This window comes from Dicentrarchus labrax, unplaced genomic scaffold (assembly GCF_905237075.1).
Source record: "Dicentrarchus labrax unplaced genomic scaffold, dlabrax2021, whole genome shotgun sequence".
NCBI lineage: Eukaryota > Metazoa > Chordata > Actinopteri > Moronidae > Dicentrarchus > Dicentrarchus labrax.
The window spans coordinates 28,040,343-28,155,342 of record NW_026136702.1 but is presented as its reverse complement, the minus strand read 5'-3'; the positions used below and the strand labels follow the sequence as shown (position 1 = coordinate 28,155,342).

The 115,000-nt window shown below is 41.9% G+C and overlaps 8 protein-coding genes and 6 long non-coding RNA genes across 18 annotated transcripts in view; 7 read left to right on the top strand and 7 right to left on the bottom strand.

Annotated features, from left to right (window-relative positions):
* The window catches only part of arhgef2 (rho/rac guanine nucleotide exchange factor (GEF) 2), a 31,791-nt gene extending 13,277 nt beyond the window's left edge, over nt 1-18,514 (top strand). Inside the window, exons 8-22 of one of the 2 annotated variants that reach the window (XM_051415837.1) lie at nt 455-705; nt 3,114-3,239; nt 3,398-3,515; nt 3,788-4,036; nt 4,385-4,461; nt 4,964-5,136; nt 8,099-8,166; nt 8,375-8,602; nt 8,668-8,745; nt 9,555-9,610; nt 9,860-9,901; nt 14,309-14,359; nt 14,436-14,738; nt 14,838-14,994; nt 15,109-18,514. In XM_051415837.1, coding sequence (XP_051271797.1) covers nt 455-705; nt 3,114-3,239; nt 3,398-3,515; nt 3,788-4,036; nt 4,385-4,461; nt 4,964-5,136; nt 8,099-8,166; nt 8,375-8,602; nt 8,668-8,745; nt 9,555-9,610; nt 9,860-9,901; nt 14,309-14,359; nt 14,436-14,738; nt 14,838-14,994; nt 15,109-15,158 — 2,027 coding nt within the window. In that variant the 3' untranslated portion in view covers nt 15,159-18,514. Of the gene's footprint in view, nt 1-454; nt 706-3,113; nt 3,240-3,397; nt 3,516-3,787; nt 4,037-4,384; nt 4,462-4,963; nt 5,137-8,098; nt 8,167-8,374; nt 8,603-8,667; nt 8,746-9,554; nt 9,611-9,859; nt 9,902-14,308; nt 14,360-14,435; nt 14,739-14,834; nt 14,995-15,108 lie in introns of both variants that reach the window. The other variant, XM_051415830.1, reaches the window with a different exon arrangement.
* LOC127372544 (uncharacterized) lies at nt 829-11,339 on the bottom strand. Its single transcript, XR_007886705.1, has 2 exons — nt 10,555-11,339; nt 829-1,207 (listed from the first exon to the last, which is right to left on the bottom strand). It is a non-coding gene; the product is annotated as an uncharacterized LOC127372544 (long non-coding RNA).
* Nucleotides 18,515-20,997: 2,483 nt separating the features above from the next.
* LOC127372550 (uncharacterized) lies at nt 20,998-23,860 on the bottom strand. Its single transcript, XR_007886708.1, has 2 exons — nt 23,795-23,860; nt 20,998-21,112 (listed from the first exon to the last, which is right to left on the bottom strand). It is a non-coding gene; the product is annotated as an uncharacterized LOC127372550 (long non-coding RNA).
* A 3,971-nt stretch (nt 23,861-27,831) lies between these two features.
* Nucleotides 27,832-43,903, top strand: LOC127372349 (tropomyosin alpha-4 chain-like). 2 transcript variants are annotated; one of them, XM_051415986.1, is made up of 9 exons: nt 27,832-28,129; nt 29,528-29,671; nt 32,844-32,977; nt 35,665-35,782; nt 39,630-39,700; nt 41,042-41,117; nt 41,983-42,045; nt 42,440-42,509; nt 43,052-43,903. In XM_051415986.1, exons 2-9 carry the CDS (start codon nt 29,537-29,539, stop codon nt 43,132-43,134), a joined length of 750 nt encoding a protein of 249 aa, XP_051271946.1. In that variant the 5' UTR covers nt 27,832-28,129; nt 29,528-29,536; the 3' UTR covers nt 43,135-43,903. The 2 variants fall into 2 exon arrangements, with proteins under 2 accessions (XP_051271946.1, XP_051271937.1); XM_051415977.1 differs by lacking the exon at nt 41,042-41,117 and adding an exon at nt 41,530-41,605 and having other exon boundaries at nt 27,834-28,129.
* LOC127372511 (uncharacterized) lies at nt 42,045-42,500 on the bottom strand. 2 transcript variants are annotated; one of them, XR_007886687.1, is made up of 3 exons: nt 42,419-42,500; nt 42,301-42,359; nt 42,045-42,260 (listed from the first exon to the last, which is right to left on the bottom strand). It is a non-coding gene; the product is annotated as an uncharacterized LOC127372511 (long non-coding RNA). The 2 variants fall into 2 exon arrangements; XR_007886686.1 differs by having other exon boundaries at nt 42,400-42,486.
* Nucleotides 43,904-44,334: 431 nt separating the features above from the next.
* Nucleotides 44,335-48,726, bottom strand: pmvk (phosphomevalonate kinase). The gene is made up of 5 exons (XM_051416006.1): nt 48,558-48,726; nt 48,066-48,129; nt 45,597-45,749; nt 45,080-45,209; nt 44,335-45,009 (listed from the first exon to the last, which is right to left on the bottom strand). The coding sequence occupies exons 1-5, from the start codon at nt 48,650-48,652 to the stop codon at nt 44,864-44,866; spliced, it is 588 nt and encodes a 195-aa protein (XP_051271966.1). The 5' UTR covers nt 48,653-48,726; the 3' UTR covers nt 44,335-44,863.
* A 690-nt stretch (nt 48,727-49,416) lies between these two features.
* decr1 (2,4-dienoyl CoA reductase 1, mitochondrial) lies at nt 49,417-59,695 on the top strand. The gene is made up of 10 exons (XM_051415946.1): nt 49,417-49,515; nt 51,457-51,665; nt 51,971-52,028; nt 52,779-52,865; nt 53,006-53,153; nt 58,607-58,706; nt 58,806-58,878; nt 58,985-59,131; nt 59,203-59,265; nt 59,364-59,695. Exons 1-10 carry the CDS (start codon nt 49,450-49,452, stop codon nt 59,421-59,423), a joined length of 1,011 nt encoding a protein of 336 aa, XP_051271906.1. The 5' UTR covers nt 49,417-49,449; the 3' UTR covers nt 59,424-59,695.
* On the top strand, nt 53,160-58,600 carry LOC127372500 (uncharacterized). 2 transcript variants are annotated; one of them, XR_007886681.1, is made up of 3 exons: nt 53,160-54,106; nt 54,237-54,325; nt 54,377-58,600. It is a non-coding gene; the product is annotated as an uncharacterized LOC127372500 (long non-coding RNA). The 2 variants fall into 2 exon arrangements; XR_007886680.1 differs by having other exon boundaries at nt 53,160-54,133.
* Nucleotides 59,696-61,019: 1,324 nt separating the features above from the next.
* pnp4b (purine nucleoside phosphorylase 4b) lies at nt 61,020-68,594 on the bottom strand. Its single transcript, XM_051415961.1, has 7 exons — nt 68,446-68,594; nt 65,409-65,581; nt 65,222-65,325; nt 64,019-64,194; nt 62,530-62,720; nt 61,423-61,502; nt 61,020-61,320 (listed from the first exon to the last, which is right to left on the bottom strand). The coding sequence occupies exons 1-7, from the start codon at nt 68,466-68,468 to the stop codon at nt 61,180-61,182; spliced, it is 888 nt and encodes a 295-aa protein (XP_051271921.1). The 5' UTR covers nt 68,469-68,594; the 3' UTR covers nt 61,020-61,179.
* Nucleotides 68,595-70,610: 2,016 nt separating this feature from the next.
* On the top strand, nt 70,611-75,161 carry LOC127372316 (thioredoxin-interacting protein-like). The gene is made up of 7 exons (XM_051415884.1): nt 70,611-71,306; nt 71,652-71,727; nt 71,812-71,959; nt 72,901-73,113; nt 73,196-73,342; nt 73,948-74,259; nt 74,889-75,161. Exons 1-7 carry the CDS (start codon nt 71,036-71,038, stop codon nt 74,934-74,936), a joined length of 1,215 nt encoding a protein of 404 aa, XP_051271844.1. The 5' UTR covers nt 70,611-71,035; the 3' UTR covers nt 74,937-75,161.
* A 7,115-nt stretch (nt 75,162-82,276) lies between these two features.
* On the top strand, nt 82,277-86,917 carry LOC127349536 (class I histocompatibility antigen, F10 alpha chain). Its single transcript, XM_051375381.1, has 2 exons — nt 82,277-82,281; nt 86,254-86,917. The coding sequence occupies exons 1-2, from the start codon at nt 82,277-82,279 to the stop codon at nt 86,915-86,917; spliced, it is 669 nt and encodes a 222-aa protein (XP_051231341.1).
* A 1,282-nt stretch (nt 86,918-88,199) lies between these two features.
* polr3glb (RNA polymerase III subunit GL b) lies at nt 88,200-98,005 on the bottom strand. The gene is made up of 7 exons (XM_051415996.1): nt 97,772-98,005; nt 94,991-95,120; nt 94,658-94,726; nt 90,289-90,345; nt 89,425-89,519; nt 88,959-89,087; nt 88,200-88,578 (listed from the first exon to the last, which is right to left on the bottom strand). The coding sequence occupies exons 1-7, from the start codon at nt 97,889-97,891 to the stop codon at nt 88,492-88,494; spliced, it is 687 nt and encodes a 228-aa protein (XP_051271956.1). The 5' UTR covers nt 97,892-98,005; the 3' UTR covers nt 88,200-88,491.
* A 4,127-nt stretch (nt 98,006-102,132) lies between these two features.
* On the bottom strand, nt 102,133-103,378 carry LOC127372505 (uncharacterized). The gene is made up of 3 exons (XR_007886683.1): nt 103,226-103,378; nt 102,460-102,615; nt 102,133-102,153 (listed from the first exon to the last, which is right to left on the bottom strand). It is a non-coding gene; the product is annotated as an uncharacterized LOC127372505 (long non-coding RNA).
* A 7,791-nt stretch (nt 103,379-111,169) lies between these two features.
* LOC127372545 (uncharacterized) overlaps nt 111,170-115,000 on the top strand; it is a 26,077-nt gene continuing 22,246 nt past the window's right edge. The window contains exon 1 of the long non-coding RNA XR_007886707.1: nt 111,170-111,660. This is a non-coding gene — a long non-coding RNA (uncharacterized LOC127372545). The remainder of the gene's footprint in view (nt 111,661-115,000) is intronic.

The following is a 115,000-nucleotide window of genomic DNA, read 5'->3' as shown; positions in this document are numbered from 1 at the left end:
ACAATTAAAACTTCATAAACAGTAAGTCCTTATAATCCTTATAAAAAGGAGTTTAGTGTAGAGTTAGCATTGTACTTTACATATATTGTGTTTACATATATATGAATTCTGTATACACACATATAAATACACATTACCACCTCAGACAGTACCAGTCTCCCCCAGTAGCACCATTATAACATTATTAAAATCCAACAGTGTAGCTCGACTCTGTTCAAGTAGACAGTTCACACAGGAGGCAGGTATATTATTGATTATTGATTATTGAATGCTGACCTGAACCAGTTCAAGAACCAGAGCTAATCTGGTGAAAAGGGGGTCCTCCAGGTCCACTCTGCTCTTCCAAACGGTTCCTCTTTTTAACATTCATTTTACCACTGCTAACTATCTCACCATCACATTCTAGCTCTGTACTAAACCTGTCTGTCTCTCTCTCTCCCTGTCTGTCTCTCAGAGTTGATCCAGACTGAGTTTCACCACGTGCGGACGTTGCGCATCATGGAGGGGGTATACCGGAGGGGGATGCTGGAGGAGGTGATGCTAGAGGCGGGTGTGGTTCACACCATCTTCCCTTGTCTGGACCAGCTGCTGGAGTGGCACTCTGGCTTCCTGTCAGAGCTGCTGAACAGAAGGAAGGAGGGTCTGATGGAAGGCAGCTCCACCAACTTCACCGTCCGCAGGATCGGAGACCTGCTGCTCAGACAGGTACAGGTGGACCCTGTGTGTGGACTCACTATGGTTGATTAGGGTCCCACAGGATCAGGGTTTTGAGGTTTACAGAGCAGCTTCTGTACCGAATTCAATTCAATTCAATTCAATTCAATTCAATTCAATTCAATTCAATTTTATTTGTATAGCGCCAATTCATAACAGAAGTTATCTCAGGACACTTTTCAAATAGAGCAGGTCTAGACCGAACTCTTTAACATTAATTACAGAGACCCAACAGTACCACCATGAGCAAGCACTTGGCGACAAGGGCAAGGAAAAACTGCCTGTTAAAAGGCAGAAACCTAGGACAGATCCTCCGGCTCTAGGTGGGTGGTCGTCTGTCTCGACCAGTTGGGGTGAGAGAGAGAGAGAGAGAGAGAGAGAGAGAGAGACAGACAGACAGACAGACAGACAGACAGGTGCACAGCAACAACAGTATTGGCAATGGCAGTCAAGCAGGACCATGGCAGGAGGCTCCACCAGGATCCATGAGAACCTGCGAGACGAGAAAGCACAAGAACTCCGGGGAAGAAGTGAAGTTAGTAACATGCATTAAAGGGACATGAATGAGTGCAGAAAGAGAGAGGAAGAGAGTAGCTCAGTGCACCATGGGAAATCCCCCGATAGTCTAGGCCTATAGCAGCATAACTAAGGGATGGTTCAGGACTCACCTGATCCAGCCCTAACTATAAGCTTTATCAAAGAGGAATGTCTTAAGCCTACTCTTGAATGTGGTGAGGGTGTCTGCCTCCCGAACCACAACTGGAAGCTGGTTCCACAGGAGAGGAGCTTGGTAACTGAAGGCTCTGGCTCCTGTTCTACTTTTAGAGACTATAGGAACCACAAGTAGCCCAGCATTCAGAGAACGTAGTGTTCTAGTGGGGTAATAGGGTACTATGAGCTCTTTAAGATATGAAGGGGCCTGACCATGAAGAGCTTTATAGGTGAGGAGGAGGATTTTAAATTCAATTCTACATTTTATAGGGAGCCAATGCAGAGTAGCTAGTACAGGAGAGATGTGATCTCTTTTTCTAGTTCCTGTCAGTACTCGTGCTGCAGCGTTCTGAGTTAATTGGAGCGTTTTAATGGACTTATTGGGGCAACCTGATAATAAAGAGTTGCAGTAATCCAGCCTTGAAGTAACAAATGCATGGATTAGTTTTTCTGCATCTGTCTGTGATAGTATGTGTCTAATTTTTGTAATATTACGTAAATGAAAGAAGGCAGTCCTAGAGGTCTGCTTTATGTGGGAGTTAAATGACAAATCCTGATCAAAGATAACTCCAAGATTCCTGACAGTGGTGCTAGAGGCCAAGTTAGGGAAATAAAACATTTTTTTTCTCCAGCTGTTTGAAGTTCCGATTTCAGATCTACTGAAATCAACTGAGGAGTCTCCACCTGCTGGACATTTTAAATCATTACACTCACTGGATGTTTCTGTCAGTTAAACATAGCTAAAATATACCTACAAAAAAGAGAGCGATAATAAACCAGAGTGTCACTGCCATTACTTAAAGTAGTAACATTATAGAAATACTCACCTGGTAGTTAAGTCTTGCGTTTAAAGTGTAACTTAAGTAAAAGTGCAGAAGAAACAGGAACTACATGTGCTTCTATATGAAAATGGAACATACTCATACTGTTCAAAGGCCACTTCATCAGAAGCAGATTTATTGCCAAGTAGTTTTTCACATACAATAGGTGTGCCTTAGTAAGTTGGTGCATAACAATAAACATAGAGAAAATATAAATAAAGATAAAAATGGAAACGAGGAATCTGCAAGTTAGCAGTGTGAAGTATAATAATGTCTGTAATGTGCAAAGATAAAATCCAATGGAAGAGCATTAATGTAATGAATATATACAGGGTGGGTTTAAGAGTCAGTGTCAGTGGTGGTCCCGGGTCTTGTTGATGAGTTCAGCTGCAAACGGGAAAAAACTGTTCTTGTGGCGTGAGGTTTTGGTCCTGATGGACCGCAGCCTCCTGCCAGAGGGAGGTGACTGAAAGAGTTTGTGTCGGGATGGGAGGAGTATAGGTCCTGGAGTTCAGTCATTGAATTATCCGAGGACCCCAGATCGAAAACAACACAAATACCAACAAAAACAAAAGTACTTAAGTGTCTCCTGTACAAATAAAACATACAGAACACAGTAATACAACAACAACAGCGTCTATGAGGCTGAATTACAGATCGAAACACCAAATACCGAAATCAATGTTGTGTGTATTATGTTTATTATTGTATATTACTGTGTATTATCGTTTATTACTGTTTATTACTGTGTATTATTGTTTATTGTTGTTTATTACTGTGTATTATTGTTTATTAATGTGCGTTATTGTTTCATATTGTTTATTACTGTGTGTTATTGTGTATTATACTGTATGATTGTGTGTGTAGTTTTCAGGTCAGCCTGCAGATGAAATGAAGAAACTTTATTCTGAGTTCTGCAGTCGACACCCGAAAGCTGTGAAACTCTACAAAGAGGTGTTAACTCGAGACCGAAGACTGCAGCAGTTCGTCAGGGTGAGGACCAGAACCTCAGACCTGGTTTTAGACCTTCAGTCAGATCTAATCTGTTTTAAACTGACTTAAACTCGTATAAATTGACATTAATTGGTTTAGACTGGTGTACGTTTTTCTGTGTTGATGTTGACTGTCTTTCTCTATCCCATAATGCTCAGCGTGCATGTCGGGGTCCTCTGCTGCGTCGTCACGGCGTCCAGGAGTGCATCCTGCTGGTGACACAGCGAATCACAAAGTACCCCGTCCTCATCCAACGTATCCTCGACAACACCAAAGGTAACCAAGACCTCTGACCTCCAGTAACCTCTGACCCCTCACAGATGAGAGCTGTCCATCCTGGTACTTTGACCTTATGTCAAGCCCCGCCGCCTTTTTGGTGAAAGCAGTTGCTCTAATTTGACTGGCAGTAAATGTAAATTCTGATTTGATCAGTTTATAGCATAAAATAAGAATACTGTATTGATTGTATCTGTTATATCATAAATCCTCTGTGCAGTCACAATGAACTCTGACCTCTGATGTCACCCTGTCCATGTGACCTCATGCAGGCAACGAGGAGGAGGCCCAGGCGTTGAGTCAGGCTCTGGTCCTCCTGAAGAAGCTGATTAGCTCGGTGGACCAGGAAGTGCTGGAGCTGGACCGGACCAGGAGGCTGCAGGAGATCCAGGCCCGTCTGGACCCCCGGGCCCAGGCGGAGGTCCGTGGAGGAGGAGTGTTCAGGGGAGGAGAACTGCTGAGGAGGAGGCTCCTCCACGAGGGGACGCTCCTCTGGAAAGTCCAAGGCTCCAGGATGAAAGGTAAAGGATTCTGTATTCTGTTGGAGAAAAGGAAGAGAGGAAGTTAGGAAATATATGTCAGTTTTAATTTACTATGAACTAAGTTAGCATCAACCAAACTCCATTCAAAAAACAAGCATTTTAAAAGACAAAATCTGAGTTCAGACTTTTTACAAATCGCCATCATGATGTAGTTATTATAGTTATAGTTATTATTATCTGTTTGTTGACATGAAATGAGGGGGGCTCATATGGCCGCAGTGAGACAGATTAGAGGCAGGATACATGATTTAAAGATCACTCGAGTAAACTAGCCAAGTTTGATGCAATGTTACTCCTGCTGACCAGCTGCTGAATGTTTGTCTCCAGATGTTCAGGTCCTGCTGATGTCAGACATCTTGGTTTTCCTTCAGGAGAAAGATCAGAAGTTCACCTTTGCATCACTGGTGAGTCTCACATGGGCTGCGTTTCATTAGTCGTTCAACATGCCCTCGTTCACTTGCCCTCGGGGGAATCCCCGCCGCCATCATAAGTGTCGTTCCAATTGTCTGGAAAACTGAAGTGAACTTGGTGAGATGGACCCTCGGAGGGCTGAGGGAGCGACTGAACAACGATGGTCACTCCGAGGTGGATATCACCCACAATGCATTGCAGTTTATGTCATTGCCGCTATAACGCCGAGTAAGGGCAAGTGCGTTTCATTTAAATCCCCCGCTCCTCCCCCGCCCACTTTCCCTCCGCGCTCCAAGTGGCCTCCGTGCGACGTATGCTGTTAGGTCATACCAAGGGCTGAGGGTAAGTGAACGAGGGGAAGTGGAACTACTAATGAAACGCAGCCCTGGTCTCACCTGCACCTCCTCATGTTCCTTCTCCTGTGACTCCTTTCAACATAAAGGAGCAGTAGTTCTCCTCTGTCTGTCTGTTTACCTGTCTGTGTCTGTGTGTCAGGACAAGTCTCCGGTGGTGTCTCTGAACAACCTGATCGTCAGAGATATAGCCAATCAGGAGCGAGGGATGTACCTGATCAGCGCCTCCACCCCTCCAGAGATGTACGAGCTGTACGCTTCATCCAAAGACGACCGCAGGACCTGGATGAGCCGCATCCAGCAGACCGCCCTCAGGTCGCTACTGCAGTACAGTACCACACTGTACCACACTGTACTACACAGTACTACACAGTACCACACAGTACCACACTGTACTACACACTGTACTACACAGTACTACACAGTACCACACTGTACCACACTGTACCACACTGTACTACACACTGTACCACACTGTACTACACAGTACTACACAGTACCACACAGTACCACACTGTACTACACACTGTACTACACAGTACTACACAGTACCACACTGTACCACACTGTACCACACTGTACTACACACTGTACCACACTGTACTACACAGTACCACACTGTACTACACAGTACCACACAGTACTACACACTGTACTACACAGTACTACACAGTACTACACAGTACCACACTGTACTACACACTGTACCACACTGTACTACACTGTACTACACAGTACTACACAGTACTACACAGTACCACACTGTACCACACTGTACTACACACTGTACCACACTGTACTACACAGTACTACACAGTACTACACAGTACTACACAGTACTACACAGTACTACACAGTACCACACTGTACTACACACTGTACTACACAGTACTACACAGTACCACACAGTACCACACTGTACCACACTGTACTACACTGTACTACACAGTACTACACAGTACCACACTGTACTACACTGTACTACACACTGTACTACACAGTACTACACAGTACTACACAGTACCACACAGTGCTACACTGTACTACACAGTACCACACTGTACTACACACTGTACTACACAGTACTACACAGTACTACACAGTGCTACACTGTACTACACAGTACCACACAGTACCACACTGTACTACACACTGTACTACACAGTACCACACAGTGCTACACTGTACTACACACTGTACTACACAGTACTACACAGTACCACACAGTACCACACTGTACTACACACTGTACTACACAGTACTACACAGTACCACACTGTACCACACTGTACCACACTGTACCACACTGTACTACACACTGTACCACACTGTACTACACACAGTACTACACAGTACTACACAGTACCACACAGTACCACACTGTACCACACTGTACTACACAGTACTACACTGTACCACACTGTACTACACAGTACTACACAGTACCACACTGTACTACACACTGTACTACACTGTACTACACAGTACTACACAGTACCACACTGTACCACACTGTACTACACAGTACTACACAGTACCACACTGTACTACACACTGTACTACACTGTACCACACTGTACCACACTGTACTACACACAGTACTACACAGTACTACACAGTACCACACAGTACCACACTGTACCACACAGTACTACACAGTACTACACAGTACCACACAGTACTACACTGTACTACACACTGTACTACACAGTACTACACAGTACTACACAGTACCACACTGTACTACACTGTACTACACACTGTACTACACAGTACTACACAGTACTACACAGTACTACACAGTACCACACTGTACTACACACTGTACTACACAGTACTACACAGTACTACACAGTGCTACACTGTACTACACAGTACCACACAGTACCACACTGTACTACACACTGTACTACACAGTACTACACAGTACCACACAGTACCACACTGTACTACACACTGTACTACACTGTACCACACTGTACAACACAGTACCACACTGTACCACACTGTACTACACACTGTACTACACAGTACTACACAGTACTACACAGTACCACACAGTACCACACTGTACCACACAGTACCACACAGTACCACACTGTACTACACTGTACTACACACTGTACTACACAGTACTACACTGTACCACACAGTACCACACAGTACCACACAGTACCACACTGTACTACACTGTACTACACACTGTACCACACTGTACTACACTGTACTACACACTGTACTACACTGTACCACACAGTACCACACTGTACTACACACTGTACTACACACTGTACTACACAGTACTACACTGTACCACACTGTACCACACAGTACTACACAGTACCACACAGTACCACACAGTACTACACACTGTACTACACTGTACCACACAGTACCACACTGTACTACACACTGTACTACACACTGTACTACACAGTACTACACTGTACCACACTGTACCACACTGTACTACACACTGTACTACACAGTACTACACAGTACCACACAGTACCACACAGTACTACACACTGTACTACACTGTACTACACACTGTACTACACAGTACCACACTGTACCACACTGTACTACACAGTACTACACAGTACTACACTGTACCACACTGTACCACACTGTACTACACACTGTACTACACAGTACTACACAGTACCACACTGTACCACACTGTACCACACTGTACTACACACTGTACTACACAGTACTACACAGTACCACACAGTACTACACACTGTACTACACTGTACTACACACTGTACTACACAGTACCACACTGTACCACACTGTACTACACACTGTACTACACTGTACTACACACTGTACTACACAGTACTACACTGTACTACACACTGTACTACACTGTACTACACAGTACCACACTGTACCACACACAGTACTACACAGTACTACACAGTACTACACTGTACCACACTGTACCACACTGTACTACACACTGTACTACACAGTACTACACAGTACCACACAGTACCACACAGTACTACACACTGTACTACACTGTACTACACACTGTACTACACAGTACTACACACTGTACTACACACTGTACTACACACTGTACTACACAGTACTACACTGTACCACACTGTACCACACAGTACTACACTGTACTACACACTGTACTACACTGTACTACACAGTACCACACTGTACCACACACAGTACTACACAGTACTACACACTGTACTACACTGTACCACACAGTACTACACTGTACTCACAGTAGTTTGTGTTTTGTCTGCAGTTGTCCATCCAGAGACGAGTTTCCTCTCATTGAGACCGAAGACAAAGCTTTACTGCGCAGACTGAGAGGTACAGCACCTCCTCCTCCTCCTCCTCCTCCTCCTCCTCCTCCTCTTTCTACACCTTCAACTAGATCTCCTCTCTCTTTGTTTCCTTTCTCTTCTTTCATCTCCTGTTAAAAAATAAAATAATAAAATCCATCTAATTCAACATTATTTTTCTCCTCCTCTCCTCCTCTCGTCCTCTCCTCCTCTCCTCCTCCCCCTCACCTCCCCAGCTGACATCCAGCAGAAGGACAGGGAGGTGCTGGAGCTCCTGCAGGAGCGAGTCACTCTGTTTTCTGACCTGGTGGAGGCGACAGGAAGAGGAGGAGGAGAAGAAGAGGGAGGCGTGGAGCTAAGCAGATCCTCCTCCAGGACCTCCTCCTCCTGCAGGAACCTGTTCAGAGCCGACACTCCTCACACTCCTCAGGGGGAGCCGCTCCTCAGCGCCTCCATCACTGAAGGTGAGTTTCACTCTTAGGTTGGACGTGAAGAGAAAGATTCAGACTGACTGTTTGTTTGTTCTCAGTGGACCGACTGACCCAACTGCTGCTGGACTCCAACATCCACAAGTCCTCCGTAACCAACGGCAACCAGGAGCTCAGCGGTGAGTCACCTGGAACCTGATCAATCTCTCATCAATCTCTGATCAATCTCTCTGATCAATCTCTGATCAATCTCTGATCAATCTGATCAATCTCTCTGATCAATCCAATCAATTTCTGATCAATCTATGATCAATCTCTGATCAATCTCTCTGATCACATTGTCAGTGGATGGAAACGTCTGACCAATTTCAATTTATTGTGAAACAAATATTTTAATTAAATTAATTATTAAAATAGTTCATAAATTGATTAATCAGACATTAGCTGATTACCCTGTCTGTCTCTCTGTCTGTCTCTCTGTGTTTGTCTCTCTGTGTCTGTCTCTCTGTGTCTGTCTCACTGTTTGTCTCACTGTGTCTCTCTCTGTGTTTGTCTCTCTGTGTCTGTCTCTCTGTGTTTGTCTCTCTGTGTCTGTCTCTCTGTGTCCGTCTCTCTGTGTCTGTCTCTCTGTGTTTGTCTCTCTGTGTCTGTCTCACTGTCTGTCTCTCTGCATCTGTCTCTCTGTGTCTGTCTCTCTCTGTTTGTCTCTCTCTGTTTGTCTCTCTGTGTCTGTCTCACTGTTTGTCTCTGTGTCTGTCTCTCTGTGTTTGTCTCTCTGTGTCTGTCTCTCTGTGTCTGTCTCACTGTTTGTCTCACTGTGTCTGTCTCTCTGTGCCTGTCTCTTTGTGTTTGTCTCTCTGTGTCTGTCTCTCTGTGTTTGGTTCTCTGTGTCTGTCTCTCTGTGTCTGTCTCACTGTTTGTCTCTCTGTGTCTGTCTCTCTGTGTTTGTCTCACTGTGTCTGTCTCTCTCTGTCTGTCTCACTCTCAGATGGTGACTCTGGTTCTCTGAATGGTTCTTTTGAGTTGAACAGCAGCTCCTCAAAGGTAAATCTCACCTTTAACCTTTGACCTCTGATTAAAGGCTTGTTTGTGTCCTTGTATGATAACGTTGTGTATTGTGGCTGTGTTGTTTCCATGGCAACAGAGCAGAAGATCTGATTGAATTAAGTTTAATGTTGTTGTATATATGTTACACAAACAGACATTATTGTATATTTTCATCCTGATTGGAGATGCAGAGAGTAAACTATCAAAATAAAAGCCCGACTGGATGAACACTGTTTTCTCTCTCAGGACAGAAACGGGAACCAGTTGCAGGAACGAAGTCTTAACGAGGTAACAAACACTTCCTGTTTTCATTTATCTGATCATTCATTTGAGGTTATATGTAAGATTATATTACATTTATTAATAATAATCTATAATCTAACGTATATAATATAATCTATTAATATTATTATATTATAACAAAACAACAGAACTACTACTGACTCACGTTTATACTTTGAGCATCAAAAATAAACTCAGATAACTGACAGCTGTGATTCAGCTGTGGAGGAGTATGATGAGTATGATGATGATGATGTGTATGATGATGTGTATGATTCAATTCAATTTCAATTCAATTCAATTTTATTTGTATGGCGCCAATTCATAACAGAAGTTATCTCAGGACACTTTTCAAATAGAGCCGGTCTAGACCGAACTCTTTAACATTAATTACAGAGACCCAACAGTACCACCATGAGCAAGACCTTGGAGACAAGGGCAAGGAAAAACTGCCTGTTAAAAGGCAGAAACCTAGGACAGATCCTCCGGCTCTAGGTGGGTGGTCGTCTGTCTCGACCAGTTGGGGTGAGAGAGAGAGAGAGAGGCAGAGAGAGAGAGAGAGAGAGACAGACAGACAGACAGGTGCACAGCAACAACAGTATTGGCAATGGCAATCTAGCAGGACCATGGCAGGAGGCTCCACCAGGATCGACAAGAACCTGCGAGACGAGAAAGCACAAGAACTCCGGGGAAGAAGTGAAGTTAGTAACATGCATTAATGGGACATGAATGAGTGCAGAAAGAGAGAGAGGAAGAGAGGAGCTCAGTGCACCATGGGAAATCCCCCCGATAGTCTAGGCCTATAGCAGCATAACTAAGGGATGGTTCAGGACTCACCTGATCCAGCCCTAACTATAAGCTTTATCAAAGAGGAATGTCTTAAGCCTACTCTTGAATGTGGTGAGGGTGTCTGCCTCCCGAACCACAACTGGAAGCTGGTTCCACAGGAGAGGAGCTTGGTAACTGAAGGCTCTGGCTCCTGTTCTACTTTTAGAGACTATAGGAACCACAAGTAGCCCAGCATTCAGAGAACGTAGTGTTCTAGAGGGGTAATAGGGTACTATGAGCTCTTTAAGATATGAAGGGGCCTGACCATGAAGAGCTTTATAGGTGAGGAGGAGGATTTTAAGTTCTATTCTACATTTTACAGGGAGCCAATGCAGAGGAGCTAGTACAGGAGAGATGTGATCTCTTTTTCTAGTTCCTGTCAGCGTTCTGGATTAATTGGAGCGTTTTAATGGACTTATTGGGGCAACCTGATAATAAAGAGTTGCAGTAATCCAGCCTTGAAGTAACAAATGCATGGATTAGTTTTTCTGCATCTGTCTGTGATAGGATGTGTCTAATTTTTCTAATATTACGTAAATGAAAGAAGGCGGTCCTAGAGGTCTGCTTTATGTGGGAGTTAAATGACAAATCCTGATCAAAGATAACTCCAAGATTCCTGACAGTAGTGCTAGAGGCCAAGTTAATGCCATCTAGAGTAACTATATCTTTAGACAGTCTCTAAGGTTTTTGGGGCCAAGAACAAGAATTTCGTTTTTTTCTGAGTTTAACATCAGAGGATTTTATGTCCTTAAGACATGTTTGTAATTTAGATAATTGATTAATTTCATTGGGCTTGATTGATAGATATAACTGCGTATCATCTGCATAACAGTGAAAGTTAATGGAGTGATTCCTAATAATGTTGCCTAAAGGGAGCATATATAAAGTAAATAGTGTTGGTCCAAGTACAGAACCTTGTGGAACTCCATGACTAACTGTAGTATTTATTGAAGATTCATCGTTAACATGTACAAACTGCGAGCGATCTGATAAATATGACTTAAACCAGCTTAGTGCAGTTCCTTTAATGCCAATTTGATGCTCAAGTCTCTCTAAAAGAATATCATGGTCAATGGTGTCAAATGCAGCACTAAGATCTAATAATACAAGTAGAGAGACAAGTCCATTGTCAGAAGCAGTCAGAAGGTCATTATTAACTTTAACCAGAGCTGTCTCTGTGCTATGATGAACTCTAAATCCTGACTGAAAATCCTCAAATAAACTATTGTTATGTAGAAAGTCACACAACTCTTTGGCGACTACTTTCTCCAGAATCTTAGAGAGGAAGGGGAGGTTAGAAATCGGTCTATAGTTGTCTAAAACCCCTGGGTCAAGAGTGGGCTTTTTAAGAAGGGGTTTAATTACAGCTACTTTAAAGGACTGTGGTACATAACCTGATAATAAAGAAAGATTAATCATATCCAGTAAAGAAGTGCCAATAAAGGGAACAACTTCTTTAAGCAGCCTAGTTGGGATCGGGTCTAATAGACAGGTTGATGGCTTTGATGAAGAAATTCAATTCAATTCAATTCAATTCAATTTTATTTGTATAGCGCCAATTCATAACAGAAGTTATCTCAGGACACTTTTCAAATAGAGCAGGTCTAGACCGAACTCTTTAACATTAATTACAGAGACCCAACAGTACCACCATGAGCAAGCACTTGGCGACAAGGGCAAGGAAAACTGCCTGTTAAAAGGCAGAAACCTAGGACAGATCCTCCGGCTCTAGGTGGGTGGTCGTCTGTCTCGACCAGTTGGGGTGAGAGAGAGAGAGAGAGAGAGAGAGAGAGACGACAGACAGACAGACAGGTGCACAGCAACAACAGTATTGGCAATGGCAGTCAAGCAGGACCATGGCAGGAGGCTCCACCAGGATCCATGAGAACCTGCGAGACGAAAAGCACAAGAACTCCGGGGAAGAAGTGGAGTTAGTAACATGCATTAAAGGGACATGAATGAGTGCAGAAAGAGAGAGGAAGAGAGTAGCTCAGTGCACCATGGGAAATCCCCCGATAGTCTAGGCCTATAGCAGCATAACTAAGGGATGGTTCAGGACTCACCTGATCCAGCCCTAACTATAAGCTTTATCAAAGAGGAATGTCTTAAGCCTACTCTTGAAAGTGGTGAGGGTGTCTGCCTCCCGAACCACAACTGGAAGCCGGTTCCACAGGAGAGGAGCTTGGTAACTGAAGGCTCTGGCTCCTGTTCTACTTTTAGAGACTATAGGAACCACAAGTAGCCCAGCATTCAGAGAACGTAGTGTTCTAGTGGGGTAATAGGGTACTATGAGCTCTTTAAGATATGAAGGGGCCTGACCATGAAGAGCTTTATAGGTGAGGAGGAGTATTTTAAATTCAATTCTACATTTTATAGGGAGCCAATGCAGAGTAGCTAGTACAGGAGAGATGTGATCTCTTTTTCTAGTTCCTGTCAGTACTCGTGCTGCAGCGTTCTGAATTAATTGGAGCGTTTTAATGGACTTATTGGGGCAACCTGATAATAAAGAGTTGCAGTAATCCAGCCTTGAAGTAACAAATGCATGGATTAGTTTTTCTGCATCTGTCTGTGATAGTATGTGTCTAATTTTTCTAATATTACGTAAATGAAAGAAGGCAGTCCTAGAGGTCTGCTTTATGTGGGAGTTAAATGACAAATCCTGATCAAAGAGAACTCCAAGATTCCTGACAGTGGTGCTAGAGGCCAAATTAATGCCATCTAGAGTGACTATATCTTTAGACAATGAGTCTCTAAGGTTTTTGGGGCCAAGAACAAGAATTTCGTTTTTTCTGAGTTTAACATCAGAAAATTGCAGGTCATCCAGGATTTTATGTCCTTAAGACATGTTTGTAATTTAGATAATTGATTAATTTCATTGGGTTTGATTGATAGATATAACTGCGTATCATCTGCATAACAGTGAAAGTTAATGGAGTGATTCCTAATAATGTTGCCTAAAGGGAGCATATATAAAGTAAATAGTATTGGTCCAAGTACAGAACCTTGTGGAACTCCATGACTAACTTTAGTATTTATGGAGGATTCATCGTTAACATGTACAAACTGAGTACGGTCTGATAAGTATGACTTAAACCAGGTTAGGGCAGTTCCTTTAATGCCAATTTGATGCTCAAGTCTCTGTAAAAGAATATCATGGTCAATGGTGTCAAATGCAGCACTAAGATCTAATAATACAAGTACAGAGACAAGTCCATTGTCAGAAGCAGTCAGAAGGTCATTATTAACTTTAACCAGAGCTGTCTCTGTGCTATGATGAACTCTAAATCCTGACTGAAAATCCTCAAATAAACTATTGTTATGTATGTAAAATGATTGAAGTTAACTGATGAAGATCGATAGCAGAAGTTTACATTGACAGAAGTCCCTGAACTTGGAGAGCCACTGATAACTGTTGATGATGAGTATGATGAGTATGATGATGAGGATGAGTATGATGATGTGTATGATGATGAGTATGATGAGTATGATGATGAGGATGAGTATGATGTTTTTTAAAGAGAAATGTGTTTGCTCAACATAAAATTCTATAAAATGTTTAATAATATACGCGGTTCCTGTCCACAGGAAGTCCGTCACCGATTGGTCAGTCTGAGCACGCGGCTTCACGCCCTGCAGGTACGACAACAGGAAGTAACTGACTGAAATGATTGATAATGTTACCTGCCGTCTAACTCGCTGACTCCGCTCCCAGGCTGTTGTGATTCGTCAAGACTCGATTCTGGAGCTGTCAGTCAGGACAGGCCTCGCCCCCTCCTCTACTGCAGGCCCCGCCCCTGTCCCCCCCGCTGGGCCCCGCCTCAGTCGGTCGATGTCGCGGGACACAGGACTGGACGCTGGCGGGGAGACGGTGCTGCTGCAGCGACAGGTGGAGCTCCTGCAGGAGGAAGTGACACGACTGCGTCTGAGGGGGGAGGAGCCAGCCAGAGAGGGGGTAGAGCCAGGCAGCAGGAAGAGGAGTAAGGGAGAGACCAGTGATGTCATCAAGGGAGAGCAGGTGGGTCAGGTGGTCGATTAACAGAAGGAAGGTAATCCAAGGTAAATTTAGCCAAAAGCTAAGCTAACAGGAGCTAAGCTAAGGTTTCTGTGTCAGCAGGTGAGCAGGAGGCGTGGCAGCAGGGAACTGGAGCCCCGCCCCCTCGCCCCACTGGCCAGCCAGGATCCAGTCGACCAATTAGACGGCGTCCAGGAAGGAAATGAGGAGGAAGAGGAGGAAGTGATGAGGATCTCTCCTCGCTCTGACAGCCCCAGAGGTCAGTTCACTAATCGATAATTGTTATTGATCAATAAAATAATGGATTGTGATAATGATGAAAATGTGATAATATCATTGTCACCATGGTAACCTGTGACCTTTGACCTCTCAGACCTGCAAGACATCCCAGAGGAGAGCGAGTGCGGAGCTGACCCCAGTTAACTTCTGCTGATGTCACTGTGATGTCACCGTGATGTCACTGTGGTGTCACAGCCACTGTCAGACTTTTATCATGGAAGAGTGGGAGATGATGTCACTTCCTGTTTTCCAGAAGTGTGTTTGACCATGTGACCTGTTTACATCATCACGTCAGCTGGAGCCCCGCCCCCAAATGCTAGAGGGCGGGGCATTATATTGGGAGGGCGGGGCTTAAATCGTTTTATAGGAGTTCCTGTCAAAGATGAGACACACTACATTACCCAGAATGCCTTTGGCTATCAACACCTGCAGTCGCCACCTGCTGTTCAGTTGCTGGGGGGGGTTGTATTTATGTCGTAACGTCAGTAGTTGAATTGTAGAAACTTTTGTAGGATTTTATTTTCAGAACTCAGAAAGTTTCTGAAACAAAAAAACAGATTTTTAAATTTGGGAACAAATTTTAAACGTTCACAGGAAGTCCTTTTTCATAGCAGAAGGTTTAGTTGACCTCTTTCAGCCTGACAGGAAGACTTTAAGCGCTCTGTATACTCACCGTTCCCGACCTGTAGCGCGACAACGTGACGTCACAGGAGCGCAATAACTTTTTATACTTGCACGTGGTGGTTGCGACACTAGTTGCAGTCTTCTCCTGAACAGAGGTGTCGCTAGTGAGGAAAGTCTACCGACTTTGTTATTTCTACGCATTAGAAGACGAAGAAGAAGAAAAAGTTAGTTTTTGGTTTTTTTTCCAAATCGGTCGCGGAGGTTCTTCCAAATTTTCCGGCATATGGCCTCCTCTTTTCCAAAGAGAAGATTTCTCGCCATGAATTCTGGCACCTCTGGGCATCTCTGTGTTCCTTCATTGAAGGATTGTACAGACCGTCCATCTTCCTGTTTCCGCTTTGGCGCTCTCAGCTAATAAAAAAAGAGTGGTGCGCGACTGGGCCTAAATCCTGGCGCGCCAGCGAGATCTACGCCATTTTGACGTCACGTTGTCGCACGACAGGTCGGGAACGGCGAGTATACACAAGCCTTTAGGGTGCATTGGGGAGTCATAAGGGTCTGGGGTCTAGAGTTGTCGGGGGCTGGATTATATATTGTAGTAGACAAGTTTAAAGAAACAGGAAGCTGTTTGCTGTCTGGCTGACAGCACTGCTGAAGAGATCCTGTCTGTTAGCATGTTAGCATGTTTCCTTTCTACGTGTATAGAGCTCCGATGTTCCGTCGGACTGGTTGGTCTAAACCAATCAGATTGTTTTCATTGACATGTGTTTTTAACCAAAACACTTTATTTACAGTGTGATGAAGGACAAGAGCTGCTCTTCATCAAACAATAAAGTTTAAAGTCCAGTTCAGACCAAAGATTCACCACAAGAACACACCGTTTTAGAGCTTGTCAGCTGTGTGAACGGACCCGTCTCCAGTGGTTGGTTTTAGAACATCCGAACACGCAGAGACGTATCGTACAGGTGCGAATGCTTCAAACGCGCCTCGGCAAACCTTTAGCTGAAAAATGCTAAATATTTTAATTGAAACCACGATGTGCCACAGGAACACAACGGTTCTGCAGCCGATGGGTTCTAACCGAGACGCCTGTTTCAACAGCTAATCAGCTCAAAACGAAATCAGCCGGTACAAACTGTCAGCTGGACAAACAAGATCATCAGTTTGTGTGAAGAACATCCTTAAAACCTTTAAATCGACACTAATAATGAGAACCTGGCTCCAAATCCTTGTTCAGTAAAATGCAGCAGTTTAAATCCATCTATCTGTCTGTCTGTCTGTCTGTCTATCTATTGATCTATCTATCACTACTGAGAGATTCAGACTTAACTATACCTGCTGCACTTTCTTGACTGTAATCTTAAAGATGATTGGCCCCGCCCCCAGTGACTGGATTAACCAATCAGTAACCAGTATCAGGTGGAGTTTGTCTCCTTTATAACAAACCAAATATCATGAGAATGTGTTCACATTAAAGTTACAGTGGAGTCCGCATACAGCAGCGACCAGTGAGGTTTCTCTATTTATATTTTTAGGATTAATACAGCTTTCAGATGGAGCAGCCATGTTGGATTTTGAGGTCAAGGTTCATCAGACTTTCCTAGTTGGAATCCGACTTCAGTGAACGCTCTGGTTGAATGTTCGATATTCTGACTTACTCAGTTCAAATGCTGTTGCTATGGAGACAATACACCATCTCGCTGTATTGGTCTGAACTGGACTTTAGAAACATCACGTCGTTAACTGGATGACTGTTGCCATGGAGACAGTCTCAACTGGCTGAACCATTCAATGAACTGAAACCAAGATGATGATGATGATGATGATGACGACGACGATGATGATGACGATGATGACGATGATGACGATAATGACGATGATGATGATTTAAAGCAGCGGTTCCCAACCTTTTTCTGTCAGTCAGTAAACTGACTGTAAACAACAGATCTGGATGAATTTTGAACAGATTATTTAGTTATAGTTTAGGGAACTTTTTCTACAGATCTCTGTATTTTTATGATTTTTAACGATCAGACTCAGGCTTCAATGTTTCCTCGTCCCTTTACTTTTATTCACAAAGTGAAGCAGATTTAGGTCTGCTGTGTATTTTTAAAGTTTTCTTAATGCCTTAAAAGAGCTTGCGACCCCCCATGAGGCTATGGGGACCCCCAGGTTGGGAACCACTGATTTAAAGTGTCAAAGAGTTTGAGTTCAGTATTTCATCAGGGAACAGAAAGACAAACTGAACGCTCTTCATCACCCATGTGACTGAAAAACGATCACTTGACACAAAAACACCAAAACAGTCTTCAGTTCGTAAGTCTAAAAGTCTAAAAGTGTCTGCAGGAGATATTAATGAATAACTTCCAACTAATGAATACATAAATATTAAACATCATGCTGTATGGAAAGGACTGAAACTAGAGACTGAGAGCAGAAACTATGAGCTCATAAATCAACTTCTCCATAAGACTCCATACTATCAGAGTGGAGCTGCCCCCTGCTGGCTGTTAGAGAGACTGCAGCTGTATTTGATTATTTACATCTGTGTGTTTGTTGTTGATGTTTCAGGTGTTTTTGTATCATGTGATCTGATGATAATGAAAATATGAAATTTGATGACTTGAATCAGTTTGTTTGTATATTAAAGTTTATCTTTGAGTCTTTTATTGACGACAGCTGATCCAGGATCAGTGGATCAGGGTTCAGACTGGTCTGGAGTCTGCTTTGTGTTTTACTGTAGTTTTAGAAAGTGTGTGTATAAAGATCTGATCAGGAAACTGTAAATGATGTTTGTTGTAAGTTTATTGATCTGACTCATAATTCTAATCAACTGTTTTTATTAAAATCATAAAATATTTCCTGTTTAACTCACATTCAGGGTTGATTTCATTCTTTTATCTTTTCCAAGAATATGAGTGACATATTGATCACTGTATTGATCAGCTCAGATCTTATCTTTGATCAGAAAACCTGAGGACATTTTAAATGTTGAATGTCTCCATCCAGACAGATCTGTTGTTTGATCACCAATCAATCACATTGATCCCCAAGATAGTGATCAGGAAACCTTACAGAGGAAGAAGAAGAAGACTTAACGTTTATTTCATTAGATGATACAAAGATGTGAGATTGTGTCGGGTATCTGCTCATTAACACAAACGAAGAGCAACAGATGATACAAACATTGTTTTTCTAAAAAATCTGGTTTATAATCGGGAAGGAAGGTTAGACACCATTTTTACCTCCAGTCTGGTCTGTATGGACGGAATTCTAATTTAGCGTTATAATTCATTCATTTTATCATTTATAATTGTATTGATATTATATGTATATATACTCATCATATTTTCAGTTGGATCTAAACATTCTTTGGAAAATAAATGTTACTTAAAGATTTGTTATATTATTAATAATAATATTCACCAGTTCTAAATTATCCAGCATACACGCTACAAGATCTTCATTAGCATTAGCAGTTAGCTATGGCTTCTCCCTCTCCCTCTCCCTCTCCTCTGTCCTGCTCAGTGTGTCAGATGTTCAGTTATTCCTCTGCCTCCTTTAAAGATAATGGTACCTGTATTAAATGTAGTTTATTTACTGCGCTGGAGGCGAGGCTCAGTGAGTTAGAGGAACGGCACCGCACCACGGAGATATCTTTAGCCGCTATAGTTAGCCAGCCCCCAGTAGCCGGTGCGGTCCGACCAAAGGTAGCTTCTGTTAGCTCTGTAGATCCCCCGGTAGTTCCCGAGCAGCCGGGAAGACAGGGAGGCTGGGTGACTGAGCGAAGGAAGACTAGAACGGCGAAGCCCACAGGTCACCACCAACCGCTTCACGTTTCTAATACATTTTCCCCACTCAGCGATACACCCGCTGAGGAACCAACTCTGGTTATTGGCAGCTCCATAGTCAGAAACGTGAAGTTAGCGAAGCCAGCGGCCATAGTTAAATGCATCCCTGGGGCCAGAGCGGGCGACATTGAATCAAATTTAAAACTGCTGGCTAAAGGTAAACGTAAATACAGTAAGATTGTTATCCACGTCGGCGGTAACGACACCCGTTTACGCCAATCGGAGGTCACTAAGATTAATGTGGAGTCGGTGTGTAACTATGCTAAGACAATGTCGGACACCGTAGTTTTCTCTGGACCCCCTGCCCAATGTGACCAGTGATGACATGTATAGCCGCATGTCGTCATTCCACCGCTGGCTGTCGAGGTGGTGTCCAGCAAACGATGTGGGCTTCATTGATAACTGGAAGCCTTTTTGGGGAAAACCTGGTCTGATTAGGAGAGACGGCATCCATCCCACTTTGGATGGAGCGGCTCTCTTATCTAGAAATATGGCGAAGTTTATCTCTAAAACCTGACAGTCCAGAGTTAGGACCAGGAAGCAGAGCTGCTGTCTTACACACTTCTCTGCGCTTTCTTTAGAACAGTCACCCACCCAAAACCCCATAGAGACTGTGTCTGTCCCCCGACCACCTAAACTATTTAAAGAAATAAAAACAAGAGGAGTTCAACATAAAAATCTAATAAAAATTAAAACCAACTCCTCAGTAGCACAAAATAAGAGAATGAAATGTGGGCTGTTAAATATCAGGTCTCTGTCCTCTAAAGCTGTTTTAGTGAATGAATTAATATCAGATTATGATATTGATTTACTTTGTCTTACTGAGACCTGGTTGTCCCACGAGGAGTATGTTAGCCTAAATGAATCCACCCCCCCAGTCATATTAATACTCACATTCCTCGAGGCACAGGCCGAGGAGGTGGAGTAGCAGCTATATATGATTCGAGCGTTTTAATGGACCCTAAACCTAAACTAAATTATAATTCATTTGAAAGCCTTGTTCTTAGCCTTTCTCACCCAAACTGGAAAACACTGCAGCCAGTTCTATTTGTTATAGTGTACCGCGGTCCTGGACCGACTTTATATCTGAATTTTAAGAGTTTCTATCAAGCTTAGTCCTTAAATCAGATAAAGTAATTATTGTAGGTGATTTTAATATTCATGTGGATGTTGACAATGACAGCCTTAGTAATGCATTTATATCATTAATAGACTCAATTGGCTTCTGTCAGAGTGTAAATAAACCAACTCATTGTTTTAATCACACTCTTGACCTTGTTTTATCATATGGCATTGATATTGAACATTTAATAGTCTTCCCACATAATCCTTTCCTATCTGACCATTATTTAGTAACTTTTGAATTCATACTATTAGATTATAAGCCATTAGGCAAAACTTCCTACAGCAGATGTCTATCTGACAGTGCTGTAGCTAAATTTAAGGAGGAGATTCCTTCAGTGTTTAATTCAATGCCATGTCTGAATTTAACAGAGTCCTATAACAACTTTAGTCCCTCTGAAATTGATAATCTTGTCGATAGTGCTACAGGCTCACTACGATCAACATTAGACTCTATCGCTCCTATAAAAAGGAAATTATTAAAACATAGGAGACTAGCACCTTGGTATAACCACCAAACCCGCCAGTTAAAGCAAATAGCTAGGAAATCTGAAAGGAAATGGCGCTCTTCCAAATTATCAGAATATCGCTCAAATTGGCAAGATGATCTTAAGATTTATAGAAAGGCCCTCCGTAATGCCAGAGGGGCCTATTACTCAGCACTAATAGAAGAAAATAAGAACAACCCTAGGTTCCTCTTCAGCACTGTAGCCAGGCTGACAGAGAGTCACAGCTCTATCGAGCCACATATCCCCATAAACTTAAGTAGCAATGACTTCATGAGCTTCTTCTATAATAAAATTATTACTATTAGAGAAAAAATGAATCACCAACTGCCATCAACGGTTATCAGTGGCTCTCCAAGTTCAGGGACTTCTGTCAATGTAAACTTAGATGTATATTTAGACTGTTTTTCTGCTATCGATCTTCATCAGTTAACTTCAATCATTTCTTCATCGAAGCCATCAACCTGTCTGTTAGACCCGATCCCAACTAGGCTGCTTAAAGAAGTTGTTCCCTTAATTGGCACTTCTTTACTGGATATGATTAATCTTTCTTTATTATCAGGATATGTACCACAGTCCTTTAAAGTAGCTGTAATTAAACCCCTTCTTAAAAGTCTACTCTTGACCCAGGGGTTTTAGCCAACTATAGACCGATTTCTAACCTCCCGTTCCTCTCTAAGATTCTGGAGAAAGTAGTCGCCAAAGAGTTGTGTGACTTTCTACATAACAATAGTTTATTTGAGGATTTTCAGTCAGGATTTAGAGTTCATCATAGCACAGAGACAGCTCTGGTTAAAGTTAATAATGACCTTCTGACTGCTTCTGACAATGGACTTGTCTCTGTACTTGTATTATTAGATCTTAGTGCTGCATTTGACACCATTGACCATGATATTCTTTTACAGAGACTTGAGCATCAAATTGGCATTAAAGGAACTGCCCTAACCTGGTTTAAGTCATACTTATCAGATCGTTCTCAGTTTGTACATGTTAACGATGAATCCTCCATAAATACTAAAGTTAGTCATGGAGTTCCACAAGGTTCTGTACTTGGACCAATACTATTTACTTTATATATGCTCCCTTTAGGCAACATTATTAGGAATCACTCCATTAACTTTCACTGTTATGCAGATGATACGCAGTTATATCTATCAATCAAACCCAATGAAATTAATCAATTATCTAAATTACAAACATGTCTTAAGGACATAAAATCCTGGATGACCTGCAATTTTCTGATGTTAAACTCAGAAAAAAACGAAATTCTTGTTCCTGGCCCCAAAAACCTTAGAGACTCATTGTCTAAAGATATAGTCACTCTAGATGGCATTAACTTGGCCTCTAGCACCACTGTCAGGAATCTTGGAGTTATCTTTGATCAGGATTTGTCATTTAACTCCCACATAAAGCAGACCTCTAGGACTGCCTTCTTTCATTTACGTAATATTAGAAAAATTAGACACATCCTATCACAGACAGATGCAGAAAAACTAATCCATGCATTTGTTACTTCAAGGCTGGATTACTGCAACTCTTTATTAGCAGGTTGCCCCAATAAGTCCATTAAAACGCTCCAATTAATTCAGAACGCTGCAGCACGAGTACTGACAGGAACTAGAAAAAGAGATCACATCTCTCCTGTACTAGCTACTCTGCATTGGCTCCCTATAAAATGTAGAATTGAATTTAAAATACTCCTCCTCACCTATAAAGCTCTTCATGGTCAGGCCCCTTCATATCTTAAAGAGCTCATAGTACCCTATTACCCCACTAGAACACTACGTTCTCTGAATGCTGGGCTACTTGTGGTTCCTATAGTCTCTAAAAGTAGAACAGGAGCCAGAGCCTTCAGTTACCAAGCTCCTCTCCTGTGGAACCAGCTTCCAGTTGCGGTTCGGGAGGCAGACACCCTCACCACATTCAAGAGTAGGCTTAAGACATTCCTCTTTGATAAAGCTTATAGTTAGGGCTGGATCAGGTGAGTCCTGAACCATCCCTTAGTTATGCTGCTATAGGCCTAGACTATCGGGGGATTTCCCATGGTGCACTGAGCTACTCTCTTCCTCTCTCTTTCTGCACTCATTCATGTCCCTTTAATGCATGTTACTAACTCCACTTCTTCCCCGGAGTTCTTGTGCTTTCTCGTCTCGCAGGTTCTCATGGATCCTGGTGGAGCCTCCTGCCATGGTCCTGCTTGACTGCCATTGCCAATACTGTTGTTGCTGTGCACCTGTCTGTCTGTCTGTCGCTCTCTCTCTCTCTCTCTCTCTCTCTCTCTCTCTCTCTACCCCAACTGGTCGGGACAGACGACCACCCACCTAGAGCCGGAGGATCTGTCCTAGGTTTCTGCCTTTTAACAGGCAGTTTTTCCTTGCCCTTGTCGCCAAGTGCTTGCTCATGGTGGTACTGTTGGGTCTCTGTAATTAATGTTAAAGAGTTCGGTCTAGACCTGCTCTATTTGAAAAGTGTCCTGAGATAACTTCTGTTATGAATTGGCGCTATACAAATAAAATTGAATTGAATTGAATTGAATTGAATTTAACAGTGTCCTATAATGACTTTAGTCCCTCTGAAATTGATAATCTTGTCGATAGTGCTGCAGGCTCACTACGATCAACATTAGACTCTATCGCTCCTATAAAAAGGAAATTATTAAAACATAGGAGACTAGCACCTTGGTATAACCACCAAACCCGCCAGTTAAAACAAATAGCTAGGAAATCTGAAAGGAAATGGCGCTCTGCCAAATTATCAGAATATCGCTCAATTTGGCAAGATAATCTTAAAATTATTATAATTCAATTTTATTTGTATAGCGCCAATTCATAACAGAAGTTATCTCAGGACACTTTTCAAATAGAGCAGGTCTAGACCGAACTCTTTAAAACATTAATTACAGAGACCCAACAGTACCACCATGAGCACGACCTTGGCGACAAGGGCAAGGAAAAACTGCCTGTTAAAAGGCAGAAACCTAGGACAGATCCTCCGGCTCTAGGTGGGTGGTCGTCTGTCTCGACCAGTTGGGGTGAGAGAGAGAGAGAGAGAGAGAGAGAGAGAGAGAGAGAGAGGCAGAGAGATAGAGAGAGCAGGAGACAGACCGACAGACAGGTGCACAGCAACAACAGTATTGGCAATCGCAATCTAGCAGGACCATGGCAGGAGGCTCCACCAGGATCAACAAGAACCTGCGAGACGAGAAAGCACAAGAACTCCGGGGAAGAAGTGAAGTTAGTAACATGCATTAATGGGACATGAATGAGTGCATAAAGAGAGAGGAAGGGAGGAGCTCAGTGCACCATGGGAAATCCCCCGACAGTCTAGGCCTATAGCAGCATAACTAAGGGATGGTTCAGGACTCACCTGATCCAGCCCTAACTATAAGCTTTATCAAAGAGGAATGTCTTAAGCCTACTCTTGAATGTGGTGAGGGTGTCTGCCTCCCGAACCACAAATGGAAGCTTGTTCCACAGGAGAGGAGCTTGGTAACTGAAGGCTCTGGCTGCTGTTCTACTTTTAGAGACTATAGGAACCACAAGTAGCCCAGCATTCAGAGAACGTAGTGTTCTAGTGGGGTAATAGGGTACTATGAGCTCTTTAAGATATGAAGGGGCCTGACCATGAAGAGCTTTATAGGTGAGGAGGAGGATTTTAAATGAGCCAATGCAGAGAAGCTAGTACAGGAGAGATGTGATCTCTTTTTCTAGTTCCTGTCAGTACTCGTGCTGCAGCGTTCTGAATTAATTGGAGCGTTTTAATGGACTTATTGGGGCAACCTGATAATAAAGAGTTGCAGTAATCCAGCCTTGAAGTAACAAATGCATGGATTAGTTTTTCTGCATCTGTTTGTGATAGGATGTGTCTAATTTTTCTAATATTACGTAAATGAAAGAAGGCGGTCCTAGAGGTCTGCTTTATGTGGGAGATAAATGACAAATCCTGATCAAAGATAACTCCAAGATTCCTGACAGTGGTGCTAGAGGCCAAGGTAATGCCATCTAGAGTAACTATATCTTTAGACAGTGAGTCTCTAAGGTTTTTGGGGCCAAGAACAAGAATTTCTTTTTTTTCTGAGTTTAACATCAGAAAATTGCAGGTCATCCAGGATTTTATGTCCGTAAGACATGTTTGTAATTGAGATAATTGATTAATTTCATTGGGTTTGATTGATAGATATAACTGCGTATCATCTGCATAACAGTGAAAGTTAATGGAGTGATTCCTAATAATGTTGCCTAAAGGGAGCATATATAAAGTAAATAGTATTGGTCCAAGTACAGAACCTTGTGGAACTCCATGACTAACTGTAGTATTTATTGAAGATTCATCGTTAACATGTACAAACTGCGAGCGATCTGATAAATATGACTTAAACCAGCTTAGTGCTCAAAAGAATATCATGGTCAATGGTGTCAAATGCAGCACTAAGATCTAATAATACAAGTACAGAGACAAGTCCATTGTCAGAAGCAGTCAGAAGGTCATTATTAACTTTAACCAGAGCTGTCTCTGTGCTATGATGAACTCTAAATCCTGACTGAAAATCCTCAAATAAACTATTGTTATGTAGAAAGTCACACAACTCTTTGGCGACTACTTTCTCCAGAATGTTAGAGAGGAAGGGGAGGTTAGAAATCGGTCTATAGTTGGCTAAAACCCCTGGGTCAAGAGTGGGCTTTTTAAGAAGGGGTTTAATTACAGCTACTTTAAAGGACTGTGGTACATATCCTGATAATAAAGAAAGATTAATCATATCCAGTAAAGAAGTGCCAATTAAGGGAACAACTTCTTTAAGCAGCCTAGTTGGGATTTTAATAATTTCCTTTTTATAGGAGCGATAGAGTCTAATGTTGATCATAGCGAGCCTGTAGCACTATCGACAAGATTATCAATTTCAGAGGGACTAAAGTCATTATAGGACTCTGTTAAATTCAGACATGGCATTGAATTAAACACTGAAGGAATCTCCTCCTTAAATTTAGCTACAGCACTGTCAGATAGACATCTGCTGTAGGAAGTTTTGCCTAATGGCTTATAATCTAATAGTATGAATTCAAAAGTTACTAAATAATGGTCAGATAGGAAAGGATTATGTGGGAAGACTATTAAATGTTCAATATCAATGCCATATGATAGAACAAGGTCAAGAGTGTGATTAAAACAATGAGTTGGTTTATTTACACTCTGACAGAAGCCAATTGAGTCTATCAATGATATAAATGCGTTACTAAGGCTGTCATTGTCAACATCCACATGAATATTAAAATCACCTACAATAATTACTTTATCTGATTTAAGGACTAAACTTGATAAAAACTCTGAGAATTCAGATATAAAATCAGAGTACGGTCCAGGAGCGCGGTACACTATAACAAATAGAACTGGCTGCAGTGTTTTCCAGTTTGGGTGAGAAAGACTAAGAACAAGGCTTTCAAATGAATTATAATTTAGTTTAGGTTTAGAGTCCATTAAAACGCTCGAATCATATATGGCTGCTACTCCACCTCCTCGGCCAGTGCCTCGAGGAATGTGAGTATTAATATGACTGGGGGGGTGGATTAATTTAGGCTAACATACTCCTCGTGGGACAACCAGGTCTCAGTAAGACAAAGTAAATCAATATCATAATCTGATATTAATTCATTCACTAAAACAGCTTTAGAGGACAGAGACCTGATATTTAACAGTCCACATTTCATTTTTATTAGATTTTTATGTTGAACTCCTCTTGTTTTTATTTCTTTAAATAGTTTAGGTGGTCGGGGGACAGACACAGTCTCTATGGGGTTTTGGGTGGGTCACTGTTCTAAAGAAAGCGCAGAGAAGTGTGTAAGACAGCAGCTCTGCTTCCTGGTCCTAACTCTGGACTGTCAGGTTTTAGAAATAAACTTCACCATATTTCTAGATAAGAGAGCTGCTCCATCCAAAGTGGGATGGATGCCGTCTCTCCTAATCAGACCAGGTTTTCCCCAAAAAGGCTTCCAGTTATCAATGAAGCCCACATCGTTTTCTGGACACCACCTCGACAGCCAGCGGTGGAATGACGACATGCGGCTATACATGTCATCACTGGTCACATTGGGGAGGGGTCCAGAGAAAACTACGGAGTCCGACATTGTCTTAGAATAATTACACACCGACTCCACATTAATCTTAGTGACCTCCGATTGGTGTAAACGGGTGTCATTACCGCCGACGTGGATAACAATCTTACTGTATTTGCGTTTACCTTTAGCCAGCAGTTTTAAATTTGATTCAATGTCGCCCGCTCTGGCCCCAGGGATACATTTAACTGTATTGGCAATGGCAATCTAGCAATACAGTATATGATAAACAATAAACTCTTAGTTAAATATAGAAGGTAAACAATAAACAGTAAACAATAAACCCCCCCCCCAGCACACCACAGTGTAGAAGAGGACGCTGGTAACCACAGACTGGTAAAACATCCACAGCAGTTTGCTGCAGATGTTGAAGGATCGCAGTCCCCTCAGGAAGTACAGGTGGATGGTGTTTGTTGTCCAGTTTATTAGAAAATTAATTAATTTACACATTATTTTAATTTTACATTCAGAAAATGAATAATCATAATAACTTCACCTGAAAAGAAAACGTTATCATATATATACATTATTATAGATTGTTACAGGAAACATTTAGGACTTTTTTCTGAGTCTATGAGTTTTGCGTCACTTCCTGTGGAGGGAATTTAACCCGGAAGAGGGTGTAGTCCTGATCCTACGTTGGGTGTAGTCCTGATCAGGAAGCAGCGGACCGCCGGAGAACTGAACCTGAACAGCGACCAGGACCAGGACCAGAGCAGCCAGAAGGAGGTCCACACAGACCCCGACCCGCACTTTGTAATAACTTTATTGAGTGTTTCAGTGAGACAGCCGCTAGCTGCGTTCAGTTAGCCGCTAACAGCTAGCGCCGTGCTAACAGGGAAGTGACGGGTTCAGGTGAGGTCGGGCTCGATCCGCAGGTGTGTCTGTGAAGAGGACCCGGACAGGTAAGAGGGATCTCTTCGGTACAGCGCACCTGCTTTCTGTTAACGCTCAACTCCGCTAACATGCTAACATGCTAACAGGCTAACAGGCTAACAGGGCGGTGGTCCGCTGTTAGCATCAGGAGCTAACATGCTAACAGCACAACAACACGTCAGACTGAAAGACACCGTAAATGAGCATCAATATATCGATTATTATTGATCATAAATATATATACATTCATTGGTATTGCTCATACAAATATATCAATCAGTTATTGATCATAAAGATCAACACAGACCGTCACAAACAGATCGATCAGACTATTATTCAACTAACCTTATATTTGTTACAGTGAGTAAAACTGATCACTGATCAATAATCATGTTTCAGTGAAGTGAACATTTAGCTGAAACACATTTAAACTGCTCACTGAACAGATGTTCACATTAATCAATACAACAACACGAGGAGGAACTGATCAGATATTGACAGTTTACTAAACAACAACAACAACAACAACAATAATAACGGTGACCCCTGTCTGACTGGATCTCATTCAAATTAATCAAATACCTCAGTATATTGATCCCGGTATCAGATACAGTAATTATCCTGCTGGGTACAGGGTTCTGGGTTCTGGGTTCTGAGTGCTGGGTACAGGGTTCTGAGTGCTGGGTACAGGGTTCTGAGTGCTGGGTACAGGGTTCTGAGTGCTGGGTACAGGGTTCTGGGTACATGGTTCTGAGTGCTGGGTACAGGGTTCTGAGTGCTGGGTACAGGGTTCTGGGTACAGGGTTCTGAGTGCTGGGTACAGGGTTCTGGGTACAGGGTTCTGAGTGCTGGGTACAGGGTTCTGAGTGCTGGGTACAGGGTTCTGGGTACAGGGTTCTGAGTGCTGGGTACAGGGTTCTGAGTGCTGGGTACAGGGTTCTGGGTACAGGGTTCTGAGTGCTGGGTACAGGGTTCTGAGTGCTGGGTACAGGGTTCTGGGTACAGGGTTCTGGGTACAGGGTTCTGGGTACAGGGTTCTGAGTGCTGGGTACAGGGTTCTGAGTGCTGGGTACAGGGTTCTGAGTGCTGGGTACAGGGTTCTGAGTACAGGGTTCTGGGTACAGGGTTCTGGGTACAGGGTTCTGAGTGCTGGGTACAGGGTTCTGGGTACAGGGTTCTGAGTGCTGGGTACAGGGTTCTGGGTACAGGGTTCTGGGTACAGGGTTCTGAGTGCTGGGTTTGATACTGAGCTGAAGTGTGGAGGTATTTGAATCAGCTGTTAGAAGAACATGTAGTGAGTTCCAGTCTGACTGGGAGGAACACCCTCACCCCCTTACACCCTCTGATGATTTTATTGGTTTCTGAATGTGATTGATTGATTGATTGATTGATTGATTGATTGATTGATTGATGTTCTCTGGCAATAGAAGAAGAAGATGAGTGGAGGCGTGAACAGCATCGATGCGGTGAAGAAGAAGATCAAAGTGCTGCAGGAGCAGGCGGAGGAGGCTGAGGACAGAGCTGAGAGACTCCAGAAGGAGGTGGAGAAGGAGAAGAGGAGCAGAGAAGAGGTACACAGCTGTACAAGAGGAGGAGGAGGAGGAGGAGGAGGAAGAAGAAGAGGGTCTGTACTCATCAGATTGAGTCAGATGCCACAAATACTTCTGTGTATGTAAAGAGGGATGTATTACAACTGTAATAATACAGTAATACTACAGTAATAATCAGTGTTGGGCAAGTTACTTTTAAAAAGTAATTAGTTAGTTACTAGTTACTTCTTCCAAAAAGTAACTAAATTAGTTACTCACTTTCAAATTATAAAAGTAACTAGTTACTTCAGAAAGTAACTATTGCGTTACTTTCAAGTAAATTTTTAAATGCTCAAATGTGACCTCACCTCCACCCCTCTTTAACAGAACTTAAAATACATGTGCATGTTCAATTATTTATGATAAATCTGAATATTAATCTGAATATTATAATGAAATGGACACTTAATACAATACATTCTTAACAGAGACAATGTAGCCTGTGTACTACAGTGATACTACAGCCTGTGTACTACAGTGATACTACAGCCTGTGTACTACAGTGATACTACAGTTATACTACAGCCTGTGTACTACAGTAATACTACAGCCTGTGTACTACAGTAATACCACAGTGATACTACAGTAATACTACAGCCTGTGTACTACAGTAATACTACAGTGATCCTACAGTGATCCTACAGTAATACTACAGTGATACTACAGTAATACTACAGCCTGTGTACTACAGTGATACTACAGTGATACTACAGCCTGTGATACTACAGCCTGTGATACTACAGTGATCCTACAGTAATACTACAGCCTGTGTACTACAGTGATACTACAGCCTGTGTACTACAGTAATACTAGTGATACTACAGTAATACTACAGTAATACTACAGTGATACTACAGTAATACTACAGCCTGTGTACAACAGTGATACTACAGCCTGTGTACTACAGTAATACTAGAGTGATACTACAGCCTGTGTACTACAGTTATACTAGTGATACTACAGTAATACTACAGTGATACTACAGTAATACTACAGCCTGTGTACTACAGTAATACTACAGTGATCCTACAGTGATCCTACAGTAATACTACAGTGATACTACAGTAATACTACAGCCTGTGTACTACAGTTATACTACCACAGTAATACCACAGTGATACTACAGTAATACTACAGCCTGTGTACTACAGTAATACTTCACTGATACTACAGTAATACTACAGTAATACTACAGTCTGTGTACTACAGTAATACTACAGTGATACTACAGTAATACTACAGCCTGTGTACTACAGTAATACTACACTGATACTACAGTAATACTACACTGATACTACAGTAATACTACAGTGATACTACAGTAATACTACAGCTTGTGTACTACAGTAATACTACAGTGATACTACACTGATCCTACAGTAATACTACAGTAATAATCAGTGTTGGGCAAGTTACTTTTAAAGAGTAATTAGTTAGTTACTAGTTACTTCTTCCAAAAAGTAACTAAATTAGTTACTCACTTTCAAATTATAAAAGTAACTAGTTACTTCAGAAAGTAACTATTGCGTTACTTTCAAGTAAATTTTTAAATGCTCAAATGTGACCTCACCTCCACCCCTCTTTAACAGAACTTAAAAAACATGTGCATGTTCAATTATTTATGATAAATCTGAATATTAATCTGAATATTATAATGAAATGGACACTTAATACAATACATTCTTAACAGAGACAATGTAGCCTGTGTACTACAGTGATACTACAGCCTGTGTACTACAGTGATACTACAGCCTGTGTACTACAGTGATACTACAGTGATACTACAGTTATACTACAGTGATACTACAGTAATACTACAGCCTGTGTACTACAGTGATACTGCAGTAATACTACAGTGATACTACAGTAATACTACAGTGATACTACAGTAATACTGCAGCCTGTGTACTACAGTGATACTGCAGTAATACTACAGTGATACTACAGTAATACTACAGTGATACTACAGTTATACTACAGTGATACTACAGTGATACTACAGTGATACTACAGTGATACTACAGCCTGTGTACTACAGTGATACTGCAGTAATACTACAGTGATACTACAGTTATACTACAGTGATACTACAGTAATACTGCAGCCTGTGTACTACAGTGATACTGCAGTAATACTACAGTGATACTACAGTAATACTACAGTGATACTACAGTTATACTACAGTGATACTACAGTAATACTACAGCCTGTGTACTACAGTGATACTACAGTTATACTACAGTGATACTACAGTAATACTACAGCCTGTGTACTACAGTGATACTACAGTAATACTACAGTGATACTACAGTAATACTACAGTGATACTACAGTTATACTACAGTGATACTACAGTAATACTGCAGCCTGTGTACTACAGTGATACTACAGCCTGTGTACTACAGTGATACTACAGTAATACTACAGTGATACTACAGTAATACTACAGTGATACTACAGTTATACTACAGTGATACTACAGTAATACTGCAGCCTGTGTACTACAGTGATACTACAGCCTGTGTACTACAGTGATACTACAATAATACTACAGTGATACTACAGTAATACTACAGTGATACTACAGTAATACTACAGTGATACTACAGTTACACTACAGTGATTCTACAGTGATACTGCAGCCTGTGTACTACAGTGATACTACAGTGATACTGCAGCCTGTGTACTACAGTGATACTACAGTGATACTGCAGCCTGTGTACTACAGTGATACTACAGCCTGTGTACTACAGTGATACTACAGCCTGTGTACTACAGTGATACTACAGTAATACTACAGTGATACTATAGTAATACTACAGTGATACTATAGTAATACTACAGTGATACTACAGTTACACTACAGTGATACTACAGTAATACTGCAGCCTGTGTACTACAGTGATACTGCAGCCTGTGTACTACAGTGATACTATAGTAATACTACAGTGATACTACAGCCTGTGTACTACAGTAATACTACAGTAATACTACACTAATATTACAGTGATATTACAGCCTGTGTACTACAGTGATACTACAGTAATGTGTACTACAGTGATACTACAGTAATGTGTGATCAGGGTCCAGGTCTGTGTTTGTACCTGAGGTATACAGGTGTTGGGCTGACTGTACCCTGCTGTGTGTCTGACAGGCGGAGGCCGAGGTGACGGCTCTGGGTCGTCGTCTGCAGCTCAGTGAGGAGAATCTGGACCGGGCTCAGGAGAGACTGGCTACTGCCCTCCATAAACTGGACGAGGTGGAGAAAGCTGCTGACGAGAGCGAGAGGTCAGACACGCACACGCACACGCACACTGATCATGGTGTTGTTATTTCAGCATCATATTTATCCATTTATTGGCATTAAAACACAGAAACAGCTGATTACTGAGCCGTTGCTTTGTTTACTGTTTTGCACACTCTTGGCATTCTCTCGATGAGCTACATGAGGTAGTCACCTGAAATAGTTTTCCAACAGTCTTGAAGGAGTTCCCAGAGATGCTGAGCACTTGTTGGCCATTTGCCTTCACTCTGCAGTCCATCTCATCCCAAACCATCTCGATTGGGTTTAGGTCAGGTGACTGTGGGGGCCAGATCATCTGGCGCAGCACTCCAACACTCTCCTTCTTGGTCAAATAGCCCTTACACAGCCTGGAGGTGTGTTTGGGGTCATTGTCCTGTTGAAAAATAAATGATGGTCCAACTAAACGCAAACCGGTGACCATGATGCTGCAGGATGTTGTGGTAGCCATGCTGGTTCAGTGTGCCTTCAATTTTGAATAAATCCCCAACAGTGTCACCAGCAAAGCACCCCCACACCATCACACCTCCTCCTCCATGCTTCACGGTGGGAACCATGCATGTAGGTTTCTGCCTTTTAACAGGCAGTTTTTCCTTTCCCTTGTCGCCAGGGTTTTGCTCATGGTGGTACTGTTGGGTCTCTGTAATTAATGTTTTAAAGAGTTCGGTCTAGACCTGCTCTGTCGTTCCTCTTTACTTAGCTGATTGGTTCTTGCCATAATATGAATTCTAACAGTTGTCAAATAGGGCTGTCAGCTGTGTACCAACCTGACTTCTGCACAACTGATGGTCCCAACCCCATTAAGAAGGCAAGAAATTCCACAAATGAACCCTGACAAGGCACACCTGTGAAGTGAAAACCATTTCAGGTGACTACGTCATGAAGCTCATTGAGAGAAGGCCAAAGGTTTGCTGCTCTGTCAACAAAGCAAAGGGTGGCTACTTTGAGTTTGGTTATTTCACACTTTTTTGTTTACTACATAATTCCATATGTGTTCATTCATGGTTTTGATGCCTTCACTGAGAATCTACAATGTAAATAGTCATGAAAATAAAGAAAAACCATTAAATAAGAAGGTATGTCCAAACTTTTGACTGGTAGTGTATATACTGAATATATTACTGGATGGACCTGATCACTACCTCCACCCACAGACTCACTGCATCCTTCCCCTTTAAGAAAGTTGGATTGTGGATAACTGAGTGTGTGCTGTTGGAGAGTTATGGTGCTATCCATTTGTCTCGTAAATCCCCCGCCCGAGTTGCTCTGCCACGAGAACGTGACGTAATTGCCTGGCTTGTACCACTTATAGCGTTCTAGTTGTCTTTGGGCGTTACGAGTCAGAAAGAACATGGACGCCACCAGTGCAGCAGCTGTGTTGTTATTGATTGTGGCTCTTCTAAACAAGCTCAATGTGAAATAATGTTTTTCTACAGAAACACTAACATTTCAAGTAATTCCGTTATTGCAAGTCTTACATTTCAATAATATTTTGCCATTTTTGCCTATTTCAATGTCAACAAGTGCTGTGGCGTTTGTCTCGAGCCACCAGGAGCAACCAGGAGCCTCCAGGGGTTTCCAGGAGCCTCCAGGGGCCTCCAGGGGCCACCAGGAGCCTCCAGTGGCAGGCTAGTGTTATTGTTAGCTACATTAGCCTATTTAGCAAACCAGCTCGAAAACAAACCTTTACATTGTATTGAACTTACAGCAACACCGTGCAATGCATAAATTGGTGACCGGACTAAAGCAGCAATGTAAACAGTGTGTAGGAGAATTTAAAATCGACATTAAAACGACCAACGTAGCACAAATACAAAGAAAATACATCTCAACACCATGAAATATGGGCGCAGCCATCTTTGTTTTGCAGGTCGTAAATTCGTCCTCGTTTAGCTCGGTGAACTGTGACGTACCCCGAGCTGGACGGCTGAAATTACGACCAAAAGGGGGTGTGTCTCGGTGAGATGTCGCGAGATAGCTGCGAGATTTACACTTTACAACTCGGGCTGGGGATTTACGAGACAAATGGAAAGCACCATTAGCTGCTAGCAGTTCGACCTGCAGCTTCCAGGTCAGAAATGTATCAGAGTTTTATTAGGGCCCGAGTAACCGTACGAAGACCTTATTGTAATTGAAGGAATTATTATTATTATTATTCTTCCTAATGTGAAATTATATTTTCGTGACCTGTGAAATGAAACGACTGCTTCTGGAATTTTATGGGTCTTGAACATTTGTACGGGAATAATGTCTCGGCGGTGCCCCCTATTGAGTATGAAAAGTGGTTCACATGTAGATCATGTGACGACGTACATGAAGCCTCTTGAAGCCATACGTCAACCCCAACAGGAAGTCTTGTTTACGTTTTGGATTTAGCAGCCATTTTAGGCGTTCTGCACATATTGTATTTAATGAACTCCATCTAGTCCCGCCCTGAACACATCTACGTGCGAATATTCAGTCATAGTGATAGCGCCCCCTACTGGCAACAGGAAGTGCTTCATGCCAACTTTGATCTGATTTACATAACATTTTCATTTGAGTGCGAGGGCCGGTTCATGGATGCTTGCAGCCTTCATTTGTCTCTATCCTGACTCAGTGCTTACTAATGCCAGCTAGCACTAGCTTCCGCTGTCTGCTGTGACTCATAGCTGTCTGTCTGTCCGACTGTCAGAGGTATGAAGGTGATTGAGAACAGAGCTCTGAAGGACGAGGAGAAGATGGAGCAGCTAGAGGTTCAGCTCAGAGAAGCCAAACTGATCGCTGAGGAGGCCGATCGCAAATATGAAGAGGTAACGCACACATTCCACAATATACACAACGTACCACACACATTACACAATACACACAACGTACCACACACATTACACAATACACACAACGTACCACACACATTCCACAATATACACAACGTACCACACACAGGAGTCCTGTAGAGGTTTTATTGGAGTTTGTTGCTAACGCTACGTTAGCTAGCTGTCAGTCAGCAGATACTTTATAATGTGATTGATTAATGTCATTAGTATTGCTCATACAAATATATCAATCAGACCATCACAAACAGATCGATCAGACTAATATTCAACTAACCTTATATTTGTTACAGGAGACACAGTGAGTAAAGCTGATCAATCATCATCATGTTTCAGTGAAGTGAACATTTAGCTAAAACACATTTCAGAATCAGAATCAGAAATACTTTAATAATCCCAGGGGGAAATTATTTTCGTTACAACACTTCAGATATACAAACAATATAGAGAGATAGAGAGAGAGAGAGCGAGCGATAGATATATATATATCTATCATGTACAGTATTAATGTGCAAAAAGTGCAAAAGAATGATTGTCTATGTTTTGAGTCAGAATTACAGAGAGGGGGTGTCTGACTCTCTGAGGGAGGCGTTGTAGAAATTGATGACCACAGGCAGGAATGATTTCCTGTGGCGCTCTGTGGTGCATCTGGGTGAGAGGAGTCTTCTGCTGAAGGTGCTCCTCTGCTGGGCCAGTGTGTCGTAGAGAGGGTGAGAGATCAGTCTGCTTAGTCTGTTGTTGTCAGCGACCTTCAGCCCACTGCCCCAGCATGTGACAGTGAAGAAGATCGTACTGGCCACAACAGACTCATAGAACATCCTCAGCATCGTCCGGCAGATGTTAAAGGACCTCAGCCTCTTTAGGAAAAAGAGTCGGCTTTGGCCCTTTTTGTAGACCGCCTCAGTGTTTCTAGTCCAGTCCAGCTTATTATTAAAGTACACCCCCAGGTACTTCTACTCCTCCACAGTGTCCACAGGGACCCCCTGGATGGAAACAGGGGTCACTGGTGTTTTTGCCCTCCTCAGATCCACTATGATTTCCTTAGTCTTTGTCACGTTGAGCTGCAGATGATTCAGCTCAGTCCAAGTGACAAAGTTGCCCACAACAGTCATATATTCACTGTCATCACCCTTATCTATGCAGCCAACTATTGCTGAGTCATCAGAAAACTTCTGAAGGTGGCAGGACTCGGTGCCATAGTTGAAGTCTGAGGTGAAGAGGAAGGGAGAGAGGACAGTCCCCTGTGGGGCCCCAGTGTTGCTGACCACCCTGTCAGACACACAGTTCTGTAGGCGTACGTACTGTGGTCTGCCCGTCAGGTAATCAACAATCCAGGACACGATGGGGGCCTCCACCTGCATCGCAGCCATCTTCTCACCCAGTAGAGCCGGACTGATGGTATTGAAAGCACTGGAGAAATCAAAGAACATGACTCTCGCCGGCTTGTCCAGATGAGTGTAGACTCTGTTCAGCTTGGCTAAGTACTCCACACAGCTGGGGGCACAGGCTTTAAGAACCCTGGGAAATACACCATCAGGGCCTGCAGCTTTGCCGGAGTGGAGTCTTTTCAGCTGTCTTCTCACCAGGTCAGGCGTGAGGGGCACTGTATAGGTGACAGTGGGGGAAGGGGTGAGGTTCTCAGGTTGTGGAGGACATGATGCAGAGCAGGGGGAAGGGGTGGAGTAGGTGGGTGTGAATTGAGGTGGTGAGGAGCAGACAAGGGGTCTGTAAGGAGGAGGAGTAGGGGGAGATAAAGTGGCAGTTGTTGGGTAGCCAGCAGCAGAGACTTGTGGGGGATGGGCCGCAGTATCAAACCTATTGAAAAATAGGTTCAGTTCATTGGCCCGGTCGACATGGCCCTCCAACCCCATGCCACCAGTCTTCTGGAACCCAGTGATGGTTCTCATGCCACTCCACACATCCCTCATGTTGTTTCGCTGGAGTTTACTCTCCAGCTTTCTCCTATATTTGTCTTTAGCCTCCCTGATTTTAGGTTTGAGTACCCCCTGCACTCTCCTCACCTCATCACGGTTGCCATCTCTGAACGCCCTCTTCTTCTCATTCAGGATGGCCTTAATATCCTTAGTGATCCAAGGTTTATTGTTGGCATAACAGGTTACAGTCCGAGCTGGGACATTGCAGTCCACACAGAAGTTTAAATAGTCCGTGATGCACTCTGTGAGCCCATCAATGTCCTCCCCGTGGGGCTCACAGAGTGCAGGCCAGTCAGTCACTTCAAAGCAGGCCTGCAGTGTCTCATAAGCCTCCACCGACCACCTCCTCACAATCCTTGTGTTTGTAGGCTTCCTCTTCACCAGAGGCACATAGCAGGGTTTGAGGTGAACCAGGTTGTGATCTGTAGAGGGGGGAGAGAAGAGGAGATGTATGTATCCTTAATGTTAGCATACATCAGGTCCAGGGTCCTCTCCTCTCTGGTAGGACAGCTCACATATTGTTTGAAAGTCGGCAGAACTCTATCCATGGTGACGTGATTAAAGTCTCCCCACATGATGATGAGGGCACTGGAGTGTTGAGTCTGTAGTTTGGAGATGGTGGTGTGTATGATGCTGCAGGCAGATGTTGGGTTTGCAGAGGGAGGGATGTACAGGACAGCAATGATGACGTGCGGGATCTCTTTAGGCAGATGGTATGGACGGGGGAAGTCCAACGGCCAGCAATTCAACATCCGGGCTACAGAGCTGTTCTTTAATGGTGATATGACCAGGGTTACACCATCTGCTGTTTACTAGAATGGCAAGCCCCCCTCCTTTCCGCTTACCGCTCTCAATATCCCGGTCCGCCCGGACAGTGTGGAAGCCATCCACGGAGACGATCTGGTCCGTAATGTCCCTGTGCAGCCATGTCTCTGTGAAACACATCAGACTGCACTCCCGGTACTCCGGGTGGCTCAGCGTCAGCGCCGTTAGCTCGTCCATTTTGTTGCTAAGGGACCGTACGTTTCCCATAACAACAGAGGGGAGACACAGCTTAAATCTTCTCCTCTCCATAAGCCCGTCTCGTCTTGACCCTCCTTTCATTCCCCGACGTTGCTTCCCTCCTCTGCAACCTCGGTGTGTTTTCCTCCAGAGTTCAGGTAGGGGTGGGCGATATGGGCAAAAAATAATATCTCAATATTTTTTGGGATTTTGGCGATAACGATAATCAGTCGATATCCTTTAAAATGTGATTAGAATTGTCTGAGCTGGACTTGTGTCCACCAAACGCATTTACAGCGCTGAGAGCGCTCAAAAACTCATTTTCCGAGCGCCCAGCGGTGTTAAAAGTTGAACAGATTTCAACTTGAAGCGCTCTGAGCGCTGCGCTAAAAAAAACCCATCTCCGCTGACATCTTTTTACCGCTGAAGGCGCTTAGCGCTCTGAACGCTGAAGCCCATAGGACCCACGTCTCGCACTAAATCATCTGAAGTACCGGTAGCTTCAGGGACTGGAGGTGTTTGCATTTTCTCTCTATCATCACAACGCGCTGCTAAACTGTTGCAAGGAGGATGCTAGCGAGAGGTCACGTGATCACGTCATGTGATGCTGGGTTTGATGCTGAGCTGAATTGTGGAAATATTTGTATCAGCTGTATACTACAGTAATACTACAACCTTATCAATACTCTGGATATTTCTGTTCAACTCCAGCTCCAGTCTCTTTCTGTGATCAATCTCTGTCCCTGCTGGGGCTCATTAATAATATATAAACATTATTAATTGATCATTAGTGTTAGCTGTTTACTAATGAGATTAACAACAAATGTTTGTTTGTTTTTAATTAAAAATAAAAAAATGTTATTGTGTGTGTGTGTGTGTGTGATTGACAGGTGGCTCGTAAACTGGTGATGGTGGAAGGAGAACTGGAACGAGCTGAAGAGCGAGCTGAGCAGGGAGAGAGGTACACACACACACACGCACATACGCACGCATACATACATACATACATACATACACACATACGCACGCACGCACACACACACACTAACACCTGGTTCTAGCATGAAGCTGCTGCTGCTGCTTCTCTCACTGCAGACAGACAGGTAGACAGACAGACAGGATGAAGTGTCTACAAGAACTACAACTCCCAGGGTGCATTTCACCTACAAACATAAATATAAATCAGATTCTGGTTTCTTCTCCATGGCAACAGCAGCTGAGGCTCATTTTATTATTTAGAGACGTAAATGATTAAAGAAACTTCATTCAGTGTTCACTGTCTGTCAGAATACAGTTAGTGGGCGCCCGCTTGGCTCAGTGGGTAGAGCTCGCGTCCCACGTACCGAGGCTGAGTCGTTGCTGCAGCGGCCCATGGTTCGAATCCGACCTGCGGCCCTTTGCTGCGTGTCATCCTCTCTCTCTCTGCCCCCGTTTCCTGTCTGTCTTCAGCTGTCTCTGTAATAAAGGCAATAAAAACGAACTAAAGGAAGAATACACAAGTTAGCATCAAGTGAATGTCACTTTCTGTTCGATGGACTTTTGCCATCGCTGAGTGTGTGAAAGGGTGAATGTGGCACGTAGTGTAAAAGCTCTTTGAGTGGTTGAAAGACTAGAAAGGAAACTATACAGGTACAGCTCCATTTACCATGGATCACATTAGCTGGGGAAGCTAACGTTAGCTAGTGTTGCCCACTGTTGGCACTCGGAGCATAAAGGTCACAACCTTTGACCCTCATCCCTACATAGAGACACATAGAGACACATAGACACACAGGCAGCAGAGGGACAAAGCTACAACCTGTTCACTAATCAATAACCAGGATTCTTTACTGCAGTTTTTATCTGAAAAACCTTCAGGCTGCTAGTTAGCTACGGTTGCTAGGTAACGTTAGCTTGTAGTAGTACATACTCAGCTTTAACTGCATGACCTCACTGATGACCTCACTATGATGTCACACTGCTTCACTAACAGCGCTGTAATCTGACTACATCCATCTTTCTCTTCCTGTCTGTTTCCATGGAAACATGTTGCTGCTGCTGCTGCTGCTGCTGCATGTCTTGCTACCTGTCTGTGGTCCTGTCTTGCTACCTGTCTGTGGTCCTGTCTTGCTACCTGTCTGTGGTCCTGTCTTGCTACCTGTCTGTGGTCCTGTCTTGCTACCTGTCTGTGGTCCTGTCTTGCTACCTGTCTGTGGTCCTGTCTTGCTACCTGTCTGTGGTCCTGTCTTGCTACCTGTCTGTGGTCCTGTCTTGCTACCTGTCTGTCGTCCTGTCTTGCTACCTGTCTGTCGTCCTGTAACAGTAAGGTTCGGAGGTTGGAGGAGCAGTTGAGGAGTTTCGACCAATCACTGAAGAGCCTGCAGGCGTCAGAGGACAAGGTACTGAGGGTCACCTGACCTCCCACCTGCTGTCAATAACACCAAAGGAGCTCCTCCTCCTGTCCTCCCGCTGCCTCCCATGACCTCTGACCTTTAGCTGCTGCTTCAGCTCCTCCTCCTGCTGGTTTCTGCATGACTTTAACCTGCTGCAGACACCAAACTGCACACAACACCTGTCAGACACCAAACTGCACACAACACCTGTCAGACACCAAACTGCACACAACACCTGTCAGACACCAAACTGCACACAACACCTGTCAGACACCAAACTGCACACAACACCTGTCAGACACCAAACTGCACACAACACCTGTCAGACACCAAACTGCACACAACACCTGTCAGACACCAAACTGCACACAACACCTGTCTGACACAGTCTGTTTGTGATGTGACCTTTGACCTGCAGTAAGTGTCGGTTGTTGGAGGAGGAGCTGAAAACTGTCTTCACTAGTTCAAAGTCTCTGGAGGCCCAGGCTGAGAAGGTAGGAGGAGGAGGAGGAGCAGTCCTAATAAGCTGAGCTATTAGCTCACCTGTGAGCTCACCTGTGAGCTCACCTGTGAGCTCACCTGTGAGCTGAGCTGCAGAAAGAATGTCTCTGTTATATTTGATGCTAAAATGGTTCAGGTATCTGCAGACGTTACCGCTCTCGTCCACTAGGTGTGACATTGACATGTACATCTGTCTATCACCTGTACAGTGGACAGTTCACGAGTCTCAGATGGACCTGTAGCAGGTGAAAGCTACCTGAATGAGGATGTTTCACCTCCCACCTGATGCTACCATCAGTCCTCATTCCTGATTGGTTGTTGTTGTGTGTCAGTACACCTGGTCTTCTGATTGGCTGTCTCTGTTTCTCAGTACTCTCTGAAGGAGGACAGGTATGAAGAGGAGATAAAGAACCTGAGCAACAAACTCAAGGAGGTGAGACTTCCTGTTACCTGTACTTCCTGTTTACCTGTGTACTTCCTGTTTGTTACTGTGTACTTCCTGTTTGTTACTGTGTACTTCCTGTTTGTTACTGTGTACTTCCTGTTTACCTGTGTACTTCCTGTTTGTTACTGTGTACTTCCTGTTTACCTGTGTACTTCCTGTTTACCTGTGTACTTCCTGTTTACCTGTGTACTTCCTGTTTGTTACTGTGTACTTCCTGTTTGATACTGTGTACTTCCTGTTTACCTGTGTACTTCCTGTTTACCTGTGTACTTCCTGTTTGTTACTGTGTACTTCCTGTTTACCTGTGTACTTCCTGTTTGTTACTGTGTACTTCCTGTTTACCTGTGTACTTCCTGTTTACCTGTGTACTTCCTGTTTCCAGGCTGAGACTAGAGCAGAGTTTGCAGAGCGTTCTGTTGCCAAACTGGAAAAAACCATTGACGGCCTCGAAGGTTTGTTTCATTTTCTTATTGACTGCAGATACATTGATTGATTAGATCTATTGATTAATGACAGCACTGATGGATTAGATCTATTGATTAATGACAGCACTGATGGATTAGATCTATTGATTAATGACAGCACTTATGGATTAGATCTATTGATTAATGACAGCACTTATTGATTAGATCTATTGATTAATGACAGCACTGATGGATTAGATCTATTGATTAATGACAGCACTGATGGATTAGATCTATTGATTAATGACAGCACTGATGGATTAGATCTATTGATTAATGACAGCACTGATGGATTAGATCTATTGATTAATGACAGCACTGATGGATTAGATCTATTGATTAATGACAGCACTGATGGATTAGATCTATTGATTAATGACAGCACTGATGGATTAGATCTATTGATTAATGACAGCACTTATTGATTAGATCTATTGATTAATGACAGCACTTATTGATTAGATCTATTGATTAATGACAGCACTGATGGATTAGATTTATTGATTAGAAACTGTGCTCTGTGTTTTCAGACGCTCTGACTTCGGCCAGAAACGCCAACATGGAGCTGCAGGCGACTCTGAATCAGACCATGGAGGAGCTCAACTCCTGCTGAACCTCCTCCCCCTCCCTCCCCCCTCCCTCCCCCCACCACCCAGCAGGGACTCTGTGGCCAAAACATTCCTCCTCTACTTCCTGTTACTCCCCTCTTCTCCTCCCTCTTCCTCCTGGTGGAGGTCAGGGCTCAACTGTGGCCAAACATTCCTCCTTCCTCCTCCTCATCTCTCTGCCGGCTTCTTGGTGGACGTCAGATTCTCCTCCTCCTCCTCCTCCTCACTGAATGCTTTCACACATTCCTTCTCTGAACCTTTAAGTCACATTTGGAGTGTTGCTTTAATTTACTCCTCCTGTCTGGCCCTCCCTCCTCCATCCTCTTCCTCCTCCCCTCCCTCTTCCTCCTCCTCCTCCCCTCCCTCCCCCCGACAGTGCCAACTCCTCCCCTCCTCAGTATTAGAGGGAGGCCAGATGAGGAGCTGCTATAAGGGAGACTAACAGTGACTTACAGCCATTCCCTCGTTAATTAACAACTAATTAACCTCTGAGTGTTTGTCTTAACGGTTTATTGATTAGTTTTCTTTGCCACATTGATTAATGATTGATTGATTAGAGCCAATGTCCTGTAAGCCAATGATTTGTTGTGTTACCTCCCCCAGCCCAACAGGTGACCTTTGACCTGATGACATGAATAAATAAAGTTTGGAAATGTTTTTACCAGGAAGCCAGTGATGATGTCATCCCTGTGCTGATGATGTCACAGCTCATTGTAATAAATCATGAGACAGGATTTTATAAAATAAAAGCGCTGCCACTGCTCTGTAGATCCACACTGACTCTGTGCTTTTATTCTGAAACAATCCTTCATTAATTAATAATTGATCACTGATCATTAGTCGTTAATGTTTATATTGATTTGTGTGTAATAATTCTGTTAAAATAAAACTGCTTCAGTGTTTGAAAGAGTTCAAATAGCACCTCCTGCTGGTCAATGGCTCTTATTGATATTTATTCCAATAATCATTGTAAACACTGATCAATCATTTAATCAGCTCTGATTTGAAAGTTTACACGTCATTGGTCGAGGCAGATGACCACCCATCTAGTGCTGGGGTCTGATTTTAATTGATCAGTTCAATCAATTACAGTATTAAGACGTGTTCATACGTTAATCAAATAACGTAATCAATATAATCAATGACCATCAGAATGTTCAATGCAGAGCTCCACTGATGTGGGGAAAAAAACATTAAAACAATAATAATAATCAATTCTGTCTTTATTAGGAAATATTATTGATCAACCATAATAGACACAGATAATCAATCAGTCCCGTCTTTTATTTTGAAAGTGTCCTACTTTCCTTTAAATCATGGACAGATACTGTTAGTAATCAATAACAGGATGTCAGGTTCTATAAACTGATCTGCAGCTGTGGAACACTTTCTACTAGTGAACGCTGCAGTAAACGTTACTTTCCACCGCAAATCAATAAACATAAATATCAGTTCATCAACAGACATATTGGTATTATATTAATTATTATTATAGTTTTTACAGTGTAACGGTCCAGGTGAGAATCTCCCAGCAGCCTTTGCAACCTGGTCAGAAAAGAGACAGTGAATCCTGTTGCTCTTTATCAGTTATCAATAAAAATATTGATCAGTGGGGCACAATGTGGCCCGGGGTTCGATCACCCCTTTCCTGTGTATCTTCACCTGTCCTTTCAAATTAAAGGCATAAAAAGCCCCAAAAATGTCATTATTGACTTGATTATTGACATATATTGATCAGTGATTGTCAGCAGCTTCCTCTGCCAGCTTCAGGATCGGCTGCAGCTGCTCCTCTAACGAGAGGGCGTCGGCCTCGTTACTGATGATCCAATCAAATTCAATCCCGCTGTCCAACCCGCACTCTGACTCTGCGTCATCCACACCTGAGACAGACAGGTAGAGAGACAGGTAGAGAGAGTACAGAGTACATGTAAGTACAGGAAGTGATTTTACCTGCGGTGAAGCTCCACCCCCTCTGTTGGCGAGTTGTTTCTGAACTTTGAACTCTGACACTTCGAGTCTGTCGAGGAAACTCCGACCAGAACCACTGCAGGTCAGACAGCCGGCGGGCGTCACTCACCACCTGACCAATCAGAGCAAAGCGTCACTCACTACCTGTATATATAAACTGATCCCATTCACTCTAATGGAGATCAATGAGCTCAGTAAACAGTTTCCTGATGAGTTTCTGGTCTCAGTCTCTAGTTTCAGTCTTCTTCCATACAGCATGATGTTCATTTAGTAACTGATGGTCCCATTTAGAGTAAAACAGACCATAAAGCAGGGTATGCTTTAGGGCGGGGCTACCTTGTGATTGACAGCTCATTCTCAGTGAGTCCGTCCAGCTCAACGCACCAAACTCAGATCAAACTGTCAGACAGTGCTGACCGCTGGCTCAGTTTTACTGTCATGGCGACGGCCAAAACCCCAAACTCGAGGCTTCAAATCGCTTCACCGATGGGCGACGTACCCAGACAGGTTGCTGTGCTCCTCTGGTTGCTAGGCGACAGAAGAATCCGGGATCCTGCCGCCGTCGAGTCTCTCCCCAACGAATCATATCAGCCCGATACTGCTCCTTATAAAGACCAGGACCCAGCAGCTGGTCTAGGTCCAGACCATGTTCCTGCAGTACCACAGGAAACAGTGACTCAGCAATAACATTATGAGTCAGCAGTAACAGTACGAGTCAGCAGTGACATTATGACTCAGCAGTAACAGTAAGAGTCAGCAGTAACAATACAACTCAACATTAACAATACGACTCAACAGTAACACTACGAGTCAGCAGTAACAGTACGAGTCAGCAGTAACAGTACGAGTCAGCAGTAACAGTACGACTCAACAGTAACAATAGGACTCAACAGTAACAGTACGACTCAGCAGTAACAGTATGACTCAACAGTAACAATAGGACTCAACAGTAACAGTACGAGTCAGCAGTAACAGTACGACTCAGCAGTAACACTACAACTCAACAGTAACAGTACGAGTCAGCAGTAACAGTACGACTCAGCAGTAACAGTACGACTCAGCAGTAACAGTACGACTCAACAGTAACAATAGGACTCAACAGTAACAGTACGACTCAACAGTAACAATAGGACTCAACAGTAACAGTACGAGTCAGCAGTAACAGTACGAGTCAGCAGTAACAGTACGACTCAACAGTAACAATAGGACTCAACAGTAACAGTACGACTCAGCAGTAAACGTATGACTCAACAGTAACAATAGGACTCAACAGTAACAGTACGACTCAGCAGTAACAGTACGACTCAACAGTAACAATAGGACTCAACAGTAACAGTACGAGACAGCAGTAACAGTACGAGTCAGCAGTAACAATAGGACTCAACAGTAACAGTACGACTCAGCAGTAACAGTACGACTCAGCAGTAACAGTACGAGACAGCAGTAACACTACAACTCAACAGTAACAGTACGACTCAGCAGTAATAGTACGACTCAACAGTAACAGTACGACTCAGCAGTAACAGTACGAGTCAGCAGTAACAGTACGACTCAGCAGTAACAGTACGACTCAGCAGTAACAGTACGACTCAGCAGTAACAGTACGACTCAACAGTAACAGTACGAGACAGCAGTAACAGTACGACTCAACAGTAACAGTACGAGACAGCAGTAACAGTACGAGTCAGCAGTAACACTACCACTCAACAGTAACACTACGACTCAACAGTAACAGTACGACTCAGCAGTAACAGTACGAGACAGCAGTAACAGTACGACTCAACAGTAACACTACGACTCAACAGTAACAGTACGAGACAGCAGTAACAGTACGACTCAACAGTAACAGTACGAGTCAGCAGTAACAGTACGAGTCAGCAGTAACAGTACGAGACAGCAGTAACAGTACGAGTCAGCAGTAACACTACTAGTCAGCAGTAACAGTACGACTCAGCAGTAACACTACGAGTCAGCAGTAACAGTACGAGTCAGCTGTAACAGTACGAGTCAGCGGTAACAGTACGAGTCAGCAGTAACAGTACGAGTCAGCGGTAACAGTACGAGACAGCGGTAACAGTACGAGTCAGCGGTAACAGTACGAGTCAGCGGTAACACTACGAGTCAGCGGTAACAGTACGAGTCAGCGGTAACACTACGAGTCAGCAGTAACAGTACGACTCAGCGGTAACAGTACGAGTCAGCGGTAACAGTACGAGTCAGCGGTAACAGTACGAGTCAGCGGTAACACTACGAGTCAGCGGTAACAGTACGAGTCAGCGGTAACACTACGAGTCAGCGGTAACAGTACGAGTCAGCGGTAACAGTACGAGTCAGCGGTAACAGTACGAGTCAGCGGTAACAGTACGACTCAGCGGTAACAGTACGAGTCAGCAGTAACACTACGACTCAACAGTAACACTACGACTCAGCAGTAACAATAGGACTCAGCAGTAACAGTACGACTCAGCAGTAACAGTACGAGACAGCAGTAACAGTACGACTCAGCAGTAACACTACGAGTCAGCAGTAACAGTACGAGACAGCAGTAACACTACGAGACAGCAGTAACACTACGAGTCAACAGTAACACTACGACTCAGCAGTAACAATAGGACTCAACAGTAACAGTACGACTCAGCAGTAACAGTACGAGACAGCAGTAACAGTACGACTCAGCAGTAACACTACGAGTCAGCAGTAACAGTACGAGACAGCAGTAACACTACGAGACAGCAGTAACACTACGAGTCAGCAGTAACACTACGAGTCAGCAGTAACACTACGAGTCAGCAGTAACAGTACGAGTCAGCAGTAACAGTACGAGTCAGCAGTAACACTACGAGTCAGCAGTAACACTACGAGTCAGCAGTAACACTACGAGTCAGCGGTAACATTATGACAGTCATAGTGTTACTGCGTTACGGTTCTTCCTCAGATCTGGGCCGTGTGTCAGCAGGTGTTATCTCACCTGAGCGTACTGATGTTTGAGAGGTCCCGACAGACGCAGCACGCAGCAAACATCAGAGCCCAAACTGCAGCAGAAGAAACAGGAGAGTTAGACACAGATATTACTAACTCACAGAGGAACTGTAAACTGGCTCAGAGGCAGAGCGGGGCGTCCACTGATCAAAAGGTTGTTGGTTTGATCCCCGGCTCCTCCTGCTGCATGTCCAAGTGTCCTTCAGCAAGATACTGAACTGAATGTGTTTGTAGTAAATATAATATCAAACTACATTTTCACATGATTTTAGATCATTATTAATATTTATCACAAACACACACAGGTTGTAGTTTTTCACATTCTAATATATTTATATTTATATATACCTATTATAATCATTAAACATATTAAATATAATTCACTTTAAATAACCAATAACCAATATTGTTTTCAAACTGATCAGAGTGACACAGGTACTGATATTAAACCAATAATCAATAATGATCTGGTTTCAGTTACCGGTTCTGGATCAGGTCCGTCACATAGTCTTTCCCGGACTTCCGCTTCCCGCTGAAGACCAGAACCAGTTTGGGCTCAGAGACTCGATCCTCCATCAGGTTCCACTAATCACTGATCGATACTGCTGCTGCTTCCTTTCCGCTCCGTGTTCCCACTGTCGGACCACACCGGACCGGAACCGTAACTGTCAGAGCAAACAGGAAGCACTTCAAAATAAAACTGTTACAGACTGACTTTAAACGCGCTGCAGGGTCCACCCGATCAACAATCGATACTACACTGATTGGATATCGATCATCTAATGGGGGAAATTTGTTTGTGGCGAAAAACTGAAAATAAACCGGAATGTTTTTATTCTCTTACACACGTTACGGTAACACGTGACATCGTCACATTCTGGACTGAACCACCGCGGTTCATTGGGGGGGCAGAAACACGTTATTATAATAGTAATAATAAACACTATATTATTAATAATATTTATTTTTATATATAATATAAACTATTAGTTTCCGGTTTTACTTCACATCAGTTTCATATTTGATTAATTTTACAACTGACATAAAGTGTTTATTAAACAGAGATAATAAAACTATTTAATGGAGGTTGTTAAACTATTTTAAAGTCCTCTTACTGGCTTTTTCTGGAGCTTTCAACCACCTCGAATGATCAGTGATTATTGATTATTAACATGTTTAATAATCAATAAGTTACTTTAGTTAACTTCTCGAGCTCAACATGCAATAAATGTAGTTAATAAAATCAAAAGAAGAGATACTTTCTGTTGTATTATAATATTTCTATTGATCTTTTTGTTATAAAATAAAATATCTCTCCCTCCTTCTCTCCACTTGGTATGATCTGGGTCAAAGGTCAGGAGCTCTGAAACAAGATGGCGGCCGCTATGATTTGGAGGAGAGCAGCTTTTTTCGGCTCAGAGAGAACTTCTGTCGGCAGGGTGAGAAACTTTAATAAAGTCATCAACAATCAATAATCAATGATCAATAGTCTGAAACAAACTCTGAGAAAAGTTCAACAAACAAAGAGCGGCTGTGGCTCAGAGGCAGAGCGGGTCGTTCGATCCCCGGCTCCTCCCGTCACATGACAAAGTGTCATTGAGCAAGAGACCGAACCCCGAAGTGTGTGAGTGGTCGGGAGACTAGAAAGTACTGGTTATTATTATTATTATATTATTATTATTATTATTTTATTATTATTATTATTATTATTATTATTATTATTGTTATATTATTATTATTATTATTATTGTTATATTATTATTATTATTATTATATTAGTTATTATTATTATTATTTTATTATTATTATTATTATTATTATATTAGTTATTATTATTATTATTATTATTTTTTATTATTATTATTATTATTATTATTGTTATATTATTATTATTATTATTATATTAGTTATTATTATTATTATTTTATTATTATTATTATTATTATTATTATTATATTAGTTATTATTATTATTATTATTATTATTATTATTATTATTATTATTATTATTATTATATTAGTTATTATTATTATATTATTATTATTATTATTGTTATATTATTATTATTATATTATTATTATTATTATTATTAGTGTTATATTATTATTATTATTATTATTATATTAGTTATTATTATTATTATTATTATTTATTATTATTATTATTATTATTATTATATTAGTTATTATTATTATTATTATTATTATTTTATTAGTTATTATTATTATTATTGTTATATTATTATTATTATATATTGTTATATTAGTTATTATTATTATTATTGTTATATTATTATTATTATTATTATTATTATATTAGTTATTATTATTATTGTTATATTATTATTATTATTATTATATTAGTTATTATTATTATTATTATTGTTTTATTATTATTATTATATTAGTTATTGTTATTGTTATATTATTATTGTTATATTTTTATTATTATTGTTGTATTATTATTATTATTATATTATTATTATTATTATATTATTATTATTATTATTGTTGTTATATTATTATTATTATTGTTATATTATATTATTATTATTATTATATTATTATTATTATTGTTATATTATTATTATTATTGTGGTATTATTATTATTATATTGGTTATTATTATTATTATATTAGTTATTATTATTATTAGCTAGTTATTATTATTATAGCTAGTTATTATTATTAATATTATTAGTTATTATTATTATTATTATTATATTATTATTAGTTATTATTATTATTATATTATTACTAGTTATTATTATTAATATTATTAGTTATTATTATTATTATTATATTATTATTAGTTATTATTATTATTATTATATTATTACTAGTTATTATTATTAATATTATTAGTTATTATTACAGGTTAATTTACCATTTACCATCAAATGGACCCTAACTGAGTTTGACCTTTCGCCCACCTGTGTGCGCGTGCTGCTGGAGGCACAAAGTTTTATTTGCTGAAAGTTTGTTTTTGTTTTCAGTTTTATTGAGAATAAACAAAATGTTTTTATATCACCTGAAAAAGAAAATAATTCTTGCTGCTTCCTGTTTGTGGCTCTTCTTCTTCTGCAGCTTTAATGCTGCTGAAACATCAAATAATAACGCTTTGTTTTCTTTTTTAAAATAATTTAATTTGAATATAAAAACAAATCACAAACAATCACACCTGAAGTCAAACAAACAAAAAAATACAATTTCAGTGAGAAACAAACAAACAAACAGAATTAGTCCCCTTCATAAGTAACAAAGTTATTATTGGATAATTTTACAAAATGATGCCATCTGATGTATTTTCAACCATTTTTCAAATGATGTATTTATCTTTCAGAAACCACAAAGGAATCCTGTTCTCTTGTTTTCTTCCAGTCCTGGTTCCACAGTGCAGCCGTTCTACCTCAGCAGTCTGGTTCTCCTCCTCCTCAGTCGGCGTTCTTCCCGCCGGCCGAAGGCGTGATGCTGCCGACAGGAAGTTTCAACAACAGAGTGGCATTCATCACAGGAGGGGGGACGGGACTGGGCCGAGCCATGACCACTGCCCTGTCACAGCTGGGAGCTCAATGTGTCATCGCCAGCAGGTCAGAGGTCACGTTACACTAACCCTGCCTGCTCATGTCAGAGGCCATCTGTCCTATAGAAGAACCCTGAAAGAACAAATAATGATGCTCTTTGCCGATGACACTCAGCTTTATGTTCACAGTGAGAGGAAAGCGTTAAATCAAAAACCATTTCCCCCTGGGATTATTAAAGTGTTTCTGATTCTGATATTTATTTATCATTTGTATATTTCTGTGTATTATTTATTATATTTAGGCAGGTCTACATGTGTCTACTGTTACTGACTTTGATTTTATGACCTTTTCTTTTTGATTTTTTTTTTCAGGAAGTTGGACGTCTTGCAGAAAACAGCCGAGGAGATCAGCAGCCAGACCGGAAACAAGGTGTCAAACTAGAACCAGAACCAGACTGAAACAGACTGACCTGGACACCTGTGTTGTATTCACTAAACAGGACTTCAGACGCCAGCACCACATCTGCAAAAGTTTAGATTTATAAGAATAAAGTTGCTCTTGTACAGAAACTGAACAGGTGTAAAACAGGTGATTATTGCCATACAAGGCTTACTTCCTGTTGCCAATAGAGGGTGCTGTGGCAGTGACTGAATTTTGGTGTATAGATGTGTTCAGTGCGGGACTTTTGTCAGACATGAAGTTGGGATGACGTTACATGAAGTTACAACAATGACCAAAACCCAATGACCAATGACATTGAGCTTTACTGAGTATAAACTGGACATTGGACGTGCCAATGTATTAATCATATAAATAACCTCAAAGTGAATCACAATCAGCCCACTGGAAGCTGATTTAAACCTCCATTTTGTGAATTTTCAGAAATGGATTCAGCATCCTCAATATCCCCCAAAACCACTCCTATATTGTCCAAATCAGCCAATCAGCTGCTGAAATATTGTCCATTTAGCTGATTATTAATGCTAATTATGCAAATTGCTAGTTTTATGAGTTTGGCATGTTAAGGCTGCCAAAAATGTGATTTACTGGGTAGAAAAATCATTTCAGTAGGACCTCAGCGTGGTGGCTGCTTGGATCCTAATTAATATTCATGAAAAATGTAATTCTCATAAATTAACACAAATCCCTGGTCTGACATGGTCCTCTCTCTGTCCTCAGGTCCATGTGGTCCAGTGTGATGTCAGAGACCCTCAGGCTGTCTCTCACTGTGTGGACCAGGTGGAAACACTGACCGGACTTCCTGATGTAACTCACACACACACACACACACACACACACACACACACACACACACATCTTTATTGTGATAGTCAACTGTGATGTCAGAGACAAAATTAAACTATTCATGATGGCATCACACTGCTTGTGTGTCCCGATTGGTCCAGGTGATAATCAACAACGCGGCGGGAAACTTTGTCTGTCCATCGGAGCGTCTGTCTCCAAACGGCTGGAAAAGTATAACTGACATCGTCCTGAACGGGACCGCCTTCATCACCCTGGAGCTGGGCAAGAGACTGATCCAGAGGCAGAAAGGTCAGAGGTCACAGAGAGTCCAGTCCAGTCCCCTCCAGTTCAGTTATCTTTATGATCCCAAATGGGAAACTTGATTTGCAGTCAGGGGCACAAACAAGGAAAACAAAAAACAACACAAACACAAAAATGGTTCCTTCACATATAAGATACAGTAAACAGTAATAAACAACATATAAGATACAGTAAACAGTAATAAACAGCATATAAGACACAGTAAACGGTAATAAACAACATATAAGATACAATAAACAGTAATAAACATATAAGATACAGTAAACAGTAAAAAACAACATATAAGATACAGTAAACAGTAATAAACAACATAAGATACAGTAATAAACATATAAGATACAGTAAACAGTAATAAACAACATATAAAAACAGTAATAGTAAATAGTGAAAAGTAAAGAGTAATAGTAAATAGTAAACAGTAATAATGAACAGTAACAGTAAACGGTAAACAGTAATAGTGAACAGTAATAGTAAATAGTGAACAGTAAACAGTAACAGTGAACAGTAACAGCAACATTAAACAGTAAAAGTAACAGTAAACAGTAAATAGTAAACAGTAACAGTAAATAGTAAACAGTAACAGTAACAGTGAACAATAAATAGTCAACAGTAAAAGTAAATAGTAAACAGTAATAGTAAACAGTAACAGTAAACAGTAAAAGTAAATAGTAAACAGTACTAGTAAACAGTAACAGTAACAGTGAACAATAAATAGTCAACAGTAAAAGTAAATAGTAAACAGTAATAGTAAACAGTAACAGTAAACAGTAAAAGTAAATAGTAAACAGTACTAGTAAACAGTAACAGTAATAGTAAACAGTAATAGTGAACAGTAACAGTAAACAGTAACAGTGACAGTAAACGGTAACAGTAATAGTGAACAGTAACAGTATACAGTAACAGTGAGCAGTAACAGTAAACAGAAACAGTAACAGTAAACAGTAAACAGTAAACAGTAACAGTAAACAGTAACAGTGAGCAGTAACAGTAAACAGAAACAGTAACAGTATACAGTAACAGTGAGCAGTAACAGTAAACAGAAACAGTAACAGTAACAGTAAACAGTAACAGTAAACAGAAACAGTAAACAGAAACAGTAACAGTATACAGTAACAGTAAACAGAAACAGTAACAGTAAACAGAAACAGTAACAGTAAACAGTAACAGTAAACAGAAACAGTAACAGTAAACAGAAACAGTAAAGTAAACAGTAAACAGTAACAGTAAACAGAAACAGTAACAGTAAACGGTAACAGTAAACAGTAACAGTAAACAGAAACAGTAACAGTAAACGGTAACAGTAAACAGTAACAGTAAACAGTAACAGTAAATAGTAAACAGTAACAGTGAACAGTAACAGTGAACAGTAAATAGTCAACAGTAAAAGTAAACAGTAAACAGTAATAGTGAACAGTAAAAGTAAATAGTAAACAGTAACAGTTAACAGTAAATAGTAAACAGGAAACAGGAAACAGTAAAATGAAATAGTAAACAGTAACAGTGAACAGTAAATAGTCAACAGTAAAAGTAAACAGTAAACAGTACTAGTAAACAGTAACAGTAAACAGTAACAGTAATAGTGAATAGTAAACAGTAACAGTAAACAGTAAGGAGTAAGGAGCTTGGTAACTGAAGGCTCTGGCTCCTGTTCTACTTTTAGAGACTATAGGAACCACAAGTAGCCCAGCATTCAGAGAACGTAGTGTTCTAGAGGGGTAATAGGGTACTATGAGCTCTTTAAGATATGAAGGGGCCTGACCATGAAGAGCTTTATAGGTGAGGAGGAGGATTTTAAATTCTATTCTACATTTTACAGGGAGCCAATGCAGAGAAGCTAGTACAGGAGAGATGTGATCTCTTTTTCTAGTTCCTGTCAGTACTCGTGCTGCAGCGTTCTGAATTAATTGGAGCGTTTTAATGGACTTATTGGGGCAACCTGATAATAAAGAGTTGCAGTAATCCAGCCTTGAAGTAACAAATGCATGGATTAGTTTTTCTGCATCTGTCTGTGATAGGATGTGTCTAATTTATGTAATATTACGTAAATGAAAGAAGGCAGTCCTAGAGGTCTGCTTTATGTGGTAGTTAAATGACAAATCCTGATCAAAGATAACTTGACTAACTGTAGTATTTATTGAAGATTCATCGTTAACATGTACAAACTGCGAACGATCTGACAAATATGACTTAAACCAGCTTAGTGCGGTTCCTTTAATGCCAATTTGATGCTCAAGTCTCTGTAAAAGAATATTATGGTCAATGGTGTCAAATGCAGCACTAAGATCTAATAATACAAGTACAGAGACAAGTCCATTGTCAGAAGCAGTCAGAAGGTCATTATTAACTTTAACCAGAGCTGTCTCTGTGCTGTGATGAACTCTAAATCCTGACTGAAAATCCTCAAATAAACTATTGTTATGTAGAAAGTCACACAACTCTTTGGCGACTACTTTCTCCAGAATCTTAGAGAGGAACGGGAGGTTAGAAATCGGTCTATAGTTGGCTAAAACCCCTGGGTCAAGAGTGGACTTTTTAAGAAGGGGTTTAATTACAGCTACTTTAAAGGACTGTGGTAAATATCCTGATAATAAAGAAAGATTAATCATATCCAGTAAAGAAGTGCCAATTAAGGGAACAACTTCTTTAAGCAGCCTAGTTGGGATCGGGTCTAATAGACAGGTTGATGGCTTCGATGAAGAAATGATTGAAGTTAACTGATGAAGATCGATAGCAGAAAAACAGTCTAAATATATATCTAAGTTTACATTAGTAAAAGTCCCTGAACTTGGAGAGCCACTGATAACCGTTGATGGCAGTTGGTGATTAATTTTTTCTCTGATAGTAATAATTTTATTATAGAAGAAGCTCATGAAGTCATTGCTACTTAAGTTTATGGGGATATGTGGCTCAATAGAGCTGTGACTCTCTGTCAGCCTGGCTACAGTGCTGAAGAGGAACCTAGGGTTGTTCTTATTTCATTCTATTAGTGCTGAGTAATAGGCTCCTCTGGCATTACGGAGGGCCTTTCTATAAATTTTAAGATTATCTTGCCAATTTGAGCGATATTCTGATAATTTGGAAGAGCGCCATTTCCTTTCAGATTTTCTAGCTATTTGCTTTAACTGGCGGGTTTGGTGGTTATACCAAGGTGCTAGTCTCCTATGTTTTAATAATTTCCTTTTTATAGGAGCGATAGAGTCTAATGTTGATCGTAGTGAGCCTGTAGCACTATCGACAAGATTATCAATTTCAGAGGGACTAAAGTCGTTATAGGACTCTGTTAAATTCAGACATGGCATTGAATTAAACACTGAAGGAATCTCCTCCTTAAATTTAGCTACAGCACCGTCAGATAGACATCTGCTGTAGGAAGTTTTGCCTAATGGCTTATAATCTAATAGTATGAATTCAAAAGTTATTAAATAATGGTCAGATAGGAAAGGATTATGTGGGAAGACTATTAAATGTTCAATATCAATGCCATATGATAGAACAAGGTCAAGAGTGTGATTAAAACAATGAGTTGGTTTATTTACACTCTGACAGAAGCCAATTGAGTCTATCAATGATATAAATGCGTTACTAAGGCTGTCATTGTTAACATCCACATGAATATTAAAATCACCTACAATAATTACTTTATCTGATTTAAGGACTAAACTTGATAAAAACTCTGAGAATTCAGATATAAAATCAGAGTACGGTCCAGGAGCGCGGTACACTATAACAAATAGAACTGGCTGCAGTGTTTTCCAGTTTGGGTGAGAAAGACTAAGAACAAGGCTTTCAAATGAATTATAATTTAGTTTAGGTTTAGGGTCCATTAAAACGCTCGAATCATATATGGATGCCACTGAATGAATGTGAGTATTAATATGACTGGGGGGGGGTGGATTCATTTAGGCTAACATACTCCTCGTGGGACAACCAGGTCTCAGTAAGACAAAGTAAATCAATATCATAATCTGATATTAATTAATTTACTAAAACAGCTTTAGAGGACAGAGACCTGATATTTAACAGCCCACATTTCATTCTCTTATTTTGTGCTACTGAGGAGTTGGTTTTAATTTTTATTAGGTTTTTATGTTGAACTCCTCTTGTTTTTATTTCTTTAAATAATTTAGGTGGTCGGGGGACAGACACAGTCTCTATGGGGTTTTGGGTGGGTGACTGTTCTAAAGAAAGAGCAGAGAAGTGTGTAAGACAGCAGCTCTGCTTCCTGGTCCTAACTCTGGACTGTCAGGTTTTAGAGATAAACTTCGCCATATTTCTAGATAAGAGAGCCGCTCCATCCAAAGTGGGATGGATGCCGTCTCTCCTAATCAGACCAGGTTTTCCCCAAAAAGGCTTCCAGTTATCAATGAAGCCCACATCGTTTGCTGGACACCACCTCGACAGCCAGCGGTGGAATGACGACATGTGGCTACAATGTCATCACTGGTCACATTGGGGAGGGGTCCAGAGAAAACTACAGAGTCCGACATTGTCTTAGCATAATTACACACCGACTCCACATTTATCTTAGTGACCTCCGATTGGCGTAAACGGCCAACTTACCGCCGACGTGGATAACAATCTTACTGTATTTACGTTTACCTTTAGCCAGCAGTTTTAAATATGATTCAATGTCGCCCGCTCTGGCCCCAGGGACACATTTAACTATGGCCGCTGGCTTCGCTAACTTCACGTTTCTGACTATGGAGCTGCCAATAACCAGAGTTGGTTCCTCAGTGGGTGTATCGCTGAGTGGGGAAAATGTATTAGAAACATGAATGGGTTGGTGGTGACCTGTGGGCTTCGCCGTTTTAGTCTTCCTTCGCTCAGTCACCCAGCCTCCCTGTCTTCCCGGCTGCTCGGGAACTACCGGGGGATCTACATATCTAACAGAAGCTACCTTCGGTCACGTGACCAATCAATGACCATCTCTTTGGTCTTTGTTAATTGGTGTGATGAGGCCTTTCTTAAATTAAACTCTCCCAGCCGTCCAGGCTCAGATTCATCTTTATGGAGCAGACTGATGGTAACAGGGTTTTAGGATGTGCCTGTCCCCATGCTGGTAAGGACAATGTAAAGGGGACACGGACACAGCCCTGAAGAGAGCCAGTAGAAGAGGAGCGCTTACTCTCCCCCTCTGAGACCTGCAGCATAAAGTCTACAATCCAGACCACCAAGGTTTCAGCCAGATTAAAATCAAAAAGCAGTTCCTCAGCTCAAACATGTGGCTGAAAAGGGTTGAATTCAGATGAGTTAAAAATAAAAGTCACTAAGAGACAGAGAGGTCCGAGGTCAGATGTTGATATTAAAGGAGGTGTCAGACAATGAGGTAAACGTATGTACCGAACAGTCACCTATTAAGATCAATAATGGTGATTGGGTGTCTTGCTCACCCGTGTCCTGCTTATTGTTTATTATTTACTGTTGTGGTTGTTGTTATTTAGGTGCATCTTTCCTGGCCATCACCACCATCTATGCTGAGTCTGGTTCTGGTTTCGTGGTCCCGAGTGCGTCGGCGAAGGCTGGAGTCGAGGCTCTCTACAAGTCAGTCTGACCTTTGACCTTTCAGCAGTACACTGACCTCGGATCAGCCGGTTGTGTGGTTCCATTGGTAACACTGTTGTTGTTGTTGTTGTGTGTCAGATCTCTGGCTGCAGAGTGGGGGCGCTACGGCCACAGGTTCAACATAATCCAACCTGGACCAATCAAAACCAAGGTACGGCCCATCTGACCGCAGCAAGTTTGTTTGTTTGTTTTTAGTTTACAATTTACAGTTTGTTCAGTTGTTTACCTGTTGTCTGTCTGTTGCTTGTTGTTTTTAGGGGGCGTTCAGCCGCCTGGACCCAACCGGATCCTTTGAGAAGGCGATGATCGGTCGGATCCCGACAGGTCGACTCGGAAGACCAGAAGAAATCGCAAACCTGGCGGCATACATGAGCAGCAACTACGCTACCTGGATGTCTGGAGCTGTGAGTTCGCTGATCTGAGGTCAGACTGATCTGAGGTCAAAGGTCAGATTTTAATAACTGTTTGTTTCCAGGTGATCCGGTTGGATGGAGGAGAATATGTGTCGATGGCCGGAGAGTTTAACGAGCTGCGGAGGGTAAATTAAACTGTGTCACACTAAAATCTGTCCCTCAGAAACATGAGTCATCATTATTAATAAGCAATAGGATGATGGAATGTCTGTTGGTGTCTCAGGTGACTCCAGATCAGTGGAACATGATGGAGCAGATGATCAGAAGCACTAAAGGATCCTAAAAGCATTCCTCATTGGACCACAACAGCCAATCAGAGTTCAGGTGGACCCACCCACCTGTTGATGTGATGATGATGAGAGAATGCGACTGACGATTGATCGGTGACTATTGATACAGAGCTTCACTGTTAGGATATAGTCATGTGACTGACTGAACATGCTCAGTGTGAGCACAGTCTGAATCCGCAGACTGAATGTTGATACAAGGTTTCTGTTTCTGTTTACGTCCAGTCTGGTTGTTGTTGTTGTCATTAAAACGAAAAGTTCTGAGGCATCTTCTTCTTCTGGTGTTTTTGTCAGTTTCTAAACAGCTTCAGGTGCATCAGAACAAACTCTGACATAGTCCAGAAAACTATCTATACTAATCTATTAAGGTTTCCAGCTGGTATCAACCTGCGTCTGTGGACAGTCTTAAATACAGTGTAAACCACCAAAGAGAATCACTGTGATCTGATCGCCCAGACTCAGATTAATACAGCTGTAAACAGCCTCTTTGATCTGATTTGGATTTGGTCTGAGACTTGAAGTGAAATAAGGTTAAAAACAAACTTCAGGGCGCCTAGTTAGCTCAGTCAGCGACCCATGTACGGAGTTGCTGCAGCAGCCCAGGGTTTGAATGCGACCTGAGGCCCTTTGCTGCATGTCATCCCCTCTCTCTCTGCCCCCCTTTCCTGTCTCTTTTCAGCTGACACTATCGAATAAAGGCAATAAAAGGCCCAAAAAAAAAAATTCAGACTGAGTTTCTTCAACAGAGCTGATGACGATGTCGACTAAAGAGAGACAATAAAGCAGATTTCTGTTTGTTAAAGCTAATGTTAATATTACAGACATTCCCACTAATTGATCCTCAGTCAGCTGACGTTAACACAGCGACAGGATCATCAAGAGGAGGTGTGGCCTGTTGGCACACTATGTAAGGTGTGTGTAAGTAGAGTCTAATGAACCAGGACACCCCTGGATTGTCTCTGAGCATTTTATTCTCCAACTAGCTGTAACAGCGACAGTTTTCTGTTATTGTGGAGAAAGAAATCTTTTTGGTGCGTTGCCTGGACGGACTCACTGAGAATGAGCTGTCAATCACAAGGTAGCCCCACCCTAAAGCATACCCTGCTTTATGGTCTATTTTACTCTAAATGGGACCATCAGTTACTAAATGAACATCATGCTGTATGGAAGAAGACTGAAACTAGAGACTGAGACCAGAAACTCATCAGGAAACTTAATAAATCAACTTATCCATAAGATGGTAAATTGACTATATTTGTATAGCACCTTTCTAGTCTTCCACACATTCACTCAGTGATGGCAAAGCCATCAACCAGAAACTAACTCATTCACATTCACACACCGATGTACAACATCAGGAGCAGTTTTGGGTTCAGTATCTTGCTCAAGGATACTTCCACATGCAGCAGGGAGGAGCCAGGGATCCAACAAAAACACCTTCCGATTAGTGGACGACCTCCTCAGCTTCTGTGCCACAGCCACCCCTATAAGACTCAAGACTATCATCCAGCAGGGGGCAGCTATCAGCTAGACATTAGAGATAATCCAGGTTTGTTATAAACATTATCAGTGACACAGAGTTACAGACACAGTCACAGACTCACTGCAGTTTATTAACAGAACACCTGACACTAAGAGAACATTTATAGTCAAATATTATTCAGTGCTGAGAGTGCAGTGGTGGACTCTTCTGAAGCTCTGTTAATGTGTCAGTAGTTAATGGGTGTTGATGTGTCAGTAGGTGTTGTTGTGTCAGTGTGTGTTGATGCTCTGCTGTTGGCAGCGAGAGATCAACATGGTGACAAGTTTCTGCAGAACCTCCGCCCTCATCTTACTGATCTCAAGAACCTCGTCGTGGTTCACTTTCTCCTCCCGACTGTAGTCCAGAGACACCTGCAGCACGACACAGGACACAGGTATGTAAGCAGCAAGTTGCAGCTTTTGACTGGGCCAAAATCAATCAGCATCAATCACCGTTTCATTTTAATAACCAACCTTGTTGGTGATGAGGGACAGACCAAGAACTCTGAGTCCACAGTGCTTTGCCACCGTCACTTCAGGAACTGTACTCATACCTGAGGAGCAGGAGGAGGAAGAGTGAGGTAACAGAAAAAGAATGTGTTCACCTAATTAAAGTTAAGAACCTTCACTGATATATTCGATCTTCTGAACATCAATGTACTCTACAAGCAAACTTTTCACTGAAAAGGTTCTGATATTTCTCTCAAAGTGAAAAATTTAATTAAATCAATGAAATAAATAATTAAATAGTAGTAATATAATATAGAAATAATTTATAATTCTGTAAGTTAATGTTTCCATTGACTCTACAAGATCATTGATCTTCTTCATTGTGCATACTCACCGTTCCTGACCTGTAGCTTGACAATGTGAATTCACGGGAGCGGCGTAACTATTTAAACTTGCACGTGGTGGTCGCGACACTAGTTGCAGTCTATATATGGCCTCCTCTTTTCCAGCATTCATGGCGAATTCTGGCACCTCTGAGCATCTCTGTGTTCCTTCATTGAAGGATCGTACAGATTGGCGAGTATGTAAGAGCTTTAAGAATTCTTCCTAGGGAACCCTGGAACCCTTAGAGGTGTCTCAAGTACCTAAGACTATTCTCAGGGACACAGGCCTTTCTCAAGGAACCCTAGAAGCTTGTGAAGGACCCACATAAACTTTACACGACCCTGAGTGCTTCTCATGTACCCTTAGAACAATATAAAAAGCCCCTAAATCCTCTTCAAGGACCCCCAGAACGTTCTCTGAGAAACACTGACTCTTTCTGGAAGATTGATAGAACCCTCTCCAGAAATCATAAATTCTCATTGAGATCCCATAGGTTTTCTAAAGAACTGTAGAAGCTTCTTTAGGACTGCCAGAAACTTCTGAAGGACCCTAAACCTAGAGAACCACACATCACTTTCCACACTACAACTGCCCTTCAGTTAACAACAATAATGTTAATACTGTTTTGATATGATCTCTGGTCAGATCAACACTGAGAGCCAATCTTCGCTCTCCTTGCTGACGCATTAGTTAAAAAACTCACCAGGAAGGTTCCCCCTCGATGAACAATCACAGACAAACCCTTACCCACAGAGTCACAGCCCAGGATCAGCAGCATTCTGGCCTCAGCGATGGTTTCGAAGTTTGGTCCGCTCACCATACAGTAAACCCCCTCTCTGATGAAATCACTGCAGCCAAGCTCGGAGCCAACATCCAGTGCCAACCGCCGCAGATCCTTACTGTACGCATCGGACATACAGGGGAACCGGATCCCAAAACTACAGACACACAGACAGTCAGAAAGTCAGACAGACAGACAGACAGACAGGGGGACCAGATTTAATTTCTAGGGTCAGGTTTAGATGTATGATACAAGTCAAAAATCTGTTTCAAACCTATAGCTGCGACTACATCAGTACGCAGATCGCTGGATGGATCTAAGTGTACCATAAACTAGTCGATGGTCCGATTTTAAAGTTATGAATCTGTTGACTGAAGCTTTGCTGCTAACAGCGTCTCCACTTTCATTAAAGGTCACAAGAGTGACGAGAGTAAGCACAGCATAGCTCACCAAAAAGGCTGACACGATTTGCAGTGCACCACTGCAGAAAGTTTTTCTGTCTGTTGGAAAAGCAACAAACACAATGACTGTAATTTAGTCAGGACCACCTTTGTCAAAATAAACTTATTCCAAATGCAGAATGTTATATTTGTTCTGTTCTGGGAGAGCAGCAGCAAAGACCCTCAGGGTACAGAACAGAGCAAGCATCAATGGCAATCAGAAATAACATTGATTAAATCAGATACAGCAAAAGGAGGAGCTGGGGTGGAGGTGGGTTGCAAAGAGGCTTGCAGAGGAAGCAGCAAAGATAGGCATGCTAATTCTCATAAAGAAACAAATACTTGTGGTTCCCTGTTTTTTAAATAAAATATATGTATTTGAAGGTAATAATGTCACTTTTATAGAATTGGCTTATTTTAATTTCGAAAGGAAAATAAATGTCTACATTAAATGTTAAGAACTGTATCAGATTGCATGGAACCACATTGAATCACATTGTTCCAGATTAAAATGTCCCTGAATGGTATCGTAGCCCAGGTATCTAGATACAGAGCACCTGTCTGTCTGTCTGTCTGTCTGTCTGTCTGTCTGTCTGTCTGTCTCTCTCTCTCTCTCTCTCTCTCTCTCTGTCTCTCTCTCGCTCTCTCTCTTTCACCCCAACTGGTCGAGGCAGACGACCACCCACCTAGAGCCGAAGGATCTGTCCTAGGTTTCTGCCTTTTAACAGGCATTTTTTCCTTGCCCTTGTCTCCAAGGTCTTGCTCATGGTGGTACTGTTGGGTCTCTGTAAATAATGTTTAAAAGAGTTTGGTCTAGACCTGCTCTATTTGAAAAGTGTCCTGAGATAACTTCTGTTATGAATTGGCGCTATACAAATAAAACTGAATTGAATTGAATTGAATCAGATCCTCTTTACTCTAATATAGTTGATTTTAATCTCAGGGTTCATATAGAGTCGTCTGTGTCTCTTCCTGACTCTGTCTGTTTTCCTGTGTGTCCATACTCCTGTCTCACCGCTCATCATTGGGTCCACACAATGGATGCTGTCCAGCAAATCCTGGCAGGTTGATGTGGTCTTTGATCAGCATAATATCACCAACTTTAAAGTCCGGACAGATTCCTCCAGAGGCATTGGTCACCAGCACAGTCTCCACCCCCATCAGCTTAAAGATCCTCACTGGGAATGTCACCTGAGACAGGTACACAGACAGGTAGACAGTCAGGACAGTCAGTCCTGTATAATCCCTCAAGTGTGTTCTGATCTCTGTTGAACCACCTCTCTGAGCTCCTCAGCCCGTGTGTGAGGCATAGCTCAGATCTTATCAGTATTGGTACGCAACAGCGTGAACTCATAGCTGTGTCCAGGCTCAAAAAACACCCAACTCTAAGTCATAACTCTCTGACCTACTTGCTTATATATCTGGAGTGCAAATAGCCACCAGATTGTGGCCCCCTGCCACTAAACTAAACTTAACGTTTTCAATGCTGCATCTCATTCTTTTTATGTGAAATCCCACCTGATGTGGACACACCTCTGGTCAGCAGCACAGATGGCATTAGAGTTGGGCAATTGTTTCTATTTACAGCTACTCCAAATTGCAGATTTGTGATCTGATCTCCAGGTATGATGGAAGGAAGAGAGTTATGAGGTTCAAGAACTGATGGTTTATAGTGTGAAGAAGACAGAAAAGAGGGGAGAGAGAGATGGGAATGTTCAAATTTCAACAGAAGATGTTTGACCGATGAGCGGTACACACAATTTCACTGGAAAAAACATTACTGTAGATCATCATCTGTAATGTTTCCCTAAAAACGTAACTGGCAAATAAAATTATTAATATATATATTATCCATTGTCTTGTCTTGACGCCATAAAGAGGATGTTTGAGATGAGTAATGACGGACCCTCGTCCCTGTTTAGTCTCTGCTTCAGTTAACCTTAACATTAACATTAATTAATGTTAAAGAGTTCGGTCTAGACCTGCTCTATTTGAAAAGTGTCCTGAGATAACTTCTGTTATGAATTGGCGCTATACAAATAAAATTGAATTGAATTGAATTGAATTGAATTGAACCTCTGTGAACTGAATCCCACGCTCAGAGCACGGCTGGCGACGTACCAGACGACAGTGCCGTTTAATGTAAAATGCATGTTGGGACACAAGTCAGCTCCTTCAGCATGTTGGGTAAAGTGTTACTGCGGTGACAAGGACTCACCTGACAGAGGGAGTAACCTTCGTACAGGTGGAAGTGACCCTGCATGAAGACACAGGAAGTGTCCTCGATCGTCCCAAACACCAGGCAGCCTTCATGACCTGCGACTGAGAGAGAGACATTATATCAGAGAGAGAGAGACATTATATCAGAGAGAGAGAGACAGAGGCTTTGGGCAGGGCAGACTCACCTGTGCTGACAGGGAAGTTGGGGATGTCCTGGTACCTGAAGGTCTGTTTGTTGGCAGCTCCGTCAGCCAGCAGGCCGAGTCCTGAACCACAGATCACTGCAACCTTCGGACGGTGACTCGTGTGGTTTAGCAGCCACTCTGTGGTCAGTTTGTAGTCCTCAAAGGAACAGCAGCTGGGGGCAAGGGGGTAAGTAAAATAATTAATGAATAAACTAATTTTATAACTGATTAATCTTTTTAAAAAAATATGAAAACATACAGAACTTTCTTAGTTACTGCTTAATTTTTCTTAGCTGTAGTCAGCCCAAGGTCAGTCTGTAGTCGGCTAAAGATCCGTCTGTAGTTGGTGGTAAGGTCGGTCTGTAGTCGGCTAAAGATCCGTCTGTAGTCGGTGGTAAGGTCGGTCTGTAGTCGGCTAAAGATCCGTCTGTAGTCTGTGTTAACCCTTTAGGCACCGGGTTTTATTTTTAAAAATACTAGATTCTGACATCTAAATTTCAGAAGGCTCTGGCTTTAAAGTAGTTTGAGATAAAGACAAAGTGTAAATGAGACAAATATTGAGAATGACCTAAAGTTTATCTAGGAAGTAAATGGTCCCATCTAATTTGCATATTATGACGTCATATGGCGGCGGCCATATTGGATTATGTAATTTCCATGAAATACCTGATATTTTGAAAGAGAGTTGAATTTATTTCACCAGATTCACCCCCATCCATCCATTTGTTATGTTGTCCACATATCAAATGAACAGGGAAAAAGTAAATTGTAAGCCAACAGTCGTAAACTAGAACTATTACTATACCACAAAACTCATGTAAACAGTATGCGTTTTTTATGATTTTTTTTTCAGGATCAGCGAATAGATACAAGATGTAACACTCTATTCAGAGAAAACAGCTGTTTGATTCAGTATCACGTTGTGTCGCAATTTTGCGACTTTGGCGCTTAAAGGGTTAAAGGTCGGTCTGTAGTCAGCTAAAGATTAGTCTGTAGTCGGTCTTAAAGGTCGGTCTGTAGTCTGTTAAAAGTCGGTCTGTAGTCGGTGTTAAAAGTCGGTCTGTAGTCGGCTGAAGGTCGGTCTGTAGATGGTGTTAAAGGTCGGTCTGTAGTCGGCTGAAGGTCGGTCTGTAGATGGTGTTAAAGGTCGGTCTGTAGTCGGTGTTAAAGGTCAGTCTGTAGTGGGTGTTAAAGGTCAGTCTGTAGTCTGTGTTAAAAGTCGCTCTGTAGTCTGTGTTAAAAGTCGGTCTGTTGTCGGTACTAAAGGTCGGTCTGTAGTCTGTGTTGAAAGTCGTTCTGTAGTCGGTGTTAAAGGTCGGTCTGTAGTCTGTGTTAAAAGTCATCTGTAGTCGGTGTTAAAAGTCGGTCTGTAGTCGGCTGAAGGTCGGTCTGTAGATGGTGTTACAGATTGGTCTGTAGTCGGTGTTAAAGGTTGGTCTGTAGTGGGTGTTAGAGGTCGGTCTGTAGTCTGTGTTAAAGGTCGGTCTGTAGTCGGTGTTTAAGGTCGGTCTGTAGTCGGTGTTAAAGGTCGGTCTGTAGTCGGTGTTAAAAGTCGGTCTGTAGTTGGTTTTAAAGGTCGGCCTGAAGTCGGTGTTAAAAGTTGGTCTGTAGTCGGTGTTAAAATTCAGTCTGTAGCTGGCTGAAGGTCGGTCTGTAGACGGTGTTAAAAGTCGGTCTGTAGTTGGTTTTAAAGGTCGGTCTGTAGTCTGTGTTGAAAGTCGTTCTGTAGTCGGTGTTAAAGGTCGGTCTGTAGTCTGTGTTAAAAGTCATCTGTAGTCGGTGTTAAAAGTCGGTCTGTAGTCGGCTGAAGGTCGGTCTGTAGACGGTGTTAAAGATTGGACTGTAGTCGGTGTTAAAGGTCGGTCTGTAGTGGGTGTTAAAGGTCAGTCTGTAGTCTGCATTAAAGGTCGGTCTGTAGTGGGTGTTAAAGGTCGGTCTGTAGTCTGCATTAAAGCTCGGTCTGTAGTGGGTGTTAAAAGTTGGTCTGTAGTCGGTGTTAAAATTCGGTCTGTAGCTGGCTGAAGGTTGGTCTGTAGACGGTGTTAAAGATTGGTCTGTAGTCGGCTGAAGGTCGGTCTGTAGTGGGTGTTAAAGGTCAGTCTGTAGTCGGTGTTAGAGGTCGGTCTGTAGTCTGTGTTAAAAGTCGGTCTGTAGTTGGTGTTAAAGGTTTAATAATCAGGATCTTTACATTCACTGTAACTAAAGGTCCAGTGTGTAACACTCAGGAGGATCTATATGTTTTTATTGGGGATATTATAATAATCTAACTGCACTGACAGATTGATTTCTCATTTGAGATAAACTGTGAAGTTGCTGACGATCAGGTGTTCTGCAGTATATCTACAGTATATATTACCTATAGATACATATCTCAACACCTCAGAGATGATTAACAGACGAACAGAGGAAACATCAAGAAAAGTGAGCTGACAGCAGATTTTTACTGAAGAAACTGTAAAAAGTGGAGTTTGACTGTTGTTCAGGTTCAAAGATCAACATTTTATTGTTCAGCAAACAGCCTGAGAGGAAGAGGAGAGCTGAACTAATCTGTGTTCTGATAATGACAGCGAGTCCTCAAGGTCAGACATCTCACATTAATGTGAACTTATTCTGCTTTCTTCCTTTAAGTTTGAGTCAACTCTGAGTTGTAAAATATCTGAATATTTATAAAATAACAGAATAATACTTTTTTAATATAATATAATGTAATATACACAATATACTGCGTTTATATTCTGCGCTCTATGCACACATCACATTGTTGCTATTATTGATAAATCTCCAGATTATTGAACACTTCACTGATAAATTCAAAAAGCTGGAAACAGAAACTGACTGAAGATTATAAAACTGAAGATGTTGATGAAATATTTCAGATTTCAGAACATTTTGTGTTTAATGAATTAATGAAGTTTCTTGAAGTAAAACAGTTTATTTAGCTGATTTATGATTGATTTCAGGAACAAGAAGATGATCAATGAGTCAGCAGAAGTTCAGAGTAAAACAGAATATTTAAATAAACATTCAATATTCTTACCAGGAGTTTCCTTTGCAGTGCATCGTCACACTGCAGAGATACCAGAAGAAGAAGAAGACAGACAGACACACAGACAGACAGACAGTGAGAATGTGCCGTACTCTGATTGGTTGAATCAGAGCCTGTAAACACAGTCGAGGTCATTGACTCTGCGTGTCTGTGACCTTTGACCTCTGCAGTTTGGACCGTGGAGGGTAAATATTCAGCAGGTGGCTTCAACAGCACCATCACATTAATATGTATATACAGAACATTATATACTACAGTTTATACTTTTGTTAAGTTTAAATCTTCTATACAGGCACATCTGATTTTACATGATTAGAGCCAACTGAACTTTGTCTTTACAGGAACAAAATAAAAATGGGTTCAAATGTACATTTTCTCCATCTGATGGCTGAACTGAGATCAGTTCCTCATCAGTACAGCATCCCACCTTAACTCCTCAGATATTAATGAAGACTTTAAAAACATTTTAGCTTCTTAAATTTCAACTTTCCCTTCTTGAGAAGTTTAGTATAAATAATAATCCTCTTATAAATGCTCCTCTCTGATTATTGTTGCTGCATCATTAACATACACTTATCCTGACAGATTTGATATTTAGACACTTTAAGATCAATTCAGTTCAGTTCAATTCAATTTGTATAGCGCCAATTCAAAACAGAAGTTATCTCAGGACACTATTCAAATAGAGCAGGTCTAGACCGAACTCTTTAAAACATTATTTACAGAGACCCAACAGTACCACCATGAGCAAGACCTTGGAGACAAGGGCAAGGAAAAACTGCCTGTTAAAAGGCAGAAACCTAGGACAGATCCTTCAGCTCTAGGTGGGTGGTCGTCTGCCTCGACCAGTTGGGGTGAAAGAGAGAGAGACAGAGAGAGAGAGAGACAGGAGACCAGCAGACAGACAGACAGACAGACAGACAGGTGCACAGCAACAACAGTAGCAACAACTACACCAATAGTAGTGACTGATGATGGTGAACATGAAGAACACGATGATGATGACAACAGCAACAAGATCAGGACAATTTAAATTAAGTTTTGTAATTTAAAAGGAAATAAAGTCATTAAAATCAAGTTCGTTAACTCTGTACATTTACTCTATATTTACATGATACATATATTCTTCTCATTCATCTGCTCTCACTGTTTAATTCATCTAATTTCACTCTCAACCTTATGGGAGTTCAATTCAAGGTCCACTTACTACTGTTGACTACTGTCACAACCTGGTTAAAAAGTGTGAGAGGGAGACCACAGTCTGCGAATAGTTAATTTAATTAAGCAAAATAATCAATATAGTTTAATCTGTCTGTCAGTAAATCAGTATGTCTGCAATGTCTGTGTGAGTGAAAGCTGACGTGTATATGTATGAATGTAAAACCCAGAACACAACCAACAACCAAGAGTGCGGGCGCCTGGTTAGCTTAGTTGGTAGAGCTGGCAACCGATATACGTAGCTGCTGCAGCGGCCCGGGTTCGACTCTGACCTGCGGCCCTTCGCTGCATGTCATCCCCTCTCTCTCTGCCCCCCTTTCCTGTTGATCTTCAGCTGTCACTATCAAATAAAGGCAATAAAAGGCCAAAACAATTACTAAAAAAAAAAACGAGTTCAGTCAGCAGGTCAGAGGAAGAGACTGAGAAAGCCTTGCAGGTGTGTTTATAGCCTCTTAGCTCCACCCCTTACTTCCTGAAACAAAGATGGTAAACAACCAAGAGAGAGGAACAGAACAGGGCTGACACTCAGGCTGTCACTCTCTCTGTTTATTGATATGCACCATTTTACAGACAAATTCCTTGTATGTGAAAACCTAAAAATAAACCTGATTACTGTGGTTGTTGTTGTTGTTGCTGACACTTTATTCACGGACAGTCAATCTGTTTCTATTCTCTGTCCACTGACTCTACTGTTGTCTCTTATTTATGGCCTGCAGCTACAGGCTCGACCCCCCCCCCATCACCAACGGCATGAGCTGTCCACGCGTCCTCTCTTCACTTTGATTGGCTACAGTTGTTCAAAGAGGTTGCACCAACCAATCACAGAGCTCCGTCCACCAGCGGCTCCGTGTGTCCACACTATGACCTCGTGCTGCTTAGTGAGGTAACGGGACACCAGGACCCCCCCCACCACCACCACTACCACCTCTGGCTGTATAAAACTGACCTCCGACTCTTTACTGACACAGAAACACCGACAGACTGCTTCAGCTCATTGACCAGAACAGTTTTATTTTAATTATATTTATTATTTATCAGAACCAGAACCAGAACCCCAACCAGAACCAGTACTGACACCAGCACCAGAACCGGCACCAGCACCAGAGCCAGAGCCAGCACCAGAGACAGAGCAAGCAACAGAGCCAGAGCAAGCAACAGAGCCAGCGCCAGAGCCAGAGCCAGAATCAGAACCAGAGCCAGCACCAGAGCCAGTGCCAGTGCCAGAGCCAGAACCAGAGCAAGCAACAGAGCCAGCACCAGAGCCAGAGCCAGAACCAGAGTCAGCACCAGAGCCAGAGCCAGAGCCAGAGCCAGAACCAGAGCCAGCACCTGTACCGACACCAGAACCAGAACCAGAACCATCATGGTTCTGTCTCCAGCGACCAACAAGCTCAGAGTGTTCCAGCTGGTCTTCTCAGATCCGGGCCGGTCCTTCTACAGCAGTGGGGACAAGTTGTCCGGCTCTGTCCAGCTGGAGGTAGCCCAGCCCTGCAGGCTGACCGGACTCAGGGTCTCCGCCGCCGGCTGCGCCCATGTGGTCCACCGTGGTGGGAAGAACCGTAAGAGCAGCAGCCAGGAGGTGGAGTACCTAAAGTACGAGGAGGAGCTGAGGCTGGAGGAGGAGCTCACTAAAGGTACGGAGGACTTTTACTGTTCGGGGAGAAAGGAGGCTATGGAAGCCCGTTAATGCCACTAATCCTAACCCATAACACAAAATCAGATGGAAAATTCAAAAACTAAAAGTCACTTTTTTTATCATCAAGGCTGTTTTAATCTTAGGTTTTATTTACTGCCGTTGTTGACGTTAAGAGTTTCTAAAAATTGCGATGTTGTTTATAATAAAACTGTTTTGTATAATGATTAAAAATAGAAGGCAACTTGTTCCTGCGAGAATAAATTGTCTGTAATATGAGCAAATATTAAACTGCAGTGATTGAGTCAGTGTTGCTACCTTGCTCATGGACGATCTCTGCCCTCAGACTCAGACGGCTGCTTCCTGCTTCAGTCCGATAAAACATACAGCTTCCAGTTCGGCTTCGAGCTGCCTGCTGCCGGGTGAGCCTCTGCGATTGATTACAGTGATGACTTATTGATTATAGGTCTGATCGCAGTGTCCTGAACACGTGTCCTCTGTTTCAGACGTCTGGTGTCGTCCTATAAAGGAAAGTTTGGTTACGTCCGGTACTACGCAAGGGCCGTGCTGGATAGGCCTTCCCAGCATGCTTTGCAGTGTGAGAGGGAGTTTGAGGTGGAGGAGCCGCTGGACGTCAACCGACCCGACCTGCTGGTATGAAAACATACTAAAATTTTATTAACATGATATCAGCAAATTGTTAAGATGTTATTAAGACGTTATTACATAAATATATCAACCATTAAAGCTCCAGTGTGTCACATTAATATAATATCCATAGGTTTGTTTTCATTAGTCTTTAAACACCTGAACATAAGAATCATTGTGTGTTTGTTACCTTAGAATGAGACATTGTTATCTACAGAGGGAGCGGCTCCTCTTCTGGCGGATCGCCATGTTTCTACAGTGGCCCTGAAAGGACAAACCAAACAAGATTTTTTTACTGTTTGACAAAATAAATAATATATATATATATATAAAGGTTATATTTACAGAAGCCAATATGTCAGACCAAAACAATGGTTGCTACAATTTACCAGACTCCATTAACAAAACCAGTAACCAGTAATTTTACCTCAACAAAAACAAAATAAAACTCATTAAACAGTCTTTGTTAGTGTTTCCAACAATCACCAACTCTGGTTTGGTGGAAATAAATCCTTCATTCACCGACGTAGATGATAAAAACAGCAGTTTCAGTCGGAGCAGACCGGCTATGGAAACAAACCACAGAGAGGCTGCGATACAACACAGGCAGAGGGAGAGAGACACCATATGACTCTGTATCTTTATATAGAGAATATAATGTTTAATATCTAATTTATAACTTTTAAGCCAGGTCTAACTTATGGTAAAATAGTGAGTTTAAAAGTTAGAAATGTCTTTAATCTTTGACATTGTCCTGGGAGGCAAAAACATTCTAAATACTTTTGAACTGAAAATGTTCTGAGAACTACAATTCAGTTAAAAAATGACCTTTCATAATGTCATGTGAAATCAAACAATCTGTGAGATGATGATGATGATGATGATGATATTAGAGATGAAGGTTAGAAATCCAGCCCCTCACAGACCAGTTGACTGTCCCCCCTCAGGCTCCAGCGGCGGCCTCCAAACAGAAGAAGGTCACCTGTATGTTCATCCCTGACGGCCAGGTGTCCATCAGTGCTCAGATCGACAGGAAGGGCTTCTGTGAGGGCGAAGACATCAACATCAATGCCAAGTTTGAGAACACCTGCTCCCGAATTGTAGTGCCGAAGGCTGCTATCATTGCCAAACACTCGTACATCGCAGACGGACGCACCAAGGTGACGCACAAACACGAGGAGGAAAACTTCCTGTCTGGTTACGGGGACTGCAGGCCTCTGATCTCTCATCTCTGTGTTCCAGGAGGTGCGTCAGAAACTGACGGCGGTCCGAGGAAACCACATCATCTCTGGGATGTGCGACATGTGGCAGGGCAAGACCATCAGAGTCCCCAAACTGAGGCCGTCCCTGCTGGGCTGTGACATCATCAAGGTGGACTATGCCCTCATGGTGAGCTGTGGTCGATGACATCAGACCGATAATAAATAAATAAATGTTTATTACAGACATAGTTAGATTTTGGCGTCTAGGCTCCGACCTCATCACTCCCGGCAGATGTGTAAATGGTAAATAGACTGTACCTATATAGCTTTCTAGTCTCTCAACCACTCAATACGCTGTACACTACAGCCACAATCACCCCATTCATACACTTTCATACACTGATGGCTGCCATCGAGCTGCCAACTGCTCACCAGAACAGAAACTAATCATTCATACACATTCACACACCAATGCACATCGGGAGCAATTTGGGGTTCAGTGTCTTGCTCAAGGACACTTCAACATTTGAGAGGAGCCGGGGATCAAACCAACAACCTTCCGATTAGTGGACGACCTCCTCTATTTCTAAGCCACAGTTTCCATAGAGATATTGGGGAGTGAGGAGCAAATAACTTAAACCCAGAGCCACAGCCTACAGGTGGATGCTGGGGTGGTGGTGGAGGGGCATACAGAGCAGAGGGAGAGCTGGTAAAATGTGCAGCTTAAATAGACCACCAGAGTGGAAGGATGTATGTGTATATATGATGAAAATGATCTGACCCCCCTTCCAGATCTACCTGCACATTCCGGGCAGTGAGAAACTGGTCCTGGAGCTGCCTCTGGTCATTGGTACGATCCCCTTCAGTGGTGTCGGCAGTAGGACCAGCAGCATGAGCAGCCAGGCTGGGTCCATGAGCAGCTGGTCCTCCTTTCCCTCTGCCCCCCCCAGCTACAGTAACATCCACAGAGACCTGAGACTAGACGGCCCCAGGACCCCCCTGCTGCAGGACTACGATGGCGGGGAAGACCAGGATGAGGAGGATGGCGGGCTCTTCATGAGAGTGCCTGAACTGTACTACCCCCCTCCCCCTGCATACAGCGAGGTCTGTCTGTCTGTCTGTCTCTTATAAATAAATCATAGTAATATAACATAACATATGTAACATATGAACAGTATAAAGTAATAATAGTAATTTTTTCTGACCTCTGCCCTGTATCTACAGCACTAACCTGCTCTCTGAAAACTTCAGGGGACTCAATCTTTAAAAATCTTTAATCTTTAACTGTCTCTGAACGACAATTAATGTAAAAATAATTGGACTTCACTAAAACCTATGAAATTAAATTAATATTAATATTGTCATAACTGTTATATGAATCAAATGGACTGTACAGACCTCTGACCTGTATCAACAGCACTGACCTATATAACAATAAATATTCATTTTAATTTGAAATGCTTAATAACCACCCACATGGTGGCGCTATTTAATAATATTTAATTGAATGTGTTTATCTCCAGGGGGCATTTGTGTACCACGTTTGATGACTTTAGCATTTTTAGTATTTGAGATATTGATTATAACAGTCCAAAAAACTTATGGAAGAAGAAAAAGAATCATAAGTAAAATTAAGCTGAAGATAACTAAATAAAATTGTGCAAGCAGCAATCACACAATTATAGATGATTGTAGATAATCATGTCTTATAATCTTGTGTTTGTTGTCTTTAGGTTGATCAGGACTCTGTTAACCCTCCTCAGGCTGTTCAGGTCTTCTGAGGACCACTTCCACACGGGTCCACTGCTACAGACTGAACCCCTGAAACCTGATCTTCACTTCCTGAAGCCAGTCTCAGAACTGTTGAGATGATGACTCAGTCTTTGATATTTGTTAGTTGTATTTGTTGTTTATACTACTGTAGTTACAGGAAGTTACAGTTGTACATATGATGTAAATAAGAGCAGATATTTATTTTTATACTCAATAAATCAGTTTAACTTTGACTGTTGGTGTGTTTCACTGAAATAAACCAACAATATTCTTACTTTACAGCTCATAAAAAAAACAATATCACCCTCACCGGCCCAGACGGACCAGTTGCATCCGGGCTCGAAGACTCTCCCATCCCCCGGTGGCGAGCAGTAAGACTCCACCAGAAGTGGATTCGCAGTAGGGCACGTAGATTGTCGACCAACGGCAATTGCAGGCACGAACCGTGGAACGGGGCCTTGCCAGTGCCCCAGACCCCCTCCCCAATTCTAGGGGAGGGTTAACATGTAAAGAAAATCGTGAGCTATACAAATCAAATCAGGGCAGGGACGTTTCAAAAGGTAAAAAATCCAAAAAGATCAGGCCAGTAACCGATTATAGACTGTTAAATTTAGCTGAATTGATTTATTTCAAAGTATGCAGATTAATTATGTGATGTCATTAGCAATGGCAAATTTATGTAAAAAGATACACAAATTAGTAACGTGAAAATAGAAAATATATATATGTCCTCAGGTCCATTAGGGGCGAGTAGTGTACCGTGGGAACAATAGATGGAAAGAAGAAGAATTAGTCCTGTTTACGGGAGATGGACGTGATATACACTGTGTTTGTCAGGAACAAAAAACTTCCCCATGTTCGGAAGAAGCCTCCAGTGAGTTACTACAACAAAATAATTTATTTCAACAATTAGAAGAAACTGCTGAATGCCATCAGTGGGCGCCAGCTTACCTTTGTGCGATGGAAGACAGTTCACCAACTCAGCAGTTCGGTTATCTCCAGGTTCGTCCAGAGGAAGGTGGCGCTTGAGTAAAAACGTGCGGAGACCTAAGAAAAAATGCACAATCCCAAGATGGGTAAAAATGTTCAGTGACTGCAGCTAAGCTAAAAGTAGCCAAAACAAAGGTTTTTAAGTAGCCCAAGCAAAAGTACCCTAGTAGCCTTGTAAAAGAACAAGACGAACCAGTTAAGCCTTATAAAAGTGTATTTTTGTCTTATAATTTACAGGAAGCAGTCGCCGTCTCACAACTGAACAAATGTGGCCACGACCGGACAAGGGAAGATTTAAAGAATATGCTTCATCTACTGTATAAGGAAAAGATACGTTAATAGAACCAATCTAACCGACATTTGTTTCCACAGACAACCCCTCAAACGAGGCCGTGACGTCCCATTGCCGGAGCTATGTCGCAAGTCCAGATTTACACGATGCAAATGACACATGTGTAAGTAACTTTACTGTTTCCCTTCCTTGTTTCATTTTAATTCAATTCAATTCAATTTTATTTGTATAGCGCCAATTCATAACAGAAGTTATCTCAGGACACTTTTCAAATAGAGCAGGTCTAGACCGAACTCTTTAAAACATTAATTACAGAGACCCAACAGTACCACCATGAGCAAGCACTTGGCGACAAGGGCAAGGAAAAACTGCCTGTTAAAAGGCAGAAACCTAGGACAGATCCTCCGGCTCTAAATTGTACTGTGACCTAAGTTTTTTATTCATACCACTCCATTTAATTGTTTTCCAGCTGCCGAAGACCTATTACGAGACAGTACGCAGGAGCTTCAAACAAACAACCAGACCTGCACCAGGCGGAGCAAGAGTTCAGCTCAGAGTCGATCGAGAAGAAAGAGGGTAAGACTTTTTGGGACTATTTTCAGGTGCATTAAAAGATGTGTTGTGTCCATACGCAGTGCATCGCATACTGATTGTCTTTATTGATTGCTTTACAGCTGCGGAAGTGAGACAGAGGTACTAGATGAGGAAGAGGGGAACTTGAACCCACCACCATAGACCTGATGTCGATGAGGAAGGCGCACGTTGGCGGGGTGTCTGGATGGATGGCAACCCCATCCTTCGCAGCCAGGAGCCACCAAGCCGTGCCACGCGCAGTCGAGATAGGGCGACAGTACAGGGCAATGCACCACAGACGTCTGTAAAACGGGCCAAATTCAGACAGAATGCCGCAGTAACACAGCTCGAGGCGGCAAACAGCCACTCGGTGCGTAGGATTTGGGCTTCCGGAGCTATACAAGTGTGTGTTTGGCTAATAAAGCTCTTCTTAATAAACATGTCCTGGCAAATTCCCTTCCTCAATAAATTCATTCAGTCCTGATGGTAATAATAGTGTAGTCCAAGGAAACAATGACATGAATATACAACATAAAGCATATCATAGAATATATTATTTTATTAATGGGGGTTGCATTTATAATGACCCAGGGTGACCAATAGTGACAATAGATCTGTCAACCAATCACAAGGAATTTTCTTGTTTAAAAGTAGTGGTTCACTAATACTGAGTAAGGAAATTCATGCCAGAACTGGGCAGACGTGGCTTCACTGCTATTCATATGCTAATTAGATCCATTAGCACTCGCAGCCTCCACATATGTCATGGTTCGTTACAATATGTGGCACAGACAAACACGTTCACAGGCTAAATTGTCGTAACGCGAAAATAGGGAGATACCGGCGTTTAAAGGGACGAAAATCTTACTTTTCACGCAGTGTCTCTCTCTCTCTATCTTCCCCTGGTGGCTGACTGCAGTATAGACGCTCTCTCTCTATCTCCCCCTGGTGACTGACTGCAGTATAGACTCTACTTGGTTTTAATTAGTTATTTGAAGATATAAGAAGGGGGTTTCACGTCATGACAGACAGACAGACAGACAGACAGACAGACAGACAGACAGGTGCACAGCAACAACAGTATTGGCAATGGCAATCTAGCAGGACCATGGCAGGAGGCTCCACCAGGATCGATAAGAACCTGCGAGACGAGAAAGCACAAGAACTCCGGGGAAGAAGTGAAGTTAGTAACATGCATTAATGGGACATGAATGAGTGCATAAAGAGAGAGGAAGAGAGGAGCTCAGTGCACCATGGGAAATCCCCCGATAGTCTAGGCCTATAGCAGCATAACTAAGGGATGGTTCAGGACTCACCTGATCCAGCCCTAACTATAAGCTTTATCAAAGAGGAATGTCTTAAGCCTACTCTTGAAAGTGGTGAGGGTGTCTGCCTCCCGAACGACAACTGGAAGCTGGTTCCACAGGAGAGGAGCTTGGTAACTGAAGGCTCTGGCTCCTGTTCTACTTTTAGAGACTATAGGAACCACAAGTAGCCCAGCATTCAGAGAACGTAGTGTTCTAGTGGGGTAATAGGGTACTATGAGCTCTTTAAGATATGAAGGGGCCTGACCATGAAGAGCTTTATAGGTGAGGAGGAGGATTTTAAATTCTATTCTACATTTTACAGGGAGCCAATGCAGAGAAGCTAGTACAGGAGAGATGTGATCTCTTTTTCTAGTTCCTGTCAGTACTTGTGCTGCAGCAGCGTTCTGAATTAATTGGAGCGTTTTAATGGACTTATTGGGGCAACCTGATAATAAAGAGTTGCAGTAATCCAGCCTTGAAGTAACAAATGCATGGATTAGTTTTTCTGCATCTGTCTGTGATAGTATGTGTCTAATTTTTGTAATATTACGTAAATGAAAGAAGGCAGTCCTAGAGGTTTGCTTCATGTGGGAGTTAAAAGACAAATCCTGATCAAAGATAACTCCAAGATTCCTGACAATGGTGCTAGAGGCCATCTAGAGTAACTATATCTTTAGACAGTGAGTCTCTAAGGTTTTTGGGGCCAAGAACAAGAATTTCGTTTTTTTCTGAGTTTAACATCAGAAAATTGCAGCTCATCCAGGATTTTATGTTCTTAAGACATGTTTGTAATTTAGATAATTGATTAATTTCATCGGGCTTGATCGATAGATATAACTGCGTATCATCTGCATAACAGTGAAAGTTAATGGAGTGATTCCTAATAATGTTGCCTAAAGGGAGCATATATAAATTCAATTCAATTCAATTTTATTTGTATAGCGCCAATTCATAACAGAAGTTATCTCAGGACACTTTTCAAATAGAGCAGGTCTAGACCGAACTCTTTAACATTAATTACAGAGACCCAACAGTACCACCATGAGCAAGCACTTGGCGACTAGGGCAAGGAAAAACTGCCTGTTAAAAGGCAGAAACCTAGGACAGATCCTCCGGCTCTAGGTGGGTGGTCGTCTGTCTCGACCAGTTGGGGTGAGAGAGAGAGAGAGAGAGAGAGAGAGAGAGAGAGAGAGAGAGAGCGACAGACAGACAGACAGGTGCACAGCAACAACAGTATTGGCAATGGCAGTCAAGCAGGACCATGGCAGGAGGCTCCACCAGGATCCATGAGAACCTGCGAGACGAGAAAGCACAAGAACTCCGGGGAAGAAGTGGAGTTAGTAACATGCATTAAAGGGACATGAATGAGTGCAGAAAGAGAGAGGAAGAGAGTAGCTCAGTGCACCATGGGAAATCCCCCGATAGTCTAGGCCTATAGCAGCATAACTAAGGGATGGTTCAGGACTCACCTGATCCAGCCCTAACTATAAGCTTTATCAAAGAGGAATGTCTTAAGCCTACTCTTGAATGTGGTGAGGGTGTCTGCCTCCCGAACCACAACTGGAAGCTGGTTCCACAGGAGAGGAGCTTGGTAACTGGAGGCTCTGGCTCCTGTTCTACTTTTAGAGACTATAGGAACCACAAGTAGCCCAGCATTCAGAGAACGTAGTGTTCTAGTGGGGTAATAGGGTACTATGAGCTCTTTAAGATATGAAGGGGCCTGACCATGAAGAGCTTTATAGGTGAGGAGGAGGATTTTAAATTCAATTCTACATTTTATAGGGAGCCAATGCAGAGTAGCTAGTACAGGAGAGATGTGATCTCTTTTTCTAGTTCCTGTCAGTACTCGTGCTGCAGCGTTCTGAATTAATTGGAGCGTTTTAATGGACTTATTGGGGCAACCTGATAATAAAGAGTTGCAGTAATCCAGCCTTGAAGTAACAAATGCATGGATTAGTTTTTCTGCATCTGTCTGTGATAGGATGTGTCTAATTTTTCTAATATTACGTAAATGAAAGAAGGCAGTCCTAGAGGTCTGCTTTATGTGGGAGTTAAATGACAAATCCTGATCAAAGATAACTCCAAGATTCCTGACAGTGGTGCTAGAGGCCAAGTTAATGCCATCTAGAGTGACTATATCTTTAGACAATGAGTCTCTAAGGTTTTTGGGGCCAAGAACAAGAATTTCGTTTTTTTCTGAGTTTAACATCAGAAAATTGCAGGTCATCCAGGATTTTATGTCCTTAAGACATGTTTGTAATTTAGATAATTGATTAATTTCATTGGGTTTGATTGATAGATATAACTGCGTATCATCTGCATAACAGTGAAAGTTAATGGAGTGATTCCTAATAATGTTGCCTAAAGGGAGCATATATAAAGTAAATAGTATTGGTCCAAGTACAGAACCTTGTGGAACTCCATGACTAACTTTAGTATTTATGGAGGATTCATCGTTAACATGTACAAACTGAGAACGATCTGATAAGTATGACTTAAACCAGGTTAGTGCGGTTCCTTTAATGCCAATTTGATGCTCAAGTCTCTGCAAAAGAACATCATGGTCAATGGTGTCAAATGCAGCACTAAGATCTAATAATACAAGTACAGAGACAAGTCCATTGTCAGAAGCAGTCAGAAGGTCATTATTAACTTTAACCAGAGCTGTCTCTGTGCTATGATGAACTCTAAATCCTGACTGAAAATCCTCAAATAAACTATTGTTATGTAGAAAGTCACACAACTCTTTGGCGACTACTTTCTCCAGAATCTTAGAGAGGAACGGGAGGTTAGAAATCGGTCTATAGTTGGCTAAAACCCCTGGGTCAAGAGTAGACTTTTTAAGAAGGGGTTTAATTACAGCTACTTTAAAGGACTGTGGTACATATCCTGATAATAAAGAAAGATTAATCATATCCAGTAAAGAAGTGCCAATTAAGGGAACAACTTCTTTAAGCAGCCTAGTTGGGATCGGGTCTAACAGACAGGTTGATGGCTTCGATGAAGAAATGATTGAAGTTAACTGATGAAGATCGATAGCAGAAAAACAGTCTAAATATATATCTAAGTTTACATTGACAGAAGTCCCTGAACTTGGAGAGCCACTGATAACTGTTGATGGCAGTTGGTGATTAATTTTTTCTCTAATAGTAATAATTTTATTATAGAAGAAGCTCATGAAGTCATTGCTACTTAAGTTTATGGGGATATGTGGCTCAATAGAGCTGTGACTCTCTGTCAGCCTGGCTACAGTGCTGAAGAGGAACCTAGGGTTGTTCTTATTTTCTTCTATTAGTGCTGAGTAATAGGCTCCTCTGGCATTACGGAGGGCCTTTCTATAAATCTTAAGATCATCTTGCCAATTTGAGCGATATTCTGATAATTTGGAAGAGCGCCATTTCATTTCAGATTTCCTAGCTATTTGCTTTAACTGGCGGGTTTGGTGGTTATACCAAGGTGCTAGTCTCCTATGTTTTAATAATTTCCTTTTCATAGGAGCAATAGAGTCTAATGTTTTTCGTAGTGAGCCTGCAGCACTATCGACAAGATTATCAATTTCAGAGGGACTAAAGTCGTTATAGGACTCTGTTAAATTCAGACATGGCATTGAATTAAACACTGAAGGAATCTCCTCCTTAAATTTAGCTACAGCACTGTCAGATAGACATCTGCTGTAGGAAGTTTTGCCTAATGGCTTATAATCTAATAGTATGAATTCAAAAGTTACTAAATAATGGTCAGATAGGAAAGGATTATGTGGGAAGACTATTAAATGTTCAATATCAATGCCATATGATAAAACAAGGTCAAGAGTGTGATTAAAACAATGAGTTGGTTTATTTACACTCTGACAGAAGCCAATTCAATTCAATTTCCTTAAGGGAGTCATCCTAAAGGGATCAATAAAGAGAAGTGTAAGTCTAAGTCTAAGTCTGAGTCAGCTGGGACCGCAATACTCTGGTGGCGCTCTGAATGGAGAAAGATGGCAGCAGCTGTACCTGGATATTCAGGATTCAATTAATTATTTGTATAGCACCAATTCATAACAGAAGTTATCTCAGGACACTTTTCAGATAGAGCAGGTCTAGACAGAACTCCTTATAACATTATTTACAGAGACCCAACAGTTCCCACCATGAGCAAGACCTTGGCAATGGTGGCAAGGAAAAACTTCTTTTTAAGGGTAATGGGGTGAGGAGGCAAAGGACAGAGACAAAGATGCACAGCAAGAACAACAGTGGGAGGAAATGGAGACGATGGTTCTGACGCCTGCAGAAGGATTTTATCTTTTATTTCAGAATCAGAATCACTGTTATTGGCCAGGTATGTGTGCACATACAAGGTATTTGACTCTGGTTTTACTTTGCTCACCATGTACAAACAAACTAACAGCATGAATAAACAACAAGTTCAACAACATATAGATAAACTTATATGTACAGTTATACATATATATAAACAAACATTTGTAGAACAAAAAGTACTAGAGAGGGCAGTACTGAGGCGACAGTCTGGATCTTCTGCTCATATTGAATCTCTCTCTGGTCTTCAGTTTCTGTCAAGTGTCAAAATTCTTGAAAATTGTCATGTTTTTGGGAAAGTAAAAACTTGTTTTGGTTATTTCTAAAATGGGAACTTTTTTAAAAAGCTTTGAAACAGTCAGGACATTTTAGACTGAAGTTCAGGTTTGAATTAGGTTACTGTGTGTGTGTAATGTGACTCTGTTGTTTACTCCGACTGCAGCTGCTCACATCACATACACACACACATACATACACACACACACACACACACACACAAACACACATATATATATATACACAATGGTCGGGACGTTGTATGTAAAACATAAATAACAACAGAATGTAGTTATAAAGTTATACAAATGTTCAAACTGATAACTGGGACACTTGGGACATGTCCGAGTGTTTTATAAAATAGCATCATCACTTATAAACAACCTGAGGTCTGCGGACAGATCACAGTCTTATTTTACAGACTGACTTTACAGAGCTGCTAACTGAAGAAGTCTCTTATGTCTTTGTCCTCTTGCTGTAAATGAATCTATTGCTCTTCTTCTAGCTGCTGTACTTATCTATAAATGATTATCGTGTGGTGGCCTCTAGTGGACAGGATCGGCAGTTAATAGTATACGGCATTGAAACAATGAGGCACTTCTCATCTGAAAGTTGATTAATTATTTTTATCTAACGTTGATTTTCCTTCTGCTTCGAAATGTAGGGCAGTGATATTGGATATTATTATTTTCATTGATAATGTGATACTGACATTGTTTGATTGCAGCTGTCGATGTGATGGATGGCTATTACTGTACCATTGTTGTGCGTTGTTGAGTATATTCATATTGTCAACTCTGTAGTAACTACACACCTTAGGTGCAATGCTACACAGCAAACCCGTATTTATATTAATCATTAACTAAATAGTTGTTACATCTATTTTTCTAAAGTACATCAATCGTTAGCTAAGTAGCTTAATCTGAAAGCTAATGTTAGCAACATCTGGTAAACATTAGTTTATAATCCTATTCTTTCCTGATGACGAAAATTAGAATTGGGTGTGTATAGACCATGGTTTGGGTGAATACTGAAGTATTTACAGTGAAACTGTGTGTTCACCATAACTTGAGTAGGGACAGAAAGGACACAGGTGAGTGGTCAGTGCTGTAGATACAGGTCAGAGGTCAGTGCTGTAGATCCAATCCAATCCAATCCACTTTATTTATATAGCACGATTTTAACAAACACAAGGTTTCCAAAGTGCTGCACAAAAAGATTCAATGTTCAATTCACTGTTATTTGTATAGCGCTATAACAGCTTTTCAAATAGAGCAGGTCTAGACTGAACTCTTTATAACATTATTTACAGAGACCCAACAGTACCACCATGAGCAAGCACTTGGAGACAAGGGCAAGGAAAAACTGCCTGTTAAAAGGCAGAAATCTAGGACAGATCCTTCAGCTCTAGGTGGGTGGTCGTCTGCCTCGACCAGTTGGGGTGAAAGAGAGAGAGACAGAGAGAGAGAGAGACAGGAGACCAGCAGACAGACAGACAGACAGACAGGTGCACAGTCAAACAGGACCATGGCAGGAGGCTCCACCAGGATCAATGAGAACCTGCAAGACGAGAAAAGCACAAGAACTCCGGGGAAGAAGTGAAGTTAGTAACATGCAGTAATGGGACATGAATGAGTGCAGAAAGAGAGGAATAGATTAACAGAGTAAATACATAACACAATAGAAGCACAATAGAAAGATGAAGTACACATTAGAAAAATAAAAGCAATAAAATAAATAAGTAAAATAAATAAAATAAATAAAATAAATAAAATAAATAAAATAAATAAAATGCACTGCCTGCACACGATAAAATATCAACGCTCTAAAATGGTGTCAAAAGCCAAAGAAAAAAGGTGTGTTTTAAGAAGAGTTTTAAAATGAGACAGAGAGGAGGCCTGTCTAATGTGCAGCTGCAATCCAAAGTTTAAGAGCTTAAGCCTAGCTTTAGGCACTGTCAGGAGCAGCTGGTCAGCTGACCTGAGAGATCGGCTGGGAGTGTAGGGGTGCAGCAGCTCAGAGAGGTAAGATGGGGCAAGGCCATTCAAGGCTTTAAAAGCAAATAATAGAATTTTAAAATGAATCCTAAAATGGACGGGCAGCCAGTGGAGTGCAGCTAAAATAGGTGAAATAGGTAGATACAGGTCAGAGGTCAGTGCTGTAGATAGGTATAAGAGAATAATGCCCTTTGAGGTGTTCATTAATTCCTGATAATTAACACTTTATCGAACATATTAAATGTTTAGTGTAGATCTTATAAATTTAAACTTTAATTTAAATACAAAACTAAGAGCAAAAATAAATTAATGTAATAATAAACAAATAATAAAGTATTGTAATGAAAAAATCTATGAAAAGATTGTTCTTTAAACACATCCTGCACATCGACTCTCATCGTGTTACAGTCGACCTCCATTCCTCACACACACCCTTCTTCTTCTGTTTTCTTCCACCTGCATGACCAGCTGCCTGTCTCCACTCTGATTGGTCGACATTGGACCCTAAGCTGCGTGTGAGTGGTGGAGGGCTGGCGGGCACACGCTTAGAGAGTGATCGAGTGTCAGAGTCAGCGCCAGCTCAGATCCCTATTTCTGTTCCTACATTTAGAGTGAGTGAGCTAATGCTAACGCTAGCTCTGAGTCAAACATTGCATGGACAGGAGGTCAAAGTTCACTACAGCTGTGAGACCGTAAACACAATCACAACAGAGCAGAATGAGTTAATGAATCAACTCACTCAGTGTGTGACAGCTTCCACAACAGCAAAGACTTTCCTAAATAAAATTGTAAGTATAGAGGTGTGACTGGATGGTGTCAGCAGGAAGTCGACCTCAGAGGATTTCCTGGAAGAACATGAGACATTGAGACAGATGGATGGACAGACGATCTGAGTTTATTTCTGCACATCCAACATGTCACTCTGGACTATGGAAGCCTAAAAGAGACAATATTAAAATATCCTATCAATATCATTTTACACATATACATATATTAAGAAAATATTAAATTGCATTTTAAATTTACCATTTAAAAGTGGTCAATTATTTGATATTTTCATCTGCAAAGATAACATTTTGAAGCAAACAAAAAAACGGGTTCACAGCTTGCTGTTTTTTTTAAAAACAAAATTAAATTAAAGCTGCAAGCAGCGTTGAGCGGGACCTCGCACTCCATGCAACTCGGGGCGTGCTGCGGCCGCGTTGCGTGCCGTCGTTACACGTGCGGACCAAAACATGAAATTTCACGTAAATCAGCTCAAAATTGCCACGCAGCGCTTACTTCCTGTTGCGGGTAGGTGGCGCTATCACTATGTTTTAATATTGTCATGTAGACAAGTTCAGGGCAGGACTGTTGTAACACACGTGATGTTTCATTGAGATTGGACCACGTACGCTGACTGAGGACGTGTTCAGGGCGAGACTGTTTCAGAATATATGAAGTTTACTGGAGATTGGACATTGCACACTGAAGTTATGAGTGCTGTTTTATGGCGAATCCGCTGAATTTGACAAGTCGTCACCGGCACGGTCATTTCACGTAACTCAGCTCAAAATCGCCACGCAGTGCTTACTTTCTATTGCCAGTAGGTGGCGCTATCACTATGAAGCTGCATCTGTATTGCGGGATATTTTCTCCAGCATGAAGAACAGACTAATGCTGGTAAAACACCGCTTCAACCTGACGGCAGAGGGAGTCCACATCCAGCAGAGGCTGACAGGCTGCGAGGTGTTGGGGGATGGACAGCCGGCAGTCATTATGTTCACCGACAGCTCTGATGGACAGGATGCCGACAGCCGGATGTACAATATGATGCATTTCACCAACGCCAGCGGCGACAGATGGGAGATCCAGTGGAGCACCATGAAGAGGATGCACTTCCAGATGCTCTACTCTAACATCTACCTGCCCTTCTGTGTGCGGACACTCTATCACCTTGTGGACTACGAGAAGCGTCAGGTGGCACATCGGGTTCGTCCTCGAGTCTGCTTCATCACAAAGCCTGTTATGGGTGGTGCTCAGGTCACCTGCCTGGCCACGGACTTCTACCCTCGCCACATCAACCTGACGCCGCTGAATAACAGGCCCGTGCATGACAGTGAGCTGACTGGCGGCTTGGTGCTGCCCAATGGCAACGGCTTCTACCAGGTGAGGACGAAGATGATGGTCGGTGATGAGGAGCTGAAGAAGAAACACAACTACACCTGCACAGCGTCTCACCTGAGCTTGGACAACCGGCTGGAGGTGAGCTAGAGGGCCGAGTTCTCACACTCACACCAGATTCACGTTGTCTTTGGTCCCGCCGGCCTGGTGCTTGCTGTCATCCTGCTGCTGGTGCTGCTTTGGTGGCGGCGGTACAGTTGGAGGTCAAAAGGCATCGCCATGGAAACACAGCAACAACCAGGAGAGGCTGAGAGTGAAGGAACTGATTCAGGGAGACAGTCTGCAGCGAGTGCGAGCACGTAAACCAGAAAAGGGTTGCAACGTCCCCCTTTGGACCGCTGCACATGCTCAGTAGAGTTTCACTATTATTATAGTTGTGGAGAACCTGGGTTTGGATCAGTGTAAAATGTTTTAAATACATTTCCTTATTTTTCTTCACATTGCCACAATGCTGCTAATCAATATTTCTAGTACAGACAAATACATTTCTGCTTTTAGAGATCAATATTTTAGTGTTTGATCAATATTTATATTTATAAGGACGGACTGCAGGTGGACAGGTGTGGAACTGATGTTTCAAAGATTCTACTGAGCTGAGAAGGTGATCAGTTTCATTCAGAAAAATATTATATTTAAATATTTAAAATATCAGAAAATATCTCTCTGAACAAATCAATAAAGTCTACATTATTACCCAGATAATTAATAACCACATTAATAAGAATATATAGCAGTAGAAGAACTGTTCTAACATTTTATTAAAGACAACGTAAAAGCAGTTTACACCTTCAATATAATATGTTGAATTGTATTCAGGTTCTCATGGATCCTGGTGGAGCCTCCTGCCATGGTCCTGCTTGACTGCCATTGTTAATATCACTGATATTAGTGTTGTTATTATTATTATTATTACAGTTACTATTATTACTATTGTCACTGCTCATTGTTGTTGTCATCATCATCTTCTTCATGTTCATCATCATCATCAGTCACTACTATTAGTGTAGTTGTTGCTACTGTTGTTGCTGTGCACCCGTCTGTCTGTCTGTCTCTCTCTCTCCCACCCACCTAGAGCCGAAGGATCTGTCCTAGGTTTCTGCCTTTTAACAGGCAGTGTTTCCTTGCCCTTGTCACCAAGTGCTTGCTCATGGTGGGAGCTGTTGGGTCTCTGTAAATAATGTTATAAAGATTCGGTCTAGACCTGCTCTATTTGAAAAGTGTCCTGAGATAATTTCTGTTATGAATTGGCGCTATACAAATAAAATTGAATTGAATTGTTGTGTGATTATTTGTGATTGATTTATTGAGAACTATTGATCATCCTCTGACTGAATGTTAATTAAAGCCTGTTATATTGAACACAGCCTGAACGCCTCATGTAGCTGCAGTTTATTGTCCAACAGTCAAAACAGAGAGACATGATAACAATGATAAAACATTTAGAACATTGATACAAAAGCTTAAAAAACATTTCAAAGATACAGCCTGACGTCCGAGGGTCTTCTCATGATTCCTTTTCTGTATAGTCTTCGGACATCAATCATCATTCAGTCAGGTTATAAAAGAGTTTAAACTGTCAAACGGCTGCTGGACGGCTTCACAGCAACCTGATAAAATCCTGTAAAAAGTGATCAAATGCTGGTAAAAACAGATGTGCTGGTGTTTCAGTAAATAGCCTCGTCCATGTTGTCGTCACTGTCGCCTCCAAACTCCTCTCCATTATCAAAGTACGACATGACGTAGTCCGTCTCCTGCACACAGAAAATGCTTCACATGAGTGTCTTATTGCACATTTATTACACATTAATGATTGTCTTATTACACATTAATAAATGTCTTATTACACATTAATAAATGTCTTATTACATTTATTACACATTAATGAATGTCTTATTGTATATTTATTACACATTAATGAGTGTGTTATAACACATTTATTACACATTAATGAATGTCTTATTGCACATTAATTACGCGTTAATGAGTGTGTTATAACACTTTAATAAGTGTCATATATGTATTATATACACATGATATACATGAACATTTGTTGTGATGGACTTAAGTGAAGTGAGCCCAAACTACAAACCAAACTTCATTCATAAAAAACACATTTTATTAGAAATCTCACCTCCTCAAACTCTTCCTCGTCGTACTCCTCTTCTCCCTCAGCCTCCTCATCCTCCTGTTTTTTCTTTTTCTCCTCTCCTTCTTCCTCCTCCTCCCCTGAGCTGCCCCGCTCCTCCTTCTTCTCCAGAGTCTGACACAAATGTTAAGGTGGAAATTATCGGTTAAGGTGGAATTATTATAAGAACTACACTCACAGATGTAGGTTTGCATCTGGTCAGTGGGGAGAAACCTGTTCACATTTTAAGGTGGAAATGTTTATTTGCTTAACGTGGAAATGTTTGCTAAAGGTGGAAGTGATTGATTAAGGTGGAAGTGTTTAGTTAAGGTGGAAATGTTTGGTCAATGTAAAGTTTTCAGATATGTGGAGCATAAAAACCAGAATGCTGGTTCTCCAGGATTAGTTTGGACTCTGGGGACAGGAAGCAGACCTGATCCCAGACCAGCTGAGAGGTCTCTGGGTCTCTCACCTCCAGTTTGAGCAGCACTTCCTCTTTCTCTTTGATTTTTTTCTTCTTCTGACCGGACTGAACTCTGTCAGAGCGAGTGACTGCTGCTGATACACCTGAGAGACACAGAGCAGGAGATCAATCAGCCATCAATCACTCATCCATCACTAATCCATCCATCAATCACTAATCCATCAATCACTCATCAATAACTAATCCATCAATAACTAATCCATCAATCACTAATCCATCCATCATTAATCCATCCATCACTCATCAATAACTAATCCACCCATCAATCACTAATCCACCCATCAATCACTTATCCATCCATCAATCACTCACTCATCAATAACTAATCCATCAATCAATCGATCACTAATCCATCCATCAATCAATCACTCATCAATAACTAATTCAATTCACTTTTATTTGTATAGTGCCATTTCAAAACAGAAGTTATCTCAAGACACTTTTCAAATAGAGCAGGTCTAGACCGAACTCCTTATAACATTATTTACAGAGACCCAACAGTACCACCATGAGCAAGACCTTGGAGACAAGGGCAAGGAAAAACTGCCTGTTAAAAGGCAGAAACCTAGGACAGATCCTTCGGCTCTAGGTGGGGGGTCGTCTGTCTCGACCAGTTGGGGTGAGAGAGAGAGAGAGAGAGAGAGAGAGAGCGCCAGACAGACAGACAGATGCACATCAATCAATCACTAATCCATCCATCAATCACTCACTCATCAATAACTAATCCATCCATCAATCAATCACTCATCAATCACTAATCTATCCATCAATAAGTAATCCATCCATCAATCACTCATCAATCACTAATCCATCCATCATTAACTAATCTATACGTGTAAACTCTGTACAGACCGTCTCTGGTGGGTTTCTTGACGCGGACTCTGAGTTCTTTTGGGAATCTCTTCCAGTCTGAAACAATATTATAATAACACAATTACAACAACAATAACACAATAACAACAACAAGAAGAACATAATAACATTATAATAATAACAATATTATAATAATAAAACAATAACATTATAATAACACAATAACAATATTATAATAACAACAACAGCAACTATATATAATTGAACGGGATCTCGCAGCCAGCGCGTCGGGGTGTGCTGCGGCCACGTCACGTGCCGTCGTAACAAGTGCAGACCACAACATGAAAATGTCACGTAAATCAGCTCAAAATCGCCACGCAGCACTTACTTCCTGTTGCCACTAGGTGGCGCTATCACTATGTCTGAATATTGTCATGTAGACGTGTTCAGGACTCTTATCAGACAAGTGAAGTTTGGAGCCGATTGGACAATGTACACTCAAGTTATAGCGAATTCGTGTTTTGTGGCGATACGTCAAAATTTCCCGCCACGCCACAGACACGCCCCCTCACCGCAGTCATCACATATCATCAACAATGTGTTTTGCATTTTATCAGTTATTTCAGCTGGGTCTGATCATCCTGCTAGGAGTAGAACATGGAAGTATAAAACGTGATACTTCCTGTTACCAAAGTATTTCATTTTAAAGAGCGCCACCTTGTGGCGATGGCCTGAAATTGTGCATGATGGCTAAGGAAGACATGGGGAACTATGAACTATGTTGTTGCTGTGCACCTGTCTATCTGTCTCTCTCTCTGTCTCTCTTTCACCCCAACTGGTCGAGACAGACGACCACCCACCCATTCAGCTCCATTCACCGAAGGCGTGGATATAAGTTTTTTGAATGTGTGACAAACTATACAAAAGTTATTAGCCTAAACGCACTTTAAAATATAAAACGTGACACTTCCGGTTGCCACTAGGTGGCGCTCTGACTATTACTGAATATTATCACATAGACGTGTTCAGGGCGGGACTCTTATGTCATGTGAAGTTTCGTTGCAGTCGGATCATGTACGCAGAAGTTATGACGAATCCCTCTTTTTATGGCGAAGGATCGAAATTGGATGCCACGGGACGCCACGCCACGGGCAGGAAGTTTGACGAACAAAACTGAACACAACCTTTAATGGTGAATGTGTTTAGATGGCTGTGTCGAAATCTGAAGTCGGTCCATTAATGCCCTAGGAGGAGTTCGTTCAAATACAACGTGTGCAAATCGTGACAAAATCCAAAATGGCCGACTTCCTGTTGGGTTTGAGGTATGGGTCCAAGAGGCTTTTTTGCTTGTCCCATCATGATACGCATGCGTACCAATTTTCTTACATGTCAGTCATAGGTGTCTTTGGGGCTGACTCTGGGGGGCGTGGCTAAGCCATTTTGCGACGCCCATCTACGGGACCAAGACAATACCTCGGCATTCGGAACCACCGAATGCTGTGCAAAGTTTCATGAGATTTCAGGCATGTTTAGTCCCCCCAAAAGTGTGATTTTTTTTTACTTTTGCCGCATTACCATGGCAACATGGTTCCATGCAAATTCTTAAGATTCATAATATGTGATCCTCATCCTCCTAAGGAACTTCTCACATAATTTCAGCTGGATCTGGTCAATATGCTTGAAGATATAAATAAAAGTACAAAAAATACATTTCCTTTCAGCACTGGTGGAGCTCTCACTATAACTGAATATTATCACATAGAATTGGTCAAGGTGGGACTCTTATCAGGCAAGTGAAGTTTGGAGCCGATTATTATAATAACAAGACAATAACAACAATATTATAGTATTAACACAATAACAACAACATTACAATAATAAGACAATAACAACAATATTATAATAATACAATAACAGCAACAATAATATAATAACAATAACAACAATATTATAATAAGACAACAACAATAACAATTAAATAATAATAAAATTATATCTAAAATAATAATAAAATAATATTTATAATAAAATAATAATAATAATAACATTAATAAAATAATATTATAATAAAAACAACAATAAAATTAAAGCTGCAAGCAGCATTGGGCGGGACCTCGCACTACACGCAACTCGGGGCGTGCTGCGACCACGTCACGTGCTGTCGTAGCACGACATGAAAATCTGCCGCTAATCAGCTCAAAATCGCCACGCAGCGCTTAATTCCTGTTGCCAGTAGGTGGCGCTATCACTATGTCTGAATATTGCCATGTACACGTGTTCAGGGCGGGACTGTTATCAAGCATTTGAAGTGTGGAGCCGATTGGACAATGTACACTCAAGTTATAGCGAATTCGTGTTTTGTGGCGGTCCATCAAAATTTCCCGCCACCCCACAGACACGCCCCCTCACCACAGTCAACACATGTCATCAACAATGTGTTTTGCATTTTATAAGTAAATTTCAGCTGGATCTGATCATCCTGCGAGGAGTACAACATGAAAGTATAAAACGTGATACTTCCTGTTACCAGTATGTGGCGCTATCTAGCACCACTGTCAGGAATCTTGGAGTTATCTTTGATCAGGATTTGTCTTTTAACTCCCACATAAAGCAGACCTCTAGGACTGACTTCTTTCATTTACGTAATATTACAAAAATTAGACACATACTATCACAGACAGATGCAGAAAAACTAATCCATGCATTTGTTACTTCTAGGCTGGATTACTGCAACTCTTTATTATCAGGTTGCCCCAATAAGTCCATTAAAACGCTCCAATTAATTCAGAACGCTGCAGCACGAGTACTGACAGGAACTAGAAAAAGAGATCACATCTCTCCTGTACTAGCTTCTCTCCACTGGCTCCCTGTAAAATGTAGAATAGAATTTAAAATCCTCCTCCTCACCTATAAAGCTCTTCATGGTCAGGCCCCTTCATATCTTAAAGAGCTCATAGTACCCTATTACCCCACTAGAACACTACGTTCTCTGAATGCTGGGCTACTTGTGGTTCCTATAGTCTCTAAAAGTAGAACAGCAGCCAGAGCCTTCAGTTACCAAGCTCCTCTCCTGTGGAACCAGCTTCCAGTTGTGGTTCGGGAGGCAGACACCCTCTCCACATTCAAGAGTAGGCTTAAGACATTCCTCTTTGATAAAGCTTATAGTTAGGGCTGGATCAGGTGAGTCCTGAACCATCCCTTAGTTATGCTGCTATAGGCCTAGACTATCGGGGGATTTCCCATGGTGCACTGAGCTCCTCTCTTCCTCTCTCTTTATGCACTCATTCATGTCCCATTAATGCATGTTACTAACTTCACTTCTTCCCCGGAGTTCTTGTGCTTTCTCGTCTCGCAGGTTCTTATCGATCCTGGTGGAGCCTCCTGCCATGGTCCTGCTAGATTGCCATTGCCAATACTGTTGTTGCTGTGCACCTGTCTGTCTGTCTGTCTCTCGCTCTCTCTCTCTCTCCCTCTCTCTCTCTAACTGGTCGAGACAGACGACCACCCACCTAGAGCCGAAGGATCTGTCCTAGGTTTCTACCTTTTAACAGGCAGTTTTTCCTTGCCCTTGTCGCCAAGTGCTTGCTCATGGTGGTACTGTTGGGTCTCTGTAATTAATGTTTTAAAGAGTTCGGTCTAGACCTGCTCTATTTGAAAAGTGTCCTGAGATAACTTGTTATGAATTGGCGCTATACAAATAAAATTGAATTGAAAATCACTATGTCTGAATATTGTCATGTAGACGTGTTCAGGGTGGGACTGTTATCAAACATGTGAAGTTTCATTGAGATTGGATCATGTACGCTGAAGTTATGAGGACGTGTTCAGGGTGGGACTGTACACTGAAGATATGAGTACTATCTGTTTGATGGCCAATCGGTGGAATTGGACACGTACATTTTTTTGACTCTACTCACAAATTTTGAAGCAGATCAGATAAATTTCCTAGAAGGAGTTCGTTCAAATACAACACGAAACGTTCGCCGAAAGTGAAAATCAAAATCAAAATGGCCGACTTCCTGTTGGGTTTTGGGTATGGGTCCAAGAGGCTTTTTTGTACGTCCCGGCATGGTACACGTGCCTACCGAGTTTCTTACATATCAGTGAAACGTGGCGCCGGGGCTGCTGTTTTTTTATCCTGTAGGGGGCGCTACACACACAACAAACACAATTTTTGGTATGTGAGCTTCAGGCACTACTCTACACGTGCCCTGTGAATTTCATACTCATAACTATTACGGTCTCCACACAGTGATTTACCCTGCCACCAGAGCGCCACCTAGTGGCGGATTGTTGACACATTTTTTAGCGAGCCTCAGGGAGCCATGGGAAAGCATCGTACCAAGTTTCATCTTAATCAAACATACTGTTGTGTTGATTGATTAATTGATGACAGGTACAGACTCACCTGTAGTCCAGTCTGTGGGTCCGTCGGCGGGCTCAGTGCTGTGGTATTTATCAGAGTATCTCTCCACATCTGTAACACATAGGACCTTCACAATAAAAGCCTGATTGATTGATCAGCTGTCCCTTATTATTAATGACTGATTGCAATCACATCAATTTAATATTATTATTATTATCATTATCATCCTTGTTATTATTTAATATTATTATTAATAATAATAATAATAATAAATAATAATAATAATTATTAATATTATTAGTATTATTTAGTACTGAGACCGGGTACAGCCATACAGAGAACCGGTACACATCCTGTGTGTGTGTGACCTCTGACCTCTGTGTGCAGCAGCTGGTTGGATGAAACAGGGCAGACTCTTCATGGCTCCTCTGAACTCTTGTTTGAGAGCCAACAGATACTCTGCCTCCTCACCACCTGCCAGGGGGAGGGGCTTCTGCTCCATCACCTGGACAACAACACACACAGTCAACTACAAGTCCCAGAGTGCACTGCTCTCAGTGCATTAGTGCAGGGATGGGGGCATTAGTGCAGGGACGGGGCATTAGTAAAGGACGGAAGCATTAGTTTAGGGACGGGTGCATTAGTAAAGGACGGAAGCAATAGTTTAGGGACGGGTGCATTAGTAAAGGGACGGGGGCATTAGTAAAGGGACGGGGGCATTAGTAAAGGGACGGGGGCATTAGTGCAGGGACGGGGGCATTAGTGCAGGGACGGGAGCATTAGTGCAGAGACGGGAGCATTAGTAAAGGACGGGTGCATTAGTAAAGGACGGAAGCATTAGTTTAGGGACGGGTGCATTAGTAAAGGGACGGGGGCATTAGTAAAGGGACGGGGGCATTAGTGCAGGGACGGGGGCATTAGTGCAGGGACGGGAGCATTAGTGCAGGGATGGGGGCATTAGTGCAGGGACGGGGCATTAGTAAAGGACGGAAGCATTAGTTTAGGGACGGGTGCATTAGTAAAGGACGGAAGCATTAGTTTAGGGACGGGTGCATTAGTAAAGGGACGGGGGCATTAGTGCAGGGACGGGGGCATTAGTGCAGGGACGGGGGCATTAGTGCAGGGACGGGAGCATTAGTGCAGAGACGGGAGCATTAGTAAAGGACGGGAGCATTAGTAAAGGGACGGGGGCATTAGTAAAGGACGGGAGCATTAGTAAAGGGACGGGTGCATTAGTAAAGGGACGGGAGCATTAGTAAAGGACGGGTGCATTAGTAAAGGACGGGAGCATTAGTAAAGGACGGGTGCATTAGTAAAGGGACGGGAGCATTAGTAAAGGACGGGGTGCATTAGTAAAGGACGGGTGCATTAGTAAAGGACGGGTGCATTAGTAAAGGACGGGAGCATTAGTAAAGGACGGGAGCATTAGTGCAGGGACGGGGGCATTAGTAAAGGACAGGAGCATTAGTGCAGGGACGGGAGCATTAGTAAAGGACGGGTGCATTAGTAAAGGACGGGAGCATTAGTAAAGGACGGGTGCATTAGTAACGGGACGGGAGCATTAGTAAGGGACGGGGGCATTAGTAAAGGACGGGTGCATTAGTGAAGGACGGGTGCATTAGTAAAGAACGGGGGCATTAGTAAAGGGACGGGGGCATTAGTAAAGGGACGGGAGCATTAGTAAAGGGACGGGAGCATTAGTAAAGGGACGGGAGCATTAGTAAAGGGACGGGAGCATTAGTAAAGGGACGGGAGCATTAGTGCAGGGACGGGGGCATTAGTGCAGGGACGGGAGCATTAGTAAGGGACGGGTGCATTAGTAAAGGGACGGGTGCATTAGTAAAGGACGGGAGCATTAGTAAAGGGACGGGAGCATTAGTAAAGGACGGGAGCATTAGTAAAGGGACGGGAGCATTAGTAAAGGACGGGAGCATTAGTAAAGGACAGGAGCATTAGTAAAGGGACGGGAGCATTAGTAAAGGACAGGAGCATTAGTAAAGGGACGGGTGCATTGGTAAAGGGACGGGGGCATTGGTAAAGGGACGGGGGCATTAGTAAAGGGACGGGTGCATTAGTAAAGGGACGGGTGCATTAGTAAAGGACGGGGCATTAGTAAGGCGGGAGCATTAGTAAAGGGACGGGAGCATTAGTGCAGAGACGGGAGCATTAGTAAAGGGACGGGAGCATTAGTAAAGGGACGGGTGCATTAGTAAAGGACGGGAGCATTAGTAAAGGGACGGGAGCATTAGTGCAGGGACGGGAGCATTAGTAAGGGACGGGTGCATTAGTAAAGGGACGGGTGCATTAGTAAAGGACGGGGCATTAGTAAAGGACGGGAGCATTAGTAAAGGGACGGGAGCATTAGTGCAGGGACAGGGGCATTAGTAAAGGGACGGGTGCATTAGTAAAGGGACGGGAGCATTAGTAAAGGGACGGGAGCATTAGTAAAGGGACGGGAGCATTAGTGCAGGGACAGGGGCATTAGTAAAGGGACGGGTGCATTAGTAAAGGGACGGGGCATTAGTAAAGGACGGGGCATTAGTAAAGGGACGGGAGCATTAGTAAAGGACGGGGCATTAGTAAAGGGACGGGTGCATTAGTAAAGGGACGGGGGCATTAGTAAAGGGACGGGCATTAGTAAAGGGACGGGGCATTAGTAAAGGACGGGTGCATTAGTAAAGGACGGGAGCATTAGTAAAGGGACGGGAGCATTAGTAAAGGGACGGGAGCATTAGTAAGGGACGGGTGCATTAGTAAAGGGACGGGTGCATTAGTAAAGGACGGGGCATTAGTAAAGGACGGGAGCATTAGTAAAGGGACGGGAGCATTAGTAAAGGGACGGGAGCATTAGTAAGGGACGGGTGCATTAGTAAAGGGACGGGTGCATTAGTAAAGGACGGGAGCATTAGTAAAGGGACGGGAGCATTAGTGCAGGGACGGGAGCATTAGTAAAGGGACGGGAGCATTAGTAAAGGGACGGGAGCATTAGTGCAGGGACAGGGGCATTAGTAAAGGGACGGGTGCATTAGTAAAGGGACGGGGGCATTAGTAAAGGGACGGGAGCATTAGTAAAGGACGGGGGCATTAGTGCAGGGACGGGAGCATTAGTAAAGGACGGGGGCATTAGTAAAGGGACGGGTGCATTAGTGCACTCACAGGGAACAGAGGGGTAGGTTGTTGGATGGACGGGGGTAAACTGTCTCCTCTGTTGATGCCGACTGCCTCCACACTGAAGGTCATCATCCTTCGGCCCCGCCCACGACCTCGACCCGTCATCGCCACCTGGATCAGGCCGGACCGAGTGGGACCGAGTGGACCGAGTCGGGTTAGACTGGATCAGGTGGATGTGGATCCTGACGGGACAAAGAGGATTAGTGAAGGACAGTTGATTGATCCTGGTTCTGGTCCGACAGTACAGATACACTGAGGAAGACTTTTATTGTGAAAGGATCATATTGGTGATTGATGACACCTCAGACTGTATTTATGGATCCATAATGTTACTGGTTATTATATATATTATATACTGTAATTATATTAATTACAGTATATTAGGGCTGCAACTATTCCTCGAGTACCTCGAGTAACTCGATTACAAAAAATGATCGAGGAATTTCCTCTGCCTTGAAGTCTCGTTTAATAAAATTTCTCACGTTTCGCACGGATTATTTTTAGTGTGATACAATGTGCTTACGTCACAGGCTATGCGTCCCCTAGCCTGCGTCCCCTAGTGGAATAAGATGGAAGCAGGCTTTTGGTAACGTGTGTGGACAGTTTTGCTGTACGGAATGGCAGACGCCAGGACCGAAAACAGTGAAAACAGTGAAAATGAGCAAACGCAGCAACGCGAAAGTAATAAGAGGAAGAGATCAGTGTTGGGAGTAACGGCGTTGAATTATAACGGCGTTACTAATGGCGTTATTTTTTCAGTAACGGAGTAATCTAATTAATTACTTTTCCCATCGCTGCAACGCCGTTACCGTGCGTTACTTGCGTTACTACAATTTGGTTGAATGAAGTGCAGCGGTGTCAGGCTTTCTGACAGCCACACATCAGCTGCCGGGAGAGGGCAGGGTGGTGATGATGATTGGCTGGGTGGGCGGATGCCCTGCTCACGCTGTCTCACTGCACGCTCTAACTACTACTATAAACACAAGACAGAGACAATGGCGACGAGCCAGAGAAATTCAAAGGTAGCGTTTTCAAACTGGAAGTACCGACAATACTTCTCGCTTACTGAAGTTAAAGGCAAGAATGTTTATGTAACATGCACGCTATGCCCAGGAAAAAAGACTTTATCCAGCAACTCCAATCTTATGAAGCACCTCACAGCAACTAGTGTTGCACGGTGCACTGATACTTCAAAAGTATCGCGATTCTCGGAAATTAAAAACGTCACGATTCCTAAATTTATTAGTATCGATACTTTTAAGAATGACCGTGTTCCAGATTTGTAAGAGACGTATTTCATGTTGGTGTGTGCAACGCATGCTTCCAGTGCCTCCCTATGGACGTCTGTGTTTTTTCTCCTCACGCACGCAGCAAAGAAGCTGCAGTGATTTATTTATATGAGGTTATTACAGCATTTAAAGAGCACAGACCTACGCAGACCTACGAGGTGTATTTGTGAAAGGCCTTGTAAGAAATTATGGACTCAAATATAAAGTTAACCATCAAAGAAATCAGACCCTTGTCTTCAAGTGTTTGCTCATGGTGGTACTGTTGGGTCTCTGTAAATAATGTTTTAAAGAGTTCGGTCTAGACCTGCTCTATTTGAAAAGCGTCCTGAGATAACTTCTGTTATGAATTGGCGCTATACAAATAAAATTGAATTGAAGCACAGGAAACATTAGCCTATATTAATCCATATATCACAGCTTAAATAACATTAGGTTAACTCATTATTTCCTATTATTAATTATGGTAATATTATGATTAAGTAAATGTTAGCTGCATATAGAGATGCTAAGTTAGTCAGTATGTCTTATGATAACTGAGATAATTCTGCTAAATGTATTATGTTTTTACCTTGAATGGATTTCTTACCTATTATTATTAGGGACCTCGTAAGCGACCGCTGGAGGTCCCCATTGTTTTTTGCTTTGTTTCTTCTCCCCTATTATTATTTTTAGCACTTTTGATTGCATTTTTGCCCCCCTGAACATTTACGAAAAGTCCATTTTATTTGGCAAAATGGTCAGGCCTCGTGAAAAATTGTATATTCTGTGTCACTTTCAGGTCTAGGTGGTGCTATTATCATAAAAAGTGTGTTTAGGCTAATAACTTCTTCATAGTTTGTCGCACATTCATAAACCTTATATCCACGCGTTCGGTGAATGGAGCTGATCGCACGACATTTTTCACCTAGCACCTGGGGACCGCCCTGGCAAAAAGAGTAATTTGAACATTTTTGAAATTTCAAACAATAAGCACGCTATAAAATTCTAACTTCCTGTACATTTTCCGTCAAAAAAGGAAGTGGACCATTTCTCCACATTGCTATGTCCGATTGACATCAAGCTTGGGTCGTTAGTTCCTCATGTCTTCCTTAGGCATCGTGCACAATTTCAGGTCATCACCTCTAGGTGGCGCTCTTTAAAATGAAGAAGTTTATATGTCCATAACGACACGTGTGATTGAAATGAAACTTGGTACGATGCTTGCCCATGGCTTCCTGAGGCTCGGTAAAAAATGTGTCAACAATCTGCCACTAGGTGGCGCTCTGGTGGCATAGTAAATCACTGTGCGGAGACCGTAATAGGTATGAATATGAAATTCACAGGTTACGTGTAGAGTGGTGCCTGAAGCTCACATACCAAAAATCATGTTTGTCGTGTTTGTAGCGCCCCCTACAGGATAAAAACAAGGCAGCCCCGGCGCCACGTTTCACCGATATGTACGAAACTCGGTAGGCACGTGTAACATGCCGGGACGTACAAAAAAGCCTCTTGGACCCATACCCGAAACCCCACAGGAAGTCGGCCATTTTGATTTAAAGTTCCAATTTCAGTGAACTTTTCGCGTTGTATTTGAACGAACTCCTCCTAGGGAATTTATCGGATCTGCTTCAAAATTTGTGAGTACAGTCAGAAAATGGTGCTGATTAAAAGTTGTGCTATTTGTGACTGTACGTTGAAGGGCGTGTCCGTGGCTTTCCCTCAAAGTTGGCCAGGTTGAATCGAATGTCAAACTGTGATGCTATTTCCGGCCTTTAAGGGCTTCTGTTTTAACTAACTCCTCCTACAGATTTTATCAGATTGACTTCAAATTCGATCACTTCAATCTACACACATTGGTTATTAAAAGTTGTGCTATTTCTGACTGTATGTTTAACAGTGTGCCCGTGACGACGTGTCGAATTCCACCGATTGGCCATCAAACAGATAGTACTCATATCTTCAGTGTACAGTCCCACCCTGAACACGTCCTCATAACTTCAGCGTACATGATCCAATCTCAATGAAACTTCACATGTTTGATAACAGTCCCACCCTGAACACGTCTACATGACAATATTCAGACATAGTGATAGCGCCACCTACTGGCAATAGGAAGTAAGCGCTGCGCGGCGATTTTGAGCTGAGTTACGTGAAATTTCATGTTTTGGTCCGCACGTGTAACGATGGCACACGAGACGGCCGAAGCACGTGTTAATTTTATAGTGTGCTTATTTTTTGAAATTTCAAAAATGTTGTCCCCAGGTAGTAGGTGAAAAATGTCATGCGAATCGGACAAAGCGTGTAGGAGGACCACGAAAAAGTAGTTTAAGGACATTTCTCTACTCTCTAACGAAAAGAAATGATAGGCGGAAGTGGGCGGGGCCTATATGGGGAGATTCAGCTCCATTCACCGAACGCGTGGATATAAGGTTTATGAATGTGCGACAAAATATGCAGAAGTTATTAGCCTTAACGCACTTTTTATGATAATAGCGCCACCTAGTGGCTAACCTGAAAGTGACGCATAGAATATAAAATTTTTCACCAGGCCTGACCACTTTGCCAAATAAAATTGAGTTTTCGTAAATGTTCGGGGGGAAAAACGCAGTCGAAGTGGCCTAAAAATAATTAAAAAAGGGAAGAAATCGGGCAAAAACAATAGGGACCTCCAGCGGTCGCTGGCTCGGTCCCTAATTATGCTCTTTAAGCAATGTACCAAAAATGTATTCAAACAATATATTCACTCTTTTTAGTGCAGATGAATGTTAGTAAGATGTTTGAGTAAGTTTGAAGTACTTGACACCGACGTGGATAGGCACCGAGGGGATAATGTGCATTTCACGATTACATTTGTTCCTTTAATTTCTTGGAGGGAAAGGTAATGGCTATACTTCCGTTTAGAGAAGGCTACTTTTGGATTATTTGGGCTCGTCGTACCTGTTGTACCTGTTGTACCTGTTACACCTGTTGTAGCTGTTATACCTGTTGTACCTGTCGTACCTGTTACACCTGTTGTACCTGTTGTACCTGTTACACCTGTTACACCTGTTGTAGCTGTCGTACCTGTCGTACCTGTTACACCTGTTGTACCTGTTGTACCTGTTGTACCTGTCGCACCTGTCGTAGCTGTCGTACCTGTTACACCTGTTACACCTGTCGTACCTGTCGTACCTGTTACACCTGTTGTACCTGTTACACCTGTTGTACCTGTTGTACCTGTTACACCTGTTGTACCTGTTACACCTGTTACACCTGTTGTACCTGTTGTACCTGTCGTACCTGTCGTACCTGTTACACCTGTTGTACCTGTCGTACCTGTTGTACCTGTTACACCTGTTGTACCTGTTGTACCTGTCGTACCTGTCGTACCTGTTACACCTGTTGTACCTGTCGTACCTGTTACACCTGTTACACCTGTTGTACCTGTTGTAGCTGTCGTACCTGTCGTACCTGTTACACCTGTCGTACCTGTCTCTCGCTGACTGACTGCTTGTGTTGTTCGTTGTGTGTCCGACTGTGTGTGCTCTGGAACATCGCCCACCTCTACCTCTGATTGGCTGACTATAATAAGTGTAAAAGATGAGTTATTAACATATTGTTTATAGGCAGTGTAACTGATAGAAGATCAATACTGAGTTCTCTTATCAGCCAATCGATCAGAGAGGTGCAGAGTTAGCTGTTTGCTGCGTTAGCTCCGTTAGCCGGTATTAGCTGCGTTAGCTCCGTTAGCCGGTATTAGCTGCGTTAGCTCCGTTAGCCGGTATTAGCTGCGTTAGCTGCGTTAGCCGGTATTAGCTGCGTTAGCTCCGTTAGCCGGTATTAGCTGCGTTAGCTGCGTTAGCCGGTATTAGCTGCGTTAGCTGCGTTAGCCGGTATTAGCTGCGTTAGCTGCGTTAGCCGGTATTAGCTGCGTTAGCTCCGTTAGCCGGTATTAGCTGCGTTAGCTCCGTTAGCCGGTATTAGCTGCGTTAGCTGCGTTAGCCGGTATTAGCTGCGTTAGCTCCGTTAGCCGGTATTAGCTGCGTTAGCTCCGTTAGCCGGTATTAGCTGCGTTAGCTCCGTTAGCCGGTATTAGCTGCGTTAGCTGCGTTAGCCGGTATTAGCCTCTGTTAGCCGGTATTAGCTGCGTTAGCCTCCGTTAGCCTCTGTTAGCCCCTGTTAGCCCCTGTACCTTCAGACTGGCTCCTTTCCTCCGGACTCTCTCATCCTTGGACAGTTTTGTGTTTCCAGCGGATCATCCTGCTGACAATAAAACATCTGTTTACATCAACAAGCGCGCCATTTCTCCTCCTCTTCCTCCTCTTCCTCCTCCTCTTCTTCAGGTTGATGCTGGTAGCAGCGTTTATGTGTATTACCGCCACCTGCTGGACGGGATGTGAATCAGCACATTGACAGCAAAACAAACATTATAATTCCTGTTAGTTCAAATATTAAATACTCATATGATTTTATTCTACAACATATATTTTAAAATATATTTATAAATAATATATATTTTAAAATTATATAAATAATATATTTTAATATATATTATTTTTAAAATATATATATTAATATATATTATATATTGAGTTTCTTCTTTGCAATGATGCTATGATGTAATTCCATAGAGAAATGATATGTAAAGCAAGATTAAATTATATTTTATATTATATTCTATATTATTTTCCAGTTAACTTCATTTAATCCACAACGTGTTTTGTTATAATATTAAATTAACACCATCCTCCCAGCTGATACTAACAACACACACACACACACACACACACACACACACACACACACACACACACTGATAAACTTCGTTTTTTTTGTAATTTAAGTTTTTATTTATGAACATACAGCTTACATACATAATAAGGTCGGACAACAAAATTACAAATTGGTGAGGTGTTCCTCGTTAAAGGAGAAAAAAAAAAAGTACAAAAAATACTGAGGTACAGGATTACAAACAAACAGCCTACTAGTTAGAGGTCAGGTAGTCATAAAATAATCCCAGCTTCCTTGAACCACAGGTCCCCTGCCCCTTATTCTTGTCAACATAATCTCACATGATGCTGTTTCACTCATCAAAGCTTTCCACTCATTAAATGTTGGGGTAGTGGATGCTTTCCAATGTCTCAGAATAATTCTGGAAGCTCAGGTTGTTAAACTTCCTTTTAATATCCAATCCAATCCAATCCAACTTTATTTGTTAAGCACTTTAAAAACAACCAAAGTGCTGTACAGGAGAATAAATAATCTGTGTTTGTTTTCCAGCCAGATCTTCTGCTGATCCCGATACTGTCCGATCTGCTCAGAGGAAATGCATTGCAGGTACAGGCACATATTTTACACCTGGAGTGGGTTGCACCAACTGCTCTTTACTGAGCCTGGTCCTAACTGCTGAGTCCGTCTTTGTTAAGACCAGTCTTTAGAATGGACCTTGGTAAATAAAGGCAATTATTCAACTTTAACTGGGACTAATGGAAGAATCACACTCATTCTAGTAGCTGTTATACGGCCGTTGTTGCTCAGTCCTCGCAGCGATTATCGGTGTCATCAGGGAACTGTTGGCTCTCAATAATGTTATAAGGGGGACGGTCTAGACCTGCTCTATATGAACCAATGTTAAGTGCACACTGAAAAAAGGAGATTGGCCAACTCTTAGATTTATGTAAGCATCTTGGGTGTATTTAACACAATTGCCTCATGTTTTAAAGTTAAACGTAACTATATAGTGTAGAAACTACACAATATGCAGAGAGGGTACATGAATTTGTTCAGATCATGTTGGGATGAAGTGAGTCAATAAAATAGCGATGTTGATTATCGCGATACCGCACGCGATCTCGTCTTGCGCGCTTTAAAATGTTGATAGAAGAAGAAGTCAACCGTCACATCCAAGGGCTTGCGGTACGCCACGCCACGCCACCAGTCGGTCAGTAAGTATGGACTTTTCTAATTAAATATTGCCGAAATCTCAACCAAGTGTAGTTTAATGTCTTGAGAGTCACTATTAACGTTAACGTTAAATAACTGCCATGAGCTTATTTGCTCGCGCTATTTTATCACCATGTTTAAGTTGAATTTGTTTTTTGAGCGGGAGCCGTTCATGTTACATTCAACTTAACTTTGCGACGCTCCTTAGTCTGTTTCTGTTTGAAATTAGTTTGCCAACTGACTGTTCAGTTACAGTGTGTGTTAACTGCACCGTGACCGTAGCGTTAGTGACATTTGGCCATGAGCAGTCTCTGCTAATGTCATAAGCGGCATTAAGCTAGCGACACCCCCCCCAAACACCGTGTAATGAGACCATGAGCAGACGGAGAGGAAATTCAGACAATAAAGGACATTAACTGGTGCCTGCTCTGTCTGAGGCAGTGGTAGCATAGTAGTAGTAGTTAATCCAACATGTTCTTTTTTTCAGTGCAGCATTGTGCAGCGGTTTCTATGAAGGGTAAAAATGACCCCTCAGATGATTAATGAAGCTGTTTCAGCAAAGGTCACAGACTGAGAGATCAGAGTTACATTAGAAAATGTGAGGGGGGTAAAAATGACCCCGTGGTGGTTCTAGTGTTAAGACCAGGTGTGTTGGTGCAACCTGAGCAGTGACGCTGACTTCAGAGCTCTGAACTAAAACTCTGCTTCATAAAGTGCAGTTACAGTTTGGATCGTTGTTCACTTTCAGGTGGAAATGTTTCCTCTCGTCATGTTTCTGTTACTTTAAAGCTTCCTGACTTTGATTCTCTGAGAATTCAAACTGTTGCTGCTGTTATTTCTGTTACTACCACTGGGACACGCCAAAATCACACTTTTGTACAGTCTGTATAAAATCATCGACTCCATTTACTGATGAAGACCATGAGATGCTGTTGAAAGCTTATTTAGATCTTTTCCACTGTTCTATTGTCGAAGAGAAATCATTCAAGTCCAGGTCAGGTTTGCTGTGGTGGTGTGAGTTTATTAAAGCATGCCGGCATCTTGGTGAACTTACATATACAGAGCAGGATTTTAAAGGAGACATACTATGCCCCTTTTCAGGTTCATAATTGTTTTTTGTGGCTCTACTTCAAAATCAAGAGGTGACATTTCAAGAGTTAAAACAGTGTCAAGTATAACAAGTAGAAAAATGAAAATAAAAAATGAAAATAAATTAGATCAGATAAGGAATAACTAATAGTAAAAAAATTACAAAAAAAACCCCCAAAAAAACAAAAAAACCCCAACAACAAATACACAGAACAAAACAAAAACACAAAATGGTCACCCACTGCTTAATGAAAGCCCGATATGTTCACTTAAACAGGGATAAATAAAAAACATCCAAGCATGCTACAAATTCACACAAGAAAAACTCACAATTAGTAGACAATCAGGGTGGCTACTCTGGAATAGCTGTAAAATCAATCCCTCAACATGTGCAAAAAATGGACCCCAAGTTTTATTAAACTTTGCAAGAGAACCATGTATCAAGCAACTAACTTTCTCCAACTTCACAAACTGAAGGATGTGTCTGATCCAAGGCGAGTGAGAGGCGGCGCAAGAGACTTCCACCTCAGTAAAATCAAACATCTAGCCAATAAGGAGACAAGGGCTACAAAGTCAGCTTTATTTTTAGGAAACTGCAAAGTAGGAGGTAAAACCCTAAACAAAGCGCTACATGCTGTTGGATCAAATCGAACCCCTGTACAAACAGAAATAGAGTTAAATATCTGTGTCCAAAAATTAAGTAGTGAAGGACCAAAACATATAGACATGGGTAGCTGGAGCCTGATGACATCTAATGCACATGGGATCGACATCATTATAGATTTTGGAAAGCCTAACTTGAGTGAGATGGGTACGATGTAGAATTTTGCACGGAGTCAGACCATGTCTAGCACAAATAGATGAGGAGTAAACCCGACGCAGAATGGCATCCCACAGCTCCTCGGAGATCTCCTCCCCTAGATCCTCCTCCCATTGGGTTTTACTTTTATGCTGCGGGGTTAGCTACAAAGAATAGATAAGATTGTATAAATGTGAAATAGCACCCTTAATGGTAGGAAATGGGGTTAAAAAGGAGTCAATTAGAGAGGCTTCTGGGAGACCTGGGAAATTGCGGCAAAATAGCATTGAAATTGCTTCCAAATTTTAAAAATGGATTTAACTAAAGGGAACATATTATGCAAAACCAACTTTTTAATCATTTGATTATGTACATTTGGGACTTTGGAGGCCTATCAGCAGACAAAGTCTGAAAAACAATGACTCAGTCAAGTTTTTGTGGGCTGCCTCAGAATATAGGAGAGAAGTCACTCAGTTTCAGAAGTCGGTAGTTTGTGACGTCATCTGCTCTGCCTGTTGCCACCCACCTCTCTTTACTTCCTGTTGACTATCGGAGCTCCGCCATTGTTACTATAAAAGGCAAGCTAGTGGAGAACAAGCAAGTCCAGCCAGCAGCCTGCAGCCTAATGTCTGGGCAAAGGCCTCAGCAGATAAACTGTTCAGTCATTGGCCGCACAGCCCAACACTAATTTACATATGTAAATGTATGTAAATAATTTTTTATGGCAATGTCCGACTAGAGTCAGAGAAACCAGAATGTGTGTGAATCTTCGTGTCGGACTGTTTTCACAACCTCGGTCAGTACAACAGTGGACTGACTGACAGACTGTTCCTGAAAGAGGGATTGTACCAACTGTCTGTGGAGAGACGGCAGAGGAAGTCACTGGAAGGATTTTTAAGACTTTATGCTGTTTTTCATTGTTCGTGTACTGCTAGCACATGCTAACCGCTGTTAGCTACAGAAGCGTCAGTGATGCTAATGTAGTTATTGTTTGTTAAATGTTTGTTAAATGTTTGTTAAATGTTTGCAAGATGAAGATGAAACTTATAAGGTGAAGGTAATGTATTAACCAGCTGGTGCAGATGTCTCCATATTCTCCCCTGCTGATATTTTTATAGAGATTCACACAAAGTTTATTATAAGTTTATACAGAGAATCACCGAGCTTCGTGCCGGTGGGGATTGGCTTTATGTTCGTCTGTATGTTGTAGAACAGGCAGGATAACGTTAGATAGGTTTAATTGTCTTTAACCTGGTACATATCTAACAGCTAAGTATCTGTTCACCGTGTGGATCAATACAGCTGTGATCAGGAGACACTGTACTGTGTATAAATTCAGCAGCGGAGGTCATTAGTTTGGTAGCATTGTAGCTTTGATTAGCACACAGCAGCTCTGTGATGTCACTGTGTTACTATAGTTACTGAGTCCGTCGAACTTTATGTTGTAATACGAGGGACAGTGTGATCGTTAACCCTCGTTAGAAGCTACCAAAATACCGGGAGTGAGTTATGGTGATTCTTTTCTGTTTGTGTAACTTGCTAACGTGCTAACCAGCTGGGGCTAGCTGCATTGTTTTCTCTCTCTGTCTGTCTGTCTGTGTGTGTGTGTGTGTGTGTGTGTGTGTGTGTGTGTGTGTGTGTGTGTTGTGTGTGTGTGTGTGTGTGTGTAAATTAACTTGATCTACGAGCACCAGAGTTAACGATAGAGCTTCTGTGACAGAGTCAAACTGCAGGGATTCATTAGTTTAGTAATATTGTGTAACTACGACGCTAATAAAGGTTTTCTGATCCATATATTTAGTGTTACTGCTGTACTGGTATTACTGAAGATATAAGGGCAGGTCCAGTGTATCATCTCATACTCATATCATCTCCTATTGTATAATTAACCTCACCGAGGCTCACTGCTAAATGTCTGTTATTGCACCGGGAACTTGTTGCAACATCAGCTGCTGTCAGGGTTCGGTCAGTACCCAAAAGCAGACTAGAGCCAATGGTGAAAGTTTAGAGGTTTATTAGATAATAAACTGACTGGGATGAATGAGTTGAGGGGTGTTTGGGCTGTGTCCAGGTTCTGTTGAGGAGGGAGAAGTTGGAGAAGCTGGCAGGAGAGGCGAGGTGGTGGAAAATCCAGATGGCCGTGCAGATTGGCAGGGAAGTCAGGTAATCCAGGGGGACAGGGCAAATCTCCTGAGGGCAAAAGGCAAAGTCGCGAATAAGGCAAACAGGAATACAGAACAAAACTAGACTGGTATCAGCGGCTGGTGGGCTGCGTACACAGGTAACACAACAATCCGACGAGGACTGGAGAGCTGGCCAGGTCTAAATAGAGTGCGGTGATGAGGGAATGCAGAGCAGGTGCTTGATGGGAGACAGAGAACAGGTGTGCCACAGCCATATTGAGCCGGAGACCACGCCCACCAACTCCAGGAGACATGAAAGAGAAAACAGACAGACAAAAAGCAAAACCCACCAAGCACACAGCAAACACAAAAAATAAACAAAAGCCACTCATACACACACAGCCACCAGCCAGGGCCACGGTCAGGAGAGCGTGACAGTTACAGTCAGTAAATGTCCTGTGTGTGTATCTGCTGCCATTAGATAGACATTGTGTTGGTAACCTCAGACTGTTTCAACAACACATCACTACAGTTAGCTGCAACAAGGAACCACCAGAGACACTGCTTTATTATTTTAGTTTATTACTCAGGACTACTTTGAGCCACAAGGAGCTGTTGTAATTGTTTTATATTATACTGTATATTATATGCTGCCTTACAAGTAACACTGAATCTGCCATGTCTTACAGGTGACCTGATGAAGCTCAGGAGTTCCTGGACCCATCAGAGGACAGAGACAGCTGCAGCATCAGGACAGTCTGAAGGATCATAAAAGTTTACATAAAAGTTCTAGCTTTGTTACTTACACCATGTGTAACTGGAATATGAATGAAACATAAATAAAGTGTTTTACTTTTAAGAAGAGTTTTGGTCATTTTTAAATTCAGTAATAAGTGTGATTTTATATAAATAACATGTTATTTCACAAAGGTTTTATGAAGATTTCCTGGATGTACAAGAGTTGAAAACCTGGTTCGTGTAACATCTATCAATATGAAAATGTGGAACTTAAACCTGTATTAATGACTGTAAGCAACACAATACATTACTGTCTCACATTCAAACTTTATTATGTTGGAAGATAAATTACATCACAATATATAATATAAATGATAGAATATTCAGTATACAGTATTTTTAATGGGGTTCAAACATAATTGCAGCTTTTACAAATATCTGAAGGTTAACTTTGGTAATAATACTTTTAAGTTTAAATATCAGAGTATGAAATATGGATACAGTACAGTTTACAGTTGGTTACTAAGCAGTTTTTCAACCCCATAAACAATTTACTTTAATATATGAGTGATTCCTTCAGTTATGTTGACGTGTTGTACAGGATAAAGTATTCCAGGTTTCTGTTTCCATGGTCTCAGTAAACTAATGTGTATAAAGAATATAACAGATGGGAGGTTACAGTAATCATTATACTATTACTCTGAATACTTCGGTACATTTACTGGCTGTTTCTTCACTAGAAACAGCTGCTTGACTAATGTTGTTAATATTATGTAATATATAATATGTTTAACTTCACTGGGCTGTGTAGACTGTAGGTCACTGCTCACTGCTGTACCTGTAAAGACAAGCATAAAACACAGTGTTGGTTCTCATAGTTAAGATATAAACACTAACATTATGTGATAGATAGAGGTTAATATATAGTCTCAGCGTGTGAATGAAATGAAAGGAGGCAGTCCTTATCAAAGATAACTCCAAGATTCCTGACAGTGGTGCTAGAGGCCAAGGTAATGCCATCTAGAGTAACTATATCTTTAGACAGTGAGTCTCTAAGGTTTTTGGGGCCAAGTACAAGAATTTCGTTTTTTAACATCAGAAAATTGCAGCTCATCCAGGATTTTATGTCCTTAAGACATGTTTGTAATTTAGATAATTGATTAATTTCATCGGGCTTGATTGATAGATATAACTGCGTATCATCTGCATAACAGTAAAAGTTAATGGAGTGATTCCTAATAATGTTGCCTAAAGGGAGCATATATAAAGTAAATAGTATTGGTTCAAGTACAGAACCTTGTGGAACTCCATGACTATCTGTAGTATTTATTGAAGATTCATCGTTAACATGTACAAACTGCGAACAATCTGAAAATATGTGCGCTTCCTTTAATGCCAATTTGATGCTCAAGTCTCTGTAAAAGAATATTATGGTCAATCTTTCTTTATTATCAGGATATGTACCACAGTCCTTTAAAGTAGCTGTAATTAAACCCCTTCTTAAAAAGTCCACTCTTGACCCAGGGGTTTTAGCCAACTATAGACCGATTTCTAACCTCCCGTTCCTCTCTAAGATTCTGGAGAAAGTAGTCGCCAAAGAGTTGTGTGACTTTCTACATAACAATAGTTTATTTGAGGATTTTCAGTCAGGATTTAGAGTTCATCATAGCACAGAGACAGCTCTGGTTAAAGTTAATAATGATCTTCTGACTGCTTCTGACAATGGACTTGTCTCTGTACTTGTATTATTAGATCTTAGTGCTGCATTTGACACCATTGACCATGATATTCTTTTACAGAGACTTGAGCATCAAATTGGCATTAAAGGAACTGCCCTAACCTGGTTTAAGTCATACTTATCAGATCGTTCTCAGTTTGTACATGTTAACGATGAATCCTCCATAAATACTAAAGTTAGTCATGGAGTTCCACAAGGTTCTGTACTTGGACCAATACTATTTACTTTATATATGCTCCCTTTAGGCAACATTATTAGGAATCACTCCATTAACTTTCACTGTTATGCAGATGATACGCAGTTATATCTATCAATCAAACCCAATGAAATTAATCAATTATCTAAATTACAAACATGTCTTAAGGACATAAAATCCTGGATGAGCTGCAATTTTCTGATGTTAAACTTCTTGGCCCCAAAAACCTTAGAGACTCATTGTCTAAAGATATAGTCACTCTAGATGGCATTAACTTGGCCTCTAGCACCACTGTCAAGAATCTTGGAGTTATCTTTGATCAGGATTTGTCATTTAACTCCCACATAAAGCAGACCTCTAGGACTGCCTTCTTTCATTTACGTAATATTAGAAAAATTAGACACATACTATCACAGACAGATGCAGAAAAACTAATCCATGCATTTGTTACTTCAAGGCTGGATTACTGCAACTCTTAATTATCAGGTTGCCCCAATAAGTCCATTAAAACGCTCCAATTAATTCAGAACGCTGCAGCACGAGTACTGACAGGAACTAGAAAAAGAGATCACATCTCTCCTGTACTAGCTACTCTGCATTGGCTCCCTATAAAATGTAGAATTGAATTTAAAATCCTCCTCCTCACCTATAAAGCTCTTCATGGTCAGGCCCCTTCATATCTTAAAGAGCTCATAGTACCCTATTACCCCACTAGAACACTACGTTCTCTGAATGCTGGGCTACTTGTGGTTCCTATAATCTCTAAAAGTAGAACAGGAGCCAGAGCCTTCAGTTACCAAGCTCCTCTCCTGTGGAACCAGCTTCCAGTTGTGGTTCGGGAGGCAGACACCCTCACCACATTCAAGAGTAGGCTTAAGACATTCCTCTTTGATAAAGCTTATAGTTAGGGCTGGATCAGGTGAGTCCTGAACCATCCCTTAGTTATGCTGCTATAGGCCTAGACTATCGGGGGATTTCCCATGGTGCACTGAGCTACTCTCTTCCTCTCTCTTTCTGCACTCATTCATGTCCCTTTAATGCATGTTACTAACTCCACTTCTTCCCCGGAGTTCTTGTGCTTTCTCGTCTCGCAGGTTCTCATGGATCCTGGTGGAGCCTCCTGCCATGGTCCTGCTTGACTGCCATTGCCAATACTGTTGTTGCTGTGCATCTGTCTGTCTCTCTCTGTCTCTCTCTCCTCTCTCTCTCTCTCTCTCTCTCTCTCTCTCTCTCTCTCTCTCTCTCTCTCTCTCACCCCAACTGGTCGAGACAGACGACCACCCACCTAGAGCCGGAGGATCTGTCCTAGGTTTCTGCCTTTTAACAGGCAGTTTTTCCTTGCCCTTGTCGCCAAGTGCTTGCTCATGGTGGTACTGTTGGGTCTCTGTAATTAATGTTAAAGAGTTCGGTCTAGACCTGCTCTATTTGAAAAGTGTCCTGAGATAACTTCTGTTATGAATTGGCGCTATACAAATAAAATTGAATTGAATTGAATTGAATTGGTGTCAAATGCAGCACTAAGATCTAATAATACAAGTACAGAGACAAGTCCATTGTCAGAAGCAGTCAGAAGGTCATTATTAACTTTAACCAGAGCTGTCTCTGTGCTATGATGAACTCTAAATCCTGACTGAAAATCCTCAAATAAACTATTGTTATGTAGAAAGTCACACAACTCTTTGGCGACTACTTTCTCCAGAATCTTAGAGAGGAAGGGGAGGTTAGAGATTGGTCTATAGTTGGCTAAAACCCCTGGGTCAAGAGTGGACTTTTTAAGAAGGGGTTTAATTACAGCTACTTTAAAGGACTGTGGTACATATCCTGATAATAAAGAAAGATTAATCATATCCAGTAAAGAAGTGCCAATTAAGGGAACAACTTCTTTAAGCAGCCTCGTTGGGATCGGGTCTAATAGACAGGTTGATGGCTTCGATGAAGAAATGATTGAAGTTAACTGATGAAGATCGATAGCAGAAAAACAGTCTAAATATATATCTAAGTCCTTCCATCCTTTCATCCTTCCTTTCTTCCTACCATCCTTCCCTACTTCCTTCCTTCCATCCTTCCATCCTTCCATCCTTTCATCCTTCCTTTCCTCCTACCATCCTTCCCTACTTCCTTCCTTCCATCCTTTCATCCTTCCTTCCTTCCTTCCTTCCTCCCATCCTTCCATCCTTCCTTTCTTCCTACCATCCTTCCTTCCTTCCTTCCATCCTTCCTCCCTTCCTTCCATCCATCCTTCCTTCCTTCCTTCCCTCCTTCTTTCCATCCTTCCTTCCTTACGTCCATCCTTCCTTCATCCATCCCACATCCTTCCTTCCTTTCTTCCTTCCTTTCTTCCTTCCTTTCTTCCTTCCATCCTTCCTTCCTCCCTTCCTTCCATCCTTCCATCCTTCCTTCCCTCCTTCCTTCCATCCTTCCATCCTTCCATCCTTTCATCCTTCCTTCCATCCTTCCATCCTTCCTTCCTTCCTTCCTTCCATCCTTCCTTCCTTCCTTCCTTCCTTACGTCCATCCCTCCTTCATCCATCCCACCATCCTTCCTTCCTTTCTTCCTTCCTTCCTTCCTTCCTTCCATCCTTCCTTCCTCCCTTCCTTCCTTCCTTCCTCCCTTCCTTCCTCCCTTCCATCCTTCCTTTCTTCCTTCCTTCCTTCCTTCCTTCCTTCCTTCCTTCCTTCCTTCCTTCCATCCTTCCTTCCCCCCTTCCTTCCATCCTTCCTTCCTTCCTTCCTTCCTTCCATCCTTCGTTCCATCCTTCCTTCCCCCCTTCGTTCCATCCTTTGTTCCATCCTTTCATCCTTCCTTCCATCCTTCCATCCTTTCTTTCTTCCTACCATCCTTTCTTCCTTCCATCCTTCCTTCCTTCCTTCCATCCTTCCATCCTTTCATCCTTCTTTCCATCCTTCCTTTCTTCCTACCATCCTTCCCCTCCTTCCATCCTTCCTTTCTTCCTTACTTCCATTCTTCCTACCATCCTTCCTTCCATCCTTTCATCCTTCCTTCCGTCCTTCCTTTCTTCCTTCCATCCTTCCTTCCTTCCATCCTTTTATCCTTACTTCCATCCTTCCATCCTTCCTACCTCCTTCCATCCTTCCTTTCTTCCTTCCTTCCTTCCATCCTTCCATCCTTCCTTCCTTCCTTCCTCCCTTCCTTCCATCCTTCCTTCCCTCCTTCTTTCCATCCTTCCTTCCTTACGTCCATCCTTCCTTCATCCATCCCACCATCCTTCCTTCCTTTCTTCCTTCCTTCCTTCCTTCCTTCCTTCCTTCCATCCTTCCTTTCTCCCTTCCTTCCCCCCTTCCTTCCATCCTTTCATCCTTCCTTCCTTCCTTCCATCCTT

Excerpts from the sequence above, each read along its gene's own strand:
- LOC127372349 (XM_051415986.1), top strand. The coding sequence starts at position 29,537 with ATGAGTGGAGGCGTGAACAGCATCGATGCGGTGAAGAAGAAGATCAAA. Across the intron at positions 29,672-32,843 it reads AGAAGAGGAGCAGAGAAGAG|GCGGAGGCCGAGGTGACGGC; the intron begins GTACACAGCTGT and ends TGTGTCTGACAG. Across the intron at positions 35,783-39,629 it reads CCGATCGCAAATATGAAGAG|GTGGCTCGTAAACTGGTGAT; the intron begins GTAACGCACACA and ends TGTGATTGACAG.
- pmvk (XM_051416006.1), bottom strand. The coding sequence starts at position 48,652 with ATGGAGGATCGAGTCTCTGAGCCCAAACTGGTTCTGGTCTTCAGCGGG. Across the intron at positions 45,750-48,065 it reads TCAAACATCAGTACGCTCAG|GAACATGGTCTGGACCTAGA; the intron begins GTGAGATAACAC and ends GTGGTACTGCAG. Across the intron at positions 45,210-45,596 it reads GAGCACAGCAACCTGTCTGG|GTGGTGAGTGACGCCCGCCG; the intron begins GTACGTCGCCCA and ends CTGATTGGTCAG.
- decr1 (XM_051415946.1), top strand. The coding sequence starts at position 49,450 with ATGGCGGCCGCTATGATTTGGAGGAGAGCAGCTTTTTTCGGCTCAGAG. Across the intron at positions 52,866-53,005 it reads CACTGACCGGACTTCCTGAT|GTGATAATCAACAACGCGGC; the intron begins GTAACTCACACA and ends CGATTGGTCCAG. Across the intron at positions 58,879-58,984 it reads CTGGACCAATCAAAACCAAG|GGGGCGTTCAGCCGCCTGGA; the intron begins GTACGGCCCATC and ends TGTTGTTTTTAG.
- pnp4b (XM_051415961.1), bottom strand. The coding sequence starts at position 68,468 with ATGCACTGCAAAGGAAACTCCTG. Across the intron at positions 65,582-68,445 it reads CACTGCAAAGGAAACTCCTG|CTGCTGTTCCTTTGAGGACT; the intron begins GTAAGAATATTG and ends CCTTGCCCCCAG. Across the intron at positions 61,503-62,529 it reads CCTGGGCTGTGACTCTGTGG|GTATGAGTACAGTTCCTGAA; the intron begins GTAAGGGTTTGT and ends CCTGCTCCTCAG.
- LOC127372316 (XM_051415884.1), top strand. The coding sequence starts at position 71,036 with ATGGTTCTGTCTCCAGCGACCAACAAGCTCAGAGTGTTCCAGCTGGTC. Across the intron at positions 73,114-73,195 it reads TCGCAGACGGACGCACCAAG|GAGGTGCGTCAGAAACTGAC; the intron begins GTGACGCACAAA and ends TCTGTGTTCCAG. Across the intron at positions 74,260-74,888 it reads CTCCCCCTGCATACAGCGAG|GTTGATCAGGACTCTGTTAA; the intron begins GTCTGTCTGTCT and ends TGTTGTCTTTAG.
- polr3glb (XM_051415996.1), bottom strand. The coding sequence starts at position 97,891 with ATGACGGGTCGAGGTCGTGGGCGGGGCCGAAGGATGATGACCTTCAGT. Across the intron at positions 90,346-94,657 it reads ACCCACAGACTGGACTACAG|ACTGGAAGAGATTCCCAAAA; the intron begins GTGAGTCTGTAC and ends ATATTGTTTCAG. Across the intron at positions 88,579-88,958 it reads ACGAGGAAGAGTTTGAGGAG|GAGACGGACTACGTCATGTC; the intron begins GTGAGATTTCTA and ends TTCTGTGTGCAG.